A 144,179-nucleotide genomic window follows, 5' to 3' on the forward strand; every position below is an offset into this window, starting at 1 on the left:
CAACAACCACGCTCTGCAAAGAAGCAAGTTAGGCTCACAAAAATCTACCTGGGGTCCCAGGGTTGAGACTGCCAGCTCTAGAGCCCCCTACACTTCACCACTATCTTAAACTGCCAACTTAGGATATCCTTTAAAAAAAAAGGGTTTTGTTACAAAAGTAACATAGTCATACTGTGTGTGTGTCTGTGTGTGTGTGTGTGGTCATTATAAAGTATAGATAAACAAAAGAAGGGGACCCTGGGTGGCTCAGTCGGTTGAATGTCTGACTCTTGATTTGGGCTCAGGTCATGATCCCAGGCTCGTGAGATTGAGCCCTGTATCAGGTTCTGTGCAGAGCGTGAAGCCTGCCTGAGATTCTTTCTCTCTCTCTGTCCCTCCACCGCTCTCCTCTGCTCAGGCACACTCTCTCTAAGATAAATAAATAAATAAATAAATAAATAAATAAATAATAAATATTTAAAAAATGAAAATTTCTACTACCTCACCATCCAGAAATAACTACTCTTAACATGTTGGTAAGTGTGCCCCCATACTTCTCTATGCCTATACACATTATTTTTCTTTAATGAAAATAGAATTGTACAGCACATATAGTTAACTTTTGTTCATAAAACAATGTATCTTGTGTTTCTTTTTTATCATAAATTAGTCTTCTGTGCTACAGGAGGCTGTACAGAGCTGCTATATTCCTTTGAATGGATACCACAACTTATTTAACCAACCTTTATTGTTAGACATTTAGGGTTTTGGTATCATTTGGTTTTTCAGCTTTGCACTCTTGTAAGAAATTCTGTGATGGACATCCGTATGATTGAAGCCTTCCAAGCAGGCTCCTCACAGCTTCCTCCAAATCCCTTGACACTCTGCAGCTGGAAGGAACATGGCCTTGGCATGTAGTGATTCACCTACTTGGAGCACTCCTTCTCACTCTCCACTCTTAGCCTCTCAAGTCTCAGCCAAAATGTATCTTCTTCAGGAAGCCTTCCAAGATTGTCCTGACTGGATTAGGTCCCCTGGTTGTTTGTGCTCATGAACCCTACACAGCTCCTTTGTTGCATTCAACATATTTGTGATTCATTAATTGGTCATGTAATTCTTTGTCTAATGGCGAGCCTCCCTATTAGATGATCAGTTTTGCGAGGGCAGCATCTGTGACTCCATTTTTCACTATGCTACCCCAGAGCACAGCAAGGGCACACAGTAGACATTTAGTGTCTTTGAAAAAATAAATGAATGAATCTTTGTGGACATCCTTAACAATTTTCTTAAATAAAGCCAAAGCATGGCTCAAATACCAGGCACATTTTTATGATTTTTCATACATTGTTCAATTGTCCTCCAGAAAAGAAGTGATTCCTACTCCTGTCATTAGTATGTATGTAGAGTGAAGGACTTCCTTTTTCATGCCTTCAATCAAACCATCACATATTTGTTTAAATGTCTATTTATTTATTTTGAGAGAGAGCACACAAGCAGGGGAGGGGCAGAGAGAGAGGGAGAGGGAGAACCCCAAACAGGCTCCATGCTGTCAGCGCAAAGCCTGATGTGGGACTCGATCCCACAAACCATAAGATCATGACCTGAGCCGAAATCAAGAGTCAAATGGTCAACTTACTGAGGCACCCAGGCACCCCACCATCACTTATTTTCTAAAAGTCAATTGAAAACAACTGGCCAAATTACATCAACATTATTGGAGGAGTCCACCTGCCAAATCAAGTTATGTATAGGCAGGACTGTCAATGACTATTTTACAAAATGTACTCTGAACCCACAGAGTAGATCTTTCTGCCTGTGTATTTATTAAGACTGTATCATATTAGTTCTAACCTCAGACCCTAGGTTTCCTGATTCTTCCAATGATGATGAACATTTGCTGGGGATCTACTGCATCAATACACCATGCTCATGCCCTTCCTGCATTGTCTCATTTAATCCATACACAGCCCTAATGAGATAAATGTCATGACTCTCAATCACAGATGAGTAACTGTGGTACAGAGGGGTTAGGTGACTTGCCTGAGGCCACACAGCTAACCAGTGATGGAGCTGATATTTGAATACACACAGTCTTGATTCTAGAACCTGGACTCTGAACTAAGCATTACACAGCTTCCAGTTTCAACAAATAGCTCTACCTTTTCAGATCCCACTTTCAAGCTGCCTTGAGTTAAAAATAACCTTGGATCCAACACCATTTCAAAATTGTCCTTTTAGAGATAATGTAAGTACCTAGTGTATGTTACACATCTTACATCAACTCACTTTCAGTGTTTTTATTTCAGTGTTATTATTACCATTTTGCAGATGACAGACTGGGGCTCACATAAGTTCTGTAACTTGCCCACACAACTAGGAAGCAGTAGAACCAAAATCCGAATCTACAACTTATAACTCCTTGCCACCTTCCCCAGCTGACTGCCAGCTATTACGTGTTGCTTATTCATTCACCACTTGTTTTTAGCCACGACTTTTAGGAAATAAACTCATTGGCTGGAAAAAGTACTTGAATAAGAGATAGAAGATTCTAGTTCCAGTGTTGCCACTAACTTTGTGATCTCGGGCACAGAGGAATCACGAATTCTAAAGGCCTTTCCACTTCTAAACTCTGCAACCCCACACACTGGGCAGCGGGAAGAACATAAACTGACAGCAGAAATACCTGTTTTCAAAATATGGCCTGCCGCTTTCCAGCTGATGGATCTTGGTCATAATAGTTAAATGTTTTGAGCTTTCTTTTCCTCATCACCAAGATCACATGTTCCTTGCTGTACAAGAATTAGAGCTAGCACGTCAGACAACTCCTGGCACATAGCTGGCATCAATAAAGAAGAGTCACTCTGGTGCCAGCGCTGGTGACTTGACGGTGACTTCCCTCTGTCGCCTGTGGAAGGCTTAGTAGGACTCTACAAACACTCACACCTTTAAACTTTCCTGTGACTATGATACAAACTTTTCAATCTCTCTTCAGGTGACCTTCACTTGTATGGAAAGTCTGAAAATGTACAGTCAGAGTTGCGTAACTGAGAGGCTGGCCTGTAAAGGAAGCGGCTCTTCTCTTCCTCCTTCAATTTTTTTTTTTTTTTCAGCAACCTGAGGCATTCCCCTTGTGGGCGTGTGATCTCCCCAAAGGCAGCAATAGCTCAGGCAGCCACAACCACAGCCTCAGCCTCTGCAAGTGCGCCTCAGAGCACCTGGACTCCTGCAGGCCCCAAGCTCTGAAGCGGTTCCACCTGGTGGCTGCCTGCGAAAAGACTGGCCAAGCTCAGAGGCCTCTGTGGGCCTGCAGGAACTGGCCGTCCTTCCCTGGTACAAAAGTGACTCTGGGGGAACCTCAGTCAAATCCCAATGACCAGGACCCCAAAGACATTAGAAGAACCAACACACTCAGATGACCCTCTGCCTGCTCAAAATGCGCCCTTGGCTATCGTCCAGGTAGGAAAGTGAAGTGTTACCGTGTCAGTGCACAGTCACGTTACAGGGATAGTAGACCATTTCAGAAATTGGACGAGAGCTACAGAAATGGCCTGTCTTCTATCCGGCGGCCCTTAGCCCTGGTCACACATCAATATCGCTGGGAGAGAAAAATGGGCAAAAGGTGTGACCAAATATCATGACAGCTAATTCTTACATCAAGCTCACAATGCGCCAGGCACTTAACAATCTCTAAAACCCCAAAGGGTAGATAACATCATTATCCTCATTTCACACATGAAGAAGGGGGGGGAGGCAAGGGGTTAAATAACTTGCCTAAGTTCACACAGACAATAGCGACAAAGATAGGGTTTGAATCCACATAGCAGCCTGGTTTCAAGCACTAAGCTCTAAACCACTATGTTTCACCAAAGAAAAATTACAAAGGACTGATAAAAATATGGAAAAAAAAAAATTCTTCACCTCACCAGTGACCAAGGAGACAATGTGGTCAAGTGGACATATGATCAAATGCCCCTAGAGTATACAGTGGCTTTATCAGAGAGGTGATTTGTCAGGTCTGTCAGAGTATAAACTGTGAATTCCCCTTGGCCCAGGACCCCACTGCCAGGGACCTATGCTACTAGAATACGCAGAAAGCCCTGTGTACAAGGATGCTCCATCCGGCACTGTCTGTCGTCTCTGTTTGTGACTCAGTAAAGCACCTGGCACTTGCTAGGTGTGCCAGAACTATTTACAAAAATATATGAACAATAAGTATTTATTTTGCTAAATAATGACATGTTTGTCCAAGTACTTCAATATTGCTACTAACAATTCCATACTACAATTCAATAGTACAAGTGTGACCAGGCCCAAGTTCCCCAAAAACTAAAAGAAATGAGAGAGGCTCTTCTCTTCCCAGCTGTTTGTGCTGGGAGGATGGCCACTACCCATTGTGTTATTGTGGCTCCCCTGCTCCCAGACTCCTGACTGGGTTCAGCCAGTGGGAGACATCAGCAGATCAGAAGGAGGAGTGAGGGGCTGAAGTGCTGATTCGCCTCTCCTCCCCTTCTGCGCCCACCCCCCTCAACTCCATGACAAGTTATAGTTTCCTCAGTGGCTGAAATTCCTTGCAGCCCCAGCTAATCTCAGCTATCTCTGAATGGCACCTCTCTTTTATGGCTATGACTCACACTGGTTTGGTGACACCTTTCCTTCCCCTTTAGGTCAGTTTCCGTTGTTGCTAGTCTTCAGTTGCATCACTATCCCCGATGCTTCCACACACCTGCTCCCACCTCTGTAGATACCCTCCACCAAACAGGCTTCAATTGAAGCCTACTATCTTGAGTTTACCATCTTTTTTGCTAGGACCCTAAGTGATCCAACCTCAAATTTTCATCCAGTGCACATTCACTGAGCACCTACTATGCTCTAGAAGTCAATCTGGCACTGGTGTTACCAGCATGAGGAAGTCAGTCCTCCCCTGTTGGTTCAGGGGAGCACTTGTAGCATAGACTTCCCATGAGACCATATAGAACCTCTTCCTCCAAATTTGGTCAGGGATTAGCTCTTTTCTAGGTGAACATGAATTAAGATGGTATACATTCTGGTAAATGAATTCTTGTTCAAGTGTCAGTATCAGATAAATCTGAACCCACTTAAAACATCTATGCCTCTAGAAAGCTGTTAAGAATTTTATCTAATAGGACAAATATAGTGAGTTCAAGGAGGCCATAAGAGAGCTAAGTAGAAGTAAACCTGCTTCTCCTCAAGTGTCCCCATTTCAGAGAAGGTCACCACCAACCACCTCATCCCAAACCCAGAGCCCTAACATTTTTTGCTACAACTCTCTAAACCTCTCTCTGGTTCACCCTCTCATAGCCATCATCATTTATACTGCCTTGGTCCAAGTCCTTACCTTTTCTTGTCTGGTTTGTGATGGGCATGAGGAGTGGATTGTGTCCTCTCTGAATTCCCAGCCTAGCACTGTGTCTGGCATATGGTGGTCCCTTCATAAGACTGAATGCTACTCACAAGTCTATCACAATAGCCTCCTACCCTTCCTCTCCCACCCATCTATCCTCCCTCATACCCCATGAAATCTTTCTAAATCAGAGATATTATGTTATTACTTAAAGTCCTTCAGTGGTCCATCATGGCTCAGCTAGGGGTCGCCAAACTTTCTCTGTAAAGAAAGAGCAGATACATTTTTTTTTAATGTTTTATTTGTTTTTTGTTTTTTTTTTTTTTGTTTTTTTTTTGTTTTTTTTTTGAGAGAGAGACAGAGAAAGAGCATAAGTGGGGTAGGGGCAGAGAGAGAGGGGGACAGATGATCCATAACGGGCTCTGCGCTGACAGGTTGATGGCAGTGAGCCCAATGCGGGGCTCGAACTCATGAACTGCGAGATCATGACCTGAGCTGAAGTCAGATGCTCAACTGACTGAGCCACCCAGGTGCCCCAGAGAGAGCACGTATTTTAGGTTTGGCGGGCCATGTAGTCTGTTGCAACTCAACTCTGCTGTTGTAGTGTGAAAGCAGCCTTATATGACACATAATGAATGAGCTTGGTTGAAGTCTAATAAAACTTGGTTTACAAAAACAAAGGGCAGACTAGATTTAGCCCATGGGCCACAATTGCCAATCCTGTTCCAAGCATGTCCAAGCTGTCCGGCCTGGCCTACGGGCGGCTTGTGACCTGGCTTCCATTTAGCTTTATCTCCTGTCACTCCCACTTCCCACTTTACTCTCCATTTTCTTACAATCCTTCAAATGTGCTCTGTGCTTTCAAGTATCTGTGACTTTGCACTTGCTGTTCTCCCTTTCTAGAACCCCCTTCTGCCATCCATGTGCCTCCAAAACATGTCTTTGAAAACTCCTTGCATTAACATCTTCCCTGTGCCCCCTTCCCACCCCTGCCCAGAGAGTAAACTTTCCCTCCTTTTATTGCCTTTTGGTTTCTCCCCACTTCCACAATTGCATCTAATCTTCTATCCTGGCATTACTTGTTGACAGGTCCATGCCCAGTTGTGAAAGGGGATGATGACTGGTGCAGAGATGCTTAAGAAATGTTAAGTTGAATTGAGACCAAGGTACCTTTAGGTACAGTGATTCCAGGTTTTCCAGATTCAACTCCATTTTTTTGCTTGTGGCCCCAACATAATTATTAATTAGTGCCCCTTTCCATGCTTATAAGTGATCCATGTTTACGACATATATGGTTGTGCCGCCTTTCAGTATCCTCTGAATCACAATGCATCTCCCTAGACTGCCTGCTCAGCCTGTCTGTGGGGCCGACAATAGAAGGGCTCAGGTCTCCTTGCCAGTGTTGGCCAGCAGAGCAACATCCATGGCTTCCGCAGGCCCAGGTCGGCACAGCTGTGGGTCCAGGCCGAAGAGTGTGCCAATGCACGGTCCAATGCCTGTGTACACGCAGCCCAGGGGGCTAGAGCCAGTCAAGGCATCCAGCATCGTAATGCTTTCAAGGAGGGCACAACCCCATGGTGGCCAGGTATCTCTGCCTTACCTATGACCCAGAACAACCCTAACCAAAGCCAGAACAGTGCAGAGAAAGTAATAGGACTTCATGCTCAGTGCAGGAAATGCTGCAAATCCAGTCCCACCAAGGGCAGGCCATTTATGGTGCCTCTATGTGCAAAGTGGGGATACTTTAGTGACCATCCCTCATCAAGGGTTAGAGGAGTGGCTCCTGGACAAGGTGCCCAGAAAAGAGAAAGAGAAATGCTGAATGACCATTTCCCCTCCACGTCTATTCCACTTGTTTGACAAGCAATCTGGTTACCCTAGCCTCTTTCCTGACCTTCCTCACTCTTCCCCCACACCTCAGACACTTCCATCTCTGTCCCCTGGGCCCCTCACAAGAATATGAAATGGCCACCTAGATGTGGGGCTGCATAAGGAGTCTCTGGTTCTCTGAAAGCCATCTCAAATCCAGAAGCACCAGCAGCTCAGAAATCAGAGCAAAAGGCAGCTGAATGCATTTACCAAAATTGTGTCCCTCTGCATGTGAATCTTGAGGACTTCTCTATACAACCGTCTCCCCAAAGCTACCCTCCTAAAAGGTCAGCCTTATTATTTCCAAGAAAATTGAGCTCCTTCTCAACCCCACGGTTCTAACTCGTGACCTTGAATCTATGCTCCTGACTTTCTGTTTAATAAATCATTTGAGTAGCTTTTGAATGATTCCTACCCCAAGCCCAGCGACATTCAGTTTTTCCAAAGGGATGTGCCTCCCACATTGTGTCAGGCAATGCCCTGCTTTAAAAAATATATGCCAATAAGCAAAAATGCAAACTTTGAAAACAAAGGGATCACCAGCAGACACTCAGAAGGATTCTTTGCATTTTGAGCAGAGTTTGTTTACAAATTGAAAGTGCTCCTAAATTTGTTTGTAACTTCCTGAAGCAGAGACTTCAGGATCCCTCTCAAATAAAGACAGACCCTCTCTCAAACTATAACAGAAGGAAAACAGGAATCAATTTATTCCAAACTTCTTAGAAACACTTTTTTGCTCCCCATCTCGACTTACATTACATAGAACACAGGTGTATGCTTGATAGATAACAAAAAAAAAATTTAAATAAAATAAAATTCAGCACCAAAAAACATGACCAATTTGGTGGCAAAAGTTGTGAATTCTGAGACTCTTCAGCAAATTGGTGATTTACTGCCCACCATGCACAAGATACTCCATAGGCTTAGAATAGGGGTCACAGCTGAACAAAGAATGCTCCCTGATCTCAATTATCCATTTGGAGGATAAATAAAAGAGAATACAAATAATTTACATAAGACATAAAATGAGCTATGAGATTTTGAACAATTTATGTAACCTTACTAAGGCGGCTTACTCAGCAATACAAATAAAAGTTCATATTTCATAGGAGCTCCATGAGAGTTAAATGAGATAATGTGGGTCAAGAGTGTATACAGTGCTGGGGAGCAGAATAGACCACCGTCAGGTGTTAGCTTAGCTATATTGCTCCTATAGTTATCATCATCATCTACATGTGACTTACATGGTCATTTCAGAAAGTAAAAAGAAGAGGTTCTTCAGTTAGGAGAATTAAAGGAAGGCTGAGTGGAGGAAGTGGAACGTGAGAGTGTCTCTAGGGAGAGGAGATAGGGTTGGGGAGGAGGAGTCCATGATAAGGGGGTATGTGAGCTGCAGCAGGGGGAAAGCCAGGTTCAGCAGGAGTGTAGGCCAGGATCTAGTGGCTGTGGACAGGTCTGGCTGGCATGAAGAACACCTAAAAGAGAGAAGCAGGACAGAGGTTGAGAACAAATTTTGAAGGAAGTTTACCTTTCCACCTGAGATATTTGACTGTTACCCTGTAGGGCATTCTGAGGAAAGAAGCAATATTATGAGTTCTATCTGAGATATGTTTTTCTGGTAGGAGTGGACCAAATAGATAACAGCAGAAAGACTAATCACAAGGCTATTTTAATAGCGTGGGCAAGAGATAAAGAGGGCCTAACAAAACTCAGAGACTATAGAACACAAATGAAGGAGACATTATGGAGTAAGATCAGCAGACCTAATTTAAGAGAGAAAGTCAGACAGAGTCATCTTTTAGTAATTCATAGATTTTGAACATGGGTACAGATGTCATTAAAAAAGTTAGGGGACACAGGAAGAGAAATCAGTTCATTAGGGTCCAGGTGAGAAGACATTTGTAACTATAGTGCCTGACTTGAAGCCTTCTACTGGCAAGAAGGCCTTGCATGGAAATTACTCTGTTTCTTCATCTGTGAAATAGGGATATCTGAGTATATTCCATAACTTCACACAAATAGCTTTACTAATTTCTAAGTCTGGGCTTCTCAGAGGCTGGAGTCTCTCTAGTCATGATTCACTATAGTTTGGGAAATAAATGAATCACCCCCTGTGAGCCTATTTATATCTCTTACTAGTTAGCCAGGAAGCCTTATACAGACTGGCAAAGTCAACTATGGCCCCAACATTCTAAAAGCATCAACTTGGGAACCAGAAGGTGGGTTTCAATTCTTTGTTAAATGTCAGTTCCTTTGGCATATAAAATTCCAATAGCAGTTATTGAAACCCTATAATGTCTTGGCAACTTGGATGAAAATTATGATACTGTATCTATCAGGGCCAGTCAGAAAAACAAACCATGCTAGGTATTTTAACAGAGAGAATATAATATAGGGGTTTGGTTAAATATGTGTTGGAGGACTGGAAAAGCAAAATGAAAACACTGAACTAACACCAAGGTAATAACTGCAGGCAATTGCCACCAGCACTAAGGAGAATGAAGAGAGAAGATTGGAGTGATCAGAACCTACAAGCTTAGAGAAAGATCCCATGGGGCTGGGCTCAGACCTCCATGAAGGGAATACCACCCAGCTAGTGCTGCTCTCTGAGGAGTATACTGAGGCTGGCTCTAGAAGTGCTTGAAGAAGCTGAACCAGAACCAACTGTCACTGCTGGGTGAAGGGGAGATGCCAGCATGAGCAGCCAAATAGGAACAAGTCTCCTCTCCTGCTCCTCCCCTCTTCCCATTATCGGAAGAACCTAACAGGAAGCCAGCTAACAAAGGGGAAATACAGTTTGCAGAGTCCCATTGTCACAGGGACTTGGAGCTGAGAACCAATAGTTGAATAATTACACAAAGACTTTTATATAGCATGTTATTTGATAAATATCAGATCACTGTATTTTTCTGGACAAGCAACTACAAAATATAGAAACTGATTCAAATAATAAAGCACATACTAGAAATAGTAAGCTATTCTCCTGCAAGCCTCAAAGAAAAGAAACAAGTTTTTGTTTTGTTTTGTTTTTTGGAGTTTTTTTTGGAATGAAAATTCTTGTCCTAGTGGAATTAGTTATACATAGAGATTGAGGTGGATAGACCCTGAGCTTGCCCCCTCCTCTGGTTTATACCCTGAATAATCCCATCTCCTGAGTGTAAGCAAGACCTGGGAATCACTTTTAGCTAATAGAGTAGGTAAGGGTGAAGAGATGTCACTCCTTTAATTACGTTATGCTATGTGGATTCCATCCTAGCCAGTCACAGTGAGAAAGATTCTCCTGCCAGCCTTCAAGATGCAAACATCCTGGGGCGCCTGGGTGGCGCAGTCGGTTAAGCGTCCGACTTCAGCCAGGTCATGATCTCGCGGTCCATGAGTTCGAGCCCCGCATCGGGCTCTGGGCTGATGGCTCAGAGCCTGGAGCCTGTTTCCGATTCTGTGTCTCCCTCTCTCTCTGCCCCTCCCCCGTTCATGCTCTGTCTCTCTCTGTCCCAAAAATAAATAAACGTTGAAAAAAAAAATTTAATAATAAAAAAAAAAAAAGATGCAAACATCCATGTTGTAAATTGCTGGTGGCTTCTAGGACCTAAGGGTAGCTTCCAGCCAACAGCCAGTAAGAAAGAAGCAGGGACCACATCAGTCAACCACAAGGAAATGAATTCTTAACAAAACCTCAATGAGCTTGGAAACAGATCATCCCTCAGAGCCCCCAGGTGAGACTGCAGCCCAGGTCAACGCTTGATTGCAGCCCTTCTGAGACCTTGAACAGAGGACTCACTTAAGCTGTGCCCTGACTCCTGATGCAGGGAAACTGCGTTAGTGAATTAAACTGTGTTAATAAGTGTGTGTTGTTTTAAGCCACTCGATTTGTGGTAATTTGTTACATGGCAATACAAAACTAATAAAGAGATGATCCTTATTTCTCTATATCCCAACCATATTCAACATTGACCTAATGTTTATTGAGCATTTAACATGGGCTAGGTGTTTTTAGTCTTCAAGAAGCCAGTTTAGTAGAGAAAGCAGGCAAGTAATCAGGCCTTTGGAGCCTGGCGATGTGGTCATGACGTACGTGTGCCTGAGGGGCCTCAGAGCCTGGAAGAGGGCAGGCTGACAAGAACAGGGGTCTGGGGAACCTTCAAAGGAGGAAGTCTTCATTAAAGGAAGATTAATTACTTAATTAGGAAAGGGGGCTTGAGGCAGAAGTCCAAAAAATCAAATAATTCTGGATTGCTGATCAATTTTCTCCAACTTCATACATGTAACAGAAATCAGAAATGGTTCTTCCGTAAATTGTTTTGCTTCCATTGGATTTACACTCATATTCCAGCATTCAATTGAAAATCCAGAATCCAGAAGAGGCAAAAAAAAAAAAAAAAAATGTGCTTGAACTTAAATATGTCTCTTGATAGAGATTAGATTAGCAATTGTTTGTCTTAATAAACCGGCACTTCCTCTTGAAACTGTGCCCAAAACAACCTTAAAAAGCTCCGATTTCACGAAACGTGTCACTTCCTCTCCACTCACGGCCCCCTTTTTCCTTCCTTCCCCTGGGTCTCACTTTTTTTTTTTTTTTAACATCATGCTTTCGCGTTTGAAATAATACCCCTCTTTGGCAGGCTGATATGCTATAACTCCCATTTTTCTGGGGAGGGTTTTGATCTCAGCCAAGGTCACAAAAACAACAGAGCTAAGATTCAATTCCTCACCCCAGGAGCTCTAGAAGGGCTCCATGGCAGCTTTCTTGTCATGGTCTGCACTTGGACCAGCCTCCCACCCACACCAGGACCTCTAGAGCACCTCCCTGCCTTGCCATAACTTCACCAAGCCAGTTCTTCGGGATTCACACAAGTGACTGGCTCAGCCACACTGCTCACTTTCATGATAGTCAGGGAAACTTTGGGGCAGAATGGAGACAGTGGGGACAAACCCCTCCCAGCTCACTCTGGACCTGATTACATGGCACAAAGAAGTAGAGGATGGAGCAAATGAAAGAACAGAGGGAAAGGAAAAGTGACCATGGTTGCTTCCAACCACACCTGGGGAACCAGTTGAGGGATCTCTTGAATGTTTGGGCAAGGATGTAAGTCCCTGTTGTCACTCCTATTTCGCGTCAAGTTCTCAAACATCTGCTGGTAAACCTCTTACCCATCTCAAGTCATCATGGAAGCTGCTAGGGAGGAACCCTGTCTTCTGGGAGTTCTCCAAAGTGCCATGTACTCCTCCTCCCACTAGGGCAGTATAATTAGCAACGTAAAAGCGCTGCGGGGCTACCATCTCCTTTAAGGTGGGCTATTAACTTTTCAGAGAGCATGAAGAGCTACTACTCTATTTTAAATAAAGCTAATGCCAAGGGACCCACATTCAAAGTTCTAAAACAGCAGCTACTCACCCACCACCACCCGCAGATCAAACAATTGAGTTTTTGGTTGTTTTTTTTTTCCAGCTTGGCCTATTATTTATTTAGAATCAGAACTGATTTCTATCTGGATGATGCAGTCATTCAAGCTGACATCTCAAAAAAGCTGACATCTCAAAAAATATACCAGGGAGGTCCTGCAACAGTGCCCTCAGTAACTGTGAACAGACTTCTCCCAAGTACAAGAGGGCTCATGCATGGCCCGGAATCACCTGCTTCTCCGTACCTTGCCAGGACCATGCTCCGGTCAGAAACGTCTCAGCTGGAGGTCTCAGAGATGGGAGCCCAGGAGGCAAGGACTCATTTCTTTTGAAGCCCTGGCCTTGGATTGGTAGCCACTGGCAGCTACTTTGAAGCGAAAATTGTGACTTAATACTTGGTCCAGTCTTCCTTTTCATTTCTGGAATGGAAATTGTGGGGAGGGAATCGGGATGGGAAATGGATGAGTAGAGGAAAAATAAAAATAGAGCCTCTCTTTTAAAAAATACAATTAACTTAAAAATTAAAAATTAGATTAAAAAAAAAACAGGCAGTAGGAGAAAAGTTTCCTTAAAGAACATCTTTGCTGTATGTCAATTAGTGAGCCTGTTCTCGCGGTAGGTTTCCTCTGCCGCCTCAGAGCCAAATCTTCAGCCTCCCACACAGATCTGTGAAACCAATTGTCTTCCCCAAACATGTGGTAACCACAGAGAAGTGAAATTAATAAAACTGCTCCAAAAGATGATTTCTAAAGATGACATTCCTACTCTAGTTTTAGGCTTTCTTTCCTGCAGCCAAGTAGGGGCCTGAAGGGGGAGTAGGAGTGGTTTGGTAGGGATCTGGGGCCTTTTCTTTTTAAGAGTTTTTAGCTTAACATAGTTGTTTTTTATTGGGGGTTTGGGGAGGCAGAGTGGGTGGAAGGTAAAAGACCCCAAAGCCAGCAGTTATGAACAGATCCAGAGAGGCCTGTCATTCCTGACAAACATGCATGTCAAAGCCAAGGGGGGTTGAGGCCTGCGCTCAACACCCCCACAAACCCCCTCTGTTTGCTTCTCCCATCCCCCACCCCTTGGTTGATGACTACCACTGAGGGCATCATGGACGACATACCCAACCTGCCACTGCATGAGGAAGGCCCGGCTCAGCCCCAGTCCTAACAATGCCAGGAAGACAAGCAAAGGCCATCAGTCTCCATTACGAAGACAGTATTTTCCTCCCATATTATCCCATCTGTCATGTCTTCCTTGGACTCCAAAGCATCACTGTCTCATACATCATCATCATTTTCTCCCCACAAAGATGGAAAACCCCGGGGGTGGGGTACGTTTTGCCTCCCATCCAGCCCTGGATGGCCAAGGGCCTTCCCGGAGTGACAGAAGCAATGCTCAGCTACGAGGGGAGACATTTGCATTCCAATTAGGCCCAGGGCTTTGAAGAATGGGGGAGGACAGCCAGTTTGTAAATCCGAAGTTTAAATAAACTTCCACAATCTCTGGAGGCTGGGAGAGGGCTCCGATGACACTAGCAGGGAGGCAGAGGGAAAAAAAAAAACCCAAATCAGAAGAGCTCATGGAATATGGATACACCGAGTCTTGACAGAGCAAAGACACATTGTCTCTGAGAATTGGAATATGTATTAATAGTTGTATTTAATTAAACACGGGGTGTACTATTTTATTAAATTCTCACAACAGTCTTGTTTTACATTTACAGGACATTTTTTTAAGGGATAAAATTTAGGCCTAGAGGATCAGCCAAAAGTAGAAGAAACCTATTTGTCTGATTCTAGATTTTGACACTGCAGTGTTACTAATTGGTCAGCTATGGAACACTCCAGATCTTGTGCCTATTTCCTAACTAATAATATTAATAGTTACTATTCATTGAGTCCTACTATGTGTCAGGCATTGTTCTAAACATTTTGTGTGCATATTTTCATTTAATCTGCACCTTGAGAGAGAGATGTCATTACCATCATTATCTAGGGTTTAGAGAAATCAAGTAACTCACCAGATCCCCCACTAGCAGTTGCTGGAGTTAGGATTCAGACTCAGACTCTAGTGTCGATATAGAGCCAACATAAATACTGATTTGCTGTCCAGTAGTCTGGACTATCATAGTAGAAGGAAACAACCATGAAGCATAGGAGCATTCATTAATGGATTCCTCACCAGTGTTAATCTGGATGAAATCAGTTGAAAATGAACCTCAAGGCAAGTCTCAAAGGAGAAAACATGGCACCAGAGTGAGTGAGAAAGACCCAGGCCTTTCCTTGGTTTTGAGAGGGAAAGCTTATCGGCTGATGGTGAGTATGAATTTGGTTTTCTTGGTGTCAGCTTGGAGAGCCACAGCTTGCTCTTCGCCACTGGGCAGAGAGAGGAGCACCTGGGACTGCCTGCCTGGTGACAAACCAGCATGTAGGGGTCTGGTTCCTAGGCCTGCCAGTAGGGCAGGGCAGCGCACCCTTTCAGCCCTGTCTCTGCTTGCACTAGCTTGTCCTGGGCTCCTAAAAGTTTGAACTGGGTAATTCTACTGCGTGGATTTCAACCCACTTGCTTAGAAAAGGGCTGCTATCATGCCCAGTGTTAAGGCAGCAGCAACAGAAACTCAACCCAGCTCAAAATGGTTGTAAGAGACCCTGTGGTTTCCTACCTGTCAGTCATCCCCTTTCTTTCTGTTAATAGAACCCAGATCTTGTTCAGCTAACCCTCCTCCTCACAGTCCAGTGTTTCACTGTACCCATATGGTAACTCCATTCCCCTTGACAGTGAGCAACTAAAGAATGGACAAATGACATAATTGCAGCCAATCAGGTGCAAAGGGATGTATGCAGGAGGGCTCTGGAAAGGTTTCTGCACTGAATTAAAAAAGAGAGAGAGACACACACACACAAAGTAATAATGTGATGGCCAGAACTACAACAGCCATGTTGCTACCTCAGGCTACTTCCCCTGAGAACTATTCCAACCACCCTGAAAAGGAGAGTCTAGAATGATGGAAAGAACTTGAGTCCTTGAAGGCACTGTTAAGTCACCAAATCAACCAACCCCAGAGCTCTCCTACCTTGGAGTTTTGATTATGTAAGATATATATTTTTCATCACGTATATCAATAGAGTATTGTGCAGGAAACACTGGTAAAATGAGATTAAATAAGATAGTCCACACTAAGCACTTCTGACAGTGCCTGCCAGGTAGGAAATTTTAGCTATGATTATATCCTTCATATGTGTTTAAATTCCCAGCTCTGTCTTCTCTCTTGCCCTTTGAGTAAAGAGGCAAATAATGAAGGTAACTGGTCTATGTAATCCACTTCAGGTCTTCAGGAAGTCTCAGAAATATTCAACCTAAAACATGTATGTTGAACTATAGCAACAGTCTGAACAGAATCTATGCAAAGCAAAGGAGTATAGAGGTTTGAGCTAAGACTATCACCTTATCTCACCTGACTACAAAATCATAAAAACCCACAATAAAGGGATATAGTTTAGAGATTTACTGTGAATTTCCTGGTCATTAACTGAATCAAAACTGAAAGTAGTGTCTCTCCTCTTCCTTGTAAACTGCACACTTTATGAAGAAAAAGCAATATTCCCAGCCAACATGTGCCTGTTATGTAATAAATACATATTAGAGATTCTTTGAAAAGGGTGTGATTTATAGTTGGATCCTGCCAGCTACTTTGAAAGCATACCATTTTTCATGTAAAGCTAATTAGAGGATTCTTAATTAGCAAATCTTCCATTCAATAGATAGACAATGAAGATTTTTCACAACAATTGTAATATTTAGTTCTCTTTTTCTCATTTTAACAAAGCAAACTAGAAAGATACCATTTGTAAAAATCTCTGTTTGGGGCGCCTGGGTGGCTCAGTCGGTTGGGCGTCCGACTTTGGCTCAGGTCACGATCTCGCGGTCCGTGAGTTCGAGCCCCGCGTCGGGCTCTGGGCTGATGGCTCAGAGCCTGGAGCCTGCTTCCGATTCTGTGTCTCCCTCTGATTCTGTGTCTCCCTCTCTCTCTGCCCCTCCCCCGCTCATGCTCTGTCTCTCTCTGTCTCTCTCTGTCTCAAAAATAAATAAAACGTTAAAAAAAATTTTTAAAAAAATCTCTGTTCAAGGCCTGCAAAGCTTATAACCTGGAAATGGTCAGGGAGAAGTGAGATATGTGGACCCTCCCACCCTTGACTTTGACTTGCTTTGGGATCTGGGGCAACTCATGTCCTTTCTAGTCTTTTTTCCCACCTATGAAATGGGGATGTTAAATCCAATGGGTGTCACCCAACCTCAGCATTTTGGAACACATAATTCTTTAGGTGTTTGGCAGCGTGCCTGACATTTACCCACTAGACAGCAGTAGCACCCCCATCCCCAGTCCACCCCAGTTAGGACCATCAAATATATCTTCAGACATTGCCAAATGTCCCCTGCAGTGGGGAGGCAAAATCATCCCAGCTGAGAACAACTGAATTAGATCAGGGGTAATAAATGCAGACAAAGGTCAAGCTATTATACAAATGAGAGAACTAGGCTAGATTAAAGAAAGGCAAATTTGAGAACATGTATCCAATCAAAAGGGGAGAATACTCTTCACCTCCAGTGGACACTCACCATATGTTACAACTGTTCAAGAGAGGGCATGAATCCCATGATTCCGTGAAATCGCTTGACTTTTTTTTTTTTTTTTTTTTTTAATGTTGGCAATTCCTTCCTTGTAGCAGTTAGGAAAGTAGGTTCTGGAACTATGCTTTCTGAGTTCAGACCCCAGGTTTACCTCTTACTGATTCCAATATTTGGCAAGTTCCTTAAAATCACTAGTTCTTGGTTTTATCACCTGTAAAATAAAGACAATAATAATACTCATAAAATAATTGTCAGGATTAAATAACACAACATATGTGAAGGGATAAGAGCTTAATACATATTAGCCATAATTATTCCTAAGATATAAAAATACTATAAACGGGGCACCTGGGTGGCTCAGTCGGTTAAGCGGCTGAGTCTTGATTTCAGCTCAAGTCATGACCTCATGGTTCATGAGACTGAGCCCCTCAGTGGGCTCCACGCTAACAACAGAGAGCCTGTTTGGGATTTTCTCTCTCTCCCTCTTTCTCTGCCCCTCTCCCGCTCTTTCTCTCTCTCTTCCTCTCTCTCTTTCCTTCTCTCTATCTCAAAATAAATAAAAACTATTGAGAGGATCATATGGTTCTTGTCCTTTCTTTTATTGACATGATGAATCATGTTAATTTTTTTGCGGATATTGAACCAGCCCTGCATCCCAGGTATAAATCCCACTTGGTCACAGTGAATAATTTTTTTAATGTATTATTGGATCAGGTTGGCTAATACCTTGTTGAGGATTTTTGCATCCATGTTCACCAGGGAAATTGGTCTATAGTTCTCCTTTTTAGTGGGGTCTCTGGTTTTGGAATCAAGGTAATGCTGGCTTCATAGAAAGAGTTTGGAGGTTTTCCTTCCATTTCTATTTTTTGGAACAGTTTCAAGAGAATAGGTGTTAATTCTTCCTTAAATGTTTGGTAGAATTCCCCTGGAAAGCCATCTGGCCCTGGACTCTTGTTTTTTGGCAGATTTTTGTATTACTATGACTGTTGGGAATAACTATGTTGGCAGCCAAGTTACCATGCTTGATACAACGGCTATTTTCTAAAGCAATTAAAATAAAGGTGTAACAATTTGGTATATCAAATAAATAAATAAATAAATAAATAAATAAAACTAAATAAAAATAACTTTAAAAAATACTATAAACTAAACTAAATATAGCTATAAGTCAGATTCAGCCTAAAGGCTACAGGTTTACAACTCTGAACTACAGGATTCCAAGGATTTCTTCAGGTTCCCTAAAGTTTTATGATTTCATTTCATGGAAGCAAGTATACTGATTAGCTTCTGATTATTTCTATAGACTCTAGGTGAGGAGATAGAGCTCTTACACTAGCAAAGATCAGGTAGTCAGAACAGAATTCTAATTAAATGGCAAAACATATGTTCTTGGAGATCAGAAAGAGAGGTTGAAGAGCCATCTACATTTTTCATTTAAGAAAAGATTGGGTTTTGTTTCTCTTTTTAAAAAATGTACACAAAGGAGAAGAGCATCAAATTTGGAAACTGACATCCTCATCAGTATCCTCTTAACAGATGCCTTGACAATACAATGAGTTATTGCCTACTTTCTAGCTAAAACAAATTGACAATTATAAGTTGGTATCATTAGCTCAATCGCTTTTCAGTGAGATAGCTGATAGAGGCAATAATAGATTGGCTTCTCCATCCTTATCCTCCCACTGGAAAACAACATATCCACTCCTGATCAATACTTTGATCTGAGTTACTTATAATGCTGTCAGACATGAGTGTCTGCTTCACTCCAGGGTGAAGAAATAAGATAGTTTTGCAAAATTTAGGCCAGATATTACATTGTCTTGGGTGAGCTGTTCTTCTGGTCTAGAGCCACATAACCAAATCAGCACTGTAGAGGATTACAGAAAGTAAAGGGGCAGTTGCCTTTAATAATAATAATAATAATAATAATAATAATAATAATGTGCCACTGCCTTTATTAAAACTATGTCAGGGAGACATGGAGTAGAATGAACTCATGGTAGCCCATGTATTTGAACAACATCTCAGGAAAATGATTTGAGAATGTGCCTTAAATGCTTTAAAATAAAAGCTTTAACCATTTGATCCATAATTAACCTCCCATGAATCTGTCACAAGGAAATTAAGAACCTAGAATCAAAATATATGCATAGAGATGTTCCACATAATGTTATTTATAATAGAAAAAGTAGGTACCAAACCAAATGACCAGTATTAGAAAAATGCAAAATTTATTAAGGAATAGCCCTATGATGAACTATTATGCAATTAATTAGAAATGGTGTTTCAAGGAATATTTCACTTCATGAGAACATTCTTAATATATAATGCTATGCCAAAAAAAGTGATAAAAAATTGGATATGCAATGTGATGCCAATTGTGTGTATGTATGTGTGTATAGTACGTCAAAATGTGAACTCTAGTTATTTTTAGGTGGAATTATAAGTAATCTTTATTTCCATTTATAAACTTCTCTGCATTTTCTAAATTCTTTGATGGACCTCAGGTTGCCACATGCAGTTGTGCAGTTGTGCACTGAAGAAGGGAACCAAGCCCACAGAGCACTCCATGTCATGGACCCATGCACTGCCTCTGTTCAGAGAGGATGACTTTTAATTTAAAAATTTTTTAAGTATATTTATTTATTTTGAGAGAGAGAGAGAGTGAGAATGAGAGGGAGAGGGGCAGAGAGAGAGGGAGAGAGAGAATATCCCAAGCAGGCTCCACATTGTCAGTGCAGAGTCCAGTCCAACACGGGGCTTGATCTCACGAACTGTGAGATTGTGACCTGAGCTAAGATCAAGAGTCAGACGCTTAACCAACTGAGCCCCCTCAGATACCCTGAGAGGATGACTTTTTAAACTCATACAATGGCACCATGAAGGATACTGTTCCATAATCATATTTTTATGGTCAGAAAAAAATGTAATATAAAAAATGAATAATACCATCAATACCAGGGGTGGATAAGTGTCTATGTGAAGCTTGAGGCTTATATAGTTTAGGAGGCCTCTTTGTAAAAAGAATATAAACTTTTAATTATAAAATTAGTGACTGATGTGTATTTCAATTTAGAATGAGAAAATAAGTCACACACACACACACACACACACACACACAAATCCTGGAGCTTTAGAGATTAGTTCTTTTCTCTTGTAACTTAGCAGAAATGCTTATATGGAAGTGCTGTCAGGTTGCAGTCTGGCTCCCCTGCCCATGAACATTCTACTACCCTCAGCAACACTTAGTTGTCTTGGGGGTCCACTCAAGTGAAAGACCCTGGATGAAGCTTGTGTTTCACTTGTGCCATAGTAAATCTGGTTCTGATCTTTAGAGAAAGAAAAAGCAGATAAACTCAGAGCCAGATACTATTTTCACAAGTAAATTACATAAATAACATGGCTCCAAATCAAACAATCTAAAAAGTAACTTAAGTACCCAACACTACAAAATTTAGCACGGGCATTTGATAAATGCCCATTAATGTTTATTAACATTTGGGAAGTTTTCTGCTTTATCCACCTTATGTTTAATATTAATTCATTTTTTTAAGTTTTATAATTTTAAAAAAGTTAATCTCAAGGTCCTCTGCCATACCTAGAGCTCTCCATGGGCAGGAGAGCTAAGAAAAAAATCTTTGGGAGTCCACGACAGCTTCTTAAGGCAGAGAAATGGTATAGGATTCAGAGCAGGTCTGTCCCTAGTGAGCCACAGAGAATATTGAACTAAGTTCCTATCACAGAAAGGTAACAGCAAAAGAGTGCTCCTTCAGTTAAAACAAAACAAAACTAAAGCCCAAACAACAATCAGAACAGACTTTCATATAAATACTACCAGTCAAAACCCAATTGCCAGAGTATCATCAGTGGTTTTGCAACAATTTTAGAAAGCGAATTTTTTGAACCAAAACTTAAGCTGAACTCTAATATATAAATGAATAAGTATTTTTAATGTTACCCAAAATGTATAAAAACACCTAGAGCTACAACTATCTTCAACATGTCATTACAACATGGCATGCTATGTGTTCATAACTCAACTGACAAACTATTTTAAAGTTGACAATGGCATTTGCAGGCTACCCAATTTTACATGTTGTACATAATGCCCAAATCGCCAAAAAAAGACCAGTACAGAGTTATAATGTTCTTATTCAGTGACATCCATATAAGATATTCAAATTTATGCACAGAATGGGGAAAAACACCGTAAATAAGATTGGAAGACAAATTATATAGTCTGGAGGGAAATATTCACACACATATAACAGATTGTATATATATAATTGGGATTCCAGAAAGAGAAAAAAAAGAAAGGGACTGAAGAAGTATTTGAAGAGATAATGGCTGAAATTTTTTTCAAAATTGTTGAAAGATATCAACCCACAGATACAAGATCAGCAAACCCCAAACAATCTAAAAACAACAACAACAACAAATCCACACTTAGGCACATTATAGTCAAACAGTTGAAAACAAACAACAAACCAAATCAGAAAATCTTGAAAGCAAATGGAGGCTTCAAAAGGTGGGATGAGGCACATATTTTATATAAGGAAAGAATAATAAGGATGAGAACTAGCTTCTCATCAAAAATAGTGGCCAGAAGACAATGGCATGACATCTCTAAGTACTAAAAGAAAAAACCTGCCAACTCTGAAATTCTATATCCAGTGAATATATCTTTCAAAACTGGAGATGAAATAAAAACATTCTTAGACAAAAGTTGAAAGAATTTTTCTCCACAGACCGTACCACATGAAATGCAAAGAGAAGATTTTTTGTTTTGGGTTTTTTTTATTAATTTTTTTTAATTAATGCTTTTTATTTATTTTTGAGAGGAAGAGAGAGACAGAGTGTGAGTGGGGGAAGGGCAGAGAGAGAGAGGGAGACACAGAATCGGAAGCAGGCTCCAGGCTCTGAGCTGTCAGCACAGAGCCTGACACAGGGCTTGAACTCACGAACCATGAGATCATGACCCGAGCTGAAGTCAATGCTTAACTGACTGAGCCACCCAGGTGCCCCAGTTTTTTTTTTAAAGTAGACTTCACATCAGCATGGAGCCCAGTGCAGAGCCCAAACTCATGACCCTGAGATCAAGGCCTGAGCTGAGATCAAGAGTTCGATGTTCAACTGACTGAGCCACCCAGGAGCCCCAACAAAGACAAGTTCTGCAGGATGAACAGAAATTGTACCAGATGAAAACCTGGCTGTGCAAGAAGGAATTAAGCACTCCAGAAAGGAAAATATGTCAGTATACCAATATTATTTTGAACGTTTTCATATATGTGCATTATGTCTAAATTTCCTTAAAATAATTTTAATCATTTACCATAAAAATAACAATGCATCGTGGGGTGTATAGAATAGGCATAAGTACAATGAAATGGCAAGAACAAGAGCACACAAGACTAAAGGATGATACTTGGGAAGTTTACTGTTCTGAGAATAGAGAGAATGGAAGACAGGCAATGTTTGAAGAAATTATCACCAAGAAACTGCCAAAACCAAAAAAAAGATAAGCATCCTCAGATCGAAGGAGTGCCACTACTCATATACACAACAAAATTTTTAAATCAGTCTCTAGACATCATAGTGAAATTTTAGAAACTCAAGAACACATATAAAATACTGAAAGAAAACTATGCTTTAAGAAAGAAAACAAATATCTTCAGAGATTCAAATCTCAGAAGATTTAGCATTCACTGGTGATCTTCTAAAGGAATACTCCAGAATGTACTCCAACAGAGAAACAAATGAACATAGTAGGAAGGAGTGGGAGATAAGAAACATTTATTTATTTTTAAGTTTATTTATTTATTTTGAGAAAGAGAGAAAGTGAGAGTAGGGGAGGAGTAGAGAGAGAGAGAAAGAGAGGGAGAGAGGGAGAGACAGAGGATCCCAAGCAGGCTCCATGCTGACAGCGCAGAGCCTGATGTGGGGCTTGAACTCGTGAACCGTGAGATCATGACCTGAGCCGAAATCAGATGCTTAAACCAACTGAGCCACCCAGGTGCCCCAAGAAATATTTATAAGCAAAGAATACAATGAATGGATTAGTTCTAAATAAGTATTTATTTAAAAGGACAGTCAGAGCAATTTAGAAGTAACATTCTAGATCATATGAACATTGAAAGCAGAGGAAGCACAAAGAGAAGTAAATGTTCTTGTCTTGACCTAGAGAGGGACACAGACTGATTATAACTCTTGTCTTTATTACAAAAATATATTCATGGATATGTAACAAAAACTACAATGTTAAAAAAAACCCTTAACCAATAAAAGAATAGAAATGGAACATATAATTTTAAACCAACAGAAGGGAAAATGGAACAAAGAGCACTTCCTAACTTTATGTTTTTAACAGCACAGAAAATTGCATAGAAGGATAATACCAAACTTACCTGTGTGTTTCTATGTGTGTATGTTTCTGTGTAAACACTATATGCATCTGTGTGTATATTTGGTATGAGTCTTTGTGTGTATATCTGGTGTGTGTCTATGTGTATAATCTTGTGTGTGTGTGGATGTAAACATTATTATATACCATTTTTCTTCACAAAAATAAGATCCCACTGTACTGTTTTTTTCCTTTTCTACCTAGCATGCCATAAATGTTATAGGCAACCTAGCAATCAACAGCCCTGAGGGCAACAAAGCCAGGAAGCTCGATCATCTCGGGACCCATGGCTCACTATGAATGGTCCTGGAAAAAATGGTGGGAACTGGGAGACTTGATTCATTTTCCCTAAGGAACAACATTGTAGGTGGGCTTCGAAAATTGAGTGCAAATCCAGAGCTGAAATACCAATAGTTCTAGCCCTCAGTGCTCCCATGGGGAGCAGAGGAAAAGAAGGCGGCTCAAATTCCCAAATCTTGATCAGCTGAACAGTATAGTGGTTCAGAGTATTTTCTCCAGAGACAGGCTGCCTGGGTTCAAGTGCTTACTATCTGTACGACTGTGGGCAAGTCACTTAATCTTTCTTTGCCTCTGTTTTGTCATCTATAAAATGGAGATCATAATGAGGCCTCCCTAATAGGGGTGTGGTGAGGATTAAATGAGCTAATATATAGCAATCACTCAAATGATGCCTGCCTCATAAATAGCATTCTGTAATTGTTGTGATATCTAGGATTCCAGGGAAATAGACAGAGGTATGAATGGAGCAGAACCAGCCATGGGCTAATGTTTGCTGGGGTTGAGTGATGGGCACATAGGGCTCTACTTCTAGGATACGTTCACATTCTCTATAATAAAAATGCTTTGTAAAAAAAACACTCTATAAATATTAGCTGCTGTGATAGAAAGTGCCAAAAAGAAATGTATCTTCACTTCGGTCACAACTGTGCTACAATGAGAAACACAAGGTGTCCGTATACAAAGCGGCTGTTAGACAAAGGTATGTCATCAATGATGTCATTGATGTCATCAATTCTTGTTATGTGATGTGACCTTAGAGGCTTTATCAAGGTGCTGATCCTCCTGCCCCTCCTCCAACCCCTAAAATTTGTCTCTCAGGCAGCCTCATGGATGCCTGAAATATTCCCATGAAAACCCCAGCTTAAGTTTTTATAACCTAGTCAAAAAGGTGGGGGTGGGGGTAGGGAGAAGGGTGTGAGGGAACAGAAATAAATAGTTAAAGCAAAGCTGCTGCCACTGTCCTCATAAAACACTCTTACATGTTTATTCTCTTCAGAGATAATATTTTGATGAGAATAAAAGAGCCAGAATATAAGAAGGCAAAAGAGAGGTAGGGAGGCAGGAAGGGAGGAGGACCCAGATGGAGAAGCAGACCTCTCTGTCCAAACGGACTTTGTGTCAACCCTGAAGGAAGCCCAAGAAATTGCTGCAGGACAGAGGAAAAGAACCTTCTTAGTCTTGTTATTCAAATTGTGGTCTCTAGGCCTGCAGCTCCAGTATCACCTGGAAATTTGTAGGACACACAGAAACTCAGCCTCACCCTAGACCTAGTGAACCAGACTATTTTTACAAGGTTCCAGGTAATTCTCATGCACATGAAATTGTGAGAACTAACCCAAGACCTAGATATGCTGGCCCTTAGCAAATGTCTGGATAAATGGCTTTTCTGAACAGATGGAGGAGAACAGTGCCAGCTTTGCTTTTATTCAGCAACCTTGCATTCATTCTGTATCCACAGGGTGTATAGAATTATGTAATGCTGTGGTTCTTTGGTTCTTAGCCATTGGTATAAGTTAGAATCACCTGGGGTACTACTAACAATAGTTGTCCAGGTCCCATCCTCAGAAATTCTGATTCAATTGTTCTGGGAGGGACTCAGTCTAAAATGGTAGCAGCTGACTTTGTTGTTTTGCAATATACTTTGTACCAAGTAATAGGACTCCTGGTGAGGATCCATGGATGAGCCATTGAGCCTCCCTACCCTCGCTGAAGACAAAGGCAGTGAAGATGCCAGGAGTCAATGCCATAGAAGAAGGAAAAACTTATCCCAACCTTGTATTGTCTTTTTCCTTTTACAGATGCCCCAGAATCTATGAACCTCTTGCTGATTAGTGTGGGTGGTTGGATGGGAAGGAGGCTGATGTATCTGTGATGGATTTTATAGGGTTTGACCTTTCTCCAAATAGATTAACCTGTTGCCTGAGTCATGACCCCTTTGGAGATATGTTTCCTCTGGCCTCTTTTTCTCCTCTTCCTCCTTCCCCCAACACACACATGCAATGGGGGTCAAAAATTGTCATATAGAACCTGGGTGGCCTCAAATTCTGCTGAATCTCGTTTCTTTGGCTTCCTTGACCTTAGGGAGGTTAAGCAGAGCAAAGCTGTCAATCAGCCTTGAAGCTGGACTTTACATGGCTATTCCTGATCCAACCACCAATGTGTAGATTCTAGTCAACTCCTTTCTGGTTGGGAATCACTTACTTCTGAACCACCCCGTCAATAAGGAGGTGCCCGTTAGCATAACTGGCCCAGTTGCATCCCTCAGTCTCCACTACCAGAAAATTTAATACAGTAATTGTGTCCTCTGCCTCTCTGTCTTTAACTTTGTTTAATTAAAATTATGCCCCATTGCAAGGTAAAGGCAATGGGAAGGTAAGACTTGGGCCATGGCCTATCTGGGCATTGTTTTCTCATTAAAAACTTTCAGCAAAACTTAAATGTCTTCACAATAACTCAGAATTCATCAAGGAAATTCAGGCTCTTAACTCCCTTTCCTTTGTCTTCAAGTGTCTCCTTCAGGGATAAGAGAAATGGGAAAATGAAGGATTCATGAAAAACCAAAGCTAAATCCAAGTGAGGAAGAAGTGAATTAATACATGAAAAGCACAGCTTGTGATGAAGGAAAGGGTGTAGGTGAAATTAGTTCTGACTTCCAAATGCTTCGATCAGTGTGAGCATTTAAAACTTCTAAGGGCAGGAAATGCCTATGCTGAGGTGGTGCTATGGAAAGGAGAGGCGTCATTAAACTCCAGGCTGCCTGTCAGAGATGCTCCAGTCTCCTAACTTGCGACACATCTGTGGAGTTTTTGCAGGAGAGCAGGCTGTCACGTTCAGGAAGAGACGGCACCCTCAAACTAACTCCTCCTCCCTTTGATGCCTGTAGAACTTGGCCATTAAAATCTGCCTTGGGCTAAAACTCAGCAGGCAAGTTTCCAGTCCAGGAACAGCTTTGACAAAATTTTAATAAAATTAGAACCAGATTGGCATTGGGGGATTTGAGTAGGAGAAAAGTTGATCTATATATGTAGATTGACATGAGAACGGCCAGACTCTCACTGTGGAACGCCACATAGCAGTAACTCTTGGCCTGCTGCATTCAGCACACAACTACTAGTGTCCTTGATCCATGAATTTTCTTAGACATTGTTAAGGCATTTAAAAGGCCCTATGCTTAAAAAAAAAACAAAAAAAAAAACAAAAAAAAACAACTATGTTTGGGCAAAGTTCACTCACTTCAGTATTGTTCTGTACTAGCTGGCTAAAAAAGATGAAAGCTTTAAGAAGAACAAAAGTATCTCAAGTCATTTGAGGCATGTGGTTAAGTTTTGTTGTAAATTGATAGAATAATTGCATTGCTTGGAAATGCAAAAGTATTTTCTTTTGAAAACTTAATTTTGTAATATCAGCCTTTCTATAGGATTCTTGGTCCTTGAAGCAAAGAAGATTGGCTTACTTCTGGATATGGGCAGCACACATACCTCTATGTTTATTGTAAGGGATGTAATAATGGCTGCATTTCACTCAAAAACAGAAAGAAAGATCAGAAAACTTCAAAATATGTATTCAATCCATTCCATTCCTTTTGCCATTCTCTTTCCACATGTCTACACCACACAAGGGAACTGCAAGTTACAGTCCTGTCCCTTGACATTTGTTAGGAACTGTAGCTACTCATAGTGACAGAATCTTGCCATCACTTTGACTTCTGTCGTACATACTCAGTATGTTACCAACACTTTACGGAGAAACACTGGAAGATTTTTCTCTAACACTTAGCCTTGTCTAAGTTTATTAAATAGAATAGCAACCACTTTGCATATACAGTAAGGACCCTCCAAGTTATTTTTCAAGTATACCTTATAGATGTATTATGCCAGCAAAGACTGAAAGATCCCCACTAAAATGCCTCGTCTGTATCCTGTTCTCCTTGGTCCAATTGCTCATTTCATGAAAGTCAAAGAGAAGACCATGTTCTAAGAATGCTATGTAAATTCTCTAAAATTAGTGTGAGACTATTTTCACCCTGCCCACCCCTACTCTACTGATGCTGAAGAAGAAGAAGAAGAAGAAGAAGAAGAAGAAGAAGAAGAAGAAGAAGAAATACAAATCCGAGACTATAAATGGTTGGCTCCCATGGATGCCTGTAGCCTAATACCAATGGAAAAAATACATTTGCTAAATATTCATCTTTTCATAACTAGAATCACTCTCAACCACCATTTGATCCTTTGGGGATTCAAACTGGCAATAATAACATTAAAATGGAATTCTGTTGTTGGGTTTTGTTTTGTTTTGTTTTATTTTTAACACACAAAGAAACCAACTCTATGATGGTTTAATCATCTATGTTTTCTTGCTGCACTAGCAGATTGATTTTATGTGTTTATGTGCTTTTTCGCCATTTTTCCTGAGGTCATAGTTATAGGCAGTGTGTTTAACCTTTGCATGAATTCCAATGCCAGAGCTAAATAGCAGTGAAGGCTTCCAGGACAAGTTCTCCTAAAAGCATATCCTTGCTAAGTCAGCTCTTCTCCTTAAAAATGTAACCCTTTTAAGTGCTCCTAACTGAAAATTTATGTTTAATGTTTTCTTGGGTTTCATGTCCAGGAGATCCTTTTGGATGAATGCCATAACTACTTTGGGCCAGGATCAGGAAAATCTTTATTGTGAACATTTTGAGAATGTTTCATTTCTTGGATATATTTTCAGAGCTGACTAGTTGTTCTGCTTTGACAAAAGCCTATCAGTTGGTTGGGTTTTTTTTCCCATTTTATTTTGGATCAGAACCCTCAAAATCTCATGTGCCCATTAGTCCCTGGCTAGGGCCAAAGATCAGATGACTTCCCACAGAGCCAAATATGGAGAAAACAAAACAAAACTCACTGGGTGGTATAGCAGGAGGAAGAAGAGGGATGTTCCACTTTCAAAACAGCTTAAACTAGACTGTATTCCCATGATGCAAGAAGAATCCCTCCCACATCATGCACATGTTTGATAGGCTATAGCAGTTAGTATTTTGCCCTCAGTATGCTCAGCTCATGTCCAATAGTAGGTAATGTGTGATCCCTAATCTTACATTACCTTGAATCTAGTTGAAGAATAAGCTGCTGACACCTAAAATGACTAGTAAATTGCTGGCAAACAGGTGCTAAAATAATGTCTGAAGACTAGTTAGTAAAACATACCAAATCTGTTTTTCAAAAACGTCTCAGTTCATAATAATTCTTATGTGGCTATCGACCATAAAAATGGCATCCCTAAATACTATGAAAAATTATATGCCAACAAATTGGACAACCTGGAAGAAATGGACAAATTCCTGAACACCCACACTCTTCCAAAACTCAACCAGGAGGAAATAGAAAGCTTGAACAGACCCATAACCAGCGAAGAAATTGAATCGGTTATTAAAAATCTCCCAACAAATAAGAGTCCAGGACCAGATGGCTTCCCAGGGGAGTTCTACCAGACGTTTAAAGCAGAGATAATACCTATCCTTCTCAAGCTATTCCAAGAAATAGAAAGGGAAGGAAAACTTCCAGACTCATTCTATGAAGCCAGTATTACTTTGATTCCTAAACCAGACAGAGACCCAGTAAAAAAAGAGAACTACCGGCCAATATCCCTGATGAATACGGATGCAAAAATTCTCAATAAGATACTAGCAAATCGAACTCAACGGCATATAAAAAGAATTATTCACCATGATCAAGTGGGATTCATTCCTGGGATGCAGGGCTGGTTCAACATTCGCAAATCAATCAACGTGATACATCACATTAACAAAAAAAAAGAGAAGAACCATATGATCCTGTCAATCGATGCAGAAAAGGCCTTTGACAAAATCCAGCACCCTTTCTTAATAAAAACCCTTGAGAAAGTCGGGATAGAAGGAACATACTTAAAGATCATAAAAGCCATTTATGAAAAGCCCACAGCTAACATCATCCTCAACGGGGAAAAACTGAGAGCTTTTTCCCTGAGATCAGGAACACGACAGAGATGCCCACTCTCACTGCTGTTGTTTAACATAGTGCTGGAAGTTCTAGCATCAGCAATCAGACAACAAAAGGAAATCAAAGGCATCAAAATTGGCAAAGATGAAGTCAAGCTTTCGCTCTTTGCAGATGACATGATATTATACATGGAAAATCCGATAGACTCCACCAAAAGTCTGCTAGAATTGATACATGAATTCAGCAAAGTTGCAGGATACAAAATCAATGTACAGAAATCAGTTGCATTCTTATACACTAACAATGAAGCAACAGAAAGACAAATAAAGAAACTGATCCCATTCACAATTGCACCAAGAAGCATAAAATACCTAGGAATAAATCTAACCAAAGATGTAAAGGATCTGTATGCTGAAAACTATAGAAAGCTTACGAAGGAAATTGAAGAAGATTTAAAGAAATGGAAAGACATTCCCTGCTCATGGATTGGAAAAATAAATATTGTCAAAATGTCAATACTACCCAAAGCTATCTACACATTCAATGCAATCCCAATCAAAATTGCACCAGCATTCTTCTCGAAACTAGAACAAGCAATCCTAAAATTCATATGGAACCACAAAAGGCCCCGAATAGCCAAAGGAATTTTGAAGAAGAAGACCAAAGCAGGAGGCATCACAATCCCAGACTTTAGCCTCTACTACAAAGCTGTCATCATCAAGACAGCATGGTATTGGCACAAAAACAGACACATAGACCAATGGAATAGAATAGAAACCCCAGATCTAGACCCACAAACGTATGGTCAACTCATCTTTGACAAAGCAGGAAAGAACATCCAATGGAAAAAAGACAGCCTCTTTAACAAATGGTGCTGGGAGAACTGGACAGCAACATGCAGAAGGTTGAAACTAGACCACTTTCTCACACCATTCACAAAAATAAACTCAAAATGGATAAAGGACCTGAATGTGAGACAGGAAACCATCAAAACCTTAGAGGAGAAAGCAGGAAAAGACCTCTCTGACCTCAGCCGTAGCAATCTCTTACTCGACACATCCCCAAAGGCAAGGGAATTAAAAGCAAAAGTGAATTACTGGGACCTTATGAAGATAAAAAGCTTCTGCACAGCAAAGGAAACAACCAACAAAACTAAAAGGCAACCAACGGAATGGGAAAAGATATTTGCAAATGACATATCGGACAAAGGGCTAGTATCCAGAATCTATAAAGAGCTCACCAAACTCCACACCCGAAAAACAAATAACCCAGTGAAGAAATGGGCAGAAAACATGAATAGACACTTCTCTAAAGAAGACATCCGGATGGCCAACAGGCACATGAAAAGATGTTCAGCGTCGCTCCTTATCAGGGAAATACAAATCAAAACCACACTCAGGTATCACCTCACGCCAGTCAGAGTGGCCAAAATGAACAAATCAGGAGACTATAGATGCTGGCGAGGATGTGGAGAAACGGGAACCCTCTTGCACTGTTGGTGGGAATGCAAATTGGTGCAGCCGCTCTGGAAAACAGTGTGGAGGTTCCTCAGAAAATTAAAAATAGACCTACCCTATGACCCAGCAATAGCACTGCTGGGAATTTATCCAAGGGATACAGGAGTACTGATGCATAGGGGCACTTGTACCCCAATGTTCATAGCAGCACTCTCAACAATAGCCAAATTATGGAAAGAGCCTAAATGTCCATCAACTGATGAATGGATAAAGAAATTGTGGTTTATATACACAATGGAATACTACGTGGCAATGAGAAAAAATGAAATATGGCCTTTTGTAGCAACGTGGATGGAACTGGAGAGTGTGATGCTAAGTGAAATAAGCCATACAGAGAAAGACAGATACCATATGGTTTCACTCTTATGTGGATCCTGAGAAACGTAACAGGAACCCATGGGGGAGGGGGAGGAAAAAAGGAAAAAAAAAAAAAAAAAAAAAAAGAGGTTAGAGTGGGAGAGAGCCAAAGCATAAGAGACTGTTAAAAACTGAGAACAAACTGAGGGTTGATGGGGGGTGGGAGGGAGGAGAGGGTGGGTGATGGGTATTGAGGAGGGCACCTTTTGGGATGAGCACTGGGTGTTTTATGGAAACCAATTTGGACAATAAATTTCATATATTATAAAAAAAAAATTAAAAAAAAAATAAAATTAAATTTAAAAAAAAATGGCATCCCTAATAATAGCCCTTGTTTCCAATTTTAATTCAAGACTTCTAACCATTGCTAATTTATCATTAACCTTCTAGTCAGTGAGATTCTGTTAGAGATTGATAGAATGATTTTTTTTAAAGATAGAATGGTGGGACCCCAAAAGATACTAGCAGCTGTCAGTAAACTGTGTTCTAGTTATTTTGACCTAGAGATGATTATTATGACTCAATAAATCTATTATTGGAATCAAAACTTTTTCTTAAGTAACTTACTGTTGTAACTGAACAAACCCCACAAATCCAAAAAGTCATGTGGCCACAGTATCACATGAGGTGGTGAAATGTCAGCCACAGACATCCACCCAAAAACACTGTAGTGTTCACTTGCACAATCAAAACAAACTTATTAAGCAGTACACTATGCCAAGCAAAGTACAGAGATGAATGAAAACAAATGGTTAAGTAATATACCAAGGAACAAATTAATAAAATTCAGTGTGATAATTACTATTAGCAAAAGAATCTAAAAGTATTACAGGAACACTTATAGGAAAGAAAAACTCTTTTTCGAAGGAATCAGGAAAGGCATCACAGAGGAGGTAACTTTTGACATGTGTCTTCAAGGATGAATAGGAACCATGAGCATAGCATGAGTAGCAGGCACAGCATATATACATACATGTAACATATATAACAACTATATTTACCATTTTGAACAAAATGAAGGTTAGAAGCTTGAGACACACATTTCCAAGAGACTGGCTTGGCATAGTTGGAAAAAAGGGCATGGGGGAGGCACAGGGCCAAGGCTAGGAAACTATATTGCAGGATTGTGAAGATTATGTACATATGGAGATATGTATATACCCTGTTAAAGAGCCAGGAGGAAAACTACTAAATGCTTTTAAACAGAAGAATAATTTGATTAATAAGTAAAGGATATATAGAAGGAGAGATATGAGGTGGGCAAGGAAGGCCAATATTACAATAACCAGGGAAAAACATAATGAGAACCTAGACTATTTATATATTTGTTTTCACCATATTCTAGAGAAAAAAGGAAGTTAACATCCAAAGATACATAAATATAAGGGGCATAAAATAAATGTGGAGCCAATGAAAAATGAAAAACAAGGATCAAAAGGCTCCATTTGGGGTGGAGCCACAAATCAAGAGTTAAAAATAAATTGCTCTATATATTTGTTACTGATTGCTTAAGGGAAGTACAACTCACTCTTCTCGGTATTGACACGAGACAGGAACATCTCACAGAGCAAAAGGAGGTCTCTGTGAAGTCATGAGTAACACCCTTGATAATCTCTTTTCAACTAGCTCTCTGAAGATCTGGTTTGATACAGGGTTAGATTTCATCTTCAAGCCATCCTTCACTCCCTTTTCTGAGCTGAACTCTTAATAAAAACTGGATGTCCAAAGCTGGAAAGGGCTTCAACTAACAAGAGTCTCAAATTACTCTATGTTGCCATTAATCACAAGTCTTTTTGTCTTAGTAGATAATCAAGTTGAAGAAAGGACTGATATCTCTTCTAAAGGTTGAGATGGCTCTTTATAAGAATGGAGAAAACATAAGAGAAAACCTTCTCTATAGAAGTGAGTCAAGGGAGGGTATATACAGGTAAGGGAGGTCCTAATAGAGGCAGAGGTAATGAGGATGGAGAAAAGAGCTGATGTTTGAGAAATATTTCCAAGGCGCAAATTAATAGAGCTATTCACCAACTGGATATGAAAAACGGGGGGAAAATACAGTAGAGTTGAAGTTGCCCTCAAAGTCTTTGCTTGGACACTTGGATAAATGGTGGTGACAAAAGAAACAAAATAGGATAGGGGCGCCTGGGTGGCGCAGTCGGTTAAGCGTCCGACTTCAGCCAGGTCACGATCTCGCGGTCCGTGAGTTCGAGCCCCGCGTCAGGCTCTGGGCTGATGGCTCAGAGCCTGGAGCCTGTTTCCGATTCTGTGTCTCCCTCTCTCTCTGCCCCTCCCCCGTTCATGCTCTGTCTCTCTCTGTCCCAAAAATAAATAAACGTTGAAAAAAAATTTAAAAAAAAAAAAAAAAAAAAAAAAAAAAGAAACAAAATAGGATAGAATAGGTAGGATTTCTGTAGAATCCAGAATCTGTAGAATCCAGTTTTGATAAAAATAATATTTAAAATAAGGTGTTCTGGAAGCAATTAGAAATAGGCATCTATAACTCTAGTGAGAGGTCTAGGATGAAATGATACACTTATATATTGCTGACCTTTTGGAAGCAGGTAGAAACCTAGTAGCATATGAAACCATCTTGGGGAAACCTAGAGAGTGAAAGACGAGAAGATGGGAGTGGAGGAAAAATAGGGTGAGAGGACCAAGGGGAGTATACTAAAGAAGAAACAGTGAGGGTTAGGCAGATGACAAGGAGCTATGAAAAGGGTCAAGAAAATAATTCAGAAGTTGAGAACTTCTACTAGGGAAGGGTCATATTGCAGAAGCCCAAGGAGGAAGAGGAGGAGGAAATGGCCAATTGAGCCATCCCTACAAAGGTTTCAAGGGGGATAAGGATCAAAAAACAAATGCCACAGGGTCATCAGTAATGTTAGTTATAACAGTTTCCATTGAAGTTATCTAGAGATCAACTACAGGCCTGATATACGGTAGAATGCAAAAGAGTGGAGAAAGCGTGTGTGGGCTACTCATACAATAAATCTGACTGAGGAATGAGGATAAGGCAGTAACCTGAAGAAGAGGAAGACTCAAGCAAACATTTTGGTCGACAGATGTTATCAAAATAAGGTTACTCACAAATAAGTCTGTGAAATTCCCTCTTAAATCCAACTGTCTAGAATTTCTATCTTCACAAGAAAGTAGCTTTATGAGTTAGGGAAGCAGCAAGTTGCAAAAACAACAAACAAACAAAGCTAATGCGCTGGCTTCAAGGAAGAGGGATTTGTCTTACATGACAAGAATTCCAGAGGTAATATTTAGGGCTGGGGCAGTGGCTGCACAGTGGAATCAGGAACTCAGACTCTTACTATCTTTCTGTTCTGCCATTTGTCACTCATGGTTACAAGATGATTGTCGCACCTTGGGTCTGCCTATCCACTTTGCAGAAAAGAAAACAAAAAACAAGGGCAAAGAGTAAAAGGGAAATGACTATTGAGTCTGTCTCTTTTTCTCAGGAAAGGAAAAACTTTCTCAGAAACCTCACTCAATTACTTCTGCTTGTATTTCATTGGCCAGAATAGTGTCACATCACCATCACTAGCTAGAAGTTGACTAGGCAAAAGGCAGTTATGGATAAAAGTTAGGTTATCCCTCACCATCACCCACAAAGAGTGTCTGTCACCCTAGTAAATGATGAAAAAAGTAGGTGAACAACCAAAATTAAAATGAAAAAAAATATATAAAATCTGCCTGGAAAAAAAAAAAAGACAAGCGTTAATTATATGCTTCCTCCAGCTACCTACTCAATGAAGAGAGCTCCCAGGGATAGAGTTGAGGCGAGTTTGTGTTAAAAAGATCATTGTCATTGCCTTGACCCTGGCAAATGGAAGATCACTATTCCAGACCCCAGCTTTAAATCATATACAATTAGACAATGAGGCATTGTCTATTCTTGTTGCAGATACGGTTGCCACCATTGCTATTTCATGAAGATTTTATCCCCAGGCTTACTTACTATCATTGTCAACATTACTCCTTACCTAATTTTTAGTGATTTAAATATCCAAGTAGATTATCTTTCCAAGAGGCTGGACTCTTGGTTCCTTAACCTCCTTCCCTCTGATGACCTTACTCTCCACCCTAACTCAGCTTCTCTTTCTCAAGGTCAAACTTTAACCTACTCCTTACCAAAAGCCACATCACTCCCATAATCTCTATTCTAACTATGTTCTCTGTCCTCCACCTCCTATCTTTTCACCTCTCTCCCTCTAGTGCCTTGACTCTGAGAATTGTTCCACAGCACTAGAATCTACAATCTATTGGTTCTACCCCCTTTTTACTGTCCACACCACCCTCACAGCCTCATTTCTTTACATAAATTCCATAATCAGTTATTCCCTTGGGTCAGCCGTCAGTTCTCTTGCTCTGTCCTCCCTTCAACTTACATGACAAAACCCAATCTTGATTGACTCTCTACCTACTTCAGGTCTGTATCCAATGAGTTTAATATGACTGAAGAAAAATATAACATTTTGAATAGATTCATTTGAAATTCTTACTCACTAATTAGCAAGAGAGTCCTGAATGCTTCTTGGCACTCCTACTGCATTTTGCTGTTCCATTCACGTTTCCACCACACTAGACAACCATTCAACACCTTTCCTCTCTTTTCAAATTTCCAACCTCTTATCCCTATCCATTCTCATTTTTAGTTGATTATCATGCTTATTTCTTGTAAAAAAAAAAATGGTGAAAACCAAAAGAGAAATTCCATGTTTCACTGTCACTTCTCCCCATAATACTCTGCTCTTATATCTGCCTTCCTACCTGTTACTATGGGTGAACTCCACAGGTCATGTTTAAGGTCAACCCCTCTGTTCTCCCTCTAGTTGTCTACTCTAAGTTGTCTGATCTTGTCTACTCTAAGACATTGCTTCAATGATGGCCTCCAACTCACCTGAGTAATAAGTGTGATCTCTTTTTAAAATCATTTCTATCAGTGTTCAAATATGCCGAAATTTCTTCCAGCTCAAAAAAAAATTGTTGGATCCTCATACCCCCTCCAGCTATCACTTAAATTTTCTGTTTCCCTTTGAAGGAAATATTGGAAAGGAGTTTCCTCTTCCCATTGTCTCCAACTTCCCTCTCCTTATTCTTTCTTGAACCTATTTCAATAGGACTTTCATTCCAGTCATTTGGCTAAAACTCTCTTCTAGGTCACCAACAACTTCCAAGTTACTAAATCCATGCTCAACTCAGGCCTCATATTACTTGACCTATCAGCAGCATGTAACAGGTAATCACTCCTCTTTGACATTTTCTTCCCTTGGGTTTAGGGACATCAAATCCTCCTAATTTCCTCCTAAGTCACTGGTTGCTCTCCTGGCTGACTCCTCTCCTCTTCGCAAATTCTAAACATTAGGTCACCCCAGGTAACCGCCATCAAAACTCATCTCTTTTCCATGTGTACCACTTTGCAAGATAAAAATTCTTATCTGGTCACACAGCTTTAACTCCAGGTATATACTGATAATTCCCAACTTTGTGTTTCCAGCCTGGACTGCCCTCCACACTTCTAGACTTCTACCTCTAGCTGTCTATACGATATTTCCACTGGGATATCTAGTAGGCATTTCAAACAAGATATCCAAAAACGAAATCTGGTCTTCCCCATCCCTCCTCCCTGGCTCCCCTGCATACTTCCCTACCTCAAAAGAAAGCAGCAGCATCCTTCCAGTTGCTAAGGACTAAAATCTCATGATCACTTTTAACTCTGTTTCCCTCTAAGCTCATATCCAACCCATCAGCAAATCCTGTTGGCTCTACCTTTAAAATCTCTCTAGGAATTAGCCTCTCCCCACTACCTCCACTGCTACTACTCTGGTACAAGCTGCCATCATGTCTTGCCTGAATCACTGTCATAGCTTCCTAACTTATCTCCTGCTACCACCCTTGTCCATCTTTAGCCTACACTCAACATGGCAGCCAGAGTGATCATTCATTATATCTCTCAGAGGAAAAGCTGAAGTACTGCAGTAGCATCCGGAATTCTTAACCTTCTTTGTGAAGTGAATCTCTCTGGCAGACAGTTGAAGTCTATAGATTCCTTCTCAAAATAACATTTTTAAGTACGTAAAAGACATGGGGTTAAAAAAGAAACCAACCATATTGAAACACAGTGAACAAAAATTAAGTCCAAATTTGTAACATGTGAATACATGAGCTTCTTTATTACCTTAAATAACAATATCTAGTAGACCCTGAGTACGAGTTTTTGCTCTGGACAATCTGGTCCCTGCTACCTCTCTGACCTCAGTTCCTACCACTCCCCCCAGTCATTTGGCTCAAGCCACCCTGGCCATTTTTTTAGTCCATCAAGCATGCTTCTTCCCCAGAGACTCGGCATTTTCTGTTCCCCAAATATCTATATCCTGTCCCCCATTCAGGTCTCTGATCAAACATCACCTTCCCAGTGATGCCTTCCCTGGCCACTATGTTTAAAATGGCAACTCTCCTCCTATACCCATACCTTGGCACAACCTTTCCTGCTATATTTTCTTCATAATATTTATCACCACCTAAAAGATAGGGCAGCTAGACAAACAGATACATAATTCCCTGGTTAATTTTTTTATTGTCTTTTCACACATGCACACACACACACACACACAATTTCTATAAGGGCAGGGATTTTTATCAGTTTTGTTTATTGTTGTATTTATAGCACCTGGCACTTAATAAATATTTGTTGAAAGGAAAAATAAATAAGGTGAATTTCTGCCTCCTAGATGAGTGCCTCTGAGGGCTGCCTCCTCTGAGCCAGGCTTTAGGCAGTAGTCTTGCTCAGGGAAGTGATTGCCAACTTTGCCAAGTGTTTTGTAACGTCAAAATATCCATTGTCATATAGTCCCCCAAATGAAATTGATTACCTTTAAAGCCACACCCTAGCTGCACAGGCACTACACAGAGTTCTTGACTTGGGTGTCTGACCACTTGGCCACTTTCCTTGGTGCTAAAAGAGAATGGCCTGGCCATGGCCATTCTTTCTCATGTCAGGGCCTTTTAAATAAAGTTCCACTCCATAGACCCAATATGAAAGGAGAGGAAAGAAAACTCAGTGATAGATAAGATACTATAAGAGACTGTCAGAATCTTCACAACAGAATAAAATAATGCTCAGGGTACTATCGATGAACGCAATCATAAAAGAGCACACCATTTTCTTAACTGGGGCACCATCCAATCTATGCACAGTGGCACAACATATTTCTCCTCCAAAAATGCCAATTTCAAACTATGACTATTGATCTCTATCTAACCCTGAAAATTAATGATCCCAAAGAGAAAAAGTGACATTGAATCGTTAGAGAATTTCAGACAATAAAAATAAAACTAAAGGGGTTGTGGCAAGTTCGAGACTTAATAAGTGTGTTACAGTTTTTAATCCATTGTGTCTGGCATGACATATAGAATTAGAACAAATGGGCTTTGTTTGTTTTAGCTTAGTGGGCTTTTGTTTTGTTTTACTTTGAACCACTTCCATGTGAAGGCTCCATGGAGCCACCCTGTTTTTCAATGTATCTTTTAGTGATTACAGGGTAAGGGGCCAGAAATGAAAAACAATAAATGAATCTCCATAGAGTACACTTTACTCTCTGTGAAGCATATGTCAGCATAACGGATGTGTAGTTCACTGGAAAAAGAGGTAACTTCTACCAGACGGTATTAGGAATATCCAGGAATATAATATCATTAGGGAGAGATCTTTCTTCTTTTCTTTCTGTAGGCCCATATTCCTGCAAGAATTCAAGTTTCTCTTTTGCTATGTCTTCTGCTTCTACAAGATTTCCTTTGATATTCATTTAATTTAATCCAACACAATGGATTTACTCCAGTGGAGTCATAGGATTTACTCCAGCTCCTACAGTTTTCTTTTTTTTTTTAATTTTTTTTTCAACATTTATTTATTTTTGGGATAGAGAGAGACAGAGCATGAACAGGGGAGGGGCAGAGAGAGAGGGAGACACAGAATCGGAAACAGGCTCCAGGCTCTGAGCCATCAGCCCAGAGCCCGACGCGGGGCTCGAACTCACGGACCGCAAGATCGTGACCTGGCTGAAGTTGGACGCTTAACCGACTGCGCCACCCAGGCACCCCGAGATCCTACAGTTTTCTAAGAATATCTTTAAAACTTTAGGCCAGAAGCATATCTTATACAGGAACATATATGATATAAGGTGTGAAATATTCCTTGAGACTCCTTCCTTCTCCCCCAGGTTACCTGACTAGCCTGTCGGCCCTTCACCCACTGGCCAAGCAGAAGTTATAGAAGTTACTGAAGACAGATGCCCCAGGGACAAATCCACCTAATCCTCATGGAGGTGTGAACAAGGCACAACTGGTTTGGCAGCTCTTGTGCCTGAAAAAGGAGAGCACTTTAGGAGGGAGAGAGAGTTGAAGGAGAACATTTGGGGAGCTTTCAGCACTCTGTCCTTCCTCCCTAGCATACCGTGTAGTGGGATGGGAAGCTGCAATTTCTGGACATTTCTCTACTGAATTTTAGGGGGTTTTCAAAGTACAGGGACTGGAACCAGTTACTCATCTGGAGTTTCCTGGGTGGTAGGATCTGCCAACCTGCCCTGGCAAGGTGGCATAGTGAGTGAGAGTTGGCACAGATCACCCTTGAACTGTTCATAGAGCCAAGGTAGGTATGGAGGGGGTTCCTAAGGTTCCCATTGATCTAGGCCAGGCTGGGCCTTGGGAAACAGAAAAACAGAATCCACTTAAGTATGCATTACAGAAGGAATTTAGGGCAAGGAATTGGTTATACAGGTGATGAAGAAGCCAAGAGTCAAACAGAGAATGATGAAACAACCCAGAAATTAGCAAAGTAGGAATGAATATTAGCTCTAGGATGGAAAGACAAAGGATGGAGGTAGTACTGGAATGCAAGGGCCAAAGACCATGGAGAACCCATCCAGTGGGAGCTGGAGCCACAGAGGACACCCCATGGCTGCCAGTAATGCCACCTACAATCTCTTGCCAATCCTCCTATTTGCTGGTTCTGGACAAAACCCAGCTGACCTGGCAGCCTGGACAACATAGCCTGTAGGATCAGCCCCTTGTGATAACAAAGGGTAGCAGGGGAAGGATGACAAATGAGCTCAAGAGTAAAATGCCTGAGACTGGCAGAGTAGCAGAAGCCAGATAGCCACGCCCCAGAAACTTCCACTGTTGGAAGGAAGAACGTGGTGGGACCCCTGGAGACTGTTCTCCAAGGATGAAGGTGAGGAAGCAGTACTATCCAATGCTGCCCTGACATGTTCAGGCTAGAGAGTGCCATCCAACATGCCCCATGAGAAAGCGGCACCAGGTACTATCCAGGCCAAGAGAGCCACCTATCAGGACGGCTGGCATCACCAGCACCTGACAGCAGACCAACAAGAAACCAGTAGCTGGGCTCTGCTGGAAAGTCCTTGACTTCATCCCAGATGATCAATTTTCTTCCCACTCACGTACCCTCACCTGCAGGAGATCTTCCTCCCCTCCCTGCAATGGAGGCACACAGGCAAGCTCAAGGTCCCAGGGGGAGGGAAGAAAAATCCTTGAGAAACAGACAGAAACCATGAAATTGATGTTTTAAATTAGACAGTGGCTAAGGGTCACAGCACCTGATTTGGACTGAATATTCATTTGAAATGAGACATTTCTAAACCATAAGTGACTTAAAATATTTAGGATCAAACCTAATTTCACAGTTTGGGTGAAATTGAGTATCTTCTCTTCCAAGAGGGAATGGGAACTTGTCAAAGAAACGTAAGTGCTCCCACAAAGGAAATTAAGCATTGTTTGCACACAGCAGGGAGGCAACTATTCAGTAATTCCCAGTATACCAAATGCACAGGACATGCTTAAACCACAAGGGAAAAGCAGCTGGAGAGATGGATTTTCATCACTGTAGATGTTAGCAGGCACAGCTGGAGAGCAGTGTGGGCAGCATGGTGGGCAAGAACCACTCTCCTTCCTGTGATCAATCCAGGAAGATCTCATGGAGCAAACAGACCCTTGGATTTTTTGTAAGCAGGGCTAATGACCCAGCCCCAGAATGGAAATTCTGGGCAAATAATGCTCCTTGCAGAAAGTTCAAAGACAGTGGTGAGAGTGAATGGGTCAGAGGTATGTGTTTATTAAGCTCTTGTCTCTTAGCTGCAAGGCACTCTTCCATGCTCTGCTTTGTGATGCTGGGGTTGGGAATTCAGCAAACCTATTTCACTTTTGCCAGCTGATCCTTTTAGGTGCTCCCGGGGGCAAAATAAAGAGACTGAAGGGGAAGGGAAAAGGGACTTGCTCATTCCTGTTTTGGTTTTTGCTTATACTGTTTCTATTCCAAGACCTTTATCTTGGCAGTAGGTATTGGTCCCAGTTCCCTGAGTTTTTCCAAGGCTACTAGACCTTCCTCAGAGTTCCCCACACCAGTTGGCCATGGCCCCTCCTCAGTGGCCTAGGCCTTAGCTCTCTGTATACCCCCTTCTCCAAGATTCTAGATTCCTAGTCACCCCAACCTCTTCCTTCTGTTCCCTTAGCTACTTTCTGTGATGCCTCAGTATTCCCTTTTGTGTATTTTCAGTCCTCCAGCACCTGTTTCCCTACTTCCTTATTAAATTCTATTTAAATGAGGAAAGATATACTGTGCTTGCCTTAACTTGATGACAAAAATCTGCATACCAAAGTTCAAAATATTTATAAAAGTTTCTATAGCAGGTTTACAATGGGACAGAGGATCATGGATTTGTGTATCAAGTGCTCTTGTTGGGTGACCTTTAGGCAAAAGTCAGGTCATTTATAAAAAATCTCGAGATTTGAACCTGTTGGGGGCATACTGAACACATAAAAACAAGTGGAACTGCTCAGGGTCTTGATCTGTCATTAACACAGTCATCAACCCCAAACAAAATACGAAGGGTCTCCTGCCAATTGTAAGAAGTGTCTTAGAAACAACCTGGAAGAGAAGACAGCCCAGCAGTGATGCTATTGCTTGTTTGAGAGGATTTAGAGCATAGAAGCGGCCCACTGGATCAAGCACCACGGAGACCAGAAAGAGTCACAGAGAAGAATTTCCGTGTGGGTTTAGGAGCAAGAGGATCTTCAGTGATCTTAGTAAGTGTGGTCTCTGTGGAGCGGGGGTGGCAGAGGCTGGCGTGGACAGACTCCAGTAGTGAGTCAGGGCGGCTTTTTGATGCATCATTTCATTCGTGCTTGGGAGTAGCTGCTAGGTGGAAAGCCACGTGGTGTCTGCTAATGCTGACCTCCAGCACTCTTGTCGGCACTGATTGCAGTTTGTGCACAACCTGGTGCATGAATTGAATCTGATAAGAGGCCTGGGAAATCATATTCTCCTCTACTCAAAACTCATTGTTAAGTAGACTACAAAGCATTTTTCCCTCCGCTCCCAGTGGCCCAAATCCAGCTGATGCTCCGGAATTGTTTAGTACTATTCTCCCTTTCCTACTACGAAAAGTATAAAAATGCATCCTAACACCGCAGAGAGATTTTCTCATCCCTGTTGCTCCATTAGGGAAGGGAGATGGATTTTCTCCATCATGTGTAATTTCAAAGGATGGGCAATGCCTGGGGCTCTGGGGTCTGGGGTTGAACAGGGGGTGCTTGAATCCTAGCTGGGTTCAGAAACTTACTTAAGCTCTCTGACCTACAGTTTCTTCATTTGGATTGTAATAGAGACGATGATATTTTCCCCAGAGTGCTGCTGTGGGAAATAATTAACCAAGCATCTAGAACTGAGTCTGGCATAGAGTAGGTCTTTGGTTAATGGGAGTCTTGTTATTTTCAGGGAGGATCCTATTTAAAATCATTAGATTGCTTAGTTATATCTCTCAAAATTCCTTCATAGAAAATAAATATTTAAACTCTGCTTCATATGCTTTGGGGAGATTTGCAAGTAATTGGAAGATCTTATCTTTCAGGAAAACCTTCTGATTATGCATTAGTTCATTCTCCATCACCCCCTCACAACAGGATTATGACTGTGCCAGCTCTCCATAGATTTCTGGGTCTAGAATAATTTCAGAATTTTGGGAGTTAACTGAAAGAAATGAGGGTAACGCTTTGGGGTAGAGGCCCCACTCCTTCTGCCTTGGGGACTACATTTAGACATGCCCACACTAAAGAGGTGTGAGGGACATGTGCAATTTTCCTCTCCAGAAACTATTCCCCTCTCCTCCTGCAAAGGCACTGATTTATTGGGATTGTTTACTTGGGGTTTGCTTGTGGTGATCCATTCTCCTTGACTCAGCCCCACAGGCTGTGAGATTCCACCCATACCTTATGTTTAACCCAGTGGGATCATGGCCCTCCATTGGCCACAGAGATCATTCAAGAGTGTGCATGTGACCTAAGTTGGTCCAATATGGTGAATTTCAAGCATTTGACAAGAAACCCTCAGACAACCTATTGCTCTTCTCTGATGGGTTTTGCCTTGTGGTGGAATAAGCCTGGAGTTTCTGGGGGTATGACGTGGAACCTGGAAATAAATCTATTCAAGAAGAGAGAAACTTCAACTCTAAATCAAGTCAAAGCCAAATCAGCATCTTAGTTTTCAGTGACCAGAGACGGTAAATTCCCCATTGTGCTTAAGTCAGCTCAAGCCAGGATTTTTGTCACTGGAAAAATTTGTGACTGATACTAGAGGCAACCTGAGAGTATTTGAATCAGTACTCATCAGAAGAGATAAAATCCCGATTTTTCCAGAGCTGCTACAGAATTTATGATTGATTGCTTTCTCTCAGACACGACATCCTATATATCTGCCAAAGGAAATTCTCTATTGGCTGCCTCCAACAGAGAAATGGTAAAGAAAGCAAAAATTTAATTTAAGTAAAAATTCACATAAATTCATAAAGTACTTCCCTGCAGACTAAACTCCCATGATCATTTTGCGGATAAATTCTGATAACAGCAATATACACAATAATGAAGATAACAAATAAAGGCTTCTAACTATCAATAATATTCCAGGGGGTGTCAGAGCCCAAGTATTTTCAGTAAGACACCTCATCTATGAAGAGTATAACCTCCCCCTGTTCCTGCCTTGAGTAAAGCCTCTTCCTTATGAGTCTCCAGCTTTCTGAGAGCACCCAGTGATACCCCTTTATAACCTAAAAAGGGTCTCCTTGGTGGCAGTCCAGATGCTAACTGCCTAGAATAGTAAGTGAGTTATAATTTGTACCAGAGACATTGCTGTAATTACAATACAATGAAAAAGTCAGAGCTTTTAATTGTTTCCACTTTAATATAGACTTTGGGCTTGCAGACTAGAACCTAAGAAACTCAGCCAGCAGCAGTCTGAAAATCTGACATCCTTGGCTCATTGTCATCTTCATTTTTGCCCTGAGGGCCAACAAGGTAAATTGTCTCCGGATGCAGAGCAGTCTCTGGCAGATTCCAGCTGGGCTCTGTGTGAAGCAGCATCAAACTGTTCCTTTTCTCCTGCATGTTGTATGTAACAGCCAGTCCAGGGAGGAAGAGACCAAGGCTGGCCAGGGGCAGGAGTTTAAATGATGCCGATGGAGTCCACCCTGCAAACCCAGCCATCCTCAGGAATGTACCTTCCCATCACACCATATGGGAAGGTGCTTGGTCATGGTATGATAAAGAAATCTTTTTTTTTTTTCCTTCTTCCTTTCCCCTTCCTTCCTTCCTTCCATTTCTCTTTCTCTTCTTTCTTTCTTATTCTTCTTTTATTTTCTTTTAGTTTCATTTCATTCTCTTTCTCTTTCTTTCTTTCTTTCTTTCTTTCTTTCTTTTTTTTCTTTCTTTCTTTCTCTCCTTCCCATCTCTGAAGCATTTGGAAATTTTTCTTAAGGAGTTCTGGTAGATAATAAGTAGACTTCTTAGACTGCTACTAATAGCTTCCACCATTGATTTTTTTTTTCTTGTGTCACTTCGGGTTTTTCAGTTGTAAGCAACATACACTGATTCTGGATAACAAGCAAAACAGATTTTACTGTAAGGATATGAGATAGCTCACAGAATTGAAGGAAAAACTAAAGAATCAGGCATGGAAAAATCTGAGAACCAGAACAAGTCTGGGATCTAGGCAGGAACTATGAACATTATTTTTAGGTCTCTGCAACAACCATTTTCCTTCATTGCAATAATTGGGCTAAAGAGTCAGATTCCTGGGTAAGAGAATTCCATGAGCCTAGTTTGGCTCAACTGCCTAGAGCTTGGATCTCAGAGTCCCTTGATTGACAGCTCCACCAAGACTGCTCTCAGTAGAGGGGGAGTTCCCAAAGGGTCATCAGGAAAAGAAAACAGCATCTGGGTGAACAACATCACCAACAAAAACCAGATGTCATATATAGTGCCTTGGATCACGCTGCCTCCTCTACCTGAATGTCCTTCCCCACTGCAGACTCTAATCCAGCTCAGACATCACCTCCCCCAGGAAGTCTGCAGTGACACAAACACATGCCCTCAACCAGCTGCTGAGTTAGACATGCCAGTCTCCCGGATTCCCTTCTCTTACTGCTCTTAAAACACTGAAGTGTAATTCTTTGAATGTCTGGCTTCCTTGAGGAAAGAAGATTATTCAATCTTCTATCCTTAGCACCTAGCACACTTAAACCAAGTATTACAAACCCAGGAGGTACTATAGGGAATAAATAGACCCCCATCACACAGTATCTTATCAGAGAGCTAACTGATAAAACCATGAGGCACTCAAGACTCATGTGTCTTGGATGATTAGTTGAAAGGAAAAACGGGCCAGTGATGAATCTTATACTTTACAGAATCTGAACTATTTTGACTTTAAGTTATAGTTGTATCTTTATTCAGACAGAAGGATTCAACAATAATATATCAATTCAATAACTATCATCCTCAAAGCAGTATCAATACAAATTTTTTAAGGATTTGTTGTAACTTTTGGAGCACAGAATATAAATACCTGTTTATTTTGTACTCAATACCTAGAAAGCAAATGCTAAGTAAACACACCAGGTGAAATAAATTAAATCAGAAAATTCACCTCAAATAAATGCTGACACCTAAGTTTGCCTTCCCAGTGAAGATCTAATTCACACATCAATCACACCTTCCCATTCAAAGTCATAAGAAAATGCCCACAAATTTATAAAAGAAGTTGCCAAGTGATATTCATGTGGGTGCTTCTTGGTGAGGAGGGGGCGGGTCTGCAGGACCTGGTTGGCTCCCATGTGCTGTGGACTTCGAACATGTTGGGAAACAACTGGTGAGTGATTTGGATCCTCCTCCAGCCTCTCTCTGGCTGTCCCATGCAGGATAAACATGTTTCCAACCGTCTTCTCAAAGATTGGGTGAATATCTACCCCAATAAGCCTGGGAAACCCTGGCTGTGGCCTTAATCTCCTAGGTCAGGTCTGCTTTTCCACTAGAGTGTGCCTTTGTGCAAATAGAAAAAGGCACTGCCTATTACATGGTCAGATTAGAAAGACTCTTCCTTAGACACCTGAATTAGCAAAAGGCCGCTACACGGCCATGCAAGGGTGCAGTCTTGTATCAGGGCCATCACTTGGGGAGCAGAGCATGGACTGTGTTTCAGACCCCACCTGGCCAGCACCTTTGTACAGCGAAGGGACTGCACACCTACACATGGCATCCCTGCCCTAGATAAGCCCTTTCTCCAAAGAAGAGAACATGAGGTAGACTCAAACCCAAGTATTACAAATCCAGGAGGTACTATAGGGAATAAATAGACCCCCATCACACAATATCTTATCAGAGAGCTAACAGATAAAACCATAAGGAAGGCCAGTCTCAGCATCAAGAAAGGGAACTGGTTCTTTTAATTTTAAAATGCCAAACATATGGAAAAGTATAAACATCTTTCAACAACTGAGATTTAATAATAGCATTTTTATCATATTTCATCCAAATCTTATTGAAGATTTTCCCCACCAAACTACTACTATCCCCTTCTCCTTCTTCCATCTCCAAACTGTCTTCAGGTTGATATTTGTTCTGCTCATGTTCATTTCTGATACTTTCTAGTATTTTTACACAAACAACATATACGTGTTTAAAAAACAAAAAAACAAAAAAAACGAAAAAACAACAACAAAACATGTGATTTAGGGGTGCCTGGGTGGCTCCAACTCTTGATTTCGGCTCAGGTCATGATCTCAACAGTTCATGAGTTCAAGCCCTGCATCAGGCTCTGCACTGACAGTGCAGACCCTGCTTGGGATTCTCTCTCTCCCTCCCTCTCTGCCCCTCCACTGCTTGCTCTCTCTCTCTCTCTCTCAAAATACATAAACTTTAGGGGTGCCTGGGGGGTTTAGCCGGTTGGGCGTCCGACTTCAGCTCAGGTCATGATCTCACGGTTCATGGGTTCAGGCCCCGTGTCAGGCTCTGTGCTGACAGCTCGGAGCCTGGAGCCTGCTTCGGATTCTGTGTCTCCCTCTCTCTCTGCCTCTTCCCTATTCACACTCTCTCTCTCTCTCTCTCTCTCAAAAATAAATAAATGTTAAAAAAAAATTTAAAAATACATAAACTTTAATAAAATAAATAAACATATGATTTAGATGTACATATATAATAAATACATATAAGCTACATATATTTTATGTAAACATATAATAAACCCAGTATAATATAACATATAATAAACATATAATGTGAACAGTATAAAGTTTGGTGTGTTTGTATATTTTTACCTGAAAGGTATCATATAATTTAGATCCTTCTGTAGTTTGCTATTTGTATGTCAATGTTATCCTTCAGAGATTGATTGATCCATATTGTACATGTAGCTCTATCTCATTCATTTTACGTGCTGTATAAGATTGCATTATATGACTAATTCACAACTTACTTATCTATCCTGCTACAGATGGGCCTTAATTCGTCCCAGTTTTTTGCCTTTCCAATAATGAAAATATCATTCTTTGTATACATGTGCAAGAGATTTTCTAGGATATATACTTACAAGTGGAATTCCTAGGTCTTAGGTTATGCACTTCTTCGATTTGATAGATATTGCCAATGTGCTCTCCAGGGTAATGTTGCCGACACACTCTAACCAGCAATATGTGAGATGTGTCTCCCCATAGCCTCATCAAAACTGGGTTTACCAGATATTACCATTTTGGCCAGGCTCAGGGTGTAAAATAGTATCACACTATGGTTTTAATTTGAATTTTCGTTGTTATTAATGAGATTAAGTTTATTTTTCTGTGAGGGTCCAGTTCATATTATTCGCCCACTTTTCTTTGATTATCTTTTCTTATTGATCCATAGGAATTTTTTAAAATAAAATTTTTATTAAGAATTCTTGGTTGGTTATAGGCATTATAATATCGTTTCTAAGTCTGAAGCTTATACTTTGTTTATCGTGTCTTTGTTGGTACAGAATTATATTTCAATATAATATTTTAAAACTTTTCCTTTTGGTGTATGCCTTTTGAGACATAAGCCCCTATGTTTAAAAGTCCCCTATGTTTTCTCCTCAAAGTTATAAAATTTCCCTTTCATATGTACATCTTAATTCTATGTGGAATTTACTTGTGTCTAAACTCTGAGGTAGGGATTTCCTTTCCACCAATTATCCCAACACTTGAAGAATAATTCTTCCCCTCTCTGTAGGTTTATATTGCTGTCTCTGTTGTGAACCAAGTTCCCATGTGTGGAGTCTACTGTTGAGACCATTCCATTTTTGTACAGGAAGAGATCTGCTCTCCTCCTGTACAGATACCAAGCTCCTTCATTACTTTCAGAAAAGGCAGTTTTACTGATAACCTGAAATGATGCCATTCTTTGGGTGAGATGAGAACACCTCCAGGAAGGGCAATGCTCTAAATCAGTGACAATGTGACATACATATCTTGCTTGGATTCATTCCAATCTACCAATGCACTGAGAGAAGCATCGACAGAGAAAATCAGAGAAAGATCCAGGGCACTCAGGGCTTCCAGAAAGGGGAAAGAAGATAGATTTGGATAGAGAGGGTCTTGGACAGGAAAGGAAAAAAAATGTAATCTCCAATTAATCAAGTTTTTTATGGGCTTAGTCTTGAATATAAATACATTTGTCTAGAAATACGGTATTTTGATATATAAATGTACCCCCACACCATTGTCTACCAACTCTTACCATAAAATCATAACCAGAATCATAGCTTACATTTACTGACACATAGGCTAAACACTTGATAGGCATTATTTTATTAAATCCCCTAACATGGGTAATGTCCTGGAAATATACATGAGAAAATTAAAATGCAGAGAAAGGAAGTGACTTGTACAATATCACACAGTCTAGTGAGTGGCAGCAGCTTACATTCCTTGCTACTAGATTACGTTGTCCTCCATGTTGCAAAATGTTCCACACTAGAATGAGATTATCTACTTTTGAGGGGAGGGAGTTAATCTTACTTTACCATTACATCCTCAAACCAAGTACTGTGTTAGTCACACAATAGGCTTTCAATCAATATTTGTAGACAAGAATGAATAGATGCATGTTGGCTGTGGGGTCTGTGGTTTCTGAGTCATGAAAGGCCTAAGTGGTTTACTTAGGCTGGGAGAGAAGAATCTTCACCTTACTTCCTCTGAAAGCCAAGCCAAACCTCTTTTCTACTTACCCTCAAATGATGGGCAGAGCTACAAACACACAGCAATGTACTTCTTTCTACATAGATCCTGGAAGCCTACAAACACAGTTGAGGATGGGGACACACAAAGATCAGTACAAGCCACACTTCCAGCTTGGAGATTTGCTTCCAACCTCTGGATATCTTCCCATTCCCCATATATGTCAACATCACTGGCTTTGTTTCTCGTCAGAGGCAATACAACTTTGTCTCCTCACAAGGCTGCGTGCTAAATCTGAAAAGTAGCTTGCAGCTCAACCCCGCAAAGGCTGCTGCTGCAGTGGGGATTCCCAGCCAGTGCAGAGGCCCCTGCTGCTGAGTGGAGTTCCCCAATGTGAGATGTAAGTGGGCCACTGAACTCATTGGTCTCTGGCCTCTTGGGGATCATCAGCACAGTGACATCTCCCTTAAAGAATTGGTTTCTGGGACAGCATCTGCAAAGAGGTGGCAGCCATGGTGCATTAGGAGCTGATTGTGAGTCTCTCCCCAGACTCTGTAGAATTCAGTGGATTGATTAACCTGTTTGCCATCTCTGAACTAAGCTCTACTTCAGACTCTACTCAGGCCCTACACTGTGGTCCCTGTTCTAGGCATAAGTGTTTAGAAAGCCTTCCATCTGAGAAAGTGTCTCAATGTTAATGTCTTCGTGCTAGGAACTCTTGTCTGCTGTCACAATCATTTTCTCGGATTCTGACATTGACTCACAATTCCCTGGAAGCTCTGTACTTTCTGACTGTTCCCCTGCTACGAGGCTCCCCAATCAGCCCTTAGTTAGACCACCAGTTAGCTGGTCCTGCCACTCAGGCACCACTCCTTGCCATGGATTTGCACATTGTCTTGATCCTTGCATGATTTGACATGCAACCGCATGGCCTAGTGAAGACGCTTCACTTTCAAAATCCGTGCACCCATTTGATAAATATTTCCTGAATACGTACTATGTTCTAGATATTCTTCTAAATACTATGACAATAAACAAGATCCTGCCCTCAAAGACTTACATTCCAGGGAGGAGGAAAGAAAACTCTATACATAAACAATGATTTAACATGGTATCCACTAGTAATGAGCAGCACCAAGAAGAAAAAATAAAGGTTAGAGAACAGGGAATAACCTGGGGAGGAGGTGTCACTTCAGATAAAGGAGTCAAGAAAGGAGGTAACACTTGAAAAAGACCTGAAAGAATGAGAGAGAAAGCCACATCAACATTTAGGGGGAGAACATACCCAGCAAAGGGGCAGAGATGGAAATGAGCTTGGCAAGATGGAGGAACAGAAGGTAGGCCAGGATGGCTGGAAGAGAAGGAGAGAGAAAGAGAACAGGGGGGGATGAGGCCAGAGAAACCAGAGCACAGGGATCAGACCACAGATCACATGGATATCTGAGGCCATGGTGAGGCCTTCTGATTATACTCCGGTGTGCTGGAAAGCTGTTGGACAGTGGTAAGCAGAAGAATGATGTAACCTGGTTTACATTTTTAAAAACGTGTGAGGAGACAGACTGCAAAGCACAAGAGTGAAAGCAGGGATTTCACTCTTTCACTCAGACAGGATTTCACTCAGACAGGAACCTATGCCATCAGACCAGAGGAGAGATGGACTGAAGTGGCAGTGGGAGGGGTGAGAAGTGCATCATATGAGCATATATTCTGTCAGCTCTTACCGATACATTAGATGGAGAATGTGAGGGAACGAGAGGAGTCAAGGATGACTCCTAGGGCTTCCTGCAGTCCTGACCTGGTGTAGAGGTATGGAATGAGAAAACAAGCATATGAAGATATGTTCCTCACCAGTCATTCCTTTTGGAGACAATTCTTCCTGGCCTGTTAGACCCCAGCCTGAATCCCCAAACCATCATCTGGCATCTAGCCCAAATAACAGATTTTATCATAGGAAGAAATGAAAAGTTTCATGCATATACTCTTTGTAAACTGATCCAGTGACAGGAAATCCCTAGGAAGGTGGTACTAGGGATTCCTGAAGCCTGTCTAAGGCCCCCCAAAACCCAGCAATCACATTGATTATGGAATAAAGCAGAAAAAGACCCTTGGTAGGCCTAGCAAATGTGTGGCACATGTATCACCTCCCCTTACCTCCAAGTCCAAGCCCACACTCGTAAGCCCACTGTAATCAACAATGTCATTCTTATTCATTGTGACTAGATGCCACCTCACACTCCTTAACTGCACTTCAGGCAGTCACTACCAATTAATCACAGTCAGCCTGACAGATGATTGCCATTCTGGCTCCTGACTTATCATAATGGTCTAGTTCTTCAAGCTCTGACACATCCTTAGGTACCCTTTGACAATCTCCTGCCTGGGACAGCTTTCAGCCACATTATGAGTGGCACAGAAAAGGAAATCTATTTATTAAGCTTTGACCCAAACACTTTACATGGACCGTATTTTCACGTTTCAGCACAGTTCATGACAGTGTTAGTCATACCCAGGCACACTCAGGCACCTCAGTGGCCCCTGTACTCACTAACTCACCACTGTGTTCTCCCTAACAGGTCTAGTTCCTGAGTGATTCTGTAAGCCTCACGCCTTTGTTTACCTCCTTCCCAACCAGGACCCTTATCTTCCCATTCTCTCTACAAATGATGCCAGGAGGCGATAGTTACATTTCGTTCTGCCAAGACATCAACCAGCTGATGTGCAATGTCCTTATCCCACAAAATGATGCCTTAACCCAGTAAAACAGATCACTCTGTAATACCCTTAAGGTAACATGTTCATAATGGGAATTTTTGGAATTGTGACAGAACTTCTGGGAAGAAAGGTATTTCTGAGCAGGGAGTTTTTAGCACTTTTACACGCTTTACACCAGATAGACAAGGGTCCAGGTGGGTCTCCGTCTGTCACTGCACGCCATAGAAAGCCAGCCTTTTACTGCTTGTGACCAAAATAAAGGAAAGGAGTCCTACCAAGAACCATTTTTAACAGTCTTTGGGAGAGGAGAAAATTAATATGCTATCCTGACTCTTCCAAAGCTCTTCAACTAATACTGTACATATAACACCTCAACTTCTAGGTATTACTTGGAATTGATTTCATCCACACCAAACTACATGAACAAACGGCCCCAAAGGGAAATTTCTTAGCCGTGTATAGTACTCTGACCACATCCTGCCCAGAAAGGAGGGGCTGAGTTGTGGGTCACTGTCCAAGGCATTTAAACGCACAGTCCTTTTTTTTTTTTTTTTTTTTCAGTTGTTTATTTTATTTGGGGCTATGCACTTGGACTTTTGAGAAAATTCTTAAATTTTTTTAACAAACCCCACCCACACAAATAGAATGACTCACCCCAGAGGGGTCTGAGTTGATGTCTGGTAAGGCAGTGAGATTAAAGAACTGCTTTAAAAAAGCACTGTCCTAAATTATCCCTGTAGCAATGGCCTCTAGGAAGAAAGGCCCAGAGAGAGGACATCCAGATACTCTTTCATTGATATATCAAAGTCCCATCAGAAAATAACGGCACACTCAATTTGTGAAATATGAGGAGAGTTTATGATAAAGAGGCTCTTTTCAGAGAACTGGCCAGGGTATGGGGAAACAAGAAATAGTGTAGCATCTGGGGCAGCAAAAACAGTACTCCCTTTACTGTCCCTAGGCCTCAAGAGGCCATGAGAAAGAGCTGTTTCCAAGGAAAGAGAATTGTGAGGAGAGGGTCCCTAACAGGTGACAGGAGCTATGACTCACAGTATTAGGATCCAGACAGTCCACATTGTCCTCACAGGAAGGGAGCAGAATAAATACCCCAATTTCACTCTTATCTGATTGCCAGATCTGCTGGTGCGTCCAACTGGCCAATTTCAACTGGAAGCCCAGTGATCAGTCCACAGGTCAGCCTTCCAGGGCACACATCTGGGTGGAGAAGGGTGGGCACTGGATCTGGGGGGAGGGGGCATGGGTGGGAGGTGGTAATCAGAAGACACGCAGCAGATATGGTACATTTGTGTATAGGAAAATAGAGCAAGTCCAAGAAAAATATAACAATGTTTTGAGCCTTCTCTGGCTCTAAAATTATATAACTCTATTTATTTTTTAGTATATAATTTACAAATCTCTTTCCAGATTACCCAAGCACTCCTTAAAAAAATGTTTTTAAATCCAGGGTGAGAAATAGGCTGTGTCTCACATGTCAATTCCAATCAGTGGGTTGTACCTTCCTACATGGTCTTGTTGAGGACTGGGAGGCCCAACTGGGCTTGGCAGTGCTACAAGCATGCCATGGACTGTGGAAGGGCAAAAGCAGAGAAGTCCTCATATCCAGATCCACATTCATATTCAGTGAACCAAAGCAGAAGGAGAAATTGGGAATAATTATCCAGGTAATCTGATTTAAAATAAATTTATCCAAAATATTCCCTTTAAAGTGTGTGCATGTTTATGTATTTGCATATAATTTCAATCTATTTGCTTTCTCTAGTACAAAATTTTTCTTATATGAGTATAGCATACATTGTTATCAGGTCAGCTTCTGGGAGCATGAACAGTTGATACTTCTGACTGTATCCGACTGATAGCTTTTATGACCACATGTCCAAATGGCACAGGTGATCTTACAAAATGACTTGTTACTTTTAAGTTTATTCTCCTGACCTACCATTTACCATAGTCCACTATGGTAGTCATGAGCCATATGTGGCCATTTCAATTTAATTAGAATTAAATAAAATTGAAAATTCAGCTAGCCACATTTCAAGTATTCAATAGGTGTATATTAGTGCAAATATAGAACAGTTCCATTACTGCAGAAAGTTCTATGGGAAGTTTCTGTTCTAGAATCCAAGGCTTATTGCTGGACACAATTAAAATGATGTCTGTAAGCCTCACTTAGGTATTTTTTATGAAGCTTTTTATTTTAATGCCATTGTAATATTAGTTTCAGGTGTGATTCAACAATTCCATGAGCATCACCTGGTGCTAATCCCCATCACCTATTTCACCCATCCCCCCACCCATCTCCCCTCTGGTAGCCATCAGTTTGCTGTCTATAATTAAGAGTCTGATTCTTGGTTTGTCTCTCTCTCCCTGTCTTTTTTTCCTTTGCCCATTTGTTTCTAAAACTCCATAAATGAGTGAATCATATGGTATTTGTCTTTCTCTGAGTGACTCTTTTCACTTACCATTATAGTCTCCAGCCCCATCCATGTTGTTCCAAATGGGAAGAATTCTTTTTTTTTATGGTTTAATAATATTCCATTGTGTGTGTGTGTGTGTGTGTGTGTGTGTGTGTGTGTGTGTGTGTGTGTATACACCCCACATCTTCTTTATCTATTCCTCTATCAGCGAACACTTGGGCTGCTCTCATTATTTGGATATTATAAATAATGCGGTAATAAGCACAGAGATGCCTTATCCCTTTAACTTGGTGTTTTTTTGCATTTTGGGGGGAAATACCTACTTAGGCATTTTAATATTCCTATTATGTATCAGGCAACAAATTAAGTGTTTTATAAATATTATCTTCTGTGTGTGTGTGTGTGTGTGTGTGTGTGGTGAGATACTTAAGATCTGTCAGGATATTTCAAGTGTAAAATATGGTGTTATTTACTTACAGTCACCATTCTATACATTAGATCCTCAGAACTTATTCATCTTATAAGTGAAATTTGGTATCCTTTGATTTACATCTTCCTATTTTCCCCTCCCCCAGACACCAGCAACCACCATTTTACTCTCTGTTTATATGAAATTGGCTTTTTAAAAAAAATTTTTTTTAACGTTTATTTATTTTTGAGACAGAGAGAGACAGAGCATGAATGGGGGAGGGTGAGAGAGAGAGGGAGACACAGAATCTGAGACAGGCTCCAGGCTCTGAGCAGTCAGCACAGAGCCCGACGTGGGGCTCGAACTCACGGACAGTGAGATCGTGACCTGAGCTGAAGTTGGATGCTTAACCAACTGAGCCACCCAGGCGCCCCAAAATTGGCTTTTTTAAAAAGATTCCACATATAAGTGATACCATACAATATATATCTTGCTCTGTGAGGTTTGTTTCACTTAACATAATGCCCTCCAGATTCATCTGCACTGTTGTAAATGGCAGGATTTCTTTCTTTTTCGTGGCTGAATAATATTCCATTGTATAAACACCACATTCATCCATTGCCAGACATGCAGGTTGTTTCCACATTCTGGCTATTGTGAATAATGTTGCAATGAATGTGGGAGTGCAGATACTTCTCTTTCAGATCCTGCTTTCATATCCTTCAGATATATACCCAGGAGTGGGATTGCTGGATGATATGGCAGTTCTATTTTTTTAATTTTCTGAGGAACCGCCATACTGTTTTCTAGAGGGGCTGCACCAATTTACATTCCTACCAATACTGTGCAAGGGTTCCCTTTTCTCCACATCCTCCCCAAAATTTGTTAGCTCTTGTCTTTTTAATAATAGTCATCCTAACAAGTATGAGGTGATATCTCTTCATGGTTTTGATTTTCATTTCCCTGATGACTAGGGATGTACCGATTGGCCATTTGTATATTTTCTTTGGAAAAATGTCTATTCAGGTCCTCTACCTGATATCTCACCTAACTGTCACAACCACTGTGTGAGGGAGGAATTATCATTCACATATTATAGATAAGGCCACGGGAAGCAACTTATCCCTTAACCACAAGGAAGTAACTAAAAGAGCTCAGATTCAAAACTAAATCTTCCTGACATCAAAACTCATGTTCTTTACCATTATATCTGCACCTGCAGAAAAAAAAAAAGGGCAACTCTCTTGAACAATTCACTTGTTTTGTGTTTAACACCTGAGACACCCTAGAGATATTAACTAAGTTGAAATGCAGTTTATTTTCCAAACCAACGTATTTTCCTACATAATAGTCACCCGTTGTTCAAAATGTACAATAGAGTGAAGTATGACCTTGAATTAGCTTTTCCCCCATCTTTAGTATTATAAATAGAAATTAATAAGCAAATAAATTATTGTCGTGATACTTGTTTTATCTGCATCAGTCAGGATCCCATCAAGAAATAAATGGTACACTTCAGGAGAGTTTAATAAAGTGATGACTGTTTATCAAGGTGTGGGCAGTATTTAGGAAAAACAACCAGGAAAAATGCATACCCTATGGCAAGCAAGAGTGGGGAGCCATTACTACCCAAAGCCTGCGGCAGGGGAGGACCAAGGGAAGGAAGCACTTACTGGAACCAGAGGGCTGCTATAAGGAAAAGGTGATTGATGAAAGCTGTAGACTTTTGTAGAGGGACACAGTGACCTTAGAGTGACTCAGCAGGGACAGAGCCACCTCACTGACCAACTGCCCTCCAAAGTGAGGGTAAGGTTGTCCACTGAGACTGTCCACACAGTGCAGGCTCCTGGATACCTAGCAAGATGGAAAAGTAGAGAAGAGGGACACATACAAGATACCATGCATATTATATTATCTATTAGTCTTATTTGAAAAAAGACTAAGGACAGCAAAGCATGAGGTTAATGTTAACAGGAATAAGGCTGCAGACTCCTTTTTACATCACAGAGAGTCACCATGGCCAGTTAGATCCTCAAGGGAGATGAAATGCTCAGCCTCAGGCCCAAGAAGGCATGGGTCTCTTTCCCATCACTAGTTCAAGAACAGTAAGTGAATATTAGACTTCACTATGGGATTTCTTTCATGCCATGGTGTAGGACATGCCAACTATATCATGAAACTAACCTGAAGCAAACAGGCAATTAGTTTCCAAGAACATTGGCTTGACTGAAAAGGTTGCAAGGTTAATGGCCCAAGCACTGGCAGTTAGAGTCACAGTACTGAGCACAAGGATCTTGTGTGGTCTTAATTCTAGGGCCACTTCTAAAGAGCTACCAAATTTAGCCTTTGGGGCAAATCTCTGGATCACTGTTTATCAAGTGCCTACTGTGTCCCAGATACCAGTGCACCAATCACCCAGCTTCTTTCTGTTCCTGGGCACACCATCCCCTTTTCTTTTTTTAAAATGTTTATTTATTTTGAGACAGAGAAAGAGAGCCTACATGAACACACGAACTGGAGAGGGGCAGAGAGAGAGAGAGAGAGAGAGAAAGAGAGATTCCCAAGCAGGCTTCGCACTGTCAGCGCAGAGCCCAATTTGGGCTCAATCCCGTGAACTGCGAGATCATGAAATGAGCCAAAATCAAGAGCCCGAGGCTCAAAGAACTGAGCCACTCAGGCGTCCCTCCCTTTTCTTTAGATATGACTCCACGCATGCTATTCCCTTCCCTCGTCTTGTCTATCAATTCCTACCCATACTTCAAATCTCACCTTGGGGATCACATCCTTTGGGAAGCCTTTCCAGTTTGTATCCTGGAGGCCGAGGGGCTCCCTCCCTGAGACCCCCGCGGGTCTTGATTCACCCTGCCACTAGTGGGAATCAGAATATAGTGAAATGAATCTGTTTACATGTCTGCCTCCTCAGCCTTGGTGGGAGCTAGTGCCTAGCCTGAAAGAGGGTGGTTTTCATTGAATTTAGTACCTAAGTGTCTTTGAAAGGCACAGTTAGGTGCTGTGGGGCTGCGTGTGGGAGTGACGGTGACGTGGGAGGAAAGAGGTAGATAAATAAAGAGTAAAGTACCTGATCCCTGCCCTCAAAAGAGGCGTAATCAGAAAAGGCGTAATCAGAAAATTACAGGATGTCCAGTTAAATCAGAATTTCAGATAAGCAATAAACAATTCTTCATGTAACGTTTTAAATATATCTCATACAAATAGATTCAAATATTGCATGGTACATACATGAACTAAAAAAGCATTTATTTGAAATTCAAATTTAACTGGGCATCTTGCATGTTAACTTGTTAAATCTGGAAACCCTATTCAAAGGATTCATACTCCAGCTGCTGAAATAAGATGTGACCGCATGGGCCCTTAGCACTGCCAGGTTTAGCAGAGAACACAAGAGTGCTGCAATCTAGGTGCCTGGGTGGCTCAGTGGGTTAAGTGATCTTGATTTCGGCTCAGGTCATGATCTCATGGTTGGTGAGTTTGAGCCCTGTGAGGGGCTCTGTACTAACAGTGCAGAGCCTGCCAGGGATTCTCTCTCTCTCCCTTTCTCTATTCCTCTCTCTTTCTCTCACAAAATAAATAAACTTGGAAAAAAAAAAAAAAGGCCATTTCAATTAAAAAAAAAAAAAAAAAGAGTGGTGTGATCTGGGAGCGCTAGTGGAGGCCTGGTGGCCGCCTCCCCTGCTTCAGTACAGAGGCTTCCCGCCAGCAGCCCTGGCTTCTCCCAGGCTGCCCAGCTTGCAGAAGAAGCATGGTGTGCTTCAAGCACCCTGCATTGAACGTAAACCCCTGGGCTTAAGTCACAGGCAGACCACTCACTGGGTGCATAGCTTTCAGAAAGTCACTGAACTTTTCTAAGTGTCGTTTTCCTTTCCCATAACTGAAAACCTCAGAATTGATTTTTAAAAGGGGAGTGGGGTCCTTTGATATACTTAGGGATTCATACAGGCCCTAGTCTGAGAAAAATTAGAATCTTCCTGTAGCTTCTCCACTGCCCCACCCTTTTCTGCCTCCCATTGCTGACAGACGGGGGCCCCAGGCATGAGCCAAAAAACTAACACTTATTTCATGGCTCATCCCTCAGAATCTTCTATATCAGGGGTCAGTAAGCTTTTTCTATAAAAGGCACTATGGTGAATATTTTAGGCTTTGCAGGCCATCTAATTTACAAATTATAAACTATTTTAGGCTTTTCAAGTTTCTGTTGCAACCACTCAACTCTTCCATTGTAGCATGAAAGCAGCCAAAGACAATATGTAAACAAACAAGTGTGGCTGTGTTCCAGTACAACTGTATTTATGGACACGAAACTGATTTCATATAATTTTTGTGTGTTGTGAAATATCCTTCTTCTTTTGATTTTTAAAACTCTAATAAAATTCTTACCTTGAGGACCGTAAAAAAACTGACAGCAGGCCAGATTTGGCCCTTGGCTATGGTTTGCCCTACCCGTGTTCTATACAACCAAATTGTTAATCTCTGATAAAGTCCTCACCCTGGAAGGCTGGTCTGTCTCCTACTATTTGTGCCCAAGAGCAGAGCTAGGAAAAGGGCTGGTGCTAAGTTCTTACACAGCCCTGGCCTCTGCCGTTAACTTGCAGTGTGAATCCAGGGAAATTATATCACTACTTCCTGTCTCATCCTTCATCTGTTGAAAAAAGGACCTAGGGTGAAGGGGCATTATATTTAGCAAGCTGCTAAACAAAGTGATTGGGAAATACAAATGAGGTCAAAAAGGACAGACACTTAGCAGGGATGGTCCAAGTGTTGAGTAATATTGAAAATCATATGGCAAGAGAAATAGAGAAATTAAATTGTTTTCCTTGTAAATTTTCCACGATGATTTTTTTACTTCATGGAAAGCAGAGTAATTTGTGAGGTCATTTTTCCTTCACACACAATTCACTTTCATGAAGTTTATTTAAAAAAAAAAAAAAAAAGGGAGGGGGAATTTCTCTGAGAAACAGAGAAGTCCCAATGCCTGGCTGAGCCCAGAGGGAAGTTTTCTCAGGAAGGCCATTTCTGTCCCTCCCCTCCCCCTTTCTTCCTATACTTCTTCCCATCCACATCTGGTATATCCCATTTTTCCTAGTTACAGAGAATCCCCATCTCTATTCCTTTTTCCTGCAAGACTGTGGTGCTAACAAATACCAGGTATATTGCAAAGCCAGAAACCCAAACAAAAACTACCATGCTTAGAGGCATCAGAAAGGTAGAAAAAAATTAACAAAAATCCTTAAAACTTAAAGAGCACAAAGGGTCAGGTAAACAATGATATAAAACCCCAAGTATAGAGAAGGTGCTTGTTTCAATAACCTGGGAATTTTTTGCTAGTGAGACATGGCAATCACCTTTAAATGACAAATCCTACGGAGTTTAGAAAAAAGGGCCTTGCAGGTGACATGAGGGGAAAAGATCAGGTTTTGATAAAAGTAGAAAGCATCCACCAGAATGGAATGATAATTAGAGATAATTATAGTCAAGTACGAGGGTGCCAGAATATGGTGTCTACCCAGCAAGTTACAGTAGGGTCGAACCTCCTTTTTAATCACTTTGAACTTGCCATTTTTATTTCTTGGCTGATGAATTGTTCACAGACAATCTTGGTGTATTTACAGAGTATTAAGTTCAACCAAGGTCAAAGACAGAGATACATTCTCCTTAGAGCCTCATCCCCTCTCAGATGTTTAAGTAAATGGCTTAAGAGAAGCGACCTGGAACACAAAAGGGAACACGAGAATTCAGGGTCTGTTCTTGCCCCTTTTGAGCCAAGTGAGTGAGCACCTAAACTTCCTTGAGCCTCGGTCCCTTCATCCACAGAACGGGGCTAATGCTTTGTTCTACTTACCACAGAGCCCTGTTGTGAAGCTCGGACAACACGATGCATAGAAAGGGCTTTGCAAATAATAAAAATAGAAGTGCTATTTATGATTATTATTGTGACTGAAGAAGGAGCCGTTGTTGAAATCAACGGCTAAGTTACTGAAGCGCCACTTTGGTTACTTGAACAGATGACTTACAAGGGTTAATAAGCACATGTCTTGGTCACCACTTAGGCCTGGTGAGTCAGAGCCCTGGAGCACGAGGCCCAGGTCATGGGCTCCATGAGACCTGCTCATCTGATTTGGACAGCAGAAGCTTCTAAGTTAAAGAAATCTGGGATTGAATCCCATCTTTACCCCTTACTCACCAGGCAAGTCCCTTATTCCATCCAAGCCTCAGTTTCCCTATCCCTAAAACTGGTACATTAATACTGCCTTGCAGGGTTGTTGTAGGTTCAGAGAGAACATACACAATCTCTAATACCTAGTAGGACATACTCTCTGTTCACCTAGGAACAAGTATTCGAAAGTGAAGAGGCAATCTCTTTAACCCTTACCAGCTATTTTGTAAATGCATGTGTGGAGATTGCTTATGTAGACAATCCTCTCAGATCTATCCCTGTTTTCTGAAAAAATTTTTTAAAAACTATGGTTCACTAATGATGGGATTTGCATCTCAAAATGACAGTACATTATAAACCAACTTCTTTCAGTTACTTTTCTCATTATAATATGTTCCCTGAGATATACCACAAAATTTTTTGGTAATTTGACCTAAATTGGCCATAAGGCTGCCCTGTGCTCAAAACTGCAGATCCTCACCACCCCCAGACCTGCCCCTTTGCCACATTTCTATCTCACTTGCCCCTACATTCAACACAACACCCCAGCCAACTGGACATCTCGACTATTTCCCAAAGCCACCCTCTGCCTGGAAAGCCTGTTACTATCTTACATCAGGCATCCTGGAAACCGACAGTGAGAAGCTGAGATCTGCATGCAGGGCTTACTGGGGAGCTCTCAGGAAGCCCCTTGAGGGAGCGAGGGGTGCAGGACTGGGCAAAGGGGGAAGGTGAACCATGATGCGTCCACAACTCAGGCCTCAGTGGATCCCATCTGAAGCTCTGGAGCTGGGGTGGCCCTTCAGGATGTCAGAAATTATGTCAAGGTGCTGTGCCCTCCACCCCCCCTTTGACCAGGCACCAGAGGTGGGCCTCCTCCCAGGAAGGAGGTATAACCTTTGGCAAAAGGCAGTTCTGAGAGGGATTCAGCTGAGATCCATCAGCAGCCAGCTCTCCTTGCAGCTGGGTGATGTGTGTCTGTCTCCTCCTGAAGGGGCATCTGGGCAGCACCTCACCACATCCACTACTGCAATTTCCAAACCACTGCCCAGCCCTTGAGGCCCATATGCACCACTGCCTCACCATGCAGCCCACTCTGCCCCTGTACTGCCTCCCTCTTCGAACCTGAGATGTGGCCACCAAACCAGGAGCCTCTTGCATTGCCACTGAGTTCAGAGTGCACAAAGCTCACAACATAAACTTGGCACTACTTCTCAAAATTCCAGTGAATGTAGAGAATGAGAAAGCTATACCCCTTAAGCACAGTGCAGTGATACATGTTCTTACAGTTACAATTTCCAAGACCTCAGCATATTTTAGCATACTTAATACTTCTTAGTCTGGTTCCTCATTTTGTTTATAGGAAAGAAAATTTCATTGGTAATGATACAATCCTATTCTTACACAACATCCATTGGGGTTTTCATTTCCTTTATTTGCTGAATATTTTTTCTTTATAAAGTATTCTTTTGAAAATATAACAAGAAGTACTATATACTGAAAGGAAAAAGACTAGACAAGCAGGGTCAAATTAGTAAGAAATCTCCCAACTTATACAAAATTACACAAAAGTATCAGCCATAAAGAAAATATGGTTGTAAAGAGAAACCAAGGTGCCATAAGTGTATCTATCCAGCTCCCTTAAGAAGTGAAGAAATGGGCTCCTGGCTGGTTCAGTGGGTAGAGCATGCGAGTTTTTTTTTTTTTTTTTTTAGTGTTTATTTTTGACACAGAGACAGAGCATGAATGGGGGAGGGGCAGAGAGAAAGGGAGACACAGAATCTGAAGCAGGCTCCAGGTTCCCAGCTGTCAGCACAGAGCCCGACGTGGGGCTTGAGCTCACAAACCGCAAGACCATGACCCAAAGGAAGTCGGAGGCTTAACCGACTGGGACACCCAGGCGCCCAAGAGCGTGGGACTCTTGATCTCAGGGTTGTAAATCTGAGCCCCATGTTGGGCCTAGAGATTATTTTAAAAACAAATGAAGGAGCGCCTGGGTGGCTCAGTCGGTTAAGCGTCCGACTTCAGCTCAGGTCACGATCTCGCAGTCCCTGAGTTCGAGCCCCGTGTCGGGCTCTTGGCTGATGGCTCAGAGCCTGGAGCCTGCTTCTGATTCTGTGTCTCCCTCTCTCTCTCTGACCCTTCCCTGTTCATGCTCTGTATCTCTCTGTCTCAAAAATAAATAAATGTTAAAAAAAATTTAAAAAAAAAAAGAAATGAAGATTAATGTCATATTAGTGTCATGATTTCACATATTGGAATACTTTATTGGATCAAAAACATGAAAATGGTTGCTTTGCAATAAATAGGTAACATGAATGAAATAATCAATTAAAATGAATTAATGAAGCCAAATTCTTCTATCAAATGAAAGAGATATACGTGTGAAAGACATATACATGTTTATGTTTATACCTGTTTATAAAAAAGTATAAATTATGTGCTTATATATTTTTATATGAGTGTATATACAAATGTATATATGTGACCACATGCATGTGTTAGGGGAATATACACACATATATACGCTTCCCTAACAAATTATTATACAGGTGTTGTTTTTTGGAAAACTACCCCTGCACTCTGACAGACCATTGCAAACTGAAGGGTTAACATGTATCCAGCTCTGAGTCAACAGTATGGCCCTCTACATATGATCCCTGCATGCTTCCAGATCTACGACAAAACACCCTACACGGCACCAACCTTAGGTCCAGGCAAGTGGCCCAATCCCATCAGAGCACCTGTGCAAATGTTTCTAAGATTTGCCTCAGATGCCTGGGATCTCCCAGGGCTGGCTAGCAGTGCCATCCAGGTCTGGCAGCCCCATCCCAGACCAGTGCCTGCAGGGGTGCTAGCCTCCACTTCTTTTCAGGGCACTCTCCAACCCTCTGTCCCAGGGTGGCTTCAATCAGATGCCCCAAGGAACCCCTGACCTCACACCTTTCGGTTTTCTGGGGCCTGTGGTCCAGATGTGTTCCAGGAGGTTAGCCTGGCAAACAGGTCCCCTCCCCCTCAATAGCCAGCATGCAGTTTCCTTGCATACGACTGGGCTGCCAGCGTGGGTGCTGGCATATTGACTTTGGGTGACTCACTCACATCGGACATAGGATTATTCAGGGCAATGGGTGAAGTAACCACTTTTGGACTTGAGCCTGGCATTTGTGGGCTTGTCAGTGTTCCCACTGCAGTGCTGCCTCCAATCTACAAAACCCCAGGGTAGCGGGGTGGCAGCGGGGGTCCTTCAACATCAGGACGCCCCACCCTCATTGCTGGCCTAAGGGTAGCCACCGTCCCCTGACACACTCCTCGCCACATGTAAGTCTACAGGAATGCCTGAGTCCCTCATCTCCTCCAAGGTTTTTGGAGACTGTTAACTGTATCACATACCCTTGTAACACATGTCCCCTTGTCTCTGATCAATGTGCTAACATTGCATTTTCTCATGTTGGCTTTTTTGTAGGTATGGAACCACTCTTCTGCTGGGCCCACAGGACCCTCTCCCACTGTCAACACTGAAGGAGATCACTAGTCTGCAGCACCTGAGAGAAGACATACTTGAAGATGTGTTATTCTACATTTACAGTACGTAATTGCAAGCAGTCAATTTAACATGACCAAAAAAATAAATGACTGTTCCCACTTTTCTGCATTGTCCGGGTAAAACTCACCCTTGCGGTCATCGGCAAAGAAGCTTGGTTAATGACGCTTATGAGTCACTGGAGGCCCATATTCACGGGCAGCGCAAAGAGGATGAGGTGTCATGAGTACCGACCTGACCAGCACTGAACAGAGGACGGTGGGAGAGCTGAAGAGGTAAAATCAGTCCATACTGCTTTAATACCAACAGGCTCCAAAGAGTGTGGGGACTAATAATGTATTTCTTACCTTTTTCCCACAGTGGGAGATATGAAGTTAGCCAGGAATGGTGCATCTGACAAAAAGGGGAAGAGAGAGAAGGTCCCTGGACCTAAACAGGAAGAGCTAGTGCCCAGAGAGCATGAGGACCTTCACAGGTGCTGACTGGACACATAACAAACACAGAAGTAACACTTGTCCATCCATTATTCTAAATCTTCACTGATAAATGATTATACCTCACAGGGGTCCATTGACTTTATGTTTTTTAATCAAAGTGTTTCTATAAACAGGGCCCTGCAAAAAAAATATATTTCTAGAGCCCCGTACAACATAGAGGTGGCCCTGATCCTATGAGTTTTTTTTTTTAAATCACCCTGAAACCTAGAGATACTGAATTAACAATACCTTTCTCAAGCCTTTTTTTTTTTTTTAGCATAGCAAATCCTCTGAAGGCTTTCCAGATTGTGACCAGTATCAGTATGAGAGTCACTTGGTGACACTTTGTAGCAATAATGGAATGCCTTCTAATGGAATTCTGAAAAATAGATGGACTCAAAATCAAAATAAATGAGGGGCGCCTGGGTGGCTCAGTCAGTTAAGCGTCCGACTTCAGCCAGGTCACGATCTCGCGGTCCGTGAATTCGAGCCCTGCGTCAGGCTCTGGGCTGATGGCTCAGAGCCTGGAGCCTGTTTCCAATTCTGTGTCTCCCTCTCTCTCTGCCCCTCCCCCGTTCATGCTCTGTCTCTCTCTGTCCCCCCCCAAAAAAATAAATAAACGTTGAAAAAAAAATCAAAATAAATGTTGAGACCAATAATACCATTTCCCTTGACCCTTGTCAGTAATATTCCCGCATGCTCTTCATTCTTACCACTCTTACCTATGTTTGTTATCCACTATTTTAAGTGAAAATTCTATGATGGTTTTAAGTTTCAAATATACATAATTAATATTTGAAGACAACCTAGTATTGCACTGGCTCAGGATGCTCACTACATTGGACTCAGCTGCTTCATTTTCTTTTCTTCCTCTTACTTTGAAGAAGTTTAAAACCTAAACAGACCAATAAAAATGTTTCCTGATTTTCATAACCTCTGAGAAAAGACTCCCTCACTCTGTCTGGTCACCCATTCCAATGCCTAACAATGTCCACACTGCTCCCATATGAGGAACTCATCCTTGATCTGATGAACATATCTCTCAACCAGGGTCCTAACCAGAGACATCCAATGGCCCCATCCTAGTCTACCCAGGCAAATACAACATTTTTTAAGGGGCAAGTAACTTTTCTACAAATACCATGCCTTAAATCCCTTTGAATTTACCTGCTACTTTCAAACATAGACTCAAAACATTTATTTCTTTTAAAATTTCATTCTTAGACATGCTGATAAATCTCTTCCCTCCAAGAACATTTAAGCCCCTTTGATTAACTCTGTGGTAAGCTATGAACATCAGCCCATTTCCTTTCTGGTATTTCTGTTTTGGTTTGGTTTTTTACTCTTCCTCTAGTTGATTTTTTTTCCTATTTGATATCGAGCTCTCCTGGTTTTAGCCCATGTGAAAGAAACATATCCTTTAACCTCATATCTGTTGTGGGGTTTGCTTGACAAATTCTTCTCAATGCCCACATGGTAGAAAAATAAAGTTCCACTATGCCAGCTTGGAAGTCCAACTCCACTGTGGTAACACACTACCACTGAGCCCTCTTTCCCACTCCTTAAAACTGCAGAAGAACATGTTTCCCCTTTGACCTCCCCAACCTAATGCCCAATGGCTTTAGAGGCTTTGACATCTAGAGATGAGAAGCAAAAACTAGAATACAGTGATTCACATTTGTAGCAGTATTGAAATTTACATGTTAAAAATGGAGCTTTTTATTCACTGTAAATGAACTTAAATTTGTTCACAAACTGATAGTGGAAAACTTAAGTTTGACAATCAAGGTGAGCTTAGTCATGGGTTCATTCTGGTCTCCTTAGGACAGGATCATCATCATTTCAGGATGTTTCCATCCCTTTCTTTTATTGTATCCCTATGGGGTGATCCACGTCAGGGGAAGGGGCTTTTGAAACTTCCTGATATTAGGCCAAGGTCATCAGTAGGTGTGATATTCAAAATATTTAACAAGCAATAGGGTACAGGCACCAACCAATCACCAGAATAGGCACCAAGTGACACAAGTGATAGGGCCTTGCTGGTGAGTACCAGATGATGTCAACCCTGTCCATCAGCATCCATCCAACACTGATTTCTAGTGGAACTTGTTCTATGACCTTGTGACCTACCACTATGGCATCCATGGTTGAAAAACCTGCATCCTACTGCTCTGTTCTCAGGTTGATGGGTCTTTGAAGGTCACACAGATGACTCCAGAGACTTTGGGTTATTTGACATCTAGACATGAGAAAGGAAAACCAGACTGCAATGACTCACTTGTAGCCATTACGAATTTTGTGTGTTAAAAAATGGTAAATGTAAATGGCCACACTCATCTCAGGGGAATGGGGATTTTTGAATCTGGCATCTCTAGGGGCTGCAGGCTTTTTAGGGTGCTACTTAAGACTTTCTCTGCCTAGACCTTCCTGTCACCTTTTATACTTTGCTACTGCAAAACCATGCTGGAATGGACTTACCTACAAGAATTGCTTTCTTTCTCTTGACCTTCATCAGGAATCAAGGTACAGAGCCCCAAATCTATCCTATCCTATCCTATCCTATCCTATCCTATCCTATCCTATCCCATCCTATCCTCAGGTTCCCCAAAGGCTCTGTAGGAGGGAAGCAGAGCACTAAAAACTTGCTTCAGCTCCTCATTAGCCTCTAACTTCTGTTTTTCCCCCTGGGTACCTGCTGCTCAAACCTGATCTCTTTTGGGCAGCAAAATACTCATGTGGTTTGGTATAAACTCTGGGCATTGAAACTTCCAAAATCTTAAGCTTTCCAGCTCAGGCTTTTATACTAAAAGTCTCAGCTTTCAAAAAGTATTCTTTCTTTGAGAACTTTAAAAAATAAGTTCAGAAACTCAATTGACTTTTTGGGATCAGCTATTTTAGCCTTCTCCTAAAGTAATAAACTCCACTGAAACAATGGGTGGAAGGCTGCAAAGAAGGAAATTGTGAAAAAAAAGAAAACATATACACACACCTGTCATTATCTCCAAACTGTATATTTTGCATACATTTTGGGAGAGGTTCTTTCGGTATCCAAGACAGAAACCCAGAGGCCCATAAAATAATTTATGTGGATAAAAAACAATCAATCCTTTACGGTTTGTTGTAATTAAGATGTGCATACCAATAGTTACTCAATAAGATGTGATGAAGATATTTAAAATGTAAAACATCTTCATTATGGAAATTCTACTCCATTTAATACACTACGTGTTCAATAACCTCAACTCAAGAAAAATTCAAGATGGTACTCTTTTTGTCCCTCTGCTTTCTTTCCCCAAAGAAAATATTTCAAGAGACCACACTCCTCACATTTGTATCATCATATTCTAAAAGCCCTCCATATATATATATATATATATATATATATATATATATATATATATATATGTAATAAATATTCTGTCCCTGAGGGAAAATTGAAAACAATGTTCAATTTCCTAGTTAACACAGGCATTAGCATGGGTCTTCCTTAAAGTCAGGTAGATACAACATATCATCCTGGCAGTAAAAGTGGAATCTCCAAAGAGGAGAAGGAGGAGGAAAGCAAAGGGTACTTATTTTTGTAAAGTAGCTCACAGGGTACAATAAACTCTTCCTTTGATCTTGTTTGACCCTGAAAACAACCTATGCAGTAGGTGAGGCCGATAATATTATCATTCCTATTTTAAAGTTAATGAAACTGATGCTCTGGAAGATTATGTCTTGTGCAAGGTCACATAGCTAACAAGTGATGAGCTAGGACAAATACAAATCTAGGTATTCTGATTTTGAAAATATATAAAAGGTATACCTTCCCCTATACAAGCTGACACGAGAAGAAATGTCACATGAAGTGAGAAAACTGGAGAGGGAAGAGTGATCTTAACTGACTATAATTAAAATATCTAGAAATTCTCCCTAGGGGTGAATGTTTTAACTCAGGCTGATGTCCACAGTTAGCATGATCCATGGCTTTTGGGATTAAATGCCCCACTCCCAAATTGCAAATGTCATTCAGGAAATCCTAAATCAGCTTCTTTTATTGAAATGGGTCCAGTCATGTCCCAGAGAGCTCTCTCTCATTGCAACACAGTCTCACAGTTACACTGAATTTTGTGACCACTCACAGGAGGCAAGACCATGTAACAAGGTACTTCATATAAAGATAGACACTGTCTATTGGCACACAAAGGTTTTGAAGCAGTCACATTACCTAAAATAAGACCCTTTGAATTTTGTAATTACTCAAATGGATTGAAAGGGAAGGTGGGTTAGAAGTTGGGTGGAATTAATCTGGAAATCCTGGGGGAGATGTGTCATTTGGGGTATTACAGGATAGTGGTGAAGCTGCATGAGTGCATGGACTTTGTCTTCTGTGTTCACTGTCACCCCACGTGCCTATACTACTACTCAGCACACTTTTAAGGGCTCAACTAGACTTGGATGGATGGATGGATGGATGGATGGATGGATGGATGGAAGGAAGGAAGGAAGGAAGGAGATGGACAGGGGAAGAAAAGGGGGGATCTAGAGAGGGGAAAAGGGAGCGGAGGAAGGAAAGAAGAGAAAGGAAGTGGTGGGAAGGGAAAGGAAAAAATAGGGCAGGGGAGGTAAAAAAAGGAAGGGGAGGAAGGCCTATGCCTCAGGTTAATCACAAATCAGTACGTATCTATTTCCTCACCTATAAAATGAGGGGAAGAAAAAACATAGCCCTTCCCTCTGAAAGTTGTTGTGAGGATTAAAAGAGCTAATACACATAAATCACTTATAAGAGGGCCTAATACTCAGTTACTGGTACTTAGTTACTACAACGAATATTTGATCTTCATTAGTTCCTTCAAGTAATTAGCCAAGGTAGCCAACAAAAGGGGATATTGTTACTGACTGGCACAGAGAGAAGGGAGCTAAATTAGAAGAATAATTCATGGGAAATTGGTCAGAAGGCCTGAAATCTCTATTATAAAAATTCTCGATTTCATGGGAGAGTCCAGAAGATCTGGGATCAGGCTCTCAGGCAGGAATGAGAAGACTGTGTGGTGTGGTATGGCAGGGCCTCATCTCAAGCCTCAGTTGGGTAAATGCAATCAATAACATCCTGTCAGTAACTTTTGTGGTCTCCTGTAAATACAAGGTACCTGAATAAAAGATAAAAACTGTCATTTCCTCTCTCAAGTGTAGCTTGATGATTTATCTATTCCTTTGAAAGAACCAAACCAAACCAAGCAATTGCTTAAACTTTCCTGGTTATACATGCCCATTGTGAAATATGAGGGGAAAAGTGGTGCAAGATGGTATGATATTCTTAGGACATTTGCCAGGAGGAACACTAGAAAGAATGAGGACTAATTAACTCAATCCAATGGGCAGGTCATTATAATTACTCCTAAGACAGCCTACAAGGGAAAAAGTGTCATGGGCTGTTTAATCAACCCTGAACTGCGGGGGTGACTAGTTATAATTTAGGTGTTTTCCAATTAGCTAATACAAAACAGTAATAAATGGCCAGCTGCATTCTCAACAGATGCTTCCACATACTTAAAGAGAGTAGAGTTCTTTTCAAACTTCAAACTTGGCTTGGGATGCTTAAGAAGAATTTTATTTTTCAAAATTATTATTATCAATCCCACGATCTTCAAAGAAACTCAGGCTCACAAAAGCAATATGAAAAATCAATGAGGTGGAAAGTGAGTATTGTTTTAGTATATAGGCAAGCTTTTGTGAATAATGAATCCTTTAAATGGGGACAAGGTTCAGGTTCAGGCATAAAAGACCAATTCACTACTGGTCTCCCACCATTTGCAATATGCTCTCACTCTGATGGGTGGGGAGCATCATATTCAACACTGTCTACATTAAAATCTACATAAGACATGTGACCGAGAACTTGGTGTTTCAGATGACCCCATGGAGAAACATGAAAACACTCTGGGCAGGCAACATAGAAGCGGCGAGGGCTTCCCAACTCAGGCTCAGACCAAAGGTTCCTCTTACCTCTGTCAGCAAGGTGAAAACAAAGTTTGACACTGTCTAGCCCAGACCTTCAGAACCAAGTCCTTCAGACACACACATAATAATCTTACTGTGATCAAATATAAGGGTGGGATAAATACTGTTTTTCCTATGCCTCATCCTAATATTTGAAAAATCTATACTCCAGCTCATTTGTATAAACAACACTAAGCATTATTTTCAAAGACATCTTTCTGAAGTCACTGGCTGATTATCTGAGAATAATCTTTTCTTGTTTATCATTTGGGTAAATATTCAATAAAAATTAAAGTAAAATTATATCCCCTCAAGCCCCAATAACTAATGAGAAAGAAGCATGCAGAAAAGAACTTGACCCTTAAAGTCAGACAAAGCTAGAGTAAGATCTCAACTTATTAGATAGAAATAGAACCTGGAATAAGTTACTTGACCTGGAAGAGACTGGGTTTCCTCAACTATAAATGGAATTAGGAAGGCTCACCTTATAAGGTAGCTGTGAGAAACAGTACATATGCCAAAGAAATAGTAGGGGATCAATAAATACTCCATTATTGTTGTGATCAACACGAAGATTTTGTAGTAATTCAACAAAGACAGGGCATCAGAAGACCTAAGCAAAAAGGCCCAAGACTTAGCAGTCTGATACTAGGTAAATCAGTCAAGTTCAATTTCCTCATCCTTAAATGAAAATAACAGTTGGAATCCTTGTAGAGTATATCATTTTAATGGTGAAAAATAAAAATGTAAAAATGTTTACAAAATTAAGAGCACTACATAAAGTATTATTCATATAACTCATGTAATTCAAATACCTTGTGTGTGCGTGCGTGTGTCTGTTGCTGCTTTCTCTGTCCTGTTGTCCGTTGGATGCCTAAGAGTTCTGTTCTCACGTGGTTGGATTCTGCCAGTGTGGTGGTGGCAGCACCAAACCACCTTTGCTCCCTACCCAGTTGAAATAGGACATTTTTCCAAACTGAGATTTGACAATTCTAGATAGGATGTGACAGGTGCTTTTGAGAAAAAGTCTCCTCCTGGAAATCTCAACCTACTGAGGGCTTAGAACTTGTCCACCGCCACTGTGACTATCTCTGATCCTTTCTAGATGTGTCCTGTCTCCCTAACTATGAAGTACTCTTCTTGAGGCCAGGATCTGTATCTTGATTATCTTTGAACCTTCCCATCATTTCCTATATTCTCTTTACATGCTGTTGATTAATTCTAATCTCAGATAAATCCTTCTTTTTAAGTACTTATTACCTGTCTGAGTTTAGCAAAATGACTGTCCAGCAAAATAACGGAGGACCTTGAGTTTCTTCATCTTATTAATGGGATAACCATACTTCATGATGATGATAATAATACTAATTATAACAACATGCATTGGACATTTTACCATAGCAGAGACATGCAGAGACATTCTACCAAGTGCTTTACAAATAGGACTTCACTTAGTTCTCCCAGTAACCTGATGAGGTAGCTTTCATCATCTCTCATTTACAGAGATGGAAGCCAAGAATGAGGAATAAAATAACTTACTCCAGGAGTAAAGTAGGCTGCCTGAGTTTGTGGGTAGTGGAACCAGGATTCTGACCCGAGGCCATGCCACCTTAATATTTCTAACACTTCTGGTTTTTACTTCTAAACCAAGGTTTCAAAATTTACTTCAAAATGTCAAAGGCCTGTATACAAGCCTATTGCTAATTGTGAGAACTTGGTTTGTGGATTTGTACACACATTTAATTAATCTCTCTCTTTTTATGACCCAAACCCACTTATCATTTGCACTGTCATTTAAAAAAAATTTTTTTTAAATTTTAGAGAGAGAGAGCAGACACACAAGAAGGAAAGAGGGGCAGAGGAAGAGAAAGAATCTCAAGCAGGCTCCACGCTCAGCATAGAGCCCAATGCAGGGCTCGATTACCTGACCCTGGGATCATGACCTGAGCCAAAATCAAGAGTCCTAGGCTCAACCTACTGAGCCACCCAGACACCCCAGCATTGTCATTCAAAGTAATGAAACTGGCCTAATTCATAAATAGTCAGTTTCTCCAGTTTGTGCCAAGGAAGCTTCCTGTTGGTAGGGCTCATTTATCCATTAGGTACAACAGGTACAGTGCCTCCACCCAAAAAAACTTTCAGGGGACCACAAAAATCTTTTACTTTCCTCTAAAGTAAGAAGAAATAAATGAACCTTTAGGCTGAAAGAAATGTTGTGATAGATAACATTAACATGTTGTCTTATACCAATGCAGTCATGAAATTTAATGATTTACTTACTTATTTAATTTTCATGGAAGAAGCAGCCACAATGGCAAAAACATTGAGGGCCCCCTGAAAGTCTGACTATGGCCCTGCCCTGCCTGTTGTCTCTGCAGGATTTTCAGGCACTCTGTGTTATTGATGCAATTTTTCATGTGTCTCTCCCATTGCCCCCAAGGTCACACTACCACAGCTTGTCACTTCGGGCTCTGTGGATGTCAAGTGTGACAGAGTCTGGCTTGTAAAAAGCACGACAGCAGCTCTTTAGCATAAACAGCATACCCTGGGAGACTGGTGCGAGTTGTTAGAAGGTGGTTTCCTTCTCCCTTTCAGCATGATGAGGAAACACTGCTACCAGGGTGTCTGCATCACCCATTGGAGGAGGGTTTTCTGGCCACAAAGTGTCTAGCCACGAGAAAACAGTCTACAGCAAAAGGATATTACAGAGAGGAAACAAAATGTCAGGAAAACCCATCTTAACTGCTCAATGGGAGCACTCAAATCTGGGATTCTAAGAAATGTACCTGTCACAACCAATAATAATAACAGTTCTAGATCGCCTGGCAGCCAAGGCTCTAGAAGGGGAGACTTTCCCCAACTTGAGGCTGTTTTGTGGCCATTCTTCCCCTCTCCCTGTGCCCATCATCTTGAGCTCTTTTTAGCAAGCTCAGATTCCAAATGTCAGCCCAAAATATTTGCAAAGCTTAAGGCGAACCTCGGGTTGAGACAGCACCCTAAGGACAGGATGAGGACCATTTGACCCCAGTTGGGCTGAGGATCCATTGAGACCTGTGGATTTTCACTTTTGTTACACTTGAACTATAATGACCTTTATCCTCAAGTCTGGCTTGTGAGTAATGAATACGAAGCCCTCCTCTCAGCCTCTTAGTTTAAAGAAAGAGGAAGGAAACGGTCCATTGTTTTTCTAACCTTGTAGTTTCCTAGTGTGAGATGGAAAACTGCGGATGGCAAGTGAAAGCAGCAGGCGTCTCTATAGAAGGACATCCGGTGAGGCCCAACCTGCTCCTGAGGGGCACGTGTTGATTGTGGGGCAATGGGGGACAGGGCTAAAAACAAACTGGAGCAAGTTTCCTTAGCAAATATGTCTGAATACTCACGACAACCAACTCTTTACTCTGAAGCCTAGTGTACAGTCTGTCCATTCTGTATCTTAAACCCAGGGAAAGAATACCTCCTTGTATTTATAACAAAGTGGGAACATGCATCAGAGTAGCAATTTTCTCCAGCTCTGAGAGAGATTGTGTTGTACCCAGAAGAGCTAAGAGGGGTGACCAAAAGAGTTGGAGGGTTTTTTTTAATATTGTTCTGTTCATCCACTACTTTGTTCAAAAATAGCTCTCAAGTTTGTTCAGCACAATTTGACCTTCATAATCATGCGGGTGATTATGAAGCCCCATTAGAGTTTTCAAAGCCCTTTGTACATAAGGGGCCTTTAAACATTCTACTATAATAAAAACAAGCTCATAAAAATCCCACACGTTTCACACAGACCATTGATAACCCATCACATGATAATGACCCTGAGTAACTAACAGTCTGTACTACATTCAAACGAGTAGCTCAGAAGTAAAGTTTTTGTATCTTATCATCTCTGGCTAGAGTCGTTTAGATCCTTAGAAGAAAGAAAGAAACACACACACACACACACACACACACACACACACACACACACGTGCCTTGCCCATAGATGAAAAAATTCCATGACTCATCAAAAATAACCCCTGCCTTCTCTGGCTACCACTGTCTCCCAAGTAAGTTTGTCAGATTAGATGAGGTTTGTCAGCACTCACATGACAGGAGTGCTTCAACCCTGGTCCTACCTATCTGGGGGATCCTTGCTCCCTTCCTCTGTCTGGGTCTTAGTGTAGAATCAGTGGAATTCTGTGCATGTCTCTAGCACTTTGAGGTTGGGGAAAGCTGAGCAGGGACGTGCTGCCTACCTCCTCTCAATCAGGGCATTGCCCCTTTTGTGTTATAGGTAGTGTCCTGAATTATCTTTCAGTTGAAAGAAAAAAAGGTTCAACACCATCGTACTAGATGATCTCTAAGGCACCTTTTATTCTGGACACACTGAGAATCTGTGACTACCAGCAGTTTACCTTGCGTCAACTGTCCCTTCAGTCAAGCAACTGCCAAGTTTGGGGGGATTTTTTTAACCCATTAATATCTATTAATGAATTAATAGAGATTATTTTATCCTACTTAGTAGATAGAAAGTTGAGTTCTGAAGAAACAGGATATAGGGCAGGTAAGTCTTGATAGAGACAACTAAAGAGAAAACTGGGGAAAAGATTAGAGAAGACTGAGTGCACAGTAAGGCTTTGCCTGGGGACAGCGGCCTCAGTGGGGCAGCAAAACAGATGGTAGTGGACACCCATGGGGCCCCAGAGAGGGCATTTGGCAATAGCTAGAGCCACAAGACTTTACTGGACAGTGACTTTTACATATGCCATCCTACTCCATCTTTATAAGAAAGTAATAATATCCCCCTTTTCCAGCTGCAGTCAGAATCCTGGCACAAGGGAAGGACAGATGTGCCAGATGGGAGGGGAAAAGAAAGTCAAGTTTACTGGTTCTCTTTCCCATTTTTTTTTTCCAGCCACATACTAAGCTCTGTAGGCAGCCAGCTGCCTAACATGTATCACTTTCTTACTGCCGGCTGGTGCTGAAAGACAGACAGGGGAACAAGTCAGTGTCTTTACCTTCAAGAAGTTTATGGTTGGCAAGACATGTATGTAAATGTGGTAGTATTCGTGCTGGTCACCCAACATCTCTGCTCTCTAGCCAAACACATGGTACAACTGTACTTTTATGCTTCCTTATAATCGAGTGTGTCCACTCAAAATGGATGTGTACCATTTCCAGGTGGGAGCTTTAAGACGCTGGGCTCAATCCACTACCGTTTCTCCGGGCCATGCTAACTGGCAACATGCCCCATGGTGGCTGCTCCATCAACCTGGGTCCGCAGCTTGGAGCACAGCCCTAGACAAACTGATATGGGCATGTCTCACGAGGAAGAAATAAATCTTGTTCAAGCCACCCAGAGTTTTTGGAGTTATTTGTTACCTCAGCATTACCTGACCTAACCTGACTAGTAAATATCCACCATGGCAGAAGCATTATGCAGCCAGAGGTTTACATCGGTCATCACCCAAATTAGTTAACCTAAAGCAGCAATTCTTTTAAAGACAGTTAGTAGTTTTTTCCTTCACTTTGAAACCTAGCAGAATACATTTCACTTGCCTACTATATAGTGGCCAGTGGGCTTCAATTATTTAATTAAATAAAATGCTAACCCTCTTGCACTGTTGGTGGGAATGCAAACTAGTGCAGCCACTCTGGGAAACAGTGTGGAGGTTCTTCAAAAAATTAAAAATAGACCTACCCTATGACCCAGCAGTAGCACTGCTAGGAATTTACCCAAGGGATACAGGAGTACTGATGCATAGGGGCACTTGTACCCCAATGTTTATAGCAGCACTCTCAACAATAGCCAAATTATGGAAAGAGCCTAAATATCCATCAACTGACTAATGGATAAAGAAATTGTGGTCTATATATACACAATGTAATACTACATGGCAATGAGAAAGAATGAAATATGGCCTTTTGTAGCAACATGGATGGAACTGGAGAGTGTTATGCTAAGTGAAATAAGTCATACAGAGAAGGACAGATTCCATATGTTTTCACTCCTATGTGGATCCTGAGAAACTTAACAGAAGACCATGGGGGAGGGGAAGGAAAAAAAATGGTTAGAGAGGGAGGGAGCTAAAACATAAAAGACTCTTAAAAACTGAGAACAAACTGAGGGTTGATGGGGGGTGGGAGGGAGGGGTGGGTGAGTGATGGGTACTGAGGAGGGCATCTGTTGGGATGAGCACTGGGGCTGTATGGAAACCAATTTGACAATAAATTTCATATTAAAAAAATAAAAATAAATAAATAAAATAGTATAAATGCTAATAATAAATTCTACTGATATAATTTATTGTTAATTAAAAGTTCTTTCAAAGTTCATTGTGCAAAGTACAATGTACTTTCAAAGTACACTGTAGGCCAATAAACATGGATAGAAACTTCCGGCAAATTTATTTTTACACCAATTTCTTAAATAGCCATAACCATCCCTGAGGAGAAGTAGGCATATGGGGGGATGGGGAAAACCTCACAAAGCAGTGAAGTATGGAAAGCACTTCCAATTTTTCCTTTGCAAAGCTACTGCCAACTTTTTTTAACTTGCCCACCAATGGCTATACAATATTTTCAACCCATTCTCAATTTCAGCCTTACCTTTCTATGATATTCAAAATCCTATTGCATTACTCATTACAAATGAAAATTCTCTGTTCTGATTTTTGTCCCCTCCCTTGAGAAGTTCTCTATATCCTAATTATGCTCTAAATTCATGAAACATCATTGAAAGTTAATTAAAAGCCATTACTTGTAGACTGTGGGCCAGGTTTTCTGATGTGTGTGAATCTCCTCACTGACCCTCACAACAACCCTGTGAAGTAGGCTTGTTGTAGATTTTACAGATGAGGAAACTGAGGATTTTTTCCAAGGGCAAGTAACTTATTCAAGCCCCATTGCCAGTAAGTGGTAGAACGAGGCAGTGTGCCTTCATAACACTCACACTTTACCCCCACATTTCTCAGGCCTCCTGATTTTCTCACAATTGAGGAGTGTTCCCCTACAAAGTGGCTCTGGCAACTGTGGCCTCAGTCCCCCTTTCACACCACCATGTGGTTTAGGAGCAGTGAGGAGCCAGTAGTGCCGGGCCCTGCGGGGCACAGACAGATGGCCAGCCAGAGTACAGAAGCCACACGCCCCTGAGAACAGACTGTCCGGCTGAAGGCATCCAGCCAGAGCTCATTGTCCCGGGGCCCTTCTGAAAGGTCTTAAAATAGCATTTGACAACGTGGAAACACACAGGTATCTCATGTGCTTGATCTCTGGAACCCCACGGACACCATACAAAATGTGGAGTCGCAAAGTTGGGGCCTGGGCCTGGCTCTGTCATTAATCAGCTCTATGACTGTAGCTACTAATAACGGTAAACAGCACGTCAACGAGGAGTGTCAAGCGGTGTGCTCAGCACGTCCTGTGCATGCTCTCATTTCATTTACTCCTCCCCAAAGCTACAAAAAGTCGGCATCATTATGACAAATGACAAGCAAGTGACATGTCCAAGAATACACAGAGAGGGAGCAGCAGAGCCGGGATCTATCCAGCCACTTCCTTTCTCTGGGCCTCAGTTTATCCATCTATATAAGAAGGTTGGGTTGATGAACTCAAAGCTCCATTTCAACTCTAACATCCCAGCTCTTCCACTCCATTGTGAAGTTCTGTCTACACAGGCACAAATATCCTCAGAAAGTGACCTATGCAATCTTTACCACATTGAATTGCAGGGCACCATTTGTACCTCTCTCCCCTTTGTTCATTTTGTTAGAATTGGTCAAAATGGGCCAAACTCAGATCAACACAACTCATTTTCTGCAGCTCCTAAACTACTTAGAGAGTAGTTAGCAAATCTATTATGGGATTAATCCTAATGACAGAGGTAATAAAAAAATACTGATGTTTAAACATATCCCCTTTTCTTGTAATATGATGCAACCCTTTCCCCATCCTCATGGGTGGGTTTAGAACATGGGGACGTGGTTTGGAATTAAGACTAGCTTCATATTCTTTTCACAGTGCTGACTGAGATTAATTCTACCCCTGGGATCAGTCCACTGGTCCAAGTTCTGAATGTATGTGTGACTTTAAATCAAACTAACAACATTCTCCAAATAATGAACTTTATCTAGGGCCTTAGTGTTTCCTTGATACTAAGTATCTAATCCCAGATATCTTCAAACTTTAGGGTACAGCAGAATTTCCTGGGCAACTTGCTAAATATGCCAAAATATGGGTCCATTTTCTGAGAATGATTTTAGGGTCTGGGATAGAGACCCAGAATCTGTATTTTAAGCTCTATGCCCCAACCCTCATCTTCCAATCCAAGCAAATGCCCACACTTTCAGATGTATAGCCTGGTCCTTATACTAGATTTATTTACCTTCATTTTCCTCAAAAGAGATATAGATTGTCCTTGCCATTTTGGCCAGACACAAACCAATTAGGTCAATTTAGATGACCAATTCAATTGTGGTTGTTTGGTTGGTTGGTTGGTGAGATTTTATTGTTTGTTTTTGTCAATTCATTTTTAATTGTGGCACACAGTTGACGCCCAATAAACATTCACTTAGTTGAACAAAATCACGAATTGACTCTTTTGCTCTACAGTGAATGGACAAGTTTTTTCATTAAAATAACACACTCTGCTACTTGTTTGGGGCCATTAGTTACTGCCTTCATGCCACTTCAATAGTGCTTCACCCTATTACCTTAAAAAAGTTCAATTTGAAGGTGACCATGCAGTTTATCGTCCAAAACAGGATATCTGTGACACTAAAAAGAGGTGCTATTAATAATTTCCCTGGGACAACAAGCACAAAACAAAACTGTCTGGGAGAAGTGGGAGATATGGTCCCTCCTACTTTGGCCAGTTAGAAAGAAGATCACCAGGAGGCCACTTACTTGCCCAAGACTCCAAAGTGACCCCTTCCCTCTGTGAAGGTTCACAATACTGGATCAGACACTGCCTTGTGTTGCTTGTATCTTCCCATAGGACTTACAGCTGACTAGCCACCAAAATACTTATCACTGCTACAAAGGCAGGGGCCGTGTCTCTCTTTTCATCTCCCTCACAGCTCCTGGCCCTGGTGCTCATCAAGGGTGCCATCTGATGGAGAGGTAAGTTAGGCAGAAGAATTCACTGTTCATATGATACTGCAGTGGCCCCCACCCAGCCTAGGGAAGACTCATGAGGTTGGGGAAATCCTTTGAACTATACAGCCACAAAAATTAGGTTTGCTTTCGGGGCGCCTGGGTGGCGCAGTCGGTTAAGCATCCGACTTCAGCCAGGTCACGATCTCGCGGTCTGTGGGTTCGAGCCCCGCGTCGGGCTCTGGGCTGATGGCTCAGAGCCTGGAGCCTGTTTCCGATTCTGTGTCTCCCTCTCTCTCTGCCCCTCCCCCGTTCATGCTCTGTCTCTCTCTGTCCCAAAAATAAATAAACGTTGAAAAAAATTAAAAAAAAAAAAAATTAGGTTTGCTTTCTAGTTGTGTGACCTTAGGGAAATCATTTAACCTCTCTGAGCCTTGGTTCTCTATACAATAGAGTTAATAATGTTAATTTCACAATGTCATGAGGAAGATCAAACGAGATAATATATGTAAATCACCTGAAAAGGCCTTCTAAAAAATGATAATTCTGATCCTGGCCCCTCCCTTCTTTACAACAATGATCCTGCTGAGCAGAGAGATAACTGCAAAAGGTCATCAGTGCTTACTGTTTATTTTCTTCTTAACGTTCTAGTTACTACCACAGCAAACAAATTACCCCAACCTAGCTTCATACAATAACCATTTTATTATGCTTACTGATTCTGTGTGCCAGGAATTTGGAAGGGCAGAGTGGGGGTGATTTATTCTGCTCTTTGACATCTGGGACCTCAGCAAGAAGGACTTCTAGGCTTGGAGTGATTTAACTTCCAGGACCAAGAATCATCTGGAGACATTTTTCACTCACATTTCTGGTGGCTGATGTTTACTGCCAACCAGAAGTGACCTGGGCTTCCTCACAGCATGGAGACCCTTGACTTCCTCCACTGAGGTTTACAGTTCCAAAGGCAAACATCCAAAGAAAACTAGGAGGAAGCTGCTTGGCCTTTTATGACCCAGCCTAGGGAGGAGAACACGATCCCACCACTTGACAAGAGGAAAGTCAAGATAACTATGTAATAAGATTGTGTGGGATGACAGAACTTGATTTGGTCATTTATGGAAAATGCAATCTGCCACATCTACCCTGTAAGTGACCACATGATAAAGATGAATAAATCTTAAAAACAAGAAAAAAAAACACCCCACACAACATCTTAGAATCCCAAAGTGCTCTGTGATAATCTGAACCTCATATATAATCCAGGCTTTGGTTAACTTGGCCAAGCTCCTGCCTTTAAGACACTAAAAGATGGTTTAGCAAAGTACAGTTGTGCCTCTTCTTTCAGAAGGTTTAGCAAAGTACAATCGTGCCTCTTCTTTAAGAAAACATTTGTTGATAAAAAATCAATCCTTATCAACCAGAAATTTTAGGAGATGGACATTCATATTGGTGAGTTGTGTGAGGAGTTTACTTACATACCAACTAAAATCTTAACCTGGCATTCATGGCCTCTTATAACCTGCCTTCTACCTCTACACCCATTTTATCATTCCAGCTACACTGAATCACATATCATTCCTGGAACAGGTTTGTATTTTTTGCCATGACACCTTTGTCTGGGCCATTTTTCTCTTCCTGGAATGTTCTTCCAGCCATGCCTTTCGAAACCTTACCCATCCTTCCACACCCAGTTTCAATGTCACTTCCTCTCTGAAGACTTACTTGCCTGGCTGCCCATGAAGGTAATCTCTCCTTCAGAGCTTCTAGAAATATTTATTTCTATCCTTCCTTTATTGGTATCACATCCACCTCACATAAACTTTGCCATTTCCCAAGGCCCACGTTGAAATTCCATCTCATTCTTTCCCTCTGTCCTGATCCACACCCTTAACCATTGTAAAGAAGAAAGCAAGATTAAAGTGTTTCATCCATTTTTGAAGTAACTGAGTGTTCACCTAGGCAGAAAGTGTTGGCATCGAAAGGCGGTGAGAAGTCAGAGTGCTAATGAAGAAGCAGAGAAAAATTAGGAGGCTCACCCCTAGCCAACAGATCTCCTTCCTCTGTCTCTAATTGTTTCTTCTTTTCTTACTACCCTGTGCTTTGTGACAGACAGACAGACACACACACACACACACACACACAAACCCAGCCACTTAAAAGCATTATGAACCTCTACAAGCCGTGCTATATTCTTTTCAGTCACTTTTACATTATCATTTATCTCAGAAATGTGGAGCTCCATTTTTTAATGAGAAAATTTGTTTACTTATCGATTTCTATTTGACAAGAATCTCTTCAATCCTTAGATTCCTATTCCTTCTTCAAAACCACATTCATCTAATTTACCATGGACATTCCCATACACACATAATTATATTTTAAATTACATTGATTTAGACTTCAAGTTACATTGTGTTTCTTTTTATTGGACCAAAGGGTAAATTTGAGCAACTAATCTCTTGCTAAATACAGCCATCAAAAGCAAGAAAAGCCTCCCCTTTATAATTTTAATCTAATTTGAAGAAGACAACTCTCATCAATTGAAGCACAAAAGCTCTCTTGCACTACTTGGCCTGACCTTTGTGCCAGAATTATGACTCTCATATCTCATTACTTGTTTCCTCTAATCTTCATTGTACTTAGGACTTTTCGAATTTCACATCTTAAATTTCAGCTAGAATTTACTTAAGCTCCTACAGCGGTGTCATTAATTGCTACTAAATATCCATGATTTAGGCCACAGATTCACTCTATGACACAGCACTCACCAGATTGAGTCAGAACTGGGAGTCTCTCCTGTCCCTCTTTACCCCATCAGCTAAATTGTCTCTTTCTTTATGCATGTTCTCCTTCAAAATTCCAGCAACTAATAGCTGAAAACAATCACTACTTTACCAAAGACAACAGGACTATTTTATAGACTAAATGCCATAAAAGAAACTGCCAGCACTTAAGTAGACAGACTGTCTACTCTGTTGAATAGTCAAGATGGCCCAATTTGCCATGCATATGTGGAACTCAGCCTGCCTCAGCAATAAGCTTTCAAGAGATATCAAAGAAAGGTAAGCAAGCAGTGGATATTTAAGCCCTTACTTTTATGTGATACAATTCATGTTTCATTTAATCATTCATTCAATATAACTATAAATATTTCTTGACTACCTACTCTACCCAATCTAGGACACTATAATACAATAGTTTCCCAATATTTAGATTTTACAGACCAGTAAAATTCCAAAAATGTTTGATGGACTAACAAATGCTGACAACTTTTTATTTTGCTGAGGAAGGCCACAGGATGAAGATCAGTGGGGTCTCCCAGTGAGACTGGAAATGAACTGACTGATGGTACAGGAGTGGCAGGTTTAAAGGTAACTGTATATAAGTGGACAAAATCCACAAGATGAGAGAAGTGCAAAAGTAAAGAACATTCTCTAGTTTCAGGGTTAATGAGTTATGAGGATTTGAAAATGATAATTCACCATACCCTTAGCCAAGTTACTAACGCGTTGATGAGAGACTGAACCAGAGTTGTACCTACTAGGCAGTCTTTGCCTAGCTCTCTCTTTCCCACCAGATTCCCAGAGACAGATTCACACTGCCCTACCTGATGGATGGGAAAATCTTCCTGAGTAATCCTGAGCCCATTCAAATCAGCTCTAACCCTAGTTTTGGTTATTGGGCTTCTTTGTGACCTGGCCTGCACCTTCTAACCCAGGCCTAGTTACTCTCTTCTTATATGAGTCCAGATGCTTTCTCTTGGCTCCTTTCTCAGTAGTCCAAGAGTCTCCATATCGTCATTATACCTTTAAATCTCAGTCCCCATGCTTAGGTTTTGACACCTATAAGTAGACATACCCAGCACCAGCTCCAACCTCAATGAAACATAATTTGTTGTTTGCTCCCTTCCTACGGTTGGGAAAATCCACTAGGTTATCTCTGAACTTCCTGCCAGCCATCCTCTCTGCCTGGACCTAGAAGTGTTGCCTATTACCAGACTTTTCAGATGCTACATTCTACCAACCTAACACTGACTCCAGGAGCTGGTAACCCCAGAAGTTGTGTGTAACCGTTTGCATGCATATATATGTGTGTATCTTCCTTGAGAGATAGCCCATAGTACTTACTTCTCAGTAAGTACTGATGCTGAAAAGACAAAAAAAGACAAAACAAAACAAAACAAAATCACTGCCCTAGAGCCATTTGCTAACTGAGAAATCTGAATTGTATATTCCAGACTGTTTTTATTCTTATTTTGTAACCAAACCAGGCTTAAGTAAGGAGGAAGTATTTACCAAGGATTCTCAGTGTCTGGAGAAACCCAGACTTAAGTCTACTTTTCCTATTTATTTTCTAGTTCACCTTTGGCCTATGGCTCCACCTTCCATCAAACTACATTTATATTTCCTACCCACTGGCATCTCTGTTTTTAAACAAGACGATACAGTGCTGGCACATCATACACACCCAACACAAAATGTTAGCCGTTAATCTTATTTCTCAGTCATGCAGGGCCTCTTAGTTTGGGAATGTTTTCATGCATTTTCATGAAGTTCATAAAATTTCATGGCAGTTCTCCCTGGAAAACATTATCAATTTAATTCCTTTTCCAAAGGAAAGGTAAACTCCTCCAGATGTGTCCTTAGTTTCCACAAGCCTAAGAGGCCAAAGGGAAGGTGCAGGCTGGCTTCCCAGGTGATGCATGCCACAAGTGTGAAGATGTGAGGGGATGGCCAAATCCCGGGTAAAACTGACGTTGGTGTGTAAAGTTTGTGGGAGACACTGCCTTCACCCTGGAAGTCTTCCTTCATATTTTCTTGTCTCCCTCTCTCATCGCAATGGATATCTGCCCAAGCATTCGGTGGTAAATGAGGAGCTGACAAGGGTGAGGTAAGAGAATTCATCAGCACTCTCAAAGGGAACCTCAAGGTTTGTGCTGAGCTTTTCCCAGATCTTCAAGTTGACATAACAGCCTGCATGGCTCGTGAAGGAGCAGCCCACAGTGTCCAGGATGCTGGGTATCCAAGGCCTGGAACCTGATCCCTGAGGCATCTCAACTTTACCCCTGGAAACTGACTCTGCCAGGTGGGTTTTCCCCTGTGTGGTGCCACCAGGGTGGCTCTGGCTTCCCACTGGATGAGCCTTGGCATACTACCTCAGAAATATCGAAGGCCTTAGACCTTAGATCCAAATCCTTCTGCAAGGATCTCTGACCCATAGTCATTCTAAATGTGTGTATCTTGACATTCTAGAGGGAGCTCTCTCACAATATGATTTCTAATTTTTACTCAATTTCTTTTCCTTTATTTATACATATTCTGCCAAGATATGTCTCCCACTCCTACCTTGAATTAAGTCTGTCACTTAAGTCTTTAAAGAAATAGTGAAACTGACAGGGTACAGAGGTGGTCCAAATAGTTCTTGTCATATGCAAAACCTCAGACTCAACTTGGAAATCTCAAGAAAATTCTTGAGCAAGTTTCCATCATGGGAATTCTAATCATAAAGCAATTCCGACCAATTTCTGGAAATTTTTTAACCCCATGATGCAGTAATAAATCTAGCTTATCAAGGATTTTTTTTGCATTTGATAACAACCATGATATTTAATCTTTACCATCATTCAAAATGGAAACTATCCTTATTTCAATACAATAAAGTAAATCTAATTTAAATAGCAGGGCCTTTCAGAAAACAGAGACTCACCTCTCAATGCAAAGAACAAATATTTGCATTACCTATTTATATTAAAATATGCAGAAATTTCTCAAGCATTTAGCCAACTTATAAATTTTTATAACTTCTTTGAATTGTTAGCATTTTTTTTAACACACTGCATTATTTCAGCTTTGTGAAGGGCTCAATAACAATCTTTCTGGTCAGGAAAAAGGAAAGGACATTAGAATAAAGAATGCAGAATAAATAAAAACAAAACAGTACAGCCCGTACATCCACTCATACAAAGACAACTTTCATGGGGAGCTATAAGCAATTATAATAACACAATGTCCTTCATGTTGATTTCAGCAGTGAAAAGAATTTCTCTAGTTATTAAAGACTTTCCTGGCCAAGATTCAGAAAAAAATCTGATTCTATCCCAATCTGACTTCTGTGCAATGCAAGTTATGCACATTTTAAACACTGATATATAATGCTGCCATTCTTCTATGAACTGTTAACAGCTGTAGAAACTATTATAGCCAGCTTCAAAACATGTCTGTGTAGTCAGTGCTCTCCAGACACTTAGCAATCCCAAAGCTATTCCTGGACTCACTCGGATTGCAGTGCGAACACAAAGTTTTGATTTATGTTGGTAATGAAACAACAAACTTCTGATCTTTCCTCTAAATGGCCATTCAGATTACATGAACAGCATGTGCTTCAGGGGAAAGCGGAGGACAGAATTTACAGAAACAAAAAGGAAGCAAGAAAATAAATGGAAGGGCCACCCACAGTTACCTTAAGGAAAACCCACAGTCGTCAGTATAAAGCACTGTATTGGAGTTACATCTATGGCCACAGAAAGCACTTGTGCTTGTAGCGAAATAAATAGCAACGGAGGCTTTGGACAAAAAGGTGACCCCGTGAGAGCCATGTGCCATAAGCAGGGACATGTGCAAAGCTGGTGAGGGGCATCAATACTCACAAGGTGCCACCCTGGCTATAAGCAAGGATACACAAAGGCCATGAGATTCCCATTTGAACTGAAAAGTTCCACTTCACTGAATCATGACCAAAATCCCCTGAAACTGACAAACTCATGCAAGGGAATTTTTTCGTTGTAGCAATCCAAACGCCCCCAAAGGAACAATGTCCATTGAAGATCTTCCTTAAGCTAAGAAGTTCCCTTATTCCACATTTGCCAACTAGAACTCAAATACTTGCGGGTTCTTCCCTAAAATGCTTTGTTACAAGCTAACCATTACAGGATGGTTACAGACTGAACCCTGCATTTACATTGTTCATAAAGAATAGAAATATTGATATGTAACCAAAATTCAAATAGCATCCACTTCCTAGGATTAGAAATGTAACCTGAAATAATCTCCACAGGATATTCCAGGGTTTCTGCTTTCCAATTTAGAGACCAAAAAGGTGGTAAGTTTGTATCTTCTTACGTTGTTTGCTTACTTCCCTCACTACTGGCTGAGATAAAGAAGCAAAGTCACAGTATTCATTCATTTCCCGGTCACTGAGAACCCCCTCCTCTACACTGAGTACAGGAATTAACACCAAAAGAGTAAGAGGCCCAGAGTCTCTTCTGAAGGAGTTTCAAATCTTACTGGGAAAGAAAACATGAAGGGATATAGAAAGGAAGTAGAGAATAGAGTAGATCCTAAAGTGTTAAAGGTATATGAGAACGAAGTGACCTGAGTGAAAGGGAGTTGAAGGGCTATATAGCTGTGGGCAAGTTATTCAGGCTGTCGGAAGCCAGAGTCAAAGTCAAACTAACATGGAAGGGAGTTGGGGGCAGAGAGGTGAGAGGATAGCTGTAGAAACGACATAAGATACTCTTCACTTCTTTTGTGCCAGTTAGTATGCATTAAGTTGCAAGAAACGGAATACTCAACTCTAGTAATTTAAGCAACAAGGCTGTTAAGTTACCTCACATAACCAGAAATTTGAAAGTAGGTAGTTCCAGGTTCGGTCTTATGAGTCGGAATTTTTTCTTTTTTTATATATATTTGTGTTCTACCGTTTGCTAACATGATGTTTTTTCCCCATGACTGCTATCCCATCTTGTCAAGAGAGTTGCTATAGCACCTGACATCCCATTTACATTTATGGCAGGAAGAAGAGGGATGGGGAGGGCCCAGTTAGTCCTCTTCTAACACTTGTCCTTCTTATCAAGGACACAAAAGCTTTCCTAGAAGCCTCACCTCTACTGGATTTCTAATTGTTGACCAGAACTATATCATATGGCTACTACAGCCACCGAGGCAAGCTGGAAATGTGTGCATTTGGTTATGAGAGTACTGTGATCAGCCTGGATAATCATGATTCAGCCCCAGCAGTCAGTCAGTACAATGCTGCCAGAAGAAGTCAAGTTTCATCAGTAAGGAGGAAAAAGCAAAGAAGGTGAAAACGGCAGCTGAGTAGTCAAAGAATAGTGTCTTAAGTGTTCCCTCATTTTTATTTTCCATCTTGATGAAAATCTTAAGGTTTTCTTTTTGCTGCTACAGAGAAGCAAAAAATATGACTTCTATTTTCCTTGCAGAGTTCTTCTAAATTATTTCCAATGATGGCATGGCAGAAAATGCATTACCCTTTCACTTCTGGTGTCCTAGAATCATTTTATTAAGTGAGACAGGAGGTATACTGTTCAAAGAGAAAGCACTTGTAACAGATAATATTGGTTGCCCACCCCACAACAATTTGCCCCAGTTCTCCTTTGTTAATTAAACCCTGTTATTGATCACCCTCTGTGTAACCATATACTCAATGAAGATGCCCCTTTTAATATCTAGGGGTGAGTCTTAATCTACTCCAATCATAATAATTCTACTGCCTAAATCAGGAATTGGTTTAAGAATGAGGATGCAACATAATTCTGGCCAATGATTCATGAGGAAAAGTCTGCTAAGGACCCTCTAGGAAAAGTTTTCTTCCTTCATAAGACACAAATTGTCCTTTTCTTCATTTCAAAGAAAATAGATGACGACAGGATGCATGGAGTATTAGCACCCATCTTGCAACCATGAGGGAATAAATCTAGGAAAAGGTCAACATGTTGAGAATGGCAAAAGAGGAACTAGTGTCATGATACCATTGTTGAAACACTGAATTGACCAACCCTGAAAGTGCCCTACCTCTAAGCATTTTATTATGTGAGATAATAAATCCCTCCTTATTTAAGAGACTTACAGTTTGTGAGCCCAAAGCATTGTCACTGATATGCATTGTGTCCCGGTTTCTAAATTTACATTAATAAGCTTATTTAGCCATCAGCAGCATCAAGCTCTTATCAATTCCCAGTTATCTGTAGGACACTATGCAGCTCTTTGATAAGCTCAAGCTGATTTATCATGGTACTCCACACTGCTAGATCAGCCTTAGCAGAACCAGATATTCTGAAATCCACGTGGTCAGAAAATCCAACCTCAGTCGTGGTGAAAGAAGGTTTTGAGGCTCTGCAGGTTCACAACTTAAAGATCCTCTATTTCCCCTCAGTCACCCACAACTGCCTATAAGGATGTCCCTCATTAATTGTAAGAGGGCACACAATACCGCTCCTAAAGTCACAGGCAAAGGAGCATCAGAAACTTAAAGAAGAATAATTATGAAAATCATAAAATAGTTTGGAAAAAAAAAGTGATTTGTCTGAAAAAAACAACTATAACTTGGGGCTTTTATTCCTATAAACTAAGATATTATACATCTTGTGCACAAATTTTATAGAGAGATGAAAAAATTGGAAAAAAAGTATTTGGTTCCATTAAACAGTTTAATCACAAATTATCTTTTCATAGAAATGATTTAAAATGTAGTTAAGTATCCTAAATATCAACTGATACACACACTTTTTCTTTTCCAGAAACAAAGTTGTGGTGCACAGCTGCCTGCTTGTTATATAAGAAAATCTTGCAGGGGCGCCTGGGTGGCGCAGTCGGTTAAGCGTCCGACTTAAGCTCAGGTCACGATCTCGCGGTCTGTGGGTTCGAGCCCCACATCGGGCTCTGGGCTGATGGCTCAGAGCCTGGAGCCTGCTTCCGATTCTGTGTCTCCCTCTCTCTCTGCCCCTCCCCCGTTCATGCTCTGTCTCTCTCTGTCTCAAAAATAAATAAACGTTAAAAAAAAAAAGAAAATCTTGCAAAAGAAAATCATGTATCGTTCTTAATACCCAGGACTCCCAGAGCTACACTCTCTCTTCTGATGATCCGCAACCATGCCTTCTCTGAACCCCATTTCAGGGTTGCTATAAAAATGCCCCCTCACTTACTCCTTCTTGCATAAGGACAACATCCTAAAAGGACTCTAAATAAATACTTTCTACTGTGGCAAGGGAAAAAGTACACTGCAAATTTTTGAACCAAGTATATCATGCCTCCAGGACCCTAGAAAGACTTAGCATCAGGACTTCTGATAAGACTCCCAACTAGATGGGGCAAACTACTTTATTTATATCTTTATGACATAGTTTTCCATGCATTTCTAAAATTTAGGATTTCGTATTTACATTTCAAATCTGTTTTTTAGACCAAAATCTTCTGAAACCAAATGAGATTGTCAAAGATACCTAGAATCATGCAGTCTGGGAAGGGACTGGTTCCCAAAGAAGCCAATTAAGGCCCAATCTGTTCAGTGACACCTTCAGATCAAATGACTGAGGTCAGAACTGATTCAGTCAAAAGCAGTGTGGAAACTAAACCTGCTCCTAGCAGTCAAGTGCTGTTTTCCAGACCACGTAAAAGAGCAGAGTCAGCGACTGTAGCTCAGGATGCTCTGGGAGATCAATGGAAAGCAACACCACTGGTTTTTAAACAAACATAACAAAACCTTTCAACCTAGAAAGGGTTCTAGGTAGGCAGTTTGGAAAGTATACATTTATCCTAAGGATGCTGCTATTGTTTAAAACATGAAGGACTCTTTTGTCATTTCCTTCAGAGCCTTCAGCAAGTTCTTTAGAATATCCTCGATAGTAGTGAACCTTTATCATTTAACTGTTTCTTCTGTTCGGTGGTGGGTGGGCAGAGTTTAGAGAAATTGTGAGGAGACTGAAGTAGCCAACAATCTTTTGAAATATACTCTAGTGAATGAGGTCACTTACCAACTTAGGTTAGTGCTGTTTTACATTCACCTATTCACCAAAAAGAACAATTTTCAAATGGGAAAACATAAGGCAGTTACTATTAAGAGGGCACTAAGTGACCTGAAACCATAAAAATCCTAGAAAAGAACACAGACAGTAACCTTTTTGACATTGGCCATCAAAACTTCTTACTTGATATGCCTTCTGAGGCAAGGAAAACAAAAGCAAAAATAAATTATTGGGACTATATCAAAATAAAAAGCTTCTGCACAACAAAGAAAACAATCAACAAAACTATGAGGCAACCTATGGAATGGGAGAAGATATTTGCAAATGACATATCCGATAAAGGGTTAGTATCCAAAACCTAGAAAGAATATATAAAGCTCAACACCCCAAAAGAGAATAATCCAATTAGAAAATGGCAGAAGACATGAGAGACACTTTTCAAAAGAAGGCATCCAGATGGCTAACAGACACATGAAAAGATCCTCAATATCACTCATCATCAGGGAAATGCAAAATGAAACTACAGTGAGGTATCACCTCACACCTGTCAGAATGGCTAACATCAACAACACAAGAAACGCAGGTGTTGGTGAGGATGTGGAGAAAGAGGGAACCCTCGTACACTGTTGATGGGAATGTAAACCGGTGCAGCCACTCTGAAAAACAGTATGGAGTTTCCTCAGAAAGTTAAAAATAGAACTACCCTACGACCCAGCAATTGCACTACTAGGTATTTGCCCAAAGTATACAAAAATACTAATTCAAAAGGACACATGCACCCTGATGTTTATAGCAGCATAATCTGTAATAGCCAAATTATGGAAACAGCCAAAATGTCCACTGATGGATGAATGGATAAAGAAGATGTGGTGAATATATACAATGGAGTATTATTCAGCCATAAAAAAGAACAGAATCTTGCCGTTTGCAATGACATGATGGAGCTAGAGAGTATACTGCTAAAGAAAATAAGTCAGTCAGAGAAAGACAAATACCATACACAAATTTCACTCATGTGTGGAATTTAAGAAACAAAACAAATAAGCAAAGGGGGAGAAAGGAGACAGAGAGGCAAACCAGGAAACAGTCTTCTAACTACAGAGGTGGATGGGGGGATGGGCTAAACAAGTGATGGGGATTAAAGAATGCATTTGTTGTGAGGAACACTGGGTGATGTATGGAAGTGCTGAATCACTATATTGTACAGCTGAAACTAATATAACACTGTACTAACTGGAATTTAAATAAAAACTTTTAAAACAACAACAACAACAACAACAACGAGGGCACTGAAGTTTAAGACAGATGTTAGAAAATAACTACTAACTTAAATGAGAAGTATTATCTCCCACGTGTCTCCCCCACCACACACACACAAAGAAAGGTAAAAAGCATTCCAAATGTAATCAGACAATCATAGTCAGTGACATTTAAGAAATCAAGGAGAAAGACTGGGAAGAGATCAAAGACTCTGATTTCAAAGGGAAGGTACAGTAGAGGAAAATGTGGAATCCAGAAACTACATTGTTTTTAGAAAAATTCTAAAACAGGGTGTTAAACAGATGACTCCAAGTTATAAAATTCTAAAAATAATCAATGTTATAGTTTTACAGGTTTTAAAAAAAAACAGAGGGTAAAGGAAACAAATTGACTTGCCTACCATCATAAAACTAAGCATAATGGGGAAATCAAAATAATAACTTGGGTTATGTCCTGATGTTTTCTTAGAACACTTAAAAAATCAAGTTATTGGGGCGCCTGGGTGGCGCAGTCGGTTAAGCGTCCGACTTCAGCCAGGTCACGATCTCGCGGTCCGTGAGTTCGAGCCCCGCGTCGGGCTCTGGGCTGATGGCTCAGAGCCTGGAGCCTGTTTCCGATTCTGTGTCTCCCTCTCTCTCTGCCCCTCCCCCGTTCATGCTCTGTCTCTCTCTGTCCCAAAAATAAATAAACGTTAAAAAAAAAAAAAAAATCAAGTTATGGTCACTAAAGGAATTTGGCTCAGAAAAGGACCAATAGAATCCACAAAGTCACAACAAATTCCATCTTTAATAAACGATTAGACCGAGAAACACCACAGAGACCATGTATCTTCACTCCACAAAAAGCATTTTAACACTACTAGTGATAGCCTTGTAGACAAGTTGGAAAAATATAGCAGCATGCTGGTAACAGCCCGGAGGATATAAAAGAGTTGGGTGGTTTAACAGCCATAGCAAATAAAGGACTGAATATCACCTGTTGTGTGCTGCATGCCTCCCATCGACACAGCTATATTAATGACTTGGGGTAGAAATAGCAAACATGTTTATCAAATCTGCACTTCATAATGCTAAAAAGGGAAACTTAAAAATTGACCTAGAATTCAACATCATACGTTATATATATTAAATATATGTATATATTAACATATATTTAATACATATATGTACATAATACATAAATACATATATGTACATATATGTACACAATAAAATATGAACACAATAATTTTTAATTGCAGATATAGTATGAAAAGCTGGCTTATAATAGTTTATATTAAAACAAAACAAATTAACAAATAAATAACAACAGCAAGTAAGTCTTACTTGACAAGTTCAATATAAGTCACTAGGGCAGTATTGGTATCTAAAAAGGCAAATAAACTTCCAGTTTCTGATTCCATATGTAAGGAGCTTAGAAGTCATCACTCCATCCTAACAATAAGGAAAAAGATGAACAGACTGAAAAATCAACAACTCTTCTTGGATCATTAGGAGGTAGGAGGACATAGGATAAACCACTGTCCCAGGACTGGAGAGAGAGAGAGAGAGAGAGAGAGAGAGAGAGAGGAGGAAAGGAACCATTCGGAAATACACCAGAGCACTCTGTGCTTCTTAATAAGGCCAGCGCTCAGGAGAAACTAGTCAACCAGAGCCTAACCTTATGGATTATTATCCAAGTTTCACTGATCTGGGGGAAAATACCCAATTCTAGCCTACTCTAGTCATCCTATCCCACCTAAGGGGATAGGAAGAAACTGAGAAACACTTCTGACGTTCACTGTCTAGAAGCATGGGCTCACTAGAAGACTGAGACCTAATCTCTCTACAGATCACTTCCCCTCTCCCTACACTTCACCACATTACTAAGGCCTATTTACAGCAGTTTCTTTGACCCTGTATATCATGTGCAGCTATCAAGAAAAAATTCCAAGGCATACTAAAAGGCAAATAATAATAATAATAATAATAATAATAATAATAATAATAACAATAATAATAATTTGAAGAAATAAAGTTAAGCATCAGAACCAGACATACAGGGATGTTGGAATTATCAGACCAGGAACTTAATACAACCATGATTAATATGCTAAGAGATATGCTAGATAAAGTAGATTGCATGTAAGAATAGATGGGCAGTTTAAGAAGAGAGGTGGAAATCCTAAAAGCCAAAAAGAAATGCTTCAGAGCAGAAACACTGTAACAAACAAAGAATGTCTTCAATGGGCTTATTAGTAGACGGGACATGGCTGAGGAAAGAATCTCTAAGCTTGAGGATATCTTTTTAAAAAATTTTTTTAACGTTTGTTTATTTTTGAGAGACACAGAGAGACACAGAGAGACACAGCACATGTGAGGAAGGAGCAGAGGGAGAGGGAGACATAGAATCCGAAGCAGGCTCCATGTTCTGGGCTGTGAGCACAGATCCTGACGCGGCCTTGAACCAACAAACTATGAGATCATGACCTGAACTGAAGTCAGACACTTAACTGACTTAAAATCAAGAGTTGGATGCTTAACTGACAGAGCCACCCAGGTGCCCCATAAGCTTGAGGATATCTTAATAGAAACCTCCAGGGGCACTTTGGGTGGCTCTGTCAGTTAAACATCCAACTCTTGATTTTGGCTTAGGTCATAATCCCAGTGTCATGGGATCGAGCCCCGTGTTGGGCATCCACACTAAGCAGGGAGTCTGCTTAAGATTCTCTCTCGCTCTCTCAAAAAAAAAAAAAAAAAGAGAGAGGGGGAGAGAGAGAGAGAGAGAGAGAGAGAGAGAAACCTCCAAAACTGGTGGTGGGGAGGGGGGACAGAATTTCCAAGGACTGGGAGACAACTAAAAATGTGTAAAAAATTTGTGATGGGAATACTAGAAGGAGATGAAAGAAAGAAAGAGAAGAAATACTTGGAACAATAATGACAGAACGTTACCCAAATTAATGTCAGACATGAAACCACAGACCCCGAAAGCTCAAAGAACCCTAAGCAGGATAAATTTCAAACAGAAAAAAAAAATGAGAAAAAAAAACCAAACTCAACACACAGTCATATAATTTTAAAACTATAGAAAATAAAAGATAAATTCTGAAAGAAGCTAGAGGGGAAAAGCACCTTACCTATAGAGGAAAAAAGATAAGAATTACACCCAACTTCTCCTCAGAAACCACGCAAGCAACAAGAGAGTGGAGTAACATATTTAAAATATTGAGAGAACAATACAACCAACCTAGAATCTCGTACCCTGTGAAATTATCTCTCAGAAATGAAGGAGAGTGTCTACGGCCATACCACCCTGAATGCGCCCGATCTCGTCTGATCTCGGAAGCTAAGCAGGGTCGGGCCTGGTTAGTACTTGGATGGGAGAAATGAAGGAGAGAAAAAGACCTTCTCAGAAAAACAAAAATTGAGGAAATTTTTTGCCAGTAAGTCATGGCTGCATTTCAGGAAATATTAAATGAAGTTCTTTAGAGAGAAGGAAAATATATAGGTCACTCAGATCTATCTATACAAAGAAAGGAAGAACATCAAAAAAGAAATGTGAATATAGGAACTTTTATTTTTTTATTCTTCACTGATCTAACAGATAACAGTTTATTCAAAATAATAATATATTAATTATAATAATTATTATTAGCAACAATATATTCAATTATGTATGCTTATGTATCCAATGTATAAGAAATGAGAGGGAGGAATTCGGATTCTTTTGCTATTGTAAGGTAGTCACACTACCTGTGAAGTGGTATAGCATTATTTGAAAGTGGACTTCAGTTGGCAGTATATGTATACTGGAATCTGTAAGGCAATTACTAAAATAAGAAGTATAAATGAAATGCTAATAAAGGACATAAAATGAAATTCTATAAAATGCTCAATTTTAACCACAAAAAGCAGAAAAAGAGTAGAAGACAAAAATAGGAACAAAGAATAGGGCAAGAAATAAAAAACAGTAACAACTATGGTAGACATTAATCCAAATATATCAATAATCACTTTAAACATCAGTGGTCTAAATGTACCAATTAAAGGAGATTATCAGAATGGCTTAAACACAAAACCCAACTATATGTTATCTACAAGAGACCCACCTTAAATATAAAAACATATAGATTCCAAGTATATGGATAGACAAAAATATACATGCTGTCACTAATCAAAAGATAGCAGAAGTAGCTATGTTAATTTCAGACAGAGTAGACTTCAAAGCAAGGAAAGTAATCAGGGATACAGAGGGGCATTACATATAACAAAAGGATCAATTCTCCAAGAAGACATAACAATCTTTAACATGTATGTGCCTAACAATACAGCATCAAACTACATAAGGCAAAAACACATAACTGCACAGAGAAACAGATGAAACCACTCTCAAAGACTTCAACACCCCTCTATCAGAAATGGACAGGTCCAGCAGACAGAAAATCAGTTAAGGACATAGTTGAACTCAATAGCATCATCAATCAACTGGATATAACAGACACCTATAGACTACTTCATCCAACAACAGCAATATACACATTCTTCTCAAGCTGGCATGGCGCATTTACCAAGATAAACCACATCCTGTGCCATAAAAAGACAAATAGTCTTCACCTGAAGTGACCCTATCCAGAGGATTATGTTCTACTCCCTGCCCCAGGTTTCATGAAGGACCTCCACAAACTAAATGAGTCTAGAAAAGGATGACTAGAACAATGAGGCTATAAACATGAAAACAGCTGAAGCATCTGACATGCTTAGCATGCAGAAGAGAAAACTTAGAAGTTATAAGATGGTTAATTGACCTCAAATTCTTGGAATAAGTCATGAGAAAAGGAGAGAAGACATGTAGTATGTCAAAGGAAGAACTCTGGCTGCAGATAAGAAGAAGGTAATCTCATCTTGACATGAGAACTTTCTTGCCAACTGTATTAGCCAGCCAAGGAATGGCTGTGTCACCCATGTATGTCCAGGAATAGGCATTCCAGAACCACAAGGGCCAGATGGAAGTCAGGTGACCATCAGTTAGGGAGCTCCTGAAAGATGTTCCTGCACCTGGAGTCAGAGGATAAACCAGATGTTTTCCAAGAGCCCCTTCCATAGTTAGAGCTGGTTTTTGTTCCTAAGTGCTGTGACCATGAGATTTTGAGAATGATTTTCTCTCACAGCTCATACACCATCTCTTTGAGTCATTTAAAATAAATGGCCTTATCTTCTCCCAAAGATTGTTACCCATGAAATTCCCTTTATATATGCAAACTAGTATCTTTTCCCAATCTGCACATGGTCTCATTCACCAATCCCCATGCCTCTAAGATATTAAGATAACTGTTAACTTGGCCAGAGTGCCAGCTTCAGGTATTGTTTCCCTGTATTTGTCTCCTTCCTCTAATTGTCTCTCTGCAGCTCCTTAGATTCTGAATCCCCTTAATGAGCTGCTAGGTCTAAAATTGGCCCTTTGCCCAGTGTGGGGTTTCCCCAGCCCAAATGTGTGAAAAGGCACATCACAACCTGTAGCACCGGGGAAGTCCCAAGGCCCCTGGAGAGCTAAACTATTTTATTTTAAATATTAAATAGAAGAGAAGCCTGACTAGTGAGTGTGAAAGAGAGGGGGATTTTCAGTTGTGAAATAGTGACTAGGTACTATTTTCACAGTAAAAGATCATTTATCTTCATTGACTCACATATACACACCTCCTCGATCAATTCATTCTTTTATCGCAACTGTCAGATATTCTGGCAGCACCATCAAGAGGAGTCAGGTCCAGGGGTATTAGCATTACAACTACATTATACATTAGCATCTGAACAAAGCAGGAAACTTTTCTTTTTAAAATTTTTTTAATGTTTATTTTTGAGAGAGATGCACACAGAGTGCCAGCGGGAGAGGGACAGAGAGAGAGAGGGAGATATAGAATCTGAAGCAGGTTCCAGGCTCGGAGCTGTCAGCACAGAGCCCGATGCAGGGCCCAAACTCACAAACTGTGAGATCATGACCTGAGCCGAAGTCAGATGCTTAACCGACTGAGCCACCCAGGCGCCCCAGAGCAGAAAACTTTTGATTGCTTTTTAAAATATTGAAGAAACCTTAGTTGCAGGCAACGCCCAAATGTTTACCACATATCAAAGGTCTTGGAAAAACTTCCGAATAGCTTTCATTCACTAACATTTCACCAGAAAATGCCAGTGAATTTTGGAATAAATTTTCTCACTTTCTATGGATTAAAATATGACACTCATCAAGTCGCCAGGTCCTTTTAAATATCTTTCATGGTAACAGCCCTTTAACAAACCAGAAGAGAAGAAAAATCTGGGACAGAATCTACATGTACTCAAAACTATGTCTACTTATAGTCCAAGTGCATGGTGTAATGAAACAGAAGCAGCTTGTATGGCTCTACTCATCTTAACTATTAACCAGCTGGGATGAAGAACCAGAAGTAAGTCATTTCTTCTAAAAACTAGCAAAGGAAAATGCCTGGCTAAAGAAATTGGCATGAGAAGATGGAGGACACAGGAGGTAGGAAATGTTGACTCCAAACATGTAGACCCATACCTCAGTGCTGAAGTTTAAAATCCAGGCAAGGAGAAAGGAATGGGACCCACACAGGTTAGCACTCTAAGAACCCATAGCTTCCTCTTTGCTTCCTCAGCTCTATTTGGAATGTGTGTATAAACTGAGTCTGTCAATTTATAAACCTGTCTATCTGGGACTGCTTTGTTTCTTCCTAGGCTATACCAAGAAGGGATGGAGGGCTTCTCTGAGGATGACCCACTGAGACGGTCAACAGAATAAGACCACCACCAGGAAAAGACAGAGGGTCTGAAGGACAGGAGGGAAGAATTGTTAATAAAAAACTATATTTAATGTACACTACAGAAGTATACTCCAAAACTAGTTTATACAAACTACCAAGCTTATTCCAGCCTAGAACCTCTGCCAGGAATGTTTTACCCAGATCTTAGGATGCCTGGCTCCTTCTTATCCTTCATGTCCCTCTCAAAAGCTACATTCACCAAGAGAGTTTCTCTGTTTCCAGACTAAGGCAGTTGTCCAGTCATAGCCACTATGTGATCTTTATCTCAGTACTCAGGGTGTTTTGAAATTATCTTGTTCCCTTGTTTTCTTTCTTTGTCTATTTCTCTCTTCTAGAATGTAAGTTCTACGCAAATAGGACTCTTCCCCATAGAAGAGTACCTAACACATGGGTGGGTTCATACAGCTTTGTTGGATGAATGAACAAATGAATGAATGACCAAATCAATGGTGGATTTTCTTGTTTTTAATGGATTTTCTGGTAAATGTTCTTGTGAGGAGAATTTCATTTCCCAGTGGTACCTGGCAAATGAAGCATGTAAATGGGAAAAACTGTTGTCGCTGAGACTATCTAAACAATTTAAGGAATAAAATTTCTAAGTCCATGCTATTATTAGAGAATAGAACTACCAGACTATGAATCACAATTGTAAAACAGAATTATTCCTTACTTTTTCTTACTGATATATACCATCACTTCATCTTTCTTCTGACTCCCAGGGAGCTGCTGCACCCAAGGACCACCTCTTTATTTTAAAGCAACTTGGTATGAGTAAAATCATTAACTTTGAAAAGCCCACCAAGAGCTTTACTTTGCACTCTGAGCATCTTTTTCAGTACCTACACTGTACAAAATGATTTCTGTTTTATCCACGTCCCTGCATCCTCCTTACCTCCACTCTTTCTGTGAAATCTAAGCAGAGCCCCAAATCCTACATCTGGGAACACTAGAAGTCAGATGCTACATAAATCTATTATCCCCACCAACAGTATTTCTGACTATGCCAATGTGATTCTACCATGCTAAAAAAGTCACCTGCTAAGCTAAAAATTCCACAACCAGTAAGAAATATCAAGATTTGTCTTTGCAGATAAAATAAACATTGCAGTATTTAGCGTACTTTGCAAATTAAATAATTAGAAGCTGGATGCCAAAGGGCCAAGGTAAAAATATCTGCATCCTCCAGGCTTCCTACATTCTTTATGATGGACTAAAAACATACAGTGAGACTACGGCTAAACGGAAAATTCATTTTCACTAATCCTGTTCACTTAGGCAGAAAATTCTCTGTTTTAGTTTTAGAGCAAGAAAACTGCACTACTACCAAAAGTCCACTTCATACATTTGGTACATTTAAAGAGAAAACATGACAAACTGGGATCTGCTGCTTGTGTCTGGCTTTCAGCTATAGTGCATCGCTGTGGGCTTCCCCAAACAGGAGAACAAAAGCCCAGGTGGGAGAGAACACACATTGCTGACTGTATCAGGGGAGAAGCTAGAAGAGAGGAGATGCTCTTATGGGAAAGTTCGGGCAGGATTCCAGATTGTTGGAGAGAATTCCATTAAGCAAGCCAGACTCCATGCCTCCATGGGATACACCATGCACACAAAGCCAAACAGAAAAATGTGGGACTCTTGCACATACAGACAAGTGGGAAGATTCAGGCTGAGCCTTCCCTCTGAGTTTGTCTGCCTGGAGTTCTCTGCTCTATCCTTTCCATCAAGTTGTTCCCAATTCTTTCGTGGAAATCTGGGTCAGGTTGCACATCTTCAGCAAAGCTTTTTCTAACACATCTTGCCTAGGGTTGACTTTGATGGATTTTGTGAGCCCCAACCTGTCCTTACTAATGTGTAATAGACACTATCCAAATCCCCCTAATCTGCTGTTTTCATTCAAGCCACTTTGCGTCCTGTCCTGAGGTAGACTATAATCTCCCCACCATGAGGGATGTACGTCCCCTATCTCCCCACAGTTTGGTACAGTATTCTCGCAAATCGGTTATTTAATAAAAGCTGGCAGAATGACTTAGCAAATTATTTTCTCACAGGATTCATTCCTGAAGACCAGGGGGCCCTTGCATAAGAACTGGACTTTGGGGAACACTGGAGTATGACTGGAGGAAGACAAAGTATTAAACACATTAGGCTAAGGAGGAAGAGGTAAAGAAGACTGGCATTCACCCAGGAGAGGGCAAGGAAAGACCTCTGAACCACACAGTACAATTTAAGGGCCAAGGAGAGGACAGGAAGCACTGAGGGGATCCAGAAGGAGCAAAGACTCAAGGTCAGGAGAGAATGGTGGCACTAAAACCAAAATGAGAAGAGGGTTTCCAGAAAAAATGTGCCAAATGCTGAGCCAAGAGTGAAACAAAGTGAACATTTCTGGGTGTGTGTGGGTGAGGGGGGTACTGAGGTAGGAGAAAGGTGAATGGGAGAACAGTCCACAGTTACAGCACAACCAAGTTCATCTGCCAGATATAGAAGAATTGTTAGGCAAAGGTTTCCCCTAAGCTGCTTTCCAGTGCCAGATGCGCTCCCAGGATATTATCTCCCAAGCCACACCCAGCTCTCATGATGTGTGATAACTGAAACCTGAGAGTTTCCAAGGTCTCCCCCCTGATTAAGGTGTTCGTTTCCATGTTGATACTTTCTGGCACTTCATTTCTCTTTCAAGGTAGTATAAGAAATAATTAGATAAAGCCTCTCAGGAAATCAAAGTTGTCATGGCTGGGGCTCAGTTCTCCGAGTGTCCACTGCTGGCCATTCGGGGCAGCCTTCCCAGATCACCTGACTACTCAGTACAAGGGCCCAGGAGAGGACCAGCTTCCCTGTGGGACTCAAAGGACCAGCTGAAGATATGAGAGGCAGAGGCAGTCTCCTCATGGGACCCTTTCCAGCCTCAAGTAAAACTTGTTCTCTAGCAGTAACACACATGGATCAACAGTGCTCTCGTCTTGGCCAAAGTCTGCAGCCAGAGTCATACATGCTGCCCAACTTACGCCCCATGCCAGGGAAAGGAGAGGAGGAAAAGTGACAGTGCCATCACTAATCACAAATTCTTTTTTTTTTTTTAAGTTTATTTATTTATTTGAGAGAAAAGAGAGAGAGACAGAAGGAGAGACAGAAAAAGAGAGAGCAGGGAAGGGGCAGAGAGAGAAGGAGAGGGAGGATCCCAAGCAAGCTCCGAGATGTTAGCACAGAGCCCAACACAAGACTCGAACTCAACAGCCACAAGATCATGACCTGAGCCGAAACCAAGAGTCAGATGCTTAACCAACTGGGTCACCCAGGTGCCCCTTTAATCACAAATTCTTAGATTGACTTATTATGTCTTTGACCATTCATTTTAATGCTTCATACCTGATGCTCAAAAATCTAAAATAGACTGTTTATCCCCCCTCCCAACTTTTTTTTTTAATAGAAAGAGGAAAGTAATTCAGAATCTAACCCTCTGTCACTTGGGCAAATTACACATTAAAGCAACTCTCTGCACCAGATTTTCCTTCTTCCTTTGCAGTGCTGTCCTCACTTTCCCAGAAAATTCCCAATTACTATTCCTTCTGGGAGTGTATTCCAGAACGTGCCTTGATTTAAAAAGTGCAAAAGGAATAAGCCCCACAGTCATTAACGTGTGCTAAGATATTCATGGTACCATTCTCAATTCTGCTAAAAATATGTCAATTAGATGTATGTAGTCTTTGTCCTCAAGAAATGTACAAGCCAATCCGTGAATTCCCCCTGCCATCCCTGCCCCCAACAGTGAGAAGATGGCCCAGGTGGCACCATGTTGGATTCCCATCCTCTGGCTGTGCTCTGGGGCTTCTGCCATTTTACCTCTTAGGGTTTTGGTGACTATATTCATCAACTCCAGTAAGACACACAGCCTGAAGTGTGAGAGTTTCTCAAAAGGAACTAAATTGCGCAGATTTGTGCAAAATCTTAAAACAAATATATTTCCATCTAATGTTGCCTTATAAAATGTTTACAGGATGGTTCTTTGGTTGACAACTTATTAACTAAAGTATTTTCTATCAGTAATATAATTCAGGGAACTGCTGCAAAATCCATGGAGTTTCAAGACAGTAACAGACCACTTGTTCTGGTCTATGGTATCTCATGGTTGTTTGCTGACAACACCAAACAATTTTTGCAGTAAGTTTCTCTAAACTGTGTTTGTTCAGAGAAATATAATCTAAGGAGAGCTGGGTGGCATGATTCTTACTGTCCTGGATGTGGACATTAGTTTTCATATCCTGTCCCTGGATTTCTACTCACCTTTGTCTGTTGGTAGTAGTTTACAAATGTCTGTCTGAATAAATGGGGGCCAGGATAGCTAACAATAAAGAATAAATGGTAATTTAAGTAAGGATAACATGAATTCAGAATCATTAAGGATTTTTTTCCCAGAGTTCCTAAAATCCTTTAAGAATTTTATTCTTTTGGAACAATTTAAACTTTGAGTCCGTGTTTCACCTTGTCTGTAATTTTCACTCTATGAAATCATGCATATCTGTTAGAGTTAGAAATGCTATAGAAAATGTCTAGTATTGCAAAAACAAACAAAACCTTAAGGGAAACATGCAACAACATTTGAAAGCAGGATTGGGATCATTTTCAGAGACACTTATATTTTAAGGAGAAAAAAGGCTAGAGCAAATTACTCAAAGGTGAACACTCATATGGCCATCAGTGTTAATGTACTATTGCTATTATTATCAATAATAAAAACCCTATGTCTATGTGAAACCTTGTAGGAAAATCTTGAGCTGAGAGACGAAAGGTAAAAACATAATGCTAGATTGGAAAAATTATGCCAAAAGGGATAATGTGAAACTTGCCAGTGGGGTATAATATTAAGACAACTGCTTACATAGTATGTATAAGTCAAAACTAAAAACAGGAACCATTTAGTCCAGTTTGAGGCAAGGAACCTAAAAAAAACAGTGAGGTCAATGCAGAATGTTACACTATACAGCCTGAAAGTAAAAACTTGTGAACAAATGAGAATATTTTACTTCAATGTTCAGTTTTGAAAGCATGTTGGATTAACCACTAGAAGATATAAGACCAGTAACTAGTCAAGGAATCTATAATCTTTTTTTTTTAATTTTTTTTTTAACGTTTATTTATTTTTGAGACAGAGAGAGACAGAGCATGAACGGGGGAGGGTCAGAGAGAGGGAGACACAGAATCTGAAGCAGGCTCCAGGCTCTGAGCTGTCAGCACAGAGCCCGACGCGGGGCTCGAACTCACAAACCGCGAGATCATGACCTGAGCCGAAGTCGACCTCTTAACCGACTGAGCCACCCAGGCGCCCCAAGGAATCTGTAATCTTACATAGTGAGCAGTAAAATGTTTACATAAATTAATCAGGCTCTGTGCAAGTTCCTGCAAAGCAGATGCCTGTTGTCTAAATCCAGCTGTAATCTGTGATGTATTCTGGCCTCCTCACTTTAGGAAGAAATCAGGAAATGAAGAGGCAAGTGACACTGGATGGGAAAAACAAAAATACACAGAACCTATACTTAGAAGTTTGGCCATGGTCCAAGTGCCATGATACAGTAATTCCCTAAAAAAAAGCCAACCAGACAAATACCCAGCATGAAAAACTGAAAGCCTAGAGCTACATGGAAGCTCAGTGTGGGGAGCTATACTAAGACTTTTATGCAAATACCCTGGGATCAGTTTCAGCATGCTGGCCTTCAGGTATCCATGTCTCTCCCATGTTTTAGAAAGCTCCTTTAAATGGAGAGTTATTTTAATCATTAGAGAGTTTTGCTTGTTTTGTTTTTTGGGTTTTTTTGGTTTTTGTTTTTGTTTTTTTTTAGCTGAGTATCAGCCTGAACACCTACTTATGAGAGGTTGTAAACTGTCCAAGCAGGGCCATCCATTATGGTCTCCACTGAGTGGTGCTAGAAGGTCCAGGCAGCCACCTTATAGGCCTGAAACTACCAGTCACTGATGTGTTCGACAACAAAGGAAGAAAACAGGCTTCACCTGGCTCAGATCTCCTCTATCAGCATGGATGATAGGTTTAGATGCTAGATAATGTAGTCAATCCTTCTGTCGACTTTTAGATTTCATTTACTTCTTACTTTTCAGAATTAACTTGGGATACCCAACACAAAGTGGCAAAAGAAAGTACATTAAAAAACAACTACCATACAATCTACTACACACTTTGCTACAGTATAAAAAGTTTGGGGTGGGGGGACGGTACTACACCTGGGTGGCTCAGTAGGTTAAGCATCCACTCTGGATTTAGGCTCAGGTCATGATCTCACAGTTCATGAGTTTGAGCTGCAAGTCTAGCTCTACACTGGCAGTTTGAGGTCTGCTTGGGATTCTCCCCCGCCCCCTCATGCTCAGGCATGCACTCACCCATGCTCTCTTTCTCTCTCTCAAAAACAAACAAACTTAAAAAAATTTTTAGATTAATGTAAAAAGGAGAGGGGGGCAGGGATTTAAAGATACAGGGAGTAGTAGAAAAAACAAACTGAAACAAGGCAAGAGCAACTCAGGGTGACCCATTAAAAATGTGGTCTAAAGGATCTTTTTAGTGCTTCCCACCTCCCTTTCATCCTTCCTTTTCCCAGACGTGGTGCTTGCTTCCCATACACCTACCAGCTCTCAATTCCTGAGGAAATTTTCTTCGGGGTTCTCTTCCCGAAGGACCTTTTCATAAAGAAAAAGGTAGGTAGATATACGTTAAAACATGCTAGTTTTTAGCTGAAAACTAAAGTTTCAGTTTTAATGTAAAAAATGATCCTTTTAGGAATATTTACATTTTAATAGAAGGAGCAACTTCCAATATTATAGCAGGCCATTTGGAAAATTCAAGTAGAATTTGAGAGCAAGAGTATTCTTTCAGTGCCCCCAAAACCACTCCAAACTGGAAGATCAGCAAGGCTCATTTGTTTTATCTCTACTAACACTTCACTTACTAAACACTATCTAGATGTTCAAATTCAACACACTTTATTTTTTTTTTTTTTTCATGTTTTAGTACTTGTACAGGAAGAAATTGCCACGGTCTTATTCTACATCATTGATTATCAACCTGGAGTGACTTTGCTCCCTAGCCTGGGGACTAGTCAACATCTGGAGATATTTACTGTTATTCCAGGGTGGAGGGAAATGAGGGACAGTTGGTGCTACTGTCATCTAGAGGGTAGAGGCCAGGATGTTGCACAGGACAACCCCCACAACAATGAATTAGCCAATCCAAAACGTCAATAGTGCTAAAGTTGAGAAAACCTGCTTCATATGAACTAACTGCTATACAGTTGCTATCTGGAGGGTGTAAACATTAATGCCGGTGAAATTACTATACCATGGTAAGAGTAAAAATGACCATAATTTGGAAAGACTATTTTCTTAACATTTCTGTAACATCTTAATTCTGGCTCCGAATTATTTAAATTACTTTTTCAAAACAGTCAATTGAATAAAATGAAGAGGCTTTATATAGTTCATGTAAGTTTTTCTATTTTGGAAATAAGAGTTTTGATTAAAATTGGCATTTCTGAAACTCTAATTGCTAGTTATTGCTGGGGAAAGAAAGAAAAAAATTATTTCCAAGACCGACCAGATGGGAAGTCTCAAGATAAGAAATTATAAGCCAATGCTCCTATTCCAATCACAAGAAAATTGCTGTTTATACATTTTTAGTTCTGCTTAAAAGCAAGCAATATATTTATTCAAATGGTTAGCTCACTAATTTTTTAACACTGAATTTAATCCCCTAATTCTTGTTAAATTATTAATAAGTAGCACAGCAATGTTTATAAGAACATTCTGTATATTCAGGATTCCATAAACTCGAATAGAATCAAAATGGTTTCTGATGTGGCAAAGGATATCTCTTTGTAAATGTATAATCTGCCCATAGAAATGTTTAATGTCCAATTTTCAAAACCCATTTCTGGTTGAAATGTAATGGATGTTTCAGTTCATATGCACCAAACCAGAGCACCCCAAATGTCTTCTTAACATTTATACTTTAGTATCATTAATTCTTAGCACCTGCGCACTTTGGTAACTTCTGCTTTTCCACGTTGGAAAACTCTCTCTCCTAACTTTATCACTCCCCTCACTTCTTCCTTTTTCTGCCATTCCCCCCATGTGAGGAAAAACCATGATGGTTCCTTCTGTCATTCATGAGATTGAAAACTGTTCCCAAATAGGAAAAGATGGCCAAGTAAGGACTTTCACTTACTGAAATGCATCTCAAGCACTTGCAAGGGCTTCCAAACAGAAGAATCTCCAAGCTACTAAAAAAAAGCAGGTGGGTCTTTTTTGAGGGCCTTGTTTTAGGTAGATTTATGGAACTGTTTCCTTTCATTCAAGTCTGCTCAAAGCCACTAAGAAAGAACTCCAAATTGCAGTACATCTCTTACTAGTTGCTTGGATTTGACAAATAAAGCAATCATCAAAATCAAGAAGTGTGCACTGCTTTCAAAAACCCTATTTGTTTGACATAATATAGCAGTGGGATGGCTAGGGAAATAAACGGCATTACTTAACATAATCACTTAATGTTGTGCAACCAACAGTCAGGTCTCATTGCTTTATCGCTTACAAAGAGTTTGATGATAATAAAGTTGATTGTTAGTGTGAAGATATAAATTGTTCAGTAGTTAGAGTTGTTAATGAAAGGGAAGAAACACAAAAGAGGAAAAATAGGTTTTAGCAGCTCAAATTCATTGCTAATTGCTTGTGCATTCATTATAGGCTGACCAGGGCTAATTATCTAATTAAACTAAAGTTCTGCTGCCTTAGAGGAATTTCGCCCGCTCTGATGTTGGTTGTCAATTACCTCAGCAGGTCCTGTGGAAATGTGCAGTTAACTCAAGGAGTGTTTTGCTTTTCCCAATAGCAATACATGGTACTCTTGGTGCATGATAATTTATGTTTAGAATTTTTTTTTAAGTTTTTCCTTAAAAAATACTGTGGAAACTTAATAACAATGGTAAATGTTATTTAAGCAAGAGTCTTGTTCATTTTATTCAATGATTTATATTCAAGAAATGTCTATATAATCTGCTTTAGGTAGAGACAACACAGGTACAAAGGAGAAGTCAAATATCATTGTATGCATGTTACTAAGTGTTCTTTTCACAAGTTGCTTTTAAAAATACATTTTCGGGGCACCTGGGTGGCGCAGTCGGTTAAGCGTCCGACTTCAGCCAGGTCATGATCTCGCGGTCCGTGAGTTCGAGCCCCGCGTCAGGCTCTGGGCTGATGGCTCAGAGCCTGGAGCCTGTTTCCGATTCTGTGTCTCCCTCTCTCTCTGCCCCTCCCCCGTTCATGCTCTGTCTCTCTCTGTCCCAAAAATAAATAAACGTTGAAAAAAAAAATTTTTTAATAAAAAAAAAAATACATTTTCAAAGTGTCTTTTGTGGTGCTCTGCAGTATTTCACAGTATGAAATTATATTACTTATTGTCATATAATTATAATTTTTAAAATTCATAGGTTTTTTTTTAAGCTAGAAGGAAAGCGGTAAACCATGGGAACTAAATTCTTCGCTTTATAAATAAGAGAAACGAGGTGCCAAGAAGTGGAATGACTTACCCAAAGTCACACAATGGGTTGCTAGAACCAGGAAAAGAACTGGTATCCTCTCAGGTATGCTTTCTTCCTTGATTCCACTGTTCCACTTTCAAATTATACTGTCACTTTTCATGCTTTCTCTAAAATACTGTAATAGAGCATCTAGTTGGACAAGGTTTTTGGTGTTTGTTTATTTGTTGAGTGGCTTTTTAAAAGAAGGCTGTATAGCATTTCACTCCTCCAAGGAAAAGTATAATACTATACCTATTTATTTCAAATCAGTCAAATGCCCTAGGATGTGTTTTGTTCCTAGGGAATTTGATCCCCAATTGGTGGGACCATAAACCATCAAGCAATATTTACTATGCATCCTTTGAGAAAGACATTTCCCAAGAAAGTACCATTTCATTCTAAAGAGTTTTTCCCATCTTCATTTCTCTTGATCCTGGGACATGATATCTGTTCCCTGCACCAACACAGAACTCTGGAACCTTCTTCCCCTTCTCCTTCCGCAGTCACTTCTCAGGCAGGCAGCAGCAATGAACATACAGTTCTTTTCTGCCAAGTTAGAGAAGATGATTTTCCTTTTTACTGCCTCTTGAAGATGAACATCAACTGTTTCACCACTTGTGATTCAAATCCATTAATTAAAATAAATATAAAGTAAAAATCTTTCTTTCAGCCAAGAGGAAAAGGACAGATGGGGAAGCGGAGGAGGTGGAGACAGCTGATGTCTTCTTAGAGGGGGAAAAAGGGAAAGAAAAACAAAAAGCATGAAATTGGGGGGAAAAGTTAATTAAGAGAGGTAAAAGGTGTTTGGATTTAATTTACAGTTCAGAACTATTTTGGTTCTCATAATTGCACTCCTTCAAGAAGAAGAGGAAAACCTCTCTAATATGAAATTGGTAGGGGAGTGTTCTCTTAAATCACCTCCAAAAATAGTAATACCTGGCCTTTGGCAGTATTGGCAGACTGAGCACAGCAAAAGCTTCTCCTCATTCATTCTCTTTTATTGCAAAAGCCACACCTTTTTCCCCCCTCTACCTTCTCTCTGCATGCTCCTAATTTTTAACTTCTTTCTCCCTTGCCTCCCCTTGCCTGAAATAAGACATTGGCAAGGAAGAAAAAAGATGAACCAGTTTTAAGTCCTTCTCCATCTCAGTGCTACATGCAGTGGTCTATAGAAATCACACAGTTAGAAAACAATGTCCTATACCTTATATCACACAACACAACCCCTGCAATTTTTTGGTGCCATGTGCACACCAAAAGTCTAACCTGAACACTAAAAATTCCTGAGCTTAGCATATTTAACTGAACAGCCCATACATACAAATGATTTGATTTCAGATAACCACACAAAGTTAAATCAGAGTAGAGTGGAGCAGTTACTTTTAAGATGTTAGTGGAGATGGAAAGAGCCAAGAGAGTTATGGTGCAATAATTTTAGATAAGTAAAACAAAATACATGGTTTTGTCTGAATTGTCCTTATAATTGTCTCCATCATCGATGATGAGCCAATGAGATGCTGGAAGGAATCTTAGAGATCATATCCCAGAACCACTAAAAAACTAGGATCTAGTGAAGACAAGTGACTTGCTCAATAACACACAGTTAGTTAGTAGGAAAGCCCTGCCTAGAATCAGCTCTTCTGCCTTCAGAAGTATTCTTTTTTTTTTTTTTTATAACCTGACATTCATGATAATAGATGAGAGATACGTGCTAACATTTTCTAAGAACTGAAAGGAAAACCACAATATAAACCCCAAATATTCAAATATAATTAAGCATGAGTAAGTTAGTCTAAAAGTAGGAAAAATTTTTTGCCAATTTAGTTACCATGTTCTAGACATAGAAGACAGATCTAGGAATAAGGTGGCAAGAACTAAAGAAACCTTCCTGCCTGCCTTTAAACAAACAAACAACTGCAGGCTGGGAACTCTGAGCATTTGAGAATGTCAACACTTTGGTACTCTTTTGACCGGGCCCTAGTATGACCAAAATAGATGGACAAAATGAATCCTGAGGAAGGATGTGAGGGAAAAAAAAAAATCAGAATGTAATCTATCTCATGAATTAAGGAAAATAAGTCCTCATGAAGAGGAAGGCCAGGGGAAAAGATAAAATACAAGCCTATTCCCAAAGAATGAAGAGATCGGAGAACTGTGGAGTTAAGAGGGGTGTGTGTGTGGGGGGGGGTGTATTTGGGGTTTTTTCCAGTTCTTCTTGCTTCCTGGTTAATTGACTAACTATTTAAAAAGAAATTCAGCTTTACTCATGCTTCTGTGTGCCTTGCCCATTCCTAAATTTAATAGTTAGATGTGGACAAGAGGTGAGATTTAAGTTTTGTCAGTGTCACCCATCACTACATCGCTGTGAACTCATGAAAAAAAAATGTGGAGAGAATACACTTTAAGAAATAGGTCATCAAAGCAACAGTTCATCAGCAAGCCCTGTCAGATCCACCTACACAACAGATTCCCAATCTTTACACTAGTTCTTGTCTTTCCTCTGGATTACGGCCTCCAATCAAGGTTTCTTTGCTGTTACACACTTCCCCCACCAGTCTCTCAGAAATGTAAAACAGATAAGTCATTCTCCTGACCAAAGCTCTCCAAAAGCTCACTGTACTTACTTGTGACAAAATCCACCTCCCCATCATGGGCCTCAATTCCCATAACCCCCTAACCATGTCCTAGAAGGCCTATAAAATATGGCCCTTGCCTACCTCCCCAACTTCATCTCCCTGCAGGAATCTCATAGCCCTTCATTCTTGTCCCCAGTTATACCAAGCTCCTTCCCAATGAGTCAAAGTCATAATATCCTATACCCTGGTTAACAACCTTAAGGCTGTTTCCTGGTCTTGGAATGTTCTGACCCCACATTGTTCCATAGCTGATTCCTTAATATTCAGGAGCAGCTCAAATGTTACCTTCTGATCACCCCTGACAACCCAGTTTAAAGTAACACATCATACACACACACAAATATCACACCATCCTATCATCCTGTTTTGTCTTCATAAGTTTTATCTATGTCTGAAATTATGCTGCTCACTGATTTATACTGGGTAACGACCTCCACCCCAAAATACACACACACACACAGGTAAATTCCTTGCAAAAGCAGATATTCCTTGCTGAAACCCCAAAACCTAGCACAATGCCTGGTATCCAGAATCTATCAAATGATAGATTCTGTCCATCCCAAACTTTTCCAAAATCTTGTGTCTGTCTTGTATTTCTATCACTTGTTCACTGTCACTTCTCCTTTGTTCCCTTTTTTGACTTTCTTTTGATCTTCACTTTGCTTGCTCCAACACAAAGGAAAACAGAACAAGGAGCATAAAAAAGGACACTAATGGTAATAGAAACCTACTCACCCAATGCTACTGGCAGTGGTGCAGGTCAAGTGAAGTGCTTCTTAAAGGCAAAAGCTCTTAGGATTGACCTCATCCATTAGTGCAGCTCTTAAGGACAGCATCAAAAGGAATTATGGAGGCAGCCTGTCTGTGGCCTAAAAAAAGTACTATATACCCTGTGGACACTCAGTAGTTATTAAAACTTTTAATGTGCAAAAGATTCAGATTCAGTAGGTATAGACAGGATCTAGGAATCTGCACTTTCAACAAATGTCCCCAAGTTATTCTGATACAACCAGTCTTTGAAAATTTTCAACTCTTTCGCCAAACAATAATAGCAAGGACCTGAAGGATGGCATCACCAGGTAAATGGTTTAACCAATAAAATGTTTTTATCTCTACCTTGAAATTGATTCTCAAGTCAAATTCCACCTCAATATTTGCTGAGTATTATTTAAATTCATTGGTGTTAACTACTTTTTAAATTGCTTTTAACCATTTAAAAACCATAATAATAGCTATTATTATAGGATAGCTACTATGTTCCATAAGCTATTATGGCATTTCTACACGTCTCTTATTATCCCATTTTATATGAGTTTCAGTTAAATAAGTATAGGTAACTATCAAGAAGTGATAGATTTGAAAATCAAATACATCTATATGTTACTAAAGACTCAGTTCTATCGAGTCTATCTATATCTCCCACTAATTATATCTTAATAAAAGCAAAACCAGTAAATAGAAATCCAGATTTGTAAATAAAGACAGGGATTCTTTCTCTTAAATTAAATATTCCTCACTTCAGAAAAAGACTGGGTGGCTTAGTCAGTTAAGCATCCAACTTCAGCTCAGGTCATGATCTCACAGTTTGTGGGTTTGAGGTGCTGACAGCTCAGAGCCTGGAGGCTGCTTCTGATTCTGTGTCTCCCTCACTCTCTGCCCCTCCCCCACTCGCGCTCTGTCTCTGTCTCTCAAAAATAAATATTAAAAGAAAATTTAGAAAAAGACTGCATGGGATTTCATTACATGATGAACTTTGACAGTACAATTTAAATACCTTAACAATGGCATGGCAATCTGAAAAGCAAATATTAGGAGTCCTTTCCAAAGCAAATAATCACTGTCTTAATCAAAATCACCAAATATTAAGAACTGCTTCAGAATTTACAGATCTAGCAGTGATTCTCAAACTGGGCTGAAAATTAAGAATCACTTGCATAGCATCTTTAAAAAAAAAAAAATCTAGGCTTCACACGAGTTCTTCTGTATCACAATCTCTGGGGTATGACCTCCAAATCTTTATTTTTATAAAGCTCCCAGGGGCTTCTGATGAGTAACTAGTGTTCAGAAGGACTGTTCTCCTAACCCCAACATTTTACAAGTAAATAAATTGAGGACCGAAAGGGTACGATCCGCCTAAAACATACAACTTGTTATTAGCACAACAGGTTGGAAAAAACAATTTCCTAACTCCACATTTAGTGCTTTTAATACCAACTCAAACTTTTTTTTGTAAAACTGTACTTTTTTCTTCACTACTGATTAGGCCCTGCTGATTACTATCCTTGAGCAACTTATTCGCTCATCTGCAAACTGGGATTAATAACAGAGCCCATCTTTTAAGAGTTGCTATGAGGATTAAATAGTATAATATTGCCTCGCATATATCAAGTGTTCATTAGATAGGTTACACAGCCCACTAAAAAAGCATGCCTTTTTTAGCTGGAGAGGATTTATGGAACCACTATAATCACAAAATGAGCAAAAAACTCATGTTTAGCTTTGGAAGCCCAAAAGGATTTTAAACTCAGGGTAAGGTGATGATCGAGAGCGTGCCTCGTTCTCGCACACCATTGTTTCTCGTAAAATGCCCCAGAATCATCTAGTGAATCAGTTTCTACACGACAACCAGTAATTTGTATTTTTTTTAAGCTCCTCCCTACCTCCCCCTTACAACCAGGTGCTTCTCAGGCAAACCATGGTTTAATAACCTTTAGTATACACAATCCTTGGCCACAGCAAATGGCCTCTCGAATCCCAGCAAAACTATCCGGCTCTTTAACCGGAAGAGCAGCGTCATCACACCCTGATGCAAACAACAGCTGGGGACGGCTGTGCACAGGAATCCTGATCGCTAGGGACGGCCTCGACCCTCTCATCTCCCAAGAAACTTGGAAAATTACGAAAGTGCTGTCCCGTAATCCCCGTGGGTAGACTGTGCTGCCTAGGTGGCCAGGAAGACATGAAGTTAACTCAACAGCCTCCTTCCCAAAGGTAGGCGCCAGAGAAGAGCGACCCTGGCTGTGAACAGGCCGACCGGCGCCAGAAAGGTTAACGACCCTCTTGCCCCGTTCCTAGCGATGGCCAAGAGCCTCCACCACGCCTCAGGCCAGCTGCCGGAAGTGCGCCACTCCGGCCTGCTGAGGGTGCCGGGAGTTGTAGTTAACTGGCTACTTCTCTTGCGTCCCAATTCACCTTCTTCTCAAACAAGCAAATACCTTGAAACAGTTAAAGAAAGGCTCTTTATAAGAAACAAATCCAATCCTTCCTTTTCCAGCTGGCAAAGGAAACTCTGTCAGAGTTCATCCGTAATATCGGACTACAAGTCCCAGCATGCTCTGTAAGGCGGCCAGCGCGCCCGGCCACCGTCGTAGGTGTGGGCTGCTTGAATGGAACGTCGGGCGTAACGCAAAGCCTTACACCGTCCGCGCGGCCGGTACCTGCTCCTCTGGCGTGAGTGCGGCGCGTGGGTCGTGCGCGTGCGCGCTCGCCGGAGGCGCGGGGCGGGTGCACCGGGCCGTTGCGGGCGCGAGGCTGCTGAGGTTGGCGGCAGCGGTGCCGCGCGCCCGTAAGACCGGTAGTTGCGGGGCCTCTCGCTTCGCCCCGGGCTGCTGGCAGCCGTGGCGGCCACCGGAGACCGCAAGGGGCGGAGGAAAGCAGGGGGCGGCGGGGGCCAGCCTCGACACGCAGAGGATCAGCCGAGCATGCCCCGAGACAACATGGCCTCCCTGATCCAACGGATCGCCCGCCAGGCGTGTCTCACCTTCCGGGGCAGCGGGGGCTGCCGCAGCGCTTCCGACCACGGCGCGGCGCCGGGCTCCGAGGCCCCTATGCCTCAGGGCTTCCCGGAGAACCTGAGCAAGCTGAAGAACCTGCTGACCCAAGTCCGCGCGGAGGACCTGAACATCGCCCCGCGCAAGGCCACGGTGCAGCCGTTGCCGCCCAACCTACCACCGGTCACCTATATGCACATCTACGAAACCGACGGCTTCAGCCTCGGCGTGTTCCTGCTCAAGAGCGGCACGTCCATTCCGCTTCATGACCACCCGGGCATGCACGGCATGCTCAAGGTGCTCTACGGCACAGTGCGCATCAGCTGCATGGACAAGCTGGAGGCGGGCGGCGGGCAGCGGCCACGGGCCCCGCCGCCAGAGCAGCAGTTCGAGCCGCCGCTGAAAGCCCGGGAGCGGGACGCCGTGCGGCTGGGCGTGCTGCGCTCGAGGGCCGAGTACACCGAGGCCAGCGGCCCCTGCGTCCTCACCCCACACCAGGACAACCTGCACCAGATCGACGCTGTGGACGGGCCCGCCGCCTTCCTGGACATTCTGGCCCCGCCCTATGACCCGGACGATGGCCGGGACTGCCACTATTACCGGGTGCTGGAGCCTGTCAGGGACAAGGAGCTCTCCGGCTCGGCCTGCGACCTGCCCCGAGAGGTGTGGCTCCTGGAGACCCCTCAAGCCGATGACTTCTGGTGCGAGGGGGAGCCCTATCCAGGTCCCAAGGTCTTCCCTTGAAGCCGCCAGCGCCCGGTTGCCGTGGGGCGAAGACGTGCCCTGTTCACATCTGGGCCTGGCTACCCTCGACCCACCATAAGGGCTCTCTCCCTACCCGCAGGCCTGGGCTTTGGATCTACTGGAATGGGCTGTAGCTGCTTTCTCCGGAGCCGTGGGAAGCACTGGCGACTGGAGTGCAGCCGCGGGGTCGGGTTAAGGGGCGGGGAAGGCTAGTAGACTAGGTTGTTTCCTGGCTCTGTCACTGCCATTGGGGTTTTGATTTGGGGGAAAGGGGGGCAGGGGACTATCTGAAGCGCTTCCATCCTAAAGCCATAATGAAAATAGTCTTTTCTCTGTTCTTTATACTATACAAAATACACTAAAAGCCCCCACACCCCCTACCCCGGGTAAATAGGATTTGTTTTCCACCTATGTCCCTTTTACTCCTTATTGCTATAATTCTAATTTATTGATTGCATGACCCAGTGGTTTGAATTGTTTTTAGTTCAAGTCACTGGTAAAAACTAGGTTTAACAAGATGAGCTACTATGTAAAGTGAAAATTAGATCATTTTTCCAGAGTTGGAGTATCACCCCCAAAGCATAACTATGCATGTAGAGGACAAGATTTGTTTTCTTTCCTCCTCTTGCCCGGTAGCCACATCTGGTTTACTCTGGCAGCATCTACCAAGAAATCCAGCGCCTGCATATCTCAGTGACAGATGATCACCTAGAGCTTATTGTCCCCTTGAGTCTCCAGATCTGGGAGTTAAGCAGATTTCTTGTTGCAGATTCACCTTTAATGCAAAAACTATATTACCTTCAAATGACTTTTTTCATTTTGGAGGGAGGGTCTTCGTGAGCTTTAAGAGGCGATAGGTTAATTCTGGGTTTTCTAACCAGAAGATTCAAAGGAGCTGAATCGCCATGCTTCCAAACAACTGAATGTAAAACACTTCTAGCCAGTTGTTGAATTCCATGCCCCTGTTTACTTCCAGTATTTTCCTGCAAAAATAGAGAAAAATGTTGATGACTGTTTCAAATTCTCAGGAGCTCTAATGTTCCAGAAGGCTGCTGGTTCCAGCTGTGTTGTTTTGATGGCAGTGTTCTCCCAACAGTAGTGAGCCAGAGCTTGCCTCATCTGGTGTGGTTTCTATAGGAAGAGAGAAGGCACACATGATCAAGGCTACAGAATAGAGAATTACCTATACTCCTGGCCATTTTAGGGCACCAGAATGAAGGACAAAACACTAACCAACCTCTTAAACAGTTGTGCTATCTGTAACTAGTTTTATTTTTGTCCTTTCGGTAAGCTCAGCAACTTTACCTTGTTTACAAATGTATTTACACCATTTGCTTCAGGCTATGGAGCACTATTGTTTCCCTCTTTTTACTATTTATAGGATTCCTTTTTCACAACACTTTTAATAAAAACAAACTGTAGAAATAAACACATTAAAATCTGCCCAGCTGTTGTCTAAGCCCTCTTGATTGACTTGCCCAAATGGCAATCGAGTTCTAAGGTCTGTATGTAATAAAGGGAGACTTGCTATTGGTGGAAAGTGTTGACACTGGAGAGACAGTATGTGCCTTTGCCTCTTTATGCATACTGGGTTACTGTGGCCCAGAGTGAAGGAATATTTGTTCCCAATTTTTTAAATAGATTAAGAAAGCAAATTCTTGATTTTTTTTTTAAACAAAAAAGATGCTTATTCCATGTGAAATGCCACCCTTGTAAAACCTGAAACAGGCATAATGCCAAGCCTTTCCTCCAAGGTTGCTAACGTTTTATGGTGGCTTCACATGATGCTATAGTTTAATATGCCTTGGGGCAGTTTGAAGCAGTTCATAATGCCATTCAATTTAAAACTAAATCCTAGATATGCAAATGATGATTTTCTTAGAAAAACTGTTCACAAAATGGGTTTTTTAATAGCACAGTAATGAATGTGGTTATCAATTACATGCCTACCCGTTCTGAATTATAGCAAAAAGTTGATGAATTTATAAAATTATTGACAGTGATGTATATGCTATAATACACCCTAGAATGCATTAAAACTACAAAAACATTCTAGCAATAGAACAGTAAGCAAGAAGGAATTGTTTTTCCAAACTTTATTGTGAAAAGTTTTAAAGTTCTCAAGTGCAAACAAGCTGAATGAAAAAAAACTAAGGTGCTTTTCAAAAGAACTGAAATTGTTGCAGGCCAAAATAGCAATATGGTATCTCTCTAATTTAGTTCAGTAAGGACAGTGAAACTTGTGGTTCACTAATATATTGAGTAAATTAATGGTGAAAACAGAACTTGTTTTAGCCACTAAGAAGAATATTCTTACTACAAAGACAAAATGTCGTGCAGCAAAACCTGGCACCTCTGCGCTTAAACTGTTCGTCATGACTGACTTCATGTGCTGCTCTTGCGTTTCCGTATATTACTGCGATATAGACTATTTTAGTAACGACTGAGGAGGAAAGTCGTCTTCCCCTACACAGACTGATGAGCACAATGATACTGATCACTTTCCTGTTGAATAACAAACGCAATAATTGCCTCTCCCGAGTGAGAAGTCTGTCTCAATACTTCCAAAGCGTTTTAATTCCCTGATACATCAAAAGCCAGTTTTATTAATGGGGTGTATTGTGTACCTACCTACTACTCTGAGAATTGATTTTTTTTTACTAAGCCTGATTCACGTGGATTGAGGTTACACTAACTGCTGTTTGTTAATGAAAATCATGGGCCCATTTTTAAAGTACTAGTTGTCAACAGGAGTGGGTTCTCTGAACTTTCAAGGCTAATAGCCGTTAAATTCTTCCAGAGTCCACACCTTTTATTCCTCCTTTTTCATTGTCCCTTTGTAGATGCCTCTGCCTTGGCATCTCAGGTAGACTGTTACTGATTCCAAATGACTTTGTATCTTGTGCGCTAGCTCTACTGCTCAACGTAGAAGCAACATGTCTTTAATTCAGGGTTCAGCCTGTTACTATTCAACTCTAACCTGAGGGTAGTGCCACTCCTGTAACCCTCTTCATCTGAATTCTGAGAGCCAGGTTACAAACAGAAACCAACCACTGATTATTTCAGTGTAATGAAGCATCTACTGTCAAGGCAATCCTTTGTTAAGCCCCCTACATACTGAATCTTCAGATCCAGAAATTAAAATCAGTGTACTTATGGAAAATAAAAGCATGTTTGAAATTGTTAAAGAGGTAAATCTTATTTGATTATTGCAAAATGAAAAATAGTATGATGTCCAATTACTATTAAACATTCATTCTATAAGATTATGTTGTACTGAAAACTGGTGGCTTTCTGCAGATTCCAAAGTCCAAGTAGTAGAAATTTACATAGTCCATTTCTTTGTGAGCTTTTTGAAACAATCTGATTGAAAACACATCTGAAATTAATGTGGAATCATGTTATTTTGCTACAACAGAAAATAGTTCCCCTTTATGTTTAACCTAAAGAAAATAAACTAGTGCAAGAAAAGAAAAATACTTTTATCCATGAAGGAAAGAATGTTTGGACTTAAATATTTGTCTTTTTCAGTAAAGTTTGTTTAATTATAGTTTGGACTAGCAGCATTTTAGGTACTTGATGATGCTGACCATTCTATACACACACACACACACACACACACACACACACACACACATATCAGGGACAGTTAAAATATCACTACAGCCATTTTCAATATATACCAAACAATTTGGCTTAATTTCATTAGCAATTGATACTTAAATACACTCATTTATGAATAATTGAAAACCTTGTTTAGTTTAATAGACCTACTTATTCTCCAGAAGTTTATTTTTAAACAGGTTTACTATCAGAAATACTGTTCAATAAGGCATACTGAATATAAGAAGGATCAGACTTAGCTTTATATACTTTATTTCTTGAGCAAAGTAAAAAATGAAACACCTGGATGAAAGTACCCTGAATGTTGCAAGCTGAGAGTGAAATCTGGTGAAAGATTGACCTAACATGTTAAAATCAAGAAGTAAAAGCCACCAAGCTGTCTCTGAAAAAACACCAAGATATGTTCCTCATGGTATGTTGTCTCTTCACCAAGCCCACCTCAAGGTGAAAGTGATTATGTAACCAATTTGACTATCATCAAAATACATTTAATTAACATTAACTTATTCTTTTAAAAAGGACTTCTTAAAAAGCTATTTTAGTCCCGCTTTGTGAACAATTGTTTACATTATCTTGATTGAAGGTGTTCTGAAATTTAAGTTGGCAGGACAAATTACTGTATTTTAATATTATGAAATTTTGCTAGGAGGAGAGTATTCATTAAAACACAATTACCAAAATGTGGCATTGCTGTATACATGTTTTAACAAAATTAGCCAAGCAAGGATGATAATAAGCTGACAAACTACGAAATATGAATCTAATGGAATAACATCAGTCACTAGAACAATCTGGCACTGGGGTTTAGAAAATTTCTATTTAGTAGTTACTGAAAGAGGTATTCTGCATCTTTGAAATACAGAAAGAAGGGAAATAAAAGGATTAATTACCTCCACAAGTTAGATCTAAAAATTCCAGCCCTCTGAAGAGCAAAAAGTTTTGAGGAGTAGTTACTTGCTGTCTGCTGTTCTAAAATACAGGCCAATTACCGACCACATATGAAGGAGGCTGACAATGGCAAAGGACAGATGACAGTTTTCAGATGATACAGCTGAACAGTTTCTGCTCCAACATGTTATACTTATGTGAGGATCCAGAAGCAATGGATGAACTTCAATGATATTGAGGCCCAATTCTTCACAGAGGCCCAACCCATTTGCTTTGTATGACAGGTAGATAACTCTTTCTTGGTGAAATTTGTATTTTAAAATTGCTACAAAAGACTCACAGTAAAATGAACCCTATAGAGTATTCTTTTGCAAACTATTATCAAGTAAAATGGAGAACCGTATTTGCCTATTTGATTCAGAATGTCTTTCTTTGAGATTTTATTAAGCTCGTGTGCAACCATTTTATCTAATGAGCTGGGTATTTTGATAGTCTCTAGGCCCACCAAACATATGGCAGGTTAGTGATCCTTCCAAATAGGGGCAACCAGGGAGAGAAGACTAGAGAGAAATGAGTCCTGGGGTAATTCCTTTGGCAAACCATGAATGCTGTTTTCAGCAGTGTCTGAGTGCATTTTTGATCTGAAGAGGCGATAGCATTTTTCAAAAAGTTTTCTGTGGTCATGAGACTAATCCTGGAACCTAAAAGTCATTTCCAGCTTGACCACGCCACCACACTTTCCACAAAGCCACATCTCGTCTGAGTTCCTGGCCTTGGTCAGAGTTCTGAAAGCAGCCACAAATGTGTAGTCTCCGAGTGGGCACTTGTTTGTAAGTATTTATTTTCCGGAGCCCACTCAGGAGTCGAGAGAAGCTATAGGCTGTTAGAGAGGACGGAACAATGAGTCAAAACAACGCCTCCCCACTTTTACACTAATGCATGGGGGAAATCCCCGGAACGCTAGCATTTGATTATGAATGGAGATTGCTTGGGGGGTGAGAGGACTGGTGTTGAAAGGCCAGCAAAGAAAACCTGGGAGATCCTAGCTTGGTCAAAGCACTGGATAACTTTTGAACTCCCACCAAGTAAATCTTTCATCAACGATTGCTGCAGCAAAAATATTGTTGAAAAGTATTTATTTACACTATAGTCATAAACCATCCATTATCTGAATTTCGGTTAGTGGTTTTGCGTTAGAATAAATCATTTCTATTTCCACAACTATTAAGAGCTAATAACCAAACAAGTCAGCTCCAGTAATATTATTTACATTCTTATCTGCAATTCAACTACAAAGGTAACACTTTTAAGTCACAAAACAGAGCATACAAAAATATACTTTCTAAAAAAAAAAATCCAAATATTAATAGGCAGAAATATACAGCCATACTAAACCCAGGGAGTGATTTTTTTTTTCCATAGTAAGGCAACCCATTTACATGCAGACCCTTTAACATTGTCTACATCACACAAGGCACCAAGGACACTTCCAACACAACTGCATGCATCCTAGTTTCAGAGAATATATGTACATCCCCCTTTAAATAAGTTAATCTCTGACTCATTTCAGGAGATCATAAATGCTTTTTTTCCCGAAGGTTCAGAACTTGGAGAACAGTGCACATCAAAAATACACAAAATCTGAGTGGATATACACTGAAAAAATAGTCTTTACACTTCTCAAACAACTCAAAAAGGAGCAGATATTGCTATGTCCCTCCCATCACATTGCACTTCCGTTCTCTGAGTTTATAATACATATTGCTTAAAGGGTTGGAACGACTAGATAAGCTTTGATTCACTGTTCTAGGGCCACAGAATGCAGCATAAAGGCCATGCTTCATTCACTGTACAGCATCCCCAAATCAGTCCCAAGCCATAAAGTGCACATCAGCTTTGCTTCTTTTTGCTGCCCCCACCTGAAGGGATCAGCATCTCCCAACCTACTATTGTAGAAAAAGTCTCAAATCAACTCTGACATCCAGAGTCAAAAACTGTAATGGGACAAGATATGAGAGAAGGGAAGCAAAACCTAGTCAAACAACCCTTTAAAGCAGGGTCAGGCCTCAGCCCTCTAGGCCAGGGACCCCACCCAACACTCTTCTGCACCTCCCCATTATCTTAGGGTGATAGTCAACCCACCTAAGAGACACTAAAGTGGGCTAAGTTTTAGGAAGGACCTGTTTCTAAGTGAAAAGGGGGCAGTGCTGGGCTCCACCAAGGCCCTTCGCCCAGGAAGGGAGAGGGGGGCAGGAAAGGGTGGTAGTGTTTGTTGTGCAGTTGAAGTGGACCAGTGGACGAAGGGCCTCCGGGGCCTCAAGGAGCTGGTGTGTCAGCCTGAGTCTCATTCAAGGTGTCCGGGTCCGAGAGGAGCAAGGGGCGAGGGACCCGCCGCCGATAGTGCCACTGTTGCTGCTGCACAGGGCCCCCCCAGCCTGCGTGCCTCCAGTGCAAGAGGCTGCGGAGGCAGCTGGCACGGATGAGGAAGGCGCACTGCTTTTGCGCTCCTTCTGTCTCAGGTGGATCTTGGTGTGGCGCTTCCTCTCGTCACTCCGGGCGAACTTGCGGCCGCAGTAGTCACAGGCAAAGGGCTTCTCGCCAGTGTGGGTGCGGATGTGGGTAGTGAGATGGTCACTGCGGCTGAAGTTGCGCATGCAAATCCGACACTGGAAGGGTTTGTGTCCCGTGTGGATGCGGATGTGTCTGGTCAGCTCATCAGAGCGGGAGAAGCGCCGGTCACAGCCTTCTGCTGGGCACGGGTAGGGCCTCTCATGCACTGGGGTCTTGCTAGGCCTGTTGGGGTACTTGCGAGGCCTCAGAATGGGCCGCAGCGGCAGGTGGTGCGGGTTATAGGCGGCGGCAGCGGCTGCTGCTGAGCTGCTGCCAGGCAGCCGGGGTCCCTCACTGCCTCCACTGGCCCCTGGCCCCGCGGCCCCAGCACTGGGACCTGCCAGGGTAAAGTTGCGAATGGTGGAGAGCGGAGTGAGTGGAGGAGGGACTCGCAAGGAGTCCAGGGGGCAGGGAAAGGGTTTGCGGTCTGGGCCAGCTGTACCGTGTAGGTCTCTCTGGCACTGTGATGGGAAGAATCCAGGATAGTCCGGGATCATGGGAAAGAGACCCGGGTCCGTGGCTGGCTTAGGGGAGGGGTAGGAAGGAGGCGGTGGGTAGGCCAGGGAGGAGGATGTGGAGGTGGTGGCTGCTGACAGGAATGCCGAGGGGTCCTGGTAGAGGTCTCCTGCGCAGCCAGAATAAGGAGGAGGTGGTGGCGGTGGAGAGTAGAGATGGTCCAGGTCAGGCTGGGTCTGAGACATGGTGCACACACCCAGGGGTCCTGTGGCCAGTGGGTTGGGGGAGGCAGAGGTGACGCTGGACGAGGCTGTGGTCGAAGCTGGGGAGGTAACCCCTTGCAGGATGCCTGCACTCACAATATTGATGATGCCTTCTGGGTAGCAGCTGGCACCAGGGTACTGGGGGTCAATGGAGAACTTGCCCATGTACGTGAAGGTCTGGTTTCTAGGTGCAGAGACAGGAGCAAAGCTGCTGGGATATGGGAGATCCAAGGACCTCTTCTCTCCAGTCATGTCAATGTTGATCATGCCATCTGGGGAGGGAAAAGAAAGAATGGAGGTGGAGCAATGAGAATGCAGCCAAGAATCCCTTCTCACCCACTCTCACACAGGTCCATTCCCAAAGCCCAGGATCCTAGCATAGTAGAGCTGGGGCAGAGCCCAACAGGTGGAAAAATTGAAGCCTAGGGGACAGTAAGAAGAGGGTAGCCCAGGATCCCACTGTGGCAGCCAATGACAGTCTGGGACTCAAACTACCTCCAGAAAAGCAGGATGAACTACTCCCAACCCCCACACACAACCATCTGTGGCTCTCCTCCCCAATAAAAACACCCAATAATAGCAACAACAATATTAAAAATTCCCCATCTGCCTGGAACTTCTCTGCCTCTCCTTTGCCTGGGGGTCCCACGGCTGGGGCTCCAGGGCAGACCCTAACCAGAAGACTGATCCCAGCCAGTGCCGCCCGAGAGGGGAACCTGAGAAAGAGATCAGAGATTTCCTGGATGCTCCCCATCCCCGGCGCTTCCGTCCCTCCCTCTCCCGCTGCGCTACAGCTGACGGCTGCTGGAGAGTATGGGGCTCTGCAGTGGAAGGAATCTATAGGTTTCCTTTCCCTTCCAACCTTCCCGGCCATGCCCTACACCCGCACGCCCTAGCCCGAGGCCGGTGGCGGAGCTTCGAGGAAGGAGCGGGGGCCGCGGGAGACCACTTTCCACTGCATCGCCAAGGAAACCAGCGGCTCCGGTGCCCCCGCGGGCCTCCTTCGCCACCGTGGGGCTGCTTCCCGCCGTTGCCCTCCCTCCACCTCCTCCTCCTCCTTCCCGCCTCGCCAACCCCCTCAACTTGGCGGGCGGCGCGCAGGTGGGGGCGCTCCTTCTGGCCGCACCCGGAACGCGCTCGGAGATTTTCCCCGGGTCGGCTCTGCCCGGGAGGGAGCGGCGGACGCTTTCCTCTGGCGCTTCGCCGCCGCTCGGCTCTCCAGCTCTCCTCCGGAGCCCCGAACTTTCCCGTCACTTTGTCCCTGCCCCGGGAGAGGAAAGGCCGAGGTTCCGCCGGCCCAAGGGCCAGCACAAGCCCCGAAGCCTGGCGGGGCACCTCTTCTACTCTTATCCCTGCGCCCGCAGGGGGCTGGGCGCGCCGCGGCGCACGCCCGCCCGCTCGCTGACGACCTGGTGCATCTGCCCGCGCGCCCAGCTCCAGCGATCTGGTCCTTGCTCCCGCGGGCTCCTCCTGCATCCTGTTCAGTCAACACCATCCACCTCGCACCCAACCCTCTCCTCCAAGTCCTGCCTGCACACGCACCGTACCCCACCCACCACTTTCGAGCCGCTTGGGTCCCGGCCCGCGAAGGGGACATGGGGCTTACCTCCGGCCACTCCGTTCATCTGATCAAAGGGGCCTCCCAGTTCGGCATTGGGGAAGATGGTCACCGACGTGGCGGCGAGGTCCTCCACCGGGTAGATGTTGTCAGACAGCTGGTGCACAAAACCACTGAGAGTTACTGGGATTTTGTCTACGGCCTTGGCGGTCATCATTTGCTCCTCGCACAACCTGGAGACCCAACTCCCTCTCTACCTGGAGTGTCAGAGAAGCCGTTTTGGAGAGGGATTGGACTGAGTCTAAGTTGGTACCTCCTTTTGCCCTCCACACTTAAAAGCAACCACAAAAAAAAAAAAAAAATCCAACAGAAATAAAACTAGCAAAACAAGTTGCTGTTTTTCTAAGAAGAAAAATGACTATTTGCCACTGACTCTTCTCCTGTGTTCCGGCTGGGAAGCCAGGAGTTGCTGGTGTAGTGTTATTATAACAGTCAGTGTGTCCCCTCGCCGAGCTATTAATCAATTGCTGCTCTCTCGGTTAGACGGAAAGTGTTGCTGTAAGTATTTATGGGCAGGTTCTCAATGCCCGTGACGTCGCTGCCCATATATGGACTGAGGAACAGGGCTGGGCCAGGCGGCTTCTTGCCGTCACATGGCCGATTTGCATACGGTCTCGGCAGCGCGGACTCCGCCGGGCTCGCGACTCCCGGCTCTCAGACCGCGGGGAATCGCGGGGGTCTAGGACGCGCAGGCCGAGCCGCAGTCCGGTCCAGGGCGCCGAGCCTAGCGGGGAGCCGGCGCCCCGCGAGTCCTGCTCAGGCCACGGGGGAAGAGCGTGCGGGTCCTAGCTGCGGCGCTGCCTCCCGAAGCGGGGAGGAATTCCGGTTCTCCGAGGCTTTCCAAAAAAGGCGAAGATCCGGTGCCGGCGGCTCCGCCTCCCCAGCCCTTGTTTGGGAGCCATTCCGGAAAATTAAACTTCGGAAAGAAACCGAGCGGAGCCGAGACACTACAGTCAAACCCCTACTCACTTTCTTGGCAACTCAAAACCGCAAGCAAAAGGAGGCAGCGAAGAAAAAAAAAAAAAAAAGCTGCATGCATTCACGGAAGCTGACTGCTTTTTTCTGAATTACTTGGTGGAAAGAAGTGGCTGGTGATAAGAGTGAATGCGGTATTGCTTTTTTGGAAAGTCTGTTCTATTTATACAGGAGCGAAAACGGAACAGGTTTGGGGTTGTTTGTTTGTTTAAGTATTTCGGGCACCTTGGGGGCTGGTGGGGGTAGACCCTAGGAAGAACAGAATAACTGCGGCGAGCTTCGAGAGAAATCCTCAGCCGGAGACACCCCCCTTCCTCTGCCCGCGCGCTCCCCACCCCCCTTCAGCTGCTGCGCGGAGCGGGCGCCCTTCCCGGCGCGTCTGGGCGGTCGGCTGTGTGGGGGCGTCCAGATGGAGGCTTGGACACTCACCCTGCCCCGCCACGCACGCACACACACACACACTGTTACACTCACACACGCTCCACTTCCGCTACACACACTCCCGCCCCCGCTGCCTTCTTCACACACCCACTCGCACACCTTACGCTACACACCTCCCTGTTGACAGCGCGCCGGGGCGCCCGCCCCGCCGAGCGGGCGCTGGGCTTTGCCGGACAGGATGCTCTGCCAAGACACCCCACCTCACCTTCTCCGGCCGTATGGCCGCCACCGCGGCCCCCGACCCCCGAAAGCCCACACTCTCGGGAAGTGCGCCCTGCCCTCACCCGAGCCCTACTCCACAACACGCATATTTGGAAGAATCTTCTTGCTTTGCCTCGCCAAGAGCCACCTCGGTGAGCTCAGCGAGGTCCTGAGGGACAGCAAACAGCGTCGCTAATGCCAATTTCAGGCCGCCATGACCCCACACGAGTTTCCCTTTTCGAGTAAAAACAAAAAAACAAAAAACACTGACCCCGATGGAAACCTTTCTGGTTAGTTCTCAAAGCAATTTTTAAAAACTTTTCAGAGGTCCAGACAGCGGTGGGTTCTGGCTCGCTGCACGCACCTCTCCTGCCTCCCGGTCCATAGCCGGAGCGCTCCGGGCTTGGCCCGGGCTCCGCGGGAGGCTGGTCCCAGGTGTCCGAGCCGGCGCACCGCCTCCTGCCTGGCTCTCTGTACCGCCCAAAGCCACCACGACCTGGGATGGAGAGCGGGGGCAGCCTCTAGGGCCTGGCCCGGCCCGGCCCTTTCCCGCCCCCGGCCCGGGACGGCCGCAGCCTCGTGGGGGCCCGCGCCGGCGAGAGCCACGACGCCACGCCGTGGAGGAAGCGCGGCGCTGCAGGCGGCTCTCCCGCCGCCGCTCACCTGCCGCGGCCGCCGCCGCAGCCGGCCCGCTCTCACCCGGCCCCGCGCGCGGCCGTCAGGGTCCGGGGGCGACTGGGAGCGGGCTCTGCTTCTCCACCCAAGGGTCACGTTTCCCCCTGCCCGCCGTGAAATCTTCTCCGGCGGCCGGCCACCTTCCGGACTTCAAACGCCCAGTAAAATTTTGGGAAAGTTTGTCGCTCTCACTGTGCGCCCTTTTCCAATTGGAGATAAAAATAAAAAGAGAAAGAAAGAAAATCGCGGCGAGGTTGGCGCCCTTGTAGATACCCCACCCTCGGCATAAACGTGCAAAGTCCCATTTCGTAAGAAAGAAAAAGAAAGAAAGCTGTGCTCTTACCACGTGCGCCAGCCCGCTCCGCCTGCGCTCGGGCCGGTCCCGCGGCCCCCGCGCTGACCACCGGCAAGACGACGCCTCGGAGGGGAGCCCGACTCGCATCTCCAGCCTTGAATCCGAAGGGGGGGGGGGGGAGCCAAATTATGCAAATGTAGTTCCTGGCAGCGGGACTTGGGTTACGGCCCCCGCCGGCCTCCGAGGTGAGGCACCCACACGCAGCAGGCGCGGGCGCGGCGACTGCTAGAGCTTCGCTCCTCTCCACGCACATGGGCGGGCGGGCGGGCTAGTCTTCGGGGCCGCCCCGCAGCGGGCGCTGCTGCCAACCCTGCCGGCGGTCACCTCGCGCCGCCCGGAGGGGGAGCTCCTGGACGCCCGAGTGCAGGCAGAGCTGTGCGCGGAGGGCAGGACTCAGGCTGGGGACCGCCCGCGCGTAGGGGAGCTTTGCGGTCCTCGGCTGCTACGTTCCCGAAGGAGGAGGCTGAGTTTGGGGAAGGGGGCCCCACCGAGGAGAGGTGGGCTTGCCTGGCCCGTCTGGCAAGCACTTTACAGTAAGTGGGAGTGACTGACCCTCTGGAATTATTCGGAGCTTTCTAACAACTCACACCCCACTTCCGAGCTGGGTGTCAGGGCCGCGGTGGGCCTGGGGTTGACTGGGGCAGGGCAACCAAAAATCGCAGCGAGGCTGGGCGGGCTCCCGGGAGGGTGCCTTGGGCCAGTCCTGGGAGGCCGTCCCTGAACCGCTGCTGGAAACCGGTCAGTAGATACTTCCTGTAACCACCTTCTTCTTTTTCTTCTTTTTAAAAGAGTAATAAGGGAACGAAGTCTAGGTACATTCACTTCAAGCCAGCCACTCTGCGGTAGGTAATAAGAAAGCTAACGTGACTTGCCTAAAGTGATGAGTGGTGGAATCCAAACTTGAAACCGGATCTTCTGACTCCAAGTACAGTGCTCTTGGTCGCTACATCATTCTCTCAGGAAAAGCCCGTTCCGGAAGGGGAACAATTCTTTGAGGATTGAAAGCCTGGTTCCGCCCACTAGAGCAGAAACAGGTCACCTTCGCCAACTTCATCTCTTTTCTTTGGCATTTCTGAGGAGAGGAAAGCTGAGGTCAGGGCTTTCAACGGGCAAGGGCTGCACGACTGTCAGGGACACACACCCCTCCCCGGGGTGAAGGCAGAATTTGAGTTCTTGGGTGCTCCAGACTGTGTTATGGATGGAGTAACTGGGTTGGCACAAAGCCAGCATACTAATAGGCCCTGTAATAGGAGAAGTCAACCCCACAGTATCCTTCCTGGAGGGAGTCAGTGAGAAAACGAGGTAGAGACAATAAAAACTCCGAAGGTGCTTACAGAGTTCTGTACTGTGCTGGGGAGGAGAGTGAGGAAGGAAGGGGGAATGTGGCAGTTGAATACAGAGATGTACCATGGTCTCTACTTTTAGGCACTTGAATTTATTCTGATCAAAAAACTGAAAGAGCCAACCCTTACAAATGCACTGATCCTTAAGTTTCCAAACACAAACAAAAACAAAAAACCCTGAACAAACAAATGCCTTTCTTGAAAACAGAGTTGTCAAAATGCCCAAGTAAACGGGGCACTCCAAGATGAGTCAGGGTTATTAATACCAGTTTCTGATTTGCTTTGTCCTGAATTCCAAACCCAAAAAGTAAAAGAGAAAGGAAAGAGAGGAACATTTAGTAGACTTGCCCCTGTGAGGGGGGGATTAGATGGGAGCAAGGGTGACAGCTTGAGGCTTCTGGCCAGCCCTGAGACTCTTCTGTACGTGGCTTCCAGCTTTTTTCCCATGATGTGGACTGAGAATCAAAATCAGCCATAGGGCATATCACAAATAATGTGTTAAGATTTGAATTTTGGTTTATTAAGAAACATGTGTAACATCAGTAGAGGTTATTCCTATTGTGATGTTTTAATTCACTTCCATTCTGATACTGCTCTGGATTGGGAAACAGAGTGTCAGAATTGCCCGGAACTGTGGACACACAGGACATTATGGATCCGAACTCGAATGGCATAGGGCATGTGCATCTCAATGAAAATCAGGCTAATGGCAACTCTGCCATCCAGCCACGCCTTTCTTAAAGGTGCCCCTGTGTGCTGAGCAAACTGATAAATGGTTCTCTACATTCAGCATCTCACTGGGCTTCTGGTAATCTCAGAGTTTATAAACCAAGCCCAGATTATGTCAATCAGAGCTGTTGTGAAGCCTGACAGAAGCATTGCTTCACACCAGTCCAGTGTGCAACCGAAATTGTGTTCTGTTGGCACAAATAACCTGGAGAGGAGGAAATAAGACCCCTATGGTTTTATTTTGTAGCAGCGGCCAGCAGCAGCTGCACTGGCTTAAGCAGGGGATGCTCAGTTCATACTAAAGGGTGAACTATGGAGTCAACTTCTTGAACATCTACTATGTATCAAGTGCTATGCCAAATCTTGCGCATACAGTGGTGCCTAAAACTAGGCCTGCTTGCAGTCAATCACACAAATATACAATTGCAAACAATGGCAATATTTGACCCCAATGAAGGAAAAGGACAAAGAACCCAATCGAGTCTGGAAGGTTGAGGAAGGCTTCTCTGAACCAAGGTCTGAAGGATGAGCAATGACTGAGGAAAGGTCAATGGATAGAGCATTCCCAGGAGAAAGAGCAGGTGTGGAAAGGCCCCAAGGTGGGAGGAGCAAAGCATATTTCCAGAATAAAGAAAGTCCAGCGTGGGTGGAAACCTCCAGGCCGCCTTCCATACCTAGTGCAGTGGAACTGAGGGCAGCCAATACAAGCAGACTCCTTGGAAGCCTCTCTTTAACCTCTCAGGGTCTCTCCTTTTTCTCTGCCATTATCTTTTCTGACTAATGACAATGGCATTATAATTTTAACATTTGAGATTTTTTTTACCACTCAACTTCTGCAAAGGAATGAGAACATGCCAACAAGATTTCAGCAAGAAGAGAGAACATATACAGAAGTGCTTATTGACATCAGTATTATGTTTTAGTGACAGTCTTAATGAAATAACATTCCTTAGTTGTCTATTTCTCAATAAGGAAATGACAGACAAAGTGAATTTTGTTCCACTTAAAATGAACAGACTGGAGAAGTGCAGCCCTTGTAGTAGAAACACACCATGTCAAACCTACTGATCACGATACCATTACTGGCAAAAAATAAAAAGTAAATGAATGCATCATTTATCACAATTGTTGAAAACAAGGCACATATCAACCTAGGGTCCAGGTTAATAAGTGATAGTCCGTCAGTCTGGTCACAAAGGCTCGAAGCAAAATCTTCACTCCAAATCACCCTTTTGAATGCCTTTAAATTTTACCTCTTTCAGCTTACACATTTAAATGTATGAAAAATGAAATTCACTATAATTTGAAAATTCCTGGATTTTTTTATTGTACATCTCTCTAGCCTGCTTACATCACCAGGTTATGGAAAACAATTTTCCTTTTTCCAAATAAAGTCAGACTTCCTATAGAAGCTTTGCTTTTATGTTGAAAAAAAAGGAGGAAAAGTCATTGCATCCAGTTGTCATAACATTTGTTTTGCAGCATTTAAACCAAAAAAAAAAAAAAGAAAAATATCAAACATTTCATATTTCAAGTGAATAATCTTGGCAAGAATGGTCACTATTTCTTGTGGTTAAGATTAAGAGCTCTGGAGGCCCAGATGGCCTGGATTCAAACCTTAGGTGCTAGATTTATATCCTAATTCTGACAGTACCTGGATGTGTGTTCTTAGGCAATTTATGTAACTTCTCTGTGCCTCAGTTTCCTCATCTATAAAGTGGACAGAATGATTACATGTATCTCATAGGGTATATTGAGGATTAAACGTAGCGATATATGTAAAGCACATAGCATACTGTTTGGTGCATAGTAAGTATTCATTGTTAGCTTTTAAATTACTACTGTTACTGAACATCTACTGTGGAGATAAACAATGTACCATGTTCTTATAGTTTCATTGCCTTATTCCCCACAATCACCTTGCAAAATAGGGCTGTTTATTCTTATTTCACAGATGAGGGAACTAAGGCTCAGGAAGATACAGAGCTTACCCAAATCCACACAGTTGGGAAGTTACCGAGCCAGAATACAAACTTTTTTGTCTATTGCCAAAGCCCACATCCCTCAAATGCATCATGTGATACAGAGAGTCTTTCAGCGGATAAAAGCAAAAGAGTAGCTATACTTTCAATACTGATATATGAAGCATTTGTTATATTTATTTCCAAATTCCAGAGTTTCAGCTTCCAAGAATAATGATGTCAGCATTACTGAGGAGTTTCAGGTTAGGTTGTAAGGAGAAAAAGGAATCCAGAGAGCAGCGGCTATTGGCATGCAATTTATAACAAGCTATGCCTTTGTGGAGAATGTCATCTAAACTTTAAAAGCCAAGATCCACATTGATAACCTAATTGAGATAAAACCCTTTTTCCCCCAGAAAGATCAAAATGCATAACGATTAAAATGTTGTTTTTCCAAGGAGGTTTGGAAGTATGGGGTAGATATTTAAAATTTAGGAAGAATGGGTTAGTGAGTGACTGGCAAAATCTGGTGACGGTGCTCCATAAGAAATAGTCCTAGTCCTCGTATAACCTGTGTATGGGACTTGCCTTGTGCTTTGTCTCATGTAGTCTCTAAACTCCCTGAAGGCAGGGACCCCCAAGTATGCTCCCTGTCTGTATTCCAGCAAGCAGAGTTTCTGGAAAAGAGCCTGCCTGATAAGTCCTCCCAGCAGTGAGAGGAATGAGACCTGGCCCGTCTGAGATTTTCATATGCGATCTTGTCAGAGAGCTCCTAATTAACTAATTCTACCCAGCTCGTGATGTGGTATGTCTAATGATTTCTCCAGGAGATGTTGGACATCGGAGCAAGGGCAAGGACCCCAGAAAACATCCTCTGAAGGGCTTCTTTTCAGCTATACCCTTTTGGAAAAGTTTAAATGAGGTTCCAAGCTGCCACCATCTGTCCTCAGCATAGTGAGTGCCACTGATGTGGTGGCAACCAGGAGCAAGGATCACTGTGGAGACATCTACCCAGAAGCCCTTTTCAGGCCAGCCTCCCACCTTCCTGACCCTGCCCTCCCATGGAGGATAATACATGAAGCTAGGGAATGGAGAGGACTCAGGGCAAGGAGCCCCAAGACCCTCCTCGTGGAGGGTGGAACACCATTGCGGCGGACTGATGGCATTATCTTGGGTTGGCGGTTGATGCTAGGAGGAAGCAACAGTGCCTCCTCTAGTGACATCACTCAAGCCCTGGGAGATAGGCTATTCTTTCACTGTATCTAATGATACTTCTCATCCATATGTCACAAAGATGTAGAGACATCACATCCCCTCATGCTTGCCCAGAATTTTAAATGGCAACCAGAAAGGCCACAGTGTTTGGAAAGAGAGTTTGAGTTTTCACTGTCTTGAGTGAGGAGGGTGGAGAGGGCAAAGAGAAAGGATTCAAGGGAGGGAGAATGCCAGACTCCGATGCTGAGTGCATCACTGTATGGAAATGCACTAGATTAGGAATCAGGCTCCATGGTGTCTCTTCATCATAATAATATTCTTAATAATAATGATGACTGTAAGAGACTCTTAAATACAGAGAACAAACTGAGGGTTGATAGGGGTGGGGGGATGGGGAAATGGGTGATGGGCATTGAGGAGGGCACTTGTTGGCATGAGCACTGAGTGTTGTATGTAAGTGATAAATCACGGGAATCTACTCCCGAAGCCAAGAGTATACTATATACACTGTATGTTAGCTAACTTGACAATAAATTATATTCAAAAAAAGAAAACCTAAATAAATGGAAGATAGGCCAAAAAAAAAACTAAAAAAAAAAAAAAAAAAGACTAATATTTACTGGACATTCAAGGATAACAAGCACTCTGCTGACTATGTTGCATTGTCTCTTAGCTTAGCAGCCACACCATGAAGCAGGTATCATTACTCTTTTCACTTTACAGATGAAGAAACTGAGTCACCAAAACCCAAGCCACAGTTAATTGAGCAGAAGTACCAAAATGTAAACCCAAGCAGTCTGACTCCATCCCTTGTCAGCAGGTGCTCTCAGTTCCTACCCTAGCCTGTGTAACTAGACAAGCTACTCAACCTTTCTGAGCCTCAGTTTCCTCATCTTTACAATGGGCCTGAGCATCCCTGCTTTGGCTGCCCTGGGCTGGAATACTGTGGTGAGTCAAAGGGAGAGGATTAAGAACATGTTCTGAAAAGCAGGACGTGTACTGCAAATCCATTCACTGTCTTCCAGAGCAATTGTGCAAGTTGCTGGGCCTTGAGTGATAGAGGTGAATATAGATTGGGGTAGGATAGGAGGTGACATTTATGATTCCAGGTCAGGTACAAGCCATCAACAATTGAACGGCATTACTACTTGTTCACTTGCTGACCAATAGTGACTCTTCAAAGTGGTCTATTCTCCCACTCCTTCACGCTGGAAGGTGGTCCAGATCTGTGTCCTCCTTTTCACTGGAGGATGGGATTGGGGAATATGTCTCCCAGGGGCTCAGGGCCTTTGAGATGAGTGTTTGGCAGATCTGCTTCTCCTGATGCTAAAAAAAAACAGGCCTAGACACATGGGCACACGACTGCTTGGATCCTAATAATTACTAGAATGTACGTTTCTGCTCAAGGGCTGCTGTGCCTGAGAAAATATGGTGGTTCCAATGTGATCACCACCACAGGGAAACAGAACAATTTCAGTCGATGGCCTTGTAAGCACACAATCAGAAAACGTCCCCAGAGACCTGGCAACTCCCAGCCTTCTAGAATTAGAAAGTTTGCTCTTTAAATTTTTTTTTTAACGTTTATTTTATTTTTGAGACAGAGAGAGACAGAGCATGAATGGGGGAGGGGCAGAGAGAGAGGGAGACACAGAATCAGAAGCAGGCTCCAGGTTCTGAGCCATCAGCCCAGAGCCCGATGCGGGACTCGAACTCACGGACCGTGAGATCGTGACCTGAGCTGAAGTCGGACGCTTAACCGACTGAGCCACCCAGGCGCCCCGAAAGTTTGCTCTTTAAAAATAGGATTATTTAGGCAACAGCCCATGGAAACTTCAAAAAGAGGAAAACTAGAACAACTTAGATTCTTTCTTCTCTCTGTTTAGATTTTATGAAACAAACACCAAAGACCTTTTTAGCCCCTTCATTTGTGACTCAGAAATCCTCAGGGTGAAGGTGCCTTATTTCCTTGCTTTTCCCTGTGCTTATTTCCTTGCTTTTCCCTGTGTTTCAGCCTTTTCATCACAGCACTCATATAATGGCAGCTCAAATACAACATTACCAAAACAATGGAAAATGATATCTGGAAGCCATATATATACATTAGGTAAAAGTGTGGTGGTGCCAGTTGAACTGGAGTGGGCTTGACTCCCCCCACTCTGCAAATTCTCTAGGGTCTGAAAGCCACTGCTGTGACTTATGAAACTGGCCCACAACACTGGGGTTGCTTAGGCTGGGGCTGCTTAGGCAGGTGAATCAGGGAGCAAGTGAATACATAGGGATGGGCTTTCAAATGCCAGGACAAGCTCATGATGTTCTGTTTATGCATTCAGTGAATATTTATTAAGTACCTACATTGCATCAGGTACTGTGCTTGGTGCTTGGGGTGCAGCAGTGAACAAAATCCCCTGTCTTCATGTAGCTTACCACCTGGAAATTCTTGTGAATTTAATTCCAAGAACCAAAAACATGGGAAATCTCTGTTGGTAGTGTAGTATCTTCCCTTATCTACAGCCGGAATCACATGTAAGCCACCTACACTCAGGTACAAATCTCTTGTAAGGCCAATAGAGAAAAAATAACCAAACTTGCTTTAGTAACACATTCTGGTATTTACCATGCTTGCAAGACTTCCTTCAGAGATAGAAAATGCCCCTTTTTTATTATGCATTTTATTTTGTTTTCTCTTCAGGAGACATGAAAGAAGTTAGTCATGATGTTCTGAATAAGAACCAGTCACAGGCTGGAATATAGCACTCGACCTTTCCTGCTTAACATGGTAAAATGTCAGTTCCTATAGCCTGTCCTCAGAATTTTTGCCTTTTGATCCTTCCACCATCTATATCAACTCTTTCATGAACTTCCTGATTCCCCACACTTCCCAGAGCTTGTAAAGCCTCAGAAGACATTTTATGTGGCTCCCCATCCTTCCCAAATATTTTTCACACACATGACTGCCTTTAGGACTCAAAATAACAATCCTGTGATGTTGGCAAGGCCAAGTTGATCTTTCACACTGCCCAGAGAAGCCAAGTGAGACCCAGAGAGGCCAAGGTACTTACGTAAGTTCACACAGCTAATAAGGGGGTAGAGCCAGAATTCCCATTCAGGTCTCGTGGTGCTGATGTTGAGAGCTCTGTCTGTCTAATGTGACCCTCAACTACTGGTTGGGAAGGCCCAGGCATGTGAATGCTTTTGTAATCTCTACGACACTATGATGGCTGGTGGCCAGTTAACATTTAGGTCATGTGTTTTCTTCCCAAGGTGTGTGCTGACCTTGTTCTGTACCCCCATGTCATTTTACCCCCAGTGGGAAAGGCTGATAGCATAAGGCTAAACAACAACTATCAACAATCAGTGGATCCTGGACTTCTAGGTCACTGAAGGCAACTTAGGGCCACCAGCTCCAGGTCCATCCCATGTAGTCCTCATTTGTCCCATTTCTGAGGTTGGCACTGACTCACTATTTGCCACCCTCTGGGTTATCAGCTTGTGGTGCAATCAGAAGAGATACTCATCTGTGTGGGGTGGCTTAAGTGTGGTTGGGTCTACTCTACTGGGGTGACCAGCCTGACCAGGGGGAGGAGACAGATTCATCAGCTTCATCGACAGAAGGCCCTGATGGTTTCGTTTTTTTCCAAACTTAGCTAGCCTATGCCACAAGACTGTGGCAATGAGCGCTTAGTGTTTTTAGGTGACATTTTTTTGTGTGTTTGTGGCTAAAATGTGGCCAATTTTAACTTGTTTGTCTAGTGGGTAACACTTCCCCCCACTTCCATGTTTGCCCAGAGGGTTGCGAGAGGGTCGTTAAATACAGTGGAAGGAGCTGACTTGCAGACCAGGGAACTGGCCAGTAACTACGCTGGTCCATCTTCAGATCTGAGAAGCCTAGTCCCAATAATCTATATTAAAACAATAAAAACAACAAAGAAAATGACAAAGTTAAATTTGATGATGAACTGACATCCTGATACAATTTTTTAAAAATCCATATTCCTGGGGTGCCTAGGTGCCTTAGTCGGTTGAGTGTCAGACCTCGCCTCAGGTCATGATCTCATCATGGTCCATGAGTTGGAGCCCCACATCAGGCTGTCTGTTGTCAGTGCAGAGCCTGCTTAGGATCCTCTGTCCCCTGCTTTCTGCCCCTCCCTTGCCTGTGTTCTTTCTCTTTGTCTCTCTCAAAAATAAATAAACATTGAAAAAAATTTTAATTTAAAAATAAAATAAAAAAATAAAAGTCCATACTCCTATTCATGACCTGTAAGTCTTTACATGTCCTGGCCTTGTCCTACCCTTTCAACCATAATTCTGCTTTCTCCCCAAGCTCACTGTGCTGGGCCACCTCTTAAACATCCCAAGCTCCTTTCAATCTTAGAGCCTGTGATCTCACTACTCCCTTTGTCTGGAATGGTTCCTGCCCCCACCCTTTGATCATCCCACATCTAGTCCTATAGACCAAATGTCGTATGCCCCTACAATGTGTATGTTGAAATCTATTCCTCAGTGTGATAGTATTTGGAGGTGGGGCCTTTGGATGATTAGGTCACAAGGGTGGGGACTTCATGAATGAGACTAGTGCCCTTTTAAATGGGCCCCAGAGAGATCCTGGGTCCCTTCTGCCATGTGAGGACACAGTGAAAAGATAGCCACCTGTGAACCAGAAAGTGGGATCTTACCATATACAAAATCTGCTAGTGCCTTGATCATGGACTCCCCAGCCTCCAGGACAGTGAGATATAAATTACTGCTGTTTATCAACTCCCCAGTTTATGGTACTCTGTTCCAGCGGCCCAAATGGACATCTCCTTCAGATCTCAGTGAAAGCCTTTCTTTCCCAGACTTCCCCACTCTTCCCCAGTTAGTTCTCTTATCCATCACTGTGAAATGTTCTTGGTGTTGGGCATATACGACAGTAAGGACCATCGCTGTCACAACACCACTGTGTGCTCAACACCAAGAGTAGTATTAGCATAAAGTGTGCAGTAAGCACTCGCTGAATGAATGAAATGAAAGAGCAGTGATCAGCCAGGTTTGGGATCCCCTGCCTTAGTGTGGTCCCTTTCCCTCCCTGGGTCCCAGATGCTCTGTTTGCAAGCAGAAGTATTAACCTATGCAGCATCCAAGGCCCTTTGCAGCTTCACCAGTGTACTAACTGGACCTGAAGACCTGGAGGGTGCCCAAGGGCTGCATCCTTAACATCCCCCAAAACTGGACTGTGCTTTTCTATGTAAGGTGGCATCTCAAGTCATGATAAAGCAAAACAGATTAGGTCTGTAGAAGAGGCCTTCCCTCTTCTACAAAGAAAAAAATTAGGCTCTGCTTTTTCCTAGGAAGAGATCAGATAATTCTCACAGAAATTTTTCTGTATGAAATCTTTTTGATTGAATCCTGTTCCCTTGCTTGTGCCAAGGCATTTGTAAGTGGATGGAGCAAACCAATTTTCAGTTATACATGTGGGTCATGCTTAGAAGGTAGACTGAGTCTGTAACTACGAGATCCCTTTTTACTTTTATAAATAAAGGTGATTTATTCTTTCTCAAACTTCAGGTAAGATCCCAGGATTTCATTAATTCTTTCAAATGGATGTTCTGCTTAAAATGATATAGATATAATGGAAAGGAGACAGTAAGAAGAAATCAAATGATTTTTCTATCTAATTAGAATACAGAAATTTAAAGTAATTTGTATTCTTTGGTCTGGGCAGTTAGGGCTGCATGCTATTTTTTTTTTTTTAATGAATACAGTTAAATTACAGTTAGTAAATACCATTATTATCAACATTTGGTTTTGAATACACTAAAGATACTCCCGTGGGCTTACTTTAATTTCAGTGATGTATTTTACTTTGGGCTATTGAAATGAAACTACAGTTTATATAATTTTTAAAAAATCAAGAATAGGTTGGCTTCATTGGGGCCTGGTTATTTAAAAATACACACACACAAATCAATAAATGATATAAAGAGAAAACAGATGTGCAGAGAAAGAAGTCAATTTTTTTATTGTCATGTTCCAAAAGACTCAGAAATGTCAGGTGTAAATTACACCCGATGGTGAAACAAATGTCATCTGTTAGAAGTGGGGGGAGGGGGTGCTGATGAAATAATCTGCTAAGTATTTTGAGACCTAGTGAGTGTTAGGCCTGTGCCAGAGGTTACAGAGAATGGAAGATGAATTAGACAGAGTCTCTGCCTCTTAGAGCCAGTAGTCCAGGAAAGAAATAAAGCTAATGCACACACAAATAGAATGCATGAAAGACAGGGTACGTACTGCCAGACATGTTCAAAAATGTCAGGGTCCCAAGAAGTGAAGGACAATCACAAGTGTGGGAGTGGTGACTGGATAAAGCAAAGCACAGGAAAGCCACTCATTTCTTCAGATTTAGGTGGAACCGTGTCCTTCATAGCTTAGTACATCTCTTTATCCTACATCTAAGACAGTGGCATGGCTCTGAGAGATGACCAATAAATACCGATAGATCAATCAATTGGTTGATTCTTAATAAAAGATAAAGGAGTCTCTCTTATGGTCTGCCTCCCTCTCTTCTGTTTTTCCTTTCTATTATGTTCATCTGTTTTGTTTCTTAAATTCCACATATGAGTGAAATCATATGGTATTTGTCTCTTTCTGACTGACTTCACTTAGTATAATACACTCTAGCTCCAACCATGCCATTGTAAATGGCAAGATTTCATTCTTTTTGATGGCTGAGTTATACACACACACACACACACACACACATCTCACATCTTCTTTATTCATTCATCTGTCAATGGATGTTTGGTCTCTTTCCATAATTTGACTATTATTTGATATTATTCAACTATTATTTGATGTATCGACTATTGTCGATAGTGCTGCTATAAACATTGGGGTGCATGTACCCCTTCAAATCAGTATTTTGTATCCTTTGGGTAAATACCTAGTAGTACAAATACTGGGTTGCTGGGTCATAAGGGAGTTCTGATTTTTAAACTATTTTTAGCTTTTTAACTTTGAAGAACCTCCATACTGTTTTCTACAATGGCTGCACCAGTTTGTATTCCCACCGACAGTGTAAGAAGGTTCCCTTTTTTCCACATCTTCACCAACATCTGTCCTTTCCTATGTTGTTAATTTTAGCCATTCTGAGAGGTGTGAGTTGGTGTCTCATTGCAGTTTTGATTTGTATTTCCCTGATGATGAGTGATGTTGAGCATCTTTTCATGTGTCTGTTAGCCATCTGGATGTCTTCTTTGGAAAAATATTTATTCACGTCTTCTGCCCATTTCCTAACTGGATTATTTGTTTTTTGGGGCATTGAATTTTGTAAGTTCTTTATAGATTTGGATACTAACCCTTTCTCAGATATGTCATTTGCAAACCATAAGAGAGACTCTTAACTATAGACAACAACTATAGACAACAACAACCATTTGTTGGAGGGGAAATGGGCTGGGGGAGGGGCTAAAAAGGTGATGGGTATTAAAGAGGAAACCTATTGTGAAGAGCACCAGGTGTTATGTGTAAATGATGAATCACTAAATCCTACTCCTGAAACTAATATTACACTGTATGTTAACTAACTAGAATTTAAATCAAAACTTGAAACATTAATAAATAAATAGTCAAAAACAAAGGAAACATATTCCAAACATATACCATATACCAATTGATAGAATTAATGGACCCTGGGGACTTAACCTGAAGATTGATAAAAAGTTTGGCTACTGTATTTGCAGACCCATAAACATAAGTTAGATATGTGTTTATCAGTGTTAGTTTTTTGGGCAAAGATTATTGAACCCAGTCAAAAAAGGAGAAATATGCTTTTGTGCAGCCTACTTAAAAAATGAACAAGGCTGCATTTAGCAGCAGCTACACATTCTTACCCCATCAGAATGCTCTGAGAATTACTTCACAGACACCTCACCAAAGGGTGGTTATGAGGCTCTGTGAGGGGAGAAGCTGGGCCCTGAATTATGCAGGCTTGGTTAAAAATAGAATAGAGAAAAAAAAAAAAGATAAACTTTGGCCTGTGCATGGGACTGGCAGTCTAGAGGACACCCCTTCCCCCCCCCTCCCCCACCCCGCCCAGGACCTGGCAGGCCACGAAAGAGTTTCCCCTTTCTCTCCCAGGCCCTGGTCCCTGAACTCTCCCACCTGCAACCCCCATCACCTGATCAGCTTGGGTCCCCATGCACTGTGCCAACAGCTCCCCTGGGATCCACAGCCCCTGCTAGAAATGAAATGAACCATGAGGAACACTATTGCACATTTTAGTGTGTGGCCTCTATTTGGTCTTTAGCAGGGCTCCTGGACAGAATAGGAACTGAGAACTCACTTGATCTATAGCTGCAGAGTTTGCAGAGCTGGGGGAAAGCCCATTCCTTCCAGGGGTAAAGGGTCCAGAAGTCAGGAACTTGGGGGACACAGGACAAAATCCCTACTCTGTCACTGTTTTTTATGTAGACTCTGCCTTAGTGAGAGCCAGGGGGAGTTTGGCAATGAGAGTCTCATCCTAAGGCAGTTGACAGGAAAGAAAGACACCTGTCTCTGGCCCTGGTTCTCAAAGTTTCCATTTGGAGTAAATTTTCATAATGGAAAATTGATTGTTTAAACTTCGGTGAATTAAAAAAAAAAAGAATGGACTTTTGTTGGTTCTGTCTCAGTGGTTTTAATTAACTTTCAAAAGTCTGCAGCAATAACTGTTACCTATGATGCTGTTACAGATAAAATGTGATGGGATAGATAAAATTAAATGCTAATTGGCATAATTACCCAGTTAATATTGTAAGATTTGTTATCTACATTTCCCCGCATTTACCTCCCTGTACATTGCAGCTCCATACAAAGATTAAAAAAAAAAAAAAAACTTTCTCTGCATCTCCACTGAGTTATTTTTCACTTTGACTTTGCTAGTTATTAGTCAGAGATGGTAATAATAATTTTTCTTAAAGGGAAGGCTGCAGCTGAGAATTTCCAAATTGCAGTGAGTCACCTCTGGAGTCGTCAAGTCATTTATCCTCAAACCTCAGACTCAGACGTTGTGCCAGGAAGGGGATCCAGGATTCCCCATCCTTAACACTGAACATCAGTACATGACCCCTTCACCACGTGGGATGGCTGTCCTCACCTAGTGAATTTATGCGAGCAGGCCTCAGAGAAGGTCTCTAACTTCTGTGTCTCTCAAACCGGTTGCTTTCATGCTCTCTACCTCAACATCACTGGACACATGACGCCCCAAACCTGTGTCCTGCTGCCAAACAGTGACAGACAACCATTAGCTTCACAGAAAAACCTACACATGTTACTCTGAAAAAAAAATAAACCAAACCAAAACAAAACAAAGCCCCGTATAAGGACCTGGACCATTAGAAGATCCAGCTTCTAGTCCGTGTTCCACCAGTAACGTTTGAATTATGGAACCTCAATGTCATGCAGTGCTGGCTCTCTCAAACTTCAGTCATTTTTATTGTATTCTGCTCTGTTATTAATTTTATATTTTTTGAGGAGGAGGGACAGAGGGAGAGAAAGAGAGAGAGAGAGAGAGAGAGAGAGAGAGAGACTCTTAAGCAGGCTCCATGCCCAGCACAGAGCGCGATGTGGGACTCAATCTCATGACTGTGAGATCATGACCTGAACTGAAATCAAGAGTTGGACACTTAACCAACTGACCCACCCAGACATCCCTAACTTTACTTTTATTTAAGTGATTTATTTTCAGACATAAATATATTTTATATATAAAATATATATAAATATATTTTAATAGAGAAAACTTTTTATAAAACTGCAAAATAGAAACATGTATCATTTTACATAAATAAAAATAAATCATAAGGCTAAATATATTGGGCTTTCTAACTAACACGGTGAAGCAGCTGATGAAGTTCAGCTTCTGGGAATAAAAAAGATTAAATATGGGGAACAGGAACAGTCTCAGTGCTTAAGACCAAGAGCTAAGGCCGGGGTGCCTGGGTTGCTCCGTCAGTTGAGCGTCCGAGGTTGAGCATCCAACTTCGGCTCAGGTCACGATCTCAAGATTCATGAGTTCGAGCCCCAAGTCAGGCTTTGCACTGATAGTGAGGAGCCTGCTTCTGATTCTTTGTCTCCCTGTCTCTCTGCACCTCCCCTGCTAGCTTGCTCTCTCTCTCTCTCTCTCTCTCTTAAAAATTTTTTTAAGACCGGGGCGCCTGGGTGGCTCAGTCGGTTGAGCGGCCAGCTTCCGCTC

General features: G+C 41.9%; 2 protein-coding genes and 1 long non-coding RNA gene across 5 annotated transcripts; 1 reads left to right on the forward strand and 2 right to left on the reverse strand.

Annotated features, from left to right (window-relative positions):
- Nucleotides 1-7,888: 7,888 nt before the first annotated feature.
- LOC123576568 lies at nt 7,889-74,867 on the reverse strand. 2 transcript variants are annotated; one of them, XR_006701490.1, is made up of 11 exons: nt 74,569-74,867; nt 68,199-68,281; nt 66,765-66,937; nt 65,914-65,959; nt 65,697-65,833; nt 54,060-54,251; nt 52,019-52,092; nt 50,348-50,413; nt 17,216-17,438; nt 12,856-13,029; nt 7,889-8,685 (listed from the first exon to the last, which is right to left on the reverse strand). It is a non-coding gene; the product is annotated as an uncharacterized LOC123576568 (long non-coding RNA). The 2 variants fall into 2 exon arrangements; XR_006701489.1 differs by lacking the exons at nt 52,019-52,092; nt 65,697-65,833; nt 65,914-65,959; ... (1 more) ...; nt 68,199-68,281; nt 74,569-74,867 and adding exons at nt 57,527-57,707; nt 61,711-63,706.
- Nucleotides 74,868-113,013: 38,146 nt separating this feature from the next.
- ADO (2-aminoethanethiol dioxygenase) lies at nt 113,014-118,058 on the forward strand. The gene has a single exon (XM_045437543.1). It carries the CDS (start codon nt 115,803-115,805, stop codon nt 116,613-116,615), a length of 813 nt encoding a protein of 270 aa, XP_045293499.1. The 5' UTR covers nt 113,014-115,802; the 3' UTR covers nt 116,616-118,058.
- Nucleotides 118,059-122,246: 4,188 nt separating this feature from the next.
- EGR2 (early growth response 2) lies at nt 122,247-128,950 on the reverse strand. 2 transcript variants are annotated; one of them, XM_045437544.1, is made up of 3 exons: nt 128,710-128,950; nt 126,063-126,171; nt 122,247-124,728 (listed from the first exon to the last, which is right to left on the reverse strand). In XM_045437544.1, the coding sequence occupies exons 1-3, from the start codon at nt 128,806-128,808 to the stop codon at nt 123,476-123,478; spliced, it is 1,461 nt and encodes a 486-aa protein (XP_045293500.1). In that variant the 5' UTR covers nt 128,809-128,950; the 3' UTR covers nt 122,247-123,475. The 2 variants fall into 2 exon arrangements, with proteins under 2 accessions (XP_045293500.1, XP_045293501.1); XM_045437545.1 differs by lacking the exon at nt 128,710-128,950 and adding an exon at nt 126,272-126,807.
- Between the last annotated feature and the right edge of the window lie 15,229 nt (nt 128,951-144,179).

The sequence above is a fragment of the Leopardus geoffroyi genome, chromosome D2 (assembly GCF_018350155.1).
Source record: "Leopardus geoffroyi isolate Oge1 chromosome D2, O.geoffroyi_Oge1_pat1.0, whole genome shotgun sequence".
In the NCBI taxonomy this organism is placed as follows: domain Eukaryota; kingdom Metazoa; phylum Chordata; class Mammalia; order Carnivora; family Felidae; genus Leopardus; species Leopardus geoffroyi.

Bases quoted from the DNA above. Each gene is read 5' to 3' on its own strand.
- EGR2 (XM_045437544.1), bottom strand. From the start codon at position 128,808: ATGCGAGTCGGGCTCCCCTCCGAGGCGTCGTCTTGCCGGTGGTCAGCG. The intron at 126,172-128,709 runs GTAAGAGCACAG...TTTGTGCACCAG, and splicing joins GGAGCGGGCTGGCGCACGTG to CTGTCTGACAACATCTACCC. The intron at 124,729-126,062 runs GTAAGCCCCATG...TTCCCTCCCCAG, and splicing joins GATGAACGGAGTGGCCGGAG to ATGGCATGATCAACATTGAC.
- ADO (XM_045437543.1), top strand. From the start codon at position 115,803: ATGCCCCGAGACAACATGGCCTCCCTGATCCAACGGATCGCCCGCCAG.